At 42.9% G+C, this 144,179-nt stretch overlaps 1 protein-coding gene across 2 annotated transcripts; it reads right to left on the minus strand.

Moving 5' to 3' along the window:
* Positions 1–23,442: 23,442 nt before the first annotated feature.
* On the minus strand, positions 23,443–85,291 carry HAPLN3 (hyaluronan and proteoglycan link protein 3). Of its 2 annotated transcripts, none has more exons than XM_073618440.1 (5): positions 85,156–85,291; positions 50,183–50,340; positions 45,016–45,387; positions 34,008–34,310; positions 23,443–24,716 (listed from the first exon to the last, which is right to left on the minus strand). In XM_073618440.1, the coding sequence occupies exons 2-5, from the start codon at positions 50,301–50,303 to the stop codon at positions 24,433–24,435; spliced, it is 1,080 nt and encodes a 359-aa protein (XP_073474541.1). In that variant the 5' UTR covers positions 50,304–50,340; positions 85,156–85,291; the 3' UTR covers positions 23,443–24,432. The 2 variants fall into 2 exon arrangements, with proteins under 2 accessions (XP_073474541.1, XP_073474543.1); XM_073618442.1 differs by having other exon boundaries at positions 50,183–50,358; positions 85,156–85,260.
* Positions 85,292–144,179: the final 58,888 nt, after the last annotated feature.

Consider the following 144,179-nt stretch of genomic DNA (forward strand, 5'->3'; position numbering starts at 1 on the left):
AGTCAGGAGAAGGACCACCAGACAGATCACTGTGTTCCAGGGAGCCTGGTGCCTCCCATAGTGTTTATGAGAAATTAGCTGTGGGTGGTTCTGAAACACGTTAGCCACCCTCCTTCCTGCCTCAGGCCCTGACATTACCCCCCGGCCACTGGTGTTTGGCATCCAATAACTGCAGGAGGCACCGGGCTCCCGAAACACAGTGGTCTGTTTGGCAATCCTTCTCCTGACTGAGCAGCTGTATTTTCTGGACCCTACAGATCTCTTCTGTGCTGTGATCCTCCCGATCTCAGGTGGGAATGACAAGCGCAATCCTTTTTTTTTACATGTAAGTTGCCATTTCTTTAATAAACTGGTTGTTTAGTTTTAATGCAGCACTTAGAGTGGTGCTCTGTGTTTAGTTTTTGATCCATGCAGAGATTCCTTCACATCTACTGACCCTGTCCTATGCTCCACTGACCCCATCCTGTGCCCTGCCAACCCCATCCCTGCTTCACTGATCCCATGCTCAGCCCTACTGACCCCTGTCCCATACCCTGCTGAACCCATCCTCTTCCCTGCTGACCCTGTTCTATGTCCCGCTATCCCCATCCTCTGCCCTATTGACCACATATGTGGCACTTGGCTGAGCCTGTTGCTGCACCTCAAACTGAGCCTGTTGCTGCACCTGTTACTGAGCCTGTTGCTGCACACGATACTGAGTCTGTTGTTGTACCTGATACTGAGCCTGTTGCTGCACTTTTTACTGAGCCTGTTGCTGCACTTTTTACTGAGCCTGTTGCTGCACCTGATACTGAGCCTGTTGCTGAAGTGGTACTGAGTTCAAATGCCTGTCTGTTTCCCATTTGTTACAACAGAATCTATACTAGTACTGTGTTCTATAAGCGTTCCTCTTATCTCTAAAGAAAATCTGCAACCTTTCAAATATAACAACTGTGTAACTTTGCCTGGACTGTGTGTGCTGCTTACTCAGATAACATACTCCTGACCCCGCCCACATAATTAGCAGAGAAAGGAAAGCACCACAAATGTAAAAATAACATAAATGGGAACAGAGGTGTTAAAGTGGTATTATTCTTTTCCTAAATCAGACAAAAATAATATAACACGAATAAGAATTTTTTTTATATACTCCTTGGCACTTCCATTTCTGATGGTCTGCCTGCGCCGCTATATTCCTGTTCTCTCTATTTGATGTACAAAACAAGACAACCACTTCAGAACATAATGAGTGACTGTTGAGTCACATTAACTACTCCAGTGTAATTAGTATACTGTGCATAACACACCATTGAAAACAGAGCAACACTACGGACCAAGCAAGCCATTAGCTTACATAAAACCGACACTATATTTATCATTCCAAAACTCACACACTGAGTTCTGTTCCTATAAAAGCAATGCACATCCTAAATGTGGATCATAACAGTGCTAACAAAACACAAATCTCCATAATGAACAAAATTACAGGATACTCCAGGAAAAGAACATGGACACAGGCAGACATTTTTCTTGCAATCTGAAATGTGAAAAAGAAATTGAATGTAAAAGCACAAAAATGGCCCTTGCATACAAAGGGAATGTTTGTCTATGTGCATATCCTATGGCAACTTGCCACACAAGCCATTCTAAGTTAATTTAAGTGACTGTGGAGCCCAAAATGATGAGGGTGGCCTTTGGCTCATTTCCCGTCCAAGCACCCCTGGTAGTGGAGACGGGGCCTTCTAGGGCAGTGGAAGGGCACAGGTGTCTGGAAGCTGTAGGAGTAAGCTGTAGCTTGGAGACACAGAAGTCCTTCCAGTGGTGGTGTGGAGTCTGGTCACACAAGCCTTGTTTAGCGGGAGCCATGCAGACAGGTGCAGAACCAGGATCAAGCTCAAGGTCGAGGACAGGCAGAAGACGGTAACGTGCTGACGGTAGGGTACCAAATCAGAAAGCAGAGACGTATTCATATATCCAAGTTGGGTCAGTAACATAAGCGAGAAGCAGATACAGCAGGCAGAGGTGATCCAAGAAAAGTGTCAGACATAGCGGGGTCAGGAACAAGGTTAGCAGACATGGACTAGAATCAGGAACCAAAGCTGAATACAATCCAGCACTGAAGCCAGGCAGACTCTCAGTTCAAATAGGCTGCTGGGCGCCAGAATCTGCGGATGCGTTCATTTGCATGCGCATTTCAGTTCTTGCTAGTCTTGGTCTATGCTGGAGACTGCACACACGCAGAAGAATTAGCATTTAGTGAACGAGAATGAGCATTTGCTAAACGAGAATGAGCATTTGCTTTGGATTTTCCCTGGATTATTACTTATAAATGTTAATATCCAGTTATATTTTGTGTATTTAAGAATACATCCAACCTTTTTTTGAACAATCTACTGAGATGGTCAAAACTAGTTCTTCAGGGAATCTATTCTGCATGCCCTGTACACACGATAGGATCTACCGACAACAAAATCCATGGGATTTTTTCCGATGGATGTTGGCTCAAACTTGTCTTGCATACACACGGTCACACAAAGTTGGTCGGAAATTCCGAACATCAAGAACCCGGTGACGTACAACACGTACAACGAGCCAAGAAAAATTAAATTCAGTAGCTAGTGCTGTTCTTCTGCTTGATTCTGAGCATTCGTGGCACTTTGTACATCGGATTTGTGTATACACGATCAGAATTTCTGACAACGGATTTTGTTGTCGGAAAATTTTATAGCAAGCTCTCAAACTTTGTGTGTCGGAAATTCCTATGGAAAATGTGTGATGGAGCCCACACACGGTCGGAATTTCGGACAACAAGGTCCTATCACACATTTTCCATTGGAAAATCCTATCGTGTGTACAGGGCAATACTGTGAAGAAGTCTTTCCATACATGGAGGTTAAATCGAGTTTCCTCTAGACGTAAAGTGTGAAAGACTCCACACCAAGTTCACTATATAGAACACCTATGTTCTGTATTTATACATGGTGAACACATCCCACCTTATGCATTTATACACTGTGATAATATCCCCCTTATTCACCTCTTCTCAAGAGAGAAATTATAACAAATTTAAAAAGTAGTCCGGTGTCACCAGTGGTGCACCTCCATCCCTAACAATCATACATACAAAGACAGAACTGTGCCCTGGGACTTTAAACAAGGTGTACCACAGAAGGCCATAGAATGCAAATTACAGTAGACATGTTAAATGGGTTTATTTAAAGGTAAGTTATCATTATTTATCATTAACTTATCATCATGTTACATTGGATGCAAATACAACAGACCAAGCCGATTCATGGTAAGTTACAAATGACAGTACATGTTTGAGACAGGGCATCTAAAAAACCTGACGTGTTTCTTGAGCTACCACTCACTTCTTCAGCAGTGGATGCACATAGACCATGTCTATAAAATAAAACATGAGTTTTTGAGAATATATAACACATGATTATAATAGATAATATCCTTCAAGTCTTAGGGGACACCATAAAGAACCCCATACTTACAAATTGGCTGAGACAGAGTATTGTAGCAACATTCCCAGATAGTGACAGTCAGAAAAACGTCTGGCCTGGGAGCTGTAGGTGATGGACCGGAGGAGACCCAAGGGGGTGCACGGATGAGAGGTAAACACAGAATGTGTAAAACCAAAATGTGTCCATCCTATAGTGTCATCCAAGGTAATAGCTATATCAAATATAAATATATGTGTCTAAATGTTTGATACAGTGGCATGACAGAATGATTGAAAATAAAAACTATGGACCAAATAGAGAAGAAGTGAGAATAGAGAAGATAGCGGTGCCCAAGAACCTGTGCATTGTCTCTTGATCTTCTCAAGAGAGAATACATTTAGTTCAGCTAATCTTTCAGTGCAGGGATTCATTTTCTACTTTCACAACCTTGTTGATGCTTTGCTGCTAGATGGAAATGGGTTGTTGTCTATAGATAGTCTGTTGCTTGCAAGCAGTGCCGGGACAAGGTCATCTAGAGCCCTGGGCGAACATGCCAAACCGCACCCCCACCCCCAAAAAAAAAACAATAAAATTGAGCACTAATCTGCATGCTTACCCCTAAGCATAAATTCTTCCTCCTCCCAGTACAAATCCACCCCCCTACTGAAATCCCAGCTAAAAGAACAAATATTTTCCCCGTCATCCCTCAAATCCCCCCAACACAAATCCCCCCTCATAAAGCAAATCCTCTACTCCTCAAATTTCCCCTCCAAGTACACATCCTGTTTACCCCCTCCAAATCCCCCCTCCCAACACATATTCCCACCCAACTCCCCTTCTAGCACAAATAACCCCTTATCATACCTACTAGCACAAATCACCCCCCCCAAAAAAAAATTAAGCACTAATCTGTATGCTTGCCCTCTAAGTATAAATTCCCCCTCCTCCCAGTACAAATCCACCTCCCTACAGAAACTCCCCCCAAAAGAACAAATCTTTTCCCCTCGATCCCCCAAATCCCCCAACACAAATGCCCCCCCTTTACCCCTCCTAAAGCAAATCCTCTACCCCTCAAGTTACCCCTCCAAGTACACATGCTCTTCCTCCCCCTCTAAACCCCCCTCCCAGCACAAATTCTCCCCCAACCACCTCTTCTAGCAAAAATACCCCCCCCCCATCATCCTAACTAGCACAACTTATCTCCCCCCCGCCAATATATTCCCCTCCTAGCACAATTCCCCTCCCCCTCTACCATATCACCTCTTCTAGCAGAAACCTCACAATTCCCCCCTCCTAACACAAATCCTCTTCCCCATCCTCCTTCTCAACACAAATCCCTCTAAACCACCACTCCTACCACACCCCACCCCCTCCAAATTTTCACACCTGGAACCATTCTTACCCCCTGCTGCCCCTCAAATTCCCTTTCCTAACACAAATCCAACCCCCCAAAATCCTAGCACCCCCACCCAACATGATACCACAGTGCCCACAGCAGTCACCCCTCCCGCCCGCCCCTTATCCTGGCCCTGCTTCCAAGGGAGAGGGAGCCAAGGATAGTCTTCAATGTATGGAAAATCATTCTGTATTAAAAACAAAAGGCAAATACAAGCAAATAGATTCTTTCCATAATCCTTACTGAATTTTGTGTTCTGCCTGGAGCACTCCACTTTGGATTCTTTATTTTCTTCCACACTTCTGTCCATTTACTCCAGTCTACAGTACATTAGCAGTATAAAATGGGATACCTGCAACTGTAACTGAATAGTCATCTAACAAGTATAAATTCATAAAGAGAGCATTAATCGCTGTGCCATGTATGGATCGCGCTCCATGATGTACAAGCCAGGCTGAGCATACACAGTAGAGCTCCTTTCTTACTAAGTGGCCCTGTGCAGATCTGTTCTGTTTATCTATTTGCCGTTGGCCACCTGGAGACCTCGCGGTTTTTACACAAACTGGGAAGCTCATTGAGAAATTTGGAAGCCTGCCATCCTGGCAATACAGAGGAGAGTTGTTCATAAAGGAGCCCTTTTTTCTGGCTGCCACGTAGAGGCCCACTTTGAATAGATGCTGCAGTGTGGACAGTGTGCACTAGGAAGCGCCCTGAGGATCTCCACTTCTTACTGTTAACTGGGTGTAGCAACATCAACATATATATGGGTTAACCCTTCACCCGCTAGAAGGCAGGGACCCACATATATGTAGAACATGCCATAAAAAATGTGAACAAAAAAGAATAAGGGATTTGATAAAATATGGAAAACATTTCTACAAATCATGAGCAAAATGTTTGAAAAAATTAAAGGATGTTGGTGCAAATATTTTATTAATTAAGTCATTATTTTGATCATTTATTATGTCAATTCTTTAAATTTGGAATTCCATTCCATCTGTATTTTGGTTAAACTGATACATACAGTGCCTTAAAAAAATATTCATACCCCTTGAAATTTTCCACATTTTGTCATGTTACAACCAAAACCGTAAATGTGTTTTATTGGGATTTTATGTGATAGACCAACACAAAGTGGCACATAATTGTGAAGTGGAAGGAAAATGATAAATGGTTTTCAACATTTTTTACAAATAAATATGTGAAAAAAAGTGGACAACCTATATATGTTATAATAGCATCAGAACAGATTTTCCTGTTAACAGTTTCATAAACATGTTTCTGTTCATTTTATTGCAGTTTATTTTATTTTATTTTATTCCAACAACCTGCGATGATTTGTATACAATGTACAATGTCTACATTGTCTTCTTATGTTATATTATAAACAATAAAAACTTATTGATGAAAAAAAAAAATATGTGAAAAGTGTGGCATGCATTTGTATTCAGCCCCCCTGAGTCAATACTTTTGTAGAACCACCTTTCACTGCAATTACAGCTGCAAGTCTTTTGGGGATGTCTCTACCACCTTTGCACATCTAGAGAGGGACATTTTTGCCCATTCTTCTTCGCAAAATATCTCAAGCTCCCTCAGATTGGATGGAGAGTGTCTATGAACAGCAATTTTCAAGTCTTGCCACAGATTCTCAATTGGATTTAGGTCTGGACTTTGACTGGGCCATTCTAATGCCCCGTACACACGGTCGGATTTTCTGATGGAAAATGTCCGATCGGAGCGTGTTGTCGGAAATTCCAACCGTGTGTGGGCTCCATCGGACATTTTCCATCGGATTTTCCGACACACAAAGTTTGTGAGCAGGCTATAAAATTTTCCGACAACAAAATCCGTTGTCGGAAATTCCGATCGTGTGTACACAAATCCGACGCACAAAGTGCCACGCATGCTCAGAATAAATAAAGAGATGAAAGCTATTGGCTACTGCCCCGTTTATAGTCCCGACGTACGTGTTTTACGTCACTGCGTTCAGAACGATCGGATTTTCCGAAAACTTTGTGTGACCGTGTGTATGCAAGACAAGTTTGAGCCAACATCCGTCGGAAAAAATCCTAGGATTTTGTTGTCGGAATGTCCGAACAAAGTCCGACCGTGTGTACGGGGCATTACACATGAATATGCTTTGATCTAAACCATTCCATTGTAGCTCTGGCTTTATGTTTAGGGCCGTAGTCCTGCTGGAAGGTAAACCTGTGCCCCAGTCTCAAGTCTTTTGCAAACCCTTATGCCTTGTACACACAGTCGGATTTTCCGACGGAAAAAGTGCGATCGGATTATGTTGCCGGAAATTCCGACCATGTGTGGGCTCCATCTGACTTTTTCCGTCGGAATTTCCGACACACAAAGTTTGAGAGCAGGATATAAAATTTTCCGACAACAAAATCCGATCGTTTAAATTCCGATCGTGTGTACACAAATCCGACGCACAAAGTGCCACGCATGCTCAGAATAAATTAAGAGACAAAAGCTATTGGCTACTGCCCCGTTTATAGTCCCGACGTACGTGTTTTACGACACCGCATTTAGAACGACAACTTTGTGCGACCGTGTGTATGCAAGACAAGTTTGAGCCAACATTCGTTGGAAAAAATCTGATGGATTTTGTTGTCGGAATGTCCGATCAATGTCCGATCGTGTGTACAGGGCATAACAGGTTTTCTTCTAAGATTGCCCTGTATTTGGCTCCATCCATCTTCTCATCAACTCTGACCAGCTTGTCTCTGCTGAAGAAAAGCATCCCCACAACATGATGCTGCCACCACCATGCTTCACGGTGGGATGTTGTGTTTAGGGTGATGTGCAGTGTTAGTTTTCCGCCACACATAGCGTTTTACTTTTAGGACAAAATGTTAAATTTTTGTCTCATCTGACCAGAGCACCTTCTTCCACATGTTTGCTGTGTCCTCCACATGGCTTCTCGCAAACGGCAAATGGGACTTCTTATGGCTTTCTTGCAACAGCGGCTTTCTTCTTGCCACTCTTCCATAAAGGCCAGATTTGTGGAGAGCAGGACTAATAGGTGTCCTGTGGACAGATTCTCCCACCTAAGCTGTGGATCTCTGCAGCTCCTCCAGAGTTACCATGGGCCTCTTGGCTGCTTCTCTGATGAATGCTCTCCTTGCCCGGCCTGTCAGTTTAGGTGACCATGTCTTGGTAAGTTTGCAGTTGTCATACTCTTTTTTTTCCATTTTCGGATGATGGATTAAACAGTGCTCCTTGGGATGTTCAAAGCTTGGGATATTTTTTTAACTTAACCCTGCTTTAAACTTCTCGCCAACTTTATCCCTGACCTGTTCGGTGTGTTCCTTGGCCTTCATGATGCTGTTTGTTCAGTACAGTTCTCTAACAAACCTCTGAGAGCTTCACAGAACAGCTGTATTTATACTGAGATTAAATTACACACAGGTGGACTATATTTACTAATTAGGTGACTTCTGAAGGCAATTGATTCCACTAGATTTTAGTTTAGTTGGTCTGTCATATAAAATCCCAATAAAATAAATTTACAACTTTGGTTGTAACATGACAAAATTTGGAAAATTCAAGGCACTGTACTTTGTGGATTGTCTGAGTATATCCCTTGTACTAGACTATGTGATATATACTACACTATAATCTTATCTTATTACCGATATTTCATTGCCTTGGAATATACTGTATATACACTTTCTCTTCTGTATCTGTAAAATTCTAACAATGAACATATATTTAACTATTATATTTAACCCCTTCCTATGGGGGCACTAATGCGTTATTCCTCCTGAGCCCCACTCTGTGTGTCCATGTGACACACAGAACGGGGCTTAGCCCCTCCTCACTGGCTGTGATTGACAACAGACGAGAGCCAATGGCTCCCACTGCTGTCTCTGAGCCAATGAGGAGGCAGAGAGCCAGGAGAGCACATCGGCGGATCAAGATCGGGCTCAGGTAAGTATTAGGGGGAGCTGCATACTGAAGTTTTTTTACCTTCATGCATAGAATGTATGAAGGTAGAAAACCTTCAGCCTTTACAACATCAAAGTGTATCTAAACCTAAAACCAAAAATTCTTTTGCTTTATTTTCACCTGGTAATTCTGCAAATGACACACATCTTGTCTCTGGGTGGCATTGTCACTCCTCCACTGTATACATGGAGGCAGCCATTTGCATATCTATAAAGGGCAATTGGTAGTTTACAGCTAAATAGCTAGGAAGGAAGGAAGGAAGATATTCTTCAGTGTAGCTTACAGGAAGTGCCAAAGACACTGCATATAAATAACACAATATATATAGGTATTCCCTGTTTTGGCTGAAAATGTTCTTAACTTAAAAAAAAAAAAAAGAAAACAAATGCAGCCACCACACATTGTAAGCTGTAATATGTTTCATTTTTTGTTCTTAGGGTTAAGCAGTGGCGGCTGGTGTTTTTTTTTGGGGGGGGCGGCAAATAATCACCACCACCCCCCCCCCTGAGCGGCCGTCAGCACCTCCCTCTCTCCCCCCCCCCCCCCCCGCTGTCTGCTGGTCAGTCCGGCACTTACGCCATCTAGGCGCGTAGCGGGTGGCGGGCATCACGGCAGCTTCCAGCGGCTCCTCCCCTCCTCCTAGGCATCCAATAGTATCGCCTGTCCTTTCAGCCAATTGGGTGAAGGGTCTCAAAACCCGCTTCTTGGTTGGCCAGGAGGAGGATCAGTGTTATAATAGCGAATATTCATTCGCTGTTGTAACACACCTGGGTGGACTCCATTCGCATTCTCTGCTCCCCGAGCCCACCCTATTTTGGAGCCAATTAGAGCCTCTGGCTCTAATCAGGTGCTTCAAAAAAACACCCCCGCCATTGTAATTCATGCATCCGACGTCCTGCAAGGGGTCGGACGCATGGATAGGGGGGGCGGTGCCCGTGCGCCCTTAATGGACAGGCCGCCCCTGGGTTTAAGGATTGCAAAATTTGTCATATATGTACGACAACCCAAATAATTGGAAAATCGATAGAAAAATAAAAGATTGGTCTGGCGGCACAACTTTTTTTTGCTAATTTTTTTCATTATTTTAAAATGTGAAAGAGGTACAAAACAGATCCTCTTGGCATTCCCCCAGCTAGCAAAACATACAAAAAACACACAAGTAAAGAAAAAAAAATCCATTGAACATAAAACCCCAAGCTTGCTGCAGAAAAAGAAGAATTGTAAGTGCTCCTGCACGCGGAATATGCAATCGGTAAGAATAACCGACAGCACAACTGCACTATCAGTTTTAAGGCACAACTTCAACCAATGATAACATTTATCAACAAACATTTATTATCCACAATTCTTTAAGAATTCTAATTTCCCCTAGCAGGACTCTCAGGTAACCACAGGGGCGCAGAAATGTGTTTGCATATCAGCAGACTGTAATGTAATGAAATATACATGGACAACTTTTTGTAAATAAACTTTATGTTTTTGTATTTAGATATGTTAGCCTTGTCCCACTTGTAGCTCCTGATGAACTGAATGCTATCCAGGAATGCATTCACAAGCTCAATGACAACAGTATCTTACCTTAATATATGAGAAAAGCTGCTTTACCAAAAAGCTTGAGATATGTATTTTTTAAACAAATCAGTGGGGACAAGGCTTTGTTTTTTAATGTTTCTATCATGTTTTTATGAATTGTTGATTCCTGACTAGGGATGGGCAAACAGTTCGGCCCAAGTATAAGTTCGGGCCGAACTTCCGTTGTTCACGCCATATTAGACTGCGGGTGATATGCAGAGGAGAAAGCAAGCTGAATTCCCAACTGTGCACAAAAGGCTCGCCAGAACCGGGACACAAACTGACTATCCCTGTCTGAGACAATCACCTTGGGTAGCCCATGTAAGCGAAAGATATCCCGAGCAAAAATGGAAGCCAGTTCCTTAGAAGTGGGCAACTTCTTAAGTGCAATACAATCAGACATTTTCAAGAACCGGTCAACCACCATAAGAATAACTGTGTTGCCTTGAGAGTTGGGTAACTCCACAATGAAATCCATAGACAGGTGGGTCCAGGGCCTCTCTCCATTGGGTATGGCTTGTAGGAGGCCAACTGGAAGGTGTCATGGAGTCTTACTCTGAACACACACGGAACAGGCAGCTACGAAGTTACATCAACGCGTAGACTAGGCCACCTAAATTGTTGGGAAATGACCAGCAGCCTTGGGAGGATGGTAAGTCTGGAGCACGACAGTACGGAGACTCTCTGGGACAAAGCAGCAGTCACAAGATTTCTCAGGAGGAGAATGAACCTGAGCAGCAAGAATTTTGTCACCCAAGGAGAAGTGAGACTGGTGCGAACCATAGCCAGAATACGATCAGAAGGAATCACAGGAACCGGAACCGACTCCATCTTGGAAGTGGAGGAAAATTGTCGCGACAAAGTGTCAGCCCTTACATTCTTAGTAAGGGTAAGAATGAGACAATGTAATTGAAACTAGACAAGAAAAGAGCCCATCGCGCCCTTCTGGGAGAGAGGCGTTTAGCCTCAGACACAAATGTGAGATTCTTATGGTCAGTAAGAATGAGAACCGGCACAGTAGTACCTTCGAGGAGATGTCTCCATTCTTTCAGGGCTAAAATGATCGCTAACAACTCTCTGTCACCACTCTTGTAATTACACTCCGCAGGTGACAATTTCTTGGAAAAGTAGCCACAAGGATGCATAGCACTCTCAGAGGTAGGACGTTGAGACAGAAGGGCGCCAACTCCAGTCTCAGAAGCATCAACCTCAATGATAAAAGGTAACGTAGGATCAGGATGTGCCAACACAGGAACAGAAACAAAGGCAGCCTTGAGACTCTCAAAGGCCTTAATGGACTCTGGAGACCAACACTGTGGGTTACCGTCCTTTCTGGTCATATCAGTCAGGGGCTTGACCAGAGAGGAGAAGTTACACATAAACTTCCGATAATAGTTGGCAAAGCCAAGAAAACGCTGCAGAGGACATAAACCCATGGGTCGGGTGCCACTGTAGGACTGCTGAAAGTTTTTCTGGGTCCAACGAAAAACCAGCAGTGTGTAGCCATGGTGTTAGCACTACTGACAAACAATCCTCCAAATCACCCCACTGCCAGACTTCATGCATCCTTTCCAGAGACAATGAACAGTCATTTGCAAGCTTTTTTTTTGTTGTTTTATTGGGGGGCACAACTTGGATAGGAAATGGGATATGGGATGCCCATAGAATTAATCATTGCCATCATATTTACAGTTTTAGTATACTTTGATCATAGTTAGAGCCTGAAGACTGAATGTGCACACTTGACTAAGTAGAAATCTTCTCCTGCAGCTCCCTGCAGACTGTTACTCCCTCTGCATCTCCATGCAGACTACTGTTACAAACAGTTCTCCATCCATCACCATGTGAGGGACAGAAACATCACTGTTGCCTGTGTAAAAGTAATGGTCTTAGTTCTCTTCCCCACCTGCCCAAACTTGCTTCTCCTTGCAACACTTGGTTTCCTCCTGCACAACGTGTAATTACATTAGGGTATAATCCTCTTCTAATGGGTATGAAGAACTCACTCTGAATAAGCCCCTCTACTGGCTCTGGTGACTCACTGCTACTAGGCCTGAGGCCTGCAGAACCTCTCCCCAGAGGTTAAAGTCTAGGAAATGGACTACTGCTCCCAGCCAGTCCAGCTTGCAAACCATGTGTTCCCTGGCCACACTGGTTTAACACACACATCCCCACAGTCTCTTCTCTGATCCAGGACTCTTAACTATCCACTGTGTGCATGATGAAGACTCTGCTAGTGACCGTGTAGAAGCAGAGTTCCCTTACAGAATCCCTGGCACATCCTCCAGCCATCCACTGTGGTAACACTCACCGACCTTCCAACATTCCAGCCCTGAGTCCTTGATGAGGAACTTTCCCGGACCATGCGTTCCGACAGCTTCTCCTGCCCCTCTGCTCCAGGAGTTCCCTGCCACCGACCGTGTGGTGACAGAGACATTGCCAGTGACCGTGTAAAGGCAATGTTCCCTCACAGTTCTCCCTGGGCCTCCTCCTGCAATCCCACCCCACCCCCCCCAGATGGGGGTGTGCTCCTGCGGCTGCCTAGCACTCCATTCCTCACATCACCCAGTCGACTACTCCTCCCCAGCAGCATGTGACCTTAACATATATAGGAGGCCCGCCCCCTGCCAATGCCAGTTATGCTGCGTACACACGAGCGGACTTTACAGCAGACTTTGGCCTGCGGACTTTTTGACGGACTTTACGACGGACTTTCATGAATGAACGGACTTGCCTACACACGATCAACCAAAGTGCGACGGATTCGTACGTGATGACGTACGACCGGACTAAAACAAGGAAGTTCATAGCCAGTAGCCAATAGCTGCCCTAGCTTCGGTTTTTGTCCGTCGGACTAGCATACAGACGAGCGGACTTTTCGACTGGACTCGAGTCCATCGAAAAGATTTGAAACATGTTTCAGTCTGTCCAACTTTTGGGGAAAAAAGTCTGCTGGAGCCCACACACGATCGAATTGTCCGACGGACTCCGGTCCGCCGAACCAAGTATGCCGTAAAGTCCGGTCATGTGCACGCAGCATTAGGGATTGGTCAGAGCTCCCACATGTGCTGCCTGCCACTCCAGCTCTAGGCCCAGCCTCTTCTTCCAGAACATTCTCCCTGGAAGCAGGGGAGGCGTCTCAGACTGGAGCACAGGTGGTCACACCCACTGCTACTCTAACCACTCCCAGCCCCCAGATCAAAACAGACAGGCCTAGCTTGCAGAATAAGTCTGCCTAAATTTGCCTATGCTGAACAAACCTAGTAAAACAACCCTTACTAGCACCTACCTTCTGGTAGAGGGTGCTACAAGTGGAAATTACATAACCCAGGCATTTAACCTTTTCACGATGGAATTCGCACTTCTCCAATTTACAATAGATATTGTTCTCTCTTAGTTTCTGCAGCACACGACAGGCATCTGTGTGGTGGCTTTCCAGGGACTTGGAAAATATAAGGATATCTTCGAGATAAACCACCACACATAACTGCAACAAATCTCGGAGGACATTGTTAATAAATTCCTGGAAAACTGCCAGGGCGTTACAAAGGCCAAAAGGCATTATGAGGTACTCATAATGGCCTGTTCTGGTATTAAATGCAGTTTTCCACTCGTCACCCTCCTTAATCCTCACGAGATTGTATGCCCCTCTCAAATAAAGCTTCGTGAAAACTGTTGCTCCCTTGAGGTGGTCAAATAACTCCGTAATCAACAGAATAAGATAGGCATTCTTAATCGTGAAACGATTCAGACCCCTATAATCAATACAAGGTCTCAGTTCACCACTCTTCTTCTTCACAAAGAAGAAACCAGCACCAGCAGGAGACGAGGTTTTGTGGATGAAACCTTGAGAAAGTGCATCTGCAACATACTCCTCCATGGCCTTATTCTTCAAAACCGACAAAGGTTAAATCCGGCCACGAGAGGTTATGGCACCAGGTTGAAGGTCAAATGAGAAATCGTACGACCGGTGTGGAGGCAAACTACCGGCTTGACCTTTGTCAAAGACATCGCTAAAATCGCGGTACTCCTTCGACAGGGAGGAGAGAGAAGAAGTGCACATGACCTTGGCTACCTTCTGGAAGCATGTTATACTGCATTGTGGCGACCAGGAGAGAACCTCAGCATGGAGCCAATCAAAAGAGGGGTTGTGCCTCTGTAACCAAGGATAACCAATAACCAGCAGAAACTCAGGTGAGGAAATAACTTGGAATTTGATTATCTCATGGCGAAGAGCCCCTACGGCCATGAGTCACATGGGCAGGCTGTAGAGGTCTCCCGTCAAGAGCCTCAATGGCAAGTGGAATGTCATGCAGCTGCAGCGGAATCGACTGATTAGATACAAAGGCAGCATCAATGAACAGGCCTGCAGCCCCAGAGTCAATTAGAGCCTGTATCTCGACGGATGACTCAGCCCAAGAAAGGGTAACCAAAACCAGGGACTTATCCTTCTGTATAACTGGGGACGAAACAATGCCACCTAAGGACCTCAAGGTTCGGGCGTTCCCTGGACGGGTAGGACAAGACTTGCCTAGCACAATAAAGGCAAAATCTCTCCCTCCTCCTAAGGGTTCTTTCATCCGCAGAGAGACGCGTGAAGCCCAAGTGCATGGGTTCATCTTCACTGACCGACTCGGTACCAGGAGGCATGGGAGGTGAGGCAGGCAAGGGTGGGACTGCAAAGCTCGGAGTCAAAGATACAGGAGGCTTCCTCAAGCGCTCTTTAAAAGAGAGTCTTTCTCTGAGTCTGGAGTCAATGAGGATGGCAAACTTGATCAACTTCTCCAGCTCAGTGGGTATATCTCGGGTTGCTATATCATCCTTGATGGTATCTGAGAGACCATGAGAAAAAGCAGCCATGAGGGCCTCATTGTTCCAAGCAACCTCTGCTGCCAGAGTACGGAATTCAATGGTGTAATTGGCAACAGTTCTCGTACTCTGTTTGATGGGCATGAGGCACTTGCCAGCAGAAGCGGAGCGTGTGGGAACGTCAAATACCCCTTTAAAGGAAGCCACAAACTCAGGGTAACTCAAGACAACAGGTTTTTGCATCTCCTATAGAGGGTTTGCCCAGGCCAAGGCTCTCTCAGAGAGCAAGGATATCACGAAACTTACTTTTCTTCTGTCTGTGGGAAAAGCGTGGGGCAGCATCTCACAGTATATCTCAGCCTGTTTGAGAAACCCTCTGCATTGGACTGGATCGCCCCCCAAATCGCTGGGGAAGCAGAGTGGAACCAGACATACCTCTTATAGAGGTATTACTCGAGCCTGCACAGAGACTGGAGCAGCAGCAGGGACGGCCTGCAACACAGGCTGTACTGGAGCAGCCAGAGTGGGAGATTCCAGGTGAGCCATGTGACTCTGGAGCATTTGTAACGCCATGGCAAACTGATCCATGCGGTGATCCTGCTCAACCATTCTGGAAAAAATATTACCAACAAGTGGATTGGCTTCATCTTCTGAATTCATGGCCTTCGCCTAGTGTCAGAAACCATGAATCAGACTGAGACAGAAGTACAGTTAAATCTCACTTGTTTAATAATAATAAAAAAAGGTAAACAGACTAAAGGTAGTCAAAACATAGCCAGAGTTCAGGTACTGGAACGGATAGTCAGACAAGCCAAAACGTCAGGGAGCCAGAGATGAGTGTAGTAGAACAGCAAGCAGGATCTGGAGCCAGAAGGAATCACAGCCAAGCAAGTCTTTAGTAGGAACACAGGAGAGTGTCTCTAGAGATGTGACCAAGGCGAAGGCAGAGATCATCTGGGCTGGACGGTTTAAGTAGGCAGGACTGACGAGCAGGATATCATCAACAGGTGAGTCATTGTGGAGAGATAGGAGCTGGCAATTAGCCCACAGCTGAGCGGCCAGCTCAGAGAAGGAAGGGCTGAGCCCAGCCCTGACACTGGCATCGTTGGGCAAGGCAGTCAGTTGTAAAATCCACCTTACTGCTGACACTTGGTCAAGCAAGCATGGGCAGGGATGATATATTTAGTTCACAGCACACTGGGTAACGCTGCTTGCAACTCAAAAGGATGCAGGACAGGGCTCAAGGACAAGTGCTGTAGCTTGTTGTTCCCCCACGTCGCCATACAGCTAATGGTGATGATGCCAGACCTGTGAGCTCTACCCCCCTCCTCCTCCTCCACCACCTCCATGCCCTCCTCTGCAGAATTGTCCTATGAACATCAGGTACCCACTAAGCGTTCAGAGGGCTATTCCCAGAGTCAGGCTAAAAGGTGCCATGCAGTGCTTCAGCCAATGGCGACCCTAGGGGGGGGGCCAGAGGGGGCCCTGACCCCCCCAACATTATGCTGGGCCCCACCATGTGCCCCCCCCCCCCCCAAAAAAAAATGTTTTATTTTTTTTTTTTATTTATTTTTTTTTTTTACAAAAAGGCAATTTCTTTTTGTTTGTATTCATATCGGATGTGCAGCATCTTACTCGGGCCACCGCTGGGGTAACACAGTCTCTATTGAGAGGGAGAACGTCCCCAGTCAGCTCCTGTGGGTGATTCCTCCCCCCTCCCTCTGCTCGCTGACACTGCATAATGAAAGCGCTCACACAACCACGGCCGCCCGATCTGCTCCTTCCCCTGCATCCTCATTGGCAGGGAGAAGAGCGAGTTGCAGGAAGGACTCCACCAGGACTCTCAGTTACTGAAAAAACAGACTGATTTCTCCCGTCCTTAGGACAGGAGAACGAGCCTGTAAATTCCAAGAAATGCCAGACCAGCGCTCTCAATAGCAGGGGCAGGACAGCAAGAGGAGGCTGGGGAACCCCACAGTGACAGAACACCAGGGCCCGGTGGCAAGACAACCTTTGCAACCCTGATAGTTCTCCCACTGCTTTGGACCCTTATATTTTCTTGGTATGCTGGTGACATATATCTCTTGTTCTCTGTCACCCTGGGGGGGCCCCAGTAGGAAGGGAGCTCACTGCAGAACATGTGAAAGGGCCATTGTGGGATCGTAGTAAAGGGGTAAAGGGCCCCAGGATAGATAATATATATATATATATATATATATATATATATATATATATATATGCATTTTATATTGCCCCCCTATTTTTGTCCCTGTCCCCCCATGTGCCCCCCCTAAATATGAAAGCTGGAGACACCACTGGCTTCAGCTGGTGTGTTTAGGGGACAGGAACCACACCAAAGCAGAGATTCTTGCAACTCTGCAGGGATAGGCCCAGAGGTGGTTCACACCACGTCAGCTGGAGCCAGGAATGGTGGTGTCCAATAATGGCTCAAACCTCATGTCTGCCCTTAGACAGGGAAAGTTGACACATGTGCCATGCCTGACACAATGTGTTTGTCCGCTGCAATATCGCAGTCCCAATAAAAATCGCTGATCGCTGCCATCACTAGTAAAAAAAAAAAAATAATAATAAAAATGCCATAAATCTATCCCCTATTTTTGTAGACGCTATAACTTTTGGACAAACCAATCAATATACGCCTATTTTTTTTTCACCAAAAATATGTAGAAGAATACATATTGGCCTAAACTGAGGAAAAAAATGTTTTTGTTTTTTTTTTTAATTTGGGATATTTATTATAGCAAAAAGTAAAAGATGTTGTGTTTTTTTCAAAATTGTCGCTCTTCTTTTGTTTATAGCGCAAAAAATAAAAACCGCAGAGGTGATCAAATACCACCAAAAGAAAGCTGTGGACAAGAATCCTGAATGTCAAAAACACCATTACACATGAAAAGAGAAGGATTGGCCAATGGTAATAGTACAAAACGAAACCAATTTGCCTAAGTGAAAACATATGATGTAAAGTGTCCAAAAAAATTAGAACAACAGTATCACCCGTGCGCTTTGAAAATGAAAAATGAATGTGATGTCCATCGATAAAATGTGGGATCTTCGGTGTTAAATGAAGAATTTGTGCACAATCCACCACCGTTAAGTAAAGAATTACTGCTTACCGGAAGCCCGTGATCCCCCACTACAGAGGATCAAGGGAAGCCTGTATTAAGGGATGCCCTCCAGGGCATATCAGATGCAGCCAATGACCTTGATTCGTTAGTGGTGGTAGTGTGGTCTCCAGAGACACCCAACGGAACACATTACACCTCAGATCTCCTCATTTCATTCCCAGCCTGCGTGTTTCCTATATTTCCTAAGTACTTGCACTTTGTTAGTATCCATGGGCTGCTGCTATGTCTCCAGAGGGTCTGCTGAACCTGTTGCCACATGGCATCATGGCCACCCTTCCACTTCCTGCCTATATAAAAATAGGCCATACTGAGCGAGCCTGCGCCCTCTAGTGGCTGGAGGAGAAAATGCAGCCCACATGACTAAGAAGCATGATTAAACAGCACACTGCTCCCAGTGGCCAGCGGGAGAACAGACAGTCAGATCTCTCTCTCTTTTTTTCAAAAAAAGAGAAGCTGCAAAAATGCAGACTTACCATTCCTGCTGCAGGACTCTGAACATAACAGGAGTCCAATCTTCACCCATCACGGCGAGATTTGTCATAAAAGACCTTCAGAGACTGGGTCCCCCTTAACCTGTATACTCCCCTGGACCTGTATAGCACCCTGTAGGAAAGCACCTTGGTCAGAAAAACACTGCACAGGGTTCCAATATGCAGGGTCCAGCGCTATAAGGCTGCATTACAGGCAAAACCTTGAGGAATCTTCTCTCCTTCCAATGAGGCTTGGGTACCATCCATTTTGGCTGATAGCTTTTTTCGAATGGATCCGATTGAAGTCCATGATTCTTAATAAAACCGTCCAGACCTCCAAGTTTGCTCCAGGAGCACATGCATCAGTGAACACCACCTGACAGACACTGGCGAAAAAACGGATGTGCTTCCTGTGAAGGAGGGGTTATATAGGGGAGAACTTCCTGTTTGATTGATCTACAAGTGTCTATTCACCTATGGGTGGCGTATAACCCAAGTAGTTAATATTATAATAAACGGCTTGGTGTCCTATGATGTACGATAAAGAAAAGCAATTTGTAATCTTTGTCTAATATGATAATGTATGTAGTTCCTTTTTGTTTATATTAATAGATTATATGTTTGTTTGTTTTTTGGTATGTTGTGATTATCCCTAAGACCTATAACTGAAAGCCCCATTTAGAATCATTATATCCAATTGTCCTTAAAGTATAACTAAAGGGAAAACTTTTTTTTTGTTTTGGATAGAGTGGAGAGGGATTAGAACCTCTGTCAGTTTTTATTGCTGTCTGTCCCCCCATTAGGGAGATTCACCCTCTCCATTTGTCCTGTTTATGATCATTAAATGTGAAAGTAAAAGAAAATCCAGATTTTGGGTTGCCCCGAGAAAAGTAAAAGAGGGGAAATCTTTCAATGGAGACACTATTTCTGGTGACCTGGGAGTCCCCAAAGAATTCCCAAAATTTGCAGGGAATCCTCTCAATTCCTGTTTGGCTATGGGACAGGAAGTGAGGGGAAATCTCCACAATGGGACACAGATGGCAAAAAAAAATCTGACAGGGGTTATCATCCTCCGTTGCTCTATACATAATAAAAAAAAAGGTTTGGCTATAGTTACTTTAAGGAGGTTTTAAACCCGATAAAAAAAGACCTATGCATCGATACTAGCTCATTATGAAATACTTACCTTAGAACGAAGCCCTGCAGCTGACATCTTCCCCGGTGTTTCTTTCTGGTTCACGTGCTCCGGAGCTGTGATTGGCCAGAGCCGTGATGATGTCACTCCCACGCATGCACTTGGGAGCTTCCGGTCACAGCACAGGGCCCTGAAGAAACGGCACGGGTGGCCGTTCCTTCAGAGCGCATGCGCTGATGATGTCGACGGTGGTGTACATAGTAAATATCTCCTAAACGGTGCAAGTTTAGGAGATATTTACAGTACCTTATTATAAGCTTACCTCTAGGTACAATTAAACAAGAAGACTTTACTTCCTCTTTAAGTCCTGTAGCAATTTCTTAACATTTAACATAGTATCTTTTTTATGCTTTTTTTTTTTTAATAGGAAGTTTAAAGGGTTTACACTGCCTAAAATGACATTAGGGTTATTACATGTTACCAATTTTATACAGAAAAGTTGAATTTGGAGGCTGTCTGGACTTTATTATTACCCACATGGACAACAGACACATGTATAGTTTAAAAACATTATTTTATTACATCATTCAAATAAAATATACACAGTATTGTACTATGACAAAGGCCCTAAAATCGCTCTCTCTTTAGTGGGTAATTACATAGTGATACCAATAGCTGAATCTTATGGTCTATAACATAGAGTTTATCTGTATCATCTCAACATGTTTTGTGGTATTATCTGCTTCTTCAGGAGTATTTGTAGAGAGCAAAATTATCACTAGACAATAATAATCAAAAAGAGGAAAATACAACACAATGTAATTTACATGGTTGGACATGAAGATCCAAATAATGGATCCTCTTCAGATAATGGATCAACCTCCTTGGGTGATGGGTAAGCCCCTATACTTCTCAATTATCTGGATCCTCATGTCCAACCATATAAATTATATTGTGTTGTATTTTCCTCTTTATGATTATTATTGCCTTTCTATAGATCATTTTTCTCCCTAAAAATACTCCTGAAGAAGCAGATAATACCAGGAAACATGTTGAGAAGGTACGGATAAGCTCTATGTGATAGACAATAAGATTAAGCTATTGGTATCATTATGTAATTATCCACTAAAGAGAGAGTGGTTTTAGTGCCTTTGTCATGGCACAATACTGTGTATGTTTTATTTGAATGATGTAATAAAATAATGTTTTTTTACTATTCATGTGTTTGTTGTCCATGTGGGTGCCATAAAAGTTCATACAGCCTCCAAAATCAACTGTTCTATGTAATGATTCTAGGACAAAGGTACTTTTAAGTGTTAAATACCTATTGACGCACAATTAACATGTTACCCATTTTATTGTAGACCATGCTTGGCATAATCGTTCTATATTGTGTTCACCTTCCTGGGATTTTTTTCTGATGAAAAGTTTTGCTCTCTGAGTTAGTAAGTGCATTAATCATGTAAGTACATTAAAGTACATTAAAGTCTCTTCCTTAATGGGTGGAATGCAGAAAACTGCACAATCATCTGATCAATACAGCTACTGTCAGTGCTCCAAATCTTTGATTTCTCGGGATTCATTAAAAGAAGAAAAAAGACTAGCGAAGATGAAATGCATGGTCATTGATTTTGTATCAAGTAGGTTTTTGATCCTTTGACAAAATAAGTCTGTGTGGATGATGGCAAAATCAATTTCCTACTTTGGGAGCAACACTGTAACCCATGACCTATAATCACAGTGGAAAGTCTATTAAGGAAGCGTTGACAGAGGAGACCTCCTGTGCATTTGTTCTCAGATAGTAGGTGTGACAGCGCTGTGACTGGCAGCTCCAACGTTATGGGGAAATGAGCTCACCTGGCCTTGGAGACACTGGAACTCTAGGTGTCAGCTGCTATAAATCAAAAAATGTCAGTGGGGATCCCGTGACAATGGAAATGTCAGTGTCGATCTACTTCTTCGGTAAAAAGAAAATTAAAATTACTAAAGATTTATAATTAGGGTATTGCTGACCAAAGTGTTGAAAACTTAATTTAAACCAGTCTCATCTTAAAAATGATTTACTAGTTGATTTGATTTACTAGTCTATAAGTCTGTGTAAAATTCATTTTTAATCCTTAATAAGCTAAGAACTGACAGCAGGTTAGAGGATGGATTAGACAAGATAGAAAGAGAAATGCGGCTTTACTCTGAACAGATCCTGCTTTGGGGGATCCTAAAAACAGTTTTCCAATGACCATATACATGAGCAGATTTGGTCATTCCATGATCTTCCTTTCCATCTTCAATATGAGTGAATGTCGGTAGGTAGGATAGTTTACTGTGCCTATAGACAAACCCCTTATCAACTAGTTAAAGTGTATCTCTAGACAAAATTTTTTTTTTTTAGGTTTGGATAAAGTGGAGAAGGGTTAGACCAGTCATTCTTAACCAGGGATCAATCAGCTTCTAGGCTTTATTGTCAAAGCTTAAGTGAACAAGTTAAGTTATCAGCTTCTAACTTCAGCTTGTTTAATTAAGCATTGACAATAAAATCTGGAAGCGGATTGGTTATTATGTACAGATGCAGCAGATCCTGTGTGCTCCAGTTTTAGTAAAACCCCTCCCATGTTTTTATTCGTTTTTGGGTTTAATGCTGCTTTAAGTGATCTATGACAGTGGTTCTCAAACTCAGTCCTCAAGTACCCCCAACGGGCCATGTATTGGAAACTTCCCTTAGATAAAACAGCTCTTATCAATACTATGTCATTGATATTGATTTAAAGCAGCTGTGCAAAGTAAAGGAAAACCTGAAAACATGGCCCGTTGGGAGTACTTGAGGACTGAGGTTGAAAATCACTGATCTATGACACAGGTGCATTTTCCAGGTTTTGCTTTTAATGCAAAAGCAACCTTGGCCAACCACTGGTTGTTTTTAATGAACTTGTTTCTAAGTGAAAAGTCCATACCCCTTATATAAATCAACCCCTATGCTCCTAAGAAAGACAAAAGGTCACCAGACACATCCTAACCATTCTTCTATCAGTTGTAGATTTTTGGTATATTGCTTTGACAGGTGAATGAGCGTTATGATTTGGCATCAAAAGGACAAAAGAAGGGAGAGCTCCTGTATCAAGCAAATCTACAATAGATCTACGGTATATGTAAAACATGGACAAAATACTGTCCATAAATAATGTAATTTGACTGTGTTTTGCATTCTTTATTGTCGTCTGATAATTATTGTATTTTGTGTTAGCTCTAATTAAGGGGAATTGTCGGCCCTCAAAATGCACTGGATACGTTTTTATCTCCTTGCTGCCTCCCTGCTCCAATAAACAATTATGGACTCCTAAGATGACCATCTGACATTCTTTCTGCTGAATTCAGATTTCCCAATTTGGGAGGTCATCAGGGACACAAACAGCAATGAGGATCTGATAGAAGTTCTTGTCCTACATCTCAAAAACTAGAAAAAAAATGTGACTGTTTATCCATCGTGTTATTTTGCACACAGAAAAACTGTAAAAGACAGAAGTGGATTTTTCAAAGATTTATTCAGTATCATACATCATAAAAAAAGAATCATTGCAAAGGTATTTCTCAATAAATAGAAAATAATCATAAAGACAAACCTTTCCTCTTGTTGGCCTGCCTAACATTTGCACATTGGTTGTGCTTTTCTCTGAGGTCACAATGAATGGTGCCTCTGCTGGTGATCTGTAGAACTGTGAGATACTTTATAGTTCAGCATTGTACAGCAGCCATTTTCAACCAGCGTCCTGTCGAACCCTAGAGGTTGCTTTTTCTGTGGCTGATTGACCTCCCATCTGATGATGCCTGCAGGGCCAATGCTGCTTGGCAAAACCAGCATCATGACCAAACTATTCTTTTTAGCTCTCTGTAAGGGTGGCATTCTGACCACCACTGTAAGGGTTGCATTATTCCTACTCACCACCAACGTAAGGGGCATTTTCCCCATTGGCTCCTGATAAATTGGTTTTAGTAAGGGTTTCCCTAGACATAATTATTTTAGGGGTTTCTTAGGGTTTCCTCTAGGGTGAAAAGGTAGAGAAAGGCTGTTGTACTCTGTAGCAGTCAATATCATTCTTTCATGCTGTAATATGTTTACCCTAAGTAAAAAAAAAAAAAAACACAAGGTCCCTCATGCACACAACCTCTTCTGTGTTGTGGTGTTAATAGTCTATATACTGGACTTTTTGGGAACGGTAAGTCTTATTGTTACACCATAGTTAGTATTATCCTTACATTCCTTAGAAAAAAAAAATATATATAACAACTTGAGAAATAGTCCTTACACAAATACAATATAAATGACTATATGACATCGCCAATATGCTTTCAAGGAGCTCTCTGACTTATTTTTACAATAGTCTTTATGATGCCATCACTGTAGATGACATATTTGCTTGGCAGAGATTGTCTCTCCTTTATCCATATGTCCACCTTGTTACCTGGGCCAAAAAAAGTTCTTCTCTAGGTACATGTTCAAACTGTCCTTGAGTGTTTAACTCATTTTATAGCAAAATACTCCAAATTTCTTGTGTTTTTCTGGGAATCCAAAGCTTCGAACACCAGGTTCCGGAGGTCCACAGTTAAGTCGGGGGAAGGCAATGGGATATCGGACACTGCCATCATCCAGCCATCCAGCATCACAGCGATCGAAGTCCAGAAATTTCCATGCAGCAAAGAGCTGGCCAAGTTTGGCGATCCTAGCGTCATCTTGCTCACACGCTTCTTTGGCTTCAGCAAACGTGAGCTTGTCAGGATGCTCTAGGAAGTAAACCCTACCTGTGGAACAGGAAATGAAACAGGTTCAACAATGGGTAGAAGAAGAAACTCCTAGCATTGATAGATGCAAGGTTTATCATTTTCAATGGAAGAAAGTTTTTGGCTTAAAGTATTTTTAAAACCAAACATTTTTTTTTAGCTTTGATTAGAGTTCCTTTTATGGGTTAAAACCCTTACCAAGTTTTTATTGCCAACTGTGTCCCTGCTGAGGATATTTACCTCTCTATTTTCCCCAGTCATTAGATTTGATTATTATAGAAAACCAAGCATTTAGAGTTGCCACCAAAATTGGAATAAAGAGGAAAACTTCCAGTAAGTATACTTCTTCTAGTGAGAACTGATGGCATTCCATAATTGTGGAGAGATTTCCTCTTACTTCCTGTTATGTTGATAGCACAGGCAGTATATGAAAAAATGCCCAATGGGACACAGATAGCAAAAAATATCCTCAGAGGGGTTTTAAGTGTTTTTTTTTTTAACTTTTGGTTTTAGATATAACTTATGTTTAATTTATTTTCACTGCAACCTAAGTGAAAGCTGCTTTTCATTAAGAATTATTAAAGCCTTGAATTACTGATTTCAGTCAGAGTGACATAAAACAAACTCTGTAAGAGATGCTTGCAGGTACGATAGAGGCTCTTGTAATAAACTATTTGTGGTTTTCCCATAATGCACCACTGAGCTAAAAATAAAAGCTGACTTATATAGAAAGAAAATATAGGAATATATACATCGGCCTATGTTTCTCCAGTAGGCAAATAACCAAAACTGAATAGGATTAAAGGAAATGTATAGTGATTTATGTATAATTTTGTTCTTTGTTTATTGGGCTCAGGCTTAAAAAATAACAGGTTGTTTTTTTTTTTTGGTAGGGTCAGGTAAATATGAAGTATTGAGGATAATTGAAAGTGATTCTAAAGAAAAAAATTCTAAAAAAAAAAATGTTTCTTAAAATAAAAAGATGTTATACTTACCTGCTCTCGATATTGCATAGAGTGGTTGTCTTTCTTTGACGGTCCCCCGCTGGCGCTGCCCACTCCTTCTTCCTATGAGTGCCCCTTTAGCAAGCCGGGTGCTAAGGGATAAAATTATAGTGCCGGTAAGCCACGCCCCTGATTTCTCTTTGCAGGAGTGTGACTGACAGGAGAGGAGCCCATGGCTCCCACTGCCCTCATTGTCTCATGAAAGCAGGAAGAGAAGAAAGCGGGGCTATAGCCAGAACAGCGCTGGATCTGTGACTAGATTAGGTAGTGCATAGAATTTTTTACCATAATGCAGATAACGCATGAAAGCCCAACTCCGGGCAAAATAAAAGGTTTCCTATCCACACTGCATGGATCAACTGTTTGTTTTTGTCCAGAGGAGAGAAGAAAGCTGTATACTCACCTGATCCTATGCTTCACTGGCAAACAGCGCTCCCCCCATGATATAGTGGTGGACTGTTCCTGATGTCCTAATGTCCAAAGCAGCTCTTTGGGCGTGATGATGTCAGGAACAGTCCACCGCACAAGACCCATTGACCATTGGGGCACAGGAACCACATGGACCGGTCTTCTTGTGCAGGGAGGATCGAAGGATTAGGTAAGTACATCTACATGTTTTCCAATCCCCTAGACAAAAACGAGCAGTTAACCCATGCAGTACAAGCACAGCCCCACTGCATGGGAAAACTTTCTTTTGCCCGGAATATGGATTTAGGGTAGAAACAAACCTGAATTTAGAACTATCTTAAAGTGGACCTTCACTCTCTCAACCCACTTTCTGTCATTTCAGCCCTACCCTATTCCTCACTCAGAATAAGACTTTTTCTTGGAGCCCTTCTCACACTTCCTTGATTCTCACCAAGGTGAGAATGATGTATGAAGTAGCCTACAGCCTACTGGGATACTCACGTCACGGATGCCAGGAAAGTCTCTACTAAGCAGGCTGTCTTTTCCTTGTTCTTGCAGCTGACCCAATCTCGGAACACCCAATAAGAGGATAGTATGTGACTGGTCTAAACTACATGGCATGTTCACCAATGCCAGGAGCCTTTTGGACAAGATGGGTGAACTAGAGATACTGTTGTACGAGGAGGATTTGGATTTTGTGGGAATTTCAGAGACTTGGTTCAACAGCTCTCATGATTGTCTGGCAATCATTTAAGGGTATACCCTTTATCGCAGGGATAGAGAGGGTAAAAAAGGGGGAGGGGTATGCCTGTATAAGTGAATGTGAGAGATGAAATCACTAAGGGAGCTAGGGAGGAGGTGGAATCCTTATGGGTAGAGTTCCAAAGGGATGAAGCTAAGGGGAAAATAATACTGGGAGTATGCTATAGGCCCCCTAACCTGAGGGAGGAGGGGGAGGGGGACCTCCTATCACAATTTGGATTAGCAGCAAGGATGGGAAATGTTATCATAATGAGGGATTTTAATTATCCAGACATAGACTGGGTGGAGGGAACCACACATTCGTCTAAGGCTTGCCAGTTCCTAAATGTCTTGCAGGACAATTTCATAGGTCAGATGGTAGACGCACCAACTAGAAATAAAGCATTACTAGATCTACTGATTACCAACAATACAGACCTGATCACGAATGTGGAAATATGGGGCAATTTAGGAAACAGCGATCACAGGTCAATTGGCTTCAGTATAAATCACACAAATAGGAAACATAAGGGAAATACAAAGACACTGAATTTCAAAAGAGCCAACTTCCCTAAACTAGAACAAAGAGGAGAGATGGGTTTGCTTTAAGAGCATATTAAACAGGGGCATTAGCCAGTGAATTCCATTGGGTAATACGTTTAAAAGAGCGAACAAAAGTCCTGGATGGCTTAACGCCAATGTCAAAATGCATATAAAAGCAAAAGAGAAGGCCTTCAAAAAATACAAGGTTGAGACATCATCATCAGCATTCAAACTTTATAAAGAATGGAACAAGAAATGTAAGGATGCAATTAGGGCGGCTAAGATAGAACACAAAAGACACATAGCGGAGGAGAGCAAAGAATGAGGAAGGACATCTGGTTACAAAGGATGAGGAGATGGCAAAGGTATTGAATTTATTCTTCTCCTCAGTCGAGGCAATAGGCAGGCTTCAGTAACCAAAACTGCAGTGTTTATCCTCATATAACACATCACAGGAAGCACCCTCATGGCTAACAGGGGACAGAATTAGAATTAGACTTGGGAAACTTAACATTAATAAATACATTAATAAATCATCGGGACCGGATGGCTTGCACCCGAGGGTACTTAGGGAACTCAGTCAAGTAATTGTCAGACCAATGTTCCTAATTTTTACAGACAGTCTACTGACTGGAATGGTACCAGCGGATTGGAGAAAAGCCGATGTAGTACCAATATTTTAAAAGGGCCCAAAATACATCTCTGGGAATTATAGACCAGTTAGCCTAACATCAATAGTATGCAAGCTCTTGGAGGGGATGATAAGGGACTATATACAATATTTTAGTAATGAAAACGATATCATTAGCAGTAATCAGCATGGATTTGTGAAGAATCGTTCTTGCCAAACCAATCTATTAACCTTCTATGAGGAGGTGAGTTGCCATCTAGATAAAGGAAGGCCCGTAGACGTGGTGTATCTGGATTTTGCAAAAGCATTTGATACAGTTCCCCATAATTGTTTACTGTAAAAAATAAGGTCCGTTGGCATGAACCATAGGGTGAGTACATGGATTGAAAACTGGCTACAAGGGCGAGTTCGGAGGGTGGTGATAAATGGGGAATACTCGGAATAGTCAGGGGTGGGTAATGGGGTCCCACAGGGTTCTGTGCTGGGACCAATCCTATTTAATTTGTACATAAACGACCTGGAGGATGGGGTAAACAGTTCAATCTCTGTATTTGCGGACGATACTAAGCTAAGCAGGGCAATAACTTCTCCGCAGAATGTGGAAACCTTGCTAGAAGATCTGAACAAATTAATGGGGTGGGCAACTACATGGCAAATGAGGTTTAATGTAGAAAATGTTAAATAATGCATTTGGGTGGCAAAAATATGAATGCAATCTATACACTGGGGGGAAAACCTCTGGGGGAATCTTGGATGGAAAAGGACCTGGGGTCCTAGTAGATGCAATGCTAAGCTGCTGCTAACAAATCAAACAGAATATTGGCATGCATTAAAAAAAGGATTAACTCCAGGGATAAGGTGATAATTCTCCCACTCCACAATACTCTGGTCCGGCCGCACCTAGAGTATATTGTCCAGTTCTGGACACCAGTCTTCAGGAAGGATGTACTGGAAATGGAGCGAGTACAAAGAAGGGCAACAAAGCTAATAAAGGGTCTGGAGGATATTAGTTATGAGGAAAGGTTGTGAGCACTGAACTTATTCTCTCTGGAGAAGAGACTTTTAAGAGGGGATATGATTTCAAATTACAAATACCATATTGATGACCCCACAATAGGGATAAAACTTTTTTGCGGAAGGGAGTTTAACAAGACGCGTGGCCACTAATTAAAATTAGAAGAAAAAAGGTTTAACAGTAAACTACGTAGAGGGTTCTTTACTTTAAGAACGGCAAGGATGTGGAATTCTCTTCCACAGGCGGTGGTCTCAGCGAGGGGGCATCGATAGTTTCTAAAAACTATTAGATAAGCATCTGAACAACCACAACATACAGGGATATACAAGGTAATATTGACATATAATCACACACATAGGTTGGACTTGATGGACTTGTGTCTTTTTTCAACCTCACCTACTATGTAACTATGTAACCCCCTAAAGACACACAGCAGCACATGAACATTATCAGTGGGTTCGTTACAAGAACCCAAAAGATAAAATTGGTTTCAATAACATCAAAGAAAATGATGGCGGTGTGAGACCAGTCGTCAAACAGCGTACTGTCAGATCCCAACAGAGCTTTACTGGATTACTCGGCATGTATTTTTTACGTTTAACCCAGTGAAATAGGTAAGGATGGGAATAGGGAAGGGAGTGACGTTTCTCTTTAAGGTGTTAAAGCGGAGCTCCACCCAAAAGGATAAGTTCCACTTGTTAGCACCCTGCCCCCTTCACTGCCACATTTGGTATGTTTTGGGAGGAAGGAGGGAGCGTGTACCTAGTTTTGACAGGTACCCGTTCCCACGTCCAGGTAAGATCATTGATGGGCGATCTACAACATTTCCTTCCCCCTGCTGCCTTCTGGGACACACAGATGTCCCAGAAGATGTCAGAACCATACAGAAAGCGCAGTGCGACTCATGCATATGCACTAGGAAACAGGCTGTGAAGCTGCAAGGCTTCACTTTCTGTTCCCCTTACTACAGTTGCTGGTGCCTGCACCATAAGCCGAATCAGCTAGGGGTGCCAACATCGTGGGATCCCTGGACAGGTAAGTGTCCTTATATTTCTATATTAATGACTGTCACCAAGAGAGGAACTCCCATTAAATCTCACCAATGCAGATGGAAACTGTGAAAGATTTCTAATTGGCAACTGTCAAATTTTAGATTTCCCTTCACCGCCAATACCAATGACCACAAGACTGAAGGTAAGAGTAAGGGCTCGTTCACACCATACATGCATGAAAACTGATGGGAAAACCACGCAGAGTTCACTAGCAGAGACATCATTTTCACATCAGTTTACCTCAGTTTTCATGTTTGTCAGTTATGTGCCCAATTCACACCAATGTTAATGTCATGTCAGTTTTTTTCCCCTGCAGAAAACTGCATACACATTGCAGATTCCTGCATAGAAAAAATCCACACGGTGTGGTGTGAAAAGGGCACATAGAGAACCATTTTTTTTTGTGCCATAATGCCCCGTACACACGATCGGACATTCCAACAACAAAATCTATGTATTTTTTCCGAGAAGAAGGCAGCCTGGAGGCTGGAGGTGAGCAGCCCTTGGAGGAGATAATGGGCGGTGTGTGTGCATACAGTGCGATGAGATCTATAGTAAGAGCGATCCAGTCTCATGTACTGTATAGAATATGAACGCTCTTCTGACAGAAGGGGAGAGCAAAACACAGAGCACCTCCTCCTGATTATCTGGATATGTGCAAGGAGAAAGAATGTGGGGGGGATATGTGCAAGGAGAAAGAATGTGGGGGGGGGGATATGTGCAAGGAGAAAGAATGTGGGGGGGGGGGATATGTGCAAGGAGGAAGAATGTGGGGGGGGGGATATGTGCAAGGAGGAAGAATGTGGGGGGGATATGTGCAAGGAGGAAGAATGGGGGGGTGGATATGTGCTAGGAGGAAGAATGGGGGGGGTGGATATGTGCTAGGAGGAAGAATGTGGGGGGATACGTGCTAAGAGGAAGAATGTGGGGGGATATGTGCAAGGAGGAAGAATGGGGGGGGGGGAATGTGCAAGGAGGAAGAATGGGGGTATATGTGCTAGGAGGAAGAATGGAGGGGGGTATGTGCAAGAAGGAAGAATGGGGGGGATACGTGCTAGGAGGAAGAATGGGGGGCAATGTCTGCGCGAGTAGGAAGAATGGGGGGGTATATAAGCGAGGAGGAAGAATGGGGGGGATACGTGCTAGGAGGAAGAATGGGGGGCAATGTCTGCGCGAGTAGGAAGAATGGGGGGGTATATGTGCAAGAAGGAAGAATGGGGGGGATATGTGCAAGGAGGAAGAATGGGGGGTATATGTGCGAGGAGGAAGAATGGGGGGGATATGTGCGAGGAGGAAGAATGGGGGGGATATGTGCTAGGAAGGGGGCTTCGGGGGTTAAAACAGGAGAGGGGATGTCTGTGATAAGGGGTGAGGATTAGTACTGGGGGGGACGTGGGGATTTGGGTAGGGAGGAAGAATTTGGGAAGGGTAATGTAGAGGGGGTTGTGCTAGGAGGAGGGGTTTGTGGGAATTTTGTCCTAGGAGGGGGATTGAAGAAAGAAGATTTGTGCTGGGAGGGGAAATGGGGGGGAATTTTGTGACAGGACGAAGTGGGGGAATTTGGGATAACAGAAGGGTTTGGGGGAAGGGATGTGTGCTGGCAGGGGGGATTTTCGTTTTGAAATTTTTGCAAGGGGGGGGGGGTGGTAGGCTGTTCTGTGTGATTTCTAACAGCGGCCCTGTCTTTGCACCATGGTGGGAATGAGGCCTTAGTCTCCCAACATTAACAGAGGCAGCAATAAAAAAATCTAATGAATGCTCAGACACTTCTCTAATCTACTTAAATTTAGAAATAATGTGTACTTTATTTGATGAGATCCATAAAACACTGTGCCATTTGGAAAGGACAACTCTGCTGCATTTAAGTGGATTATACATCGGTTTTATAAGTAGTGCCTAGGCACACTCACATACCAGGAGCACACTGCTAATTTTCAGAACTAATTCCAGAGAAAAGATACATTTTTCAGGTTACTATTTGGACATTATTGCAATTTCTACATATTCCCTATAACATAACAATTTATTTTCTTTTTAGTTCGGTTCCATTATAAGTTCAGCCACAAACCTAGGCACATTCACATACCAGGAGCACACTGCTATTTTTCAGAACTAATTCCAGAGAAAAAAAACATTTTTAGGTTACTATTTGGACATTATTGACCTTTCTACATATTCCCTATAACATAACAATTCTTATTTTTTTTTAAGTTCAGTCCCATTATAAGTTCAGCCAATAACCTAGGCACACTCACATACCAGGAAGCACACTGCTATGTTTCAGGGGAGATTGAAAACACAAGGTAACATTTTCAGGGGAACTGCCTATCTACAATTAACACTTCTAAATGTTCACTGTAACATGGCAAATCTTTACTTTTTGAATTCAGATCTACTTTAAGCACCTCCCACCCGCCGTAATAAAATGACGGCGGGCGGGATCCCCTCTCGTTCTAATGACGTTAGCCCATTGTCACCGATCACGGGTGTGCCGTGTCCAGTGGACCCCGATCTCGGTAAAGAGCCGATGACGCAGCTCTTTACATATGTGATCGGCTGTGTCCAATCACAACCGATCACATGTAAACACGGAAGTGCCGTTTATCGGCTCTCCTCGCCTCACACTAATAGAGTGTGAGGCGAGGAGAGCCGATCAGCGGCATCTCCTCACAGGGGAGACATGTATAGGTAATCAGAGCACTGATCATCAGTGCAGCAGTGCCCAATAGTGATGCCAATCTGTGCCCATCAGTGATGCCAATCAGTGCTGCCTTTCAGTACCGCCTATCAATGCCGCCCATCAGTGCCACCTATCTGTGCTGCCTCTCCTTGCCCATCAGTGCTGCCTATCAGTGTTCATCAGTGCCGCATATCAGTGCCACCTATCATTGCCCATCAGTGCGGCATATTAGTGCCTCTCATCAGTGCCACCTCATCAGTGCCCATCAGCGAAGGAGAAAAATTACTTATTTACAAAATGTTCTGACAGAAACAAAGAAAAACTTTTTTTTTTTTTTTAATTCAGTCTTTTTTAATTTTTGTAGCAAAAAATAAAAAAACCAGCAGCGATTAAATACCACCAAAAAAAAGCTCTATTTGTGTAAAAAAAAAGATAAAAATTTAATTTGGGTACAGTGTAGCATGACCGCGCAATTGTCATTCAAAATGTGACAGCACTGAAAGCTGAAAATTGGCCTGGGCAGGAAGGGGGTAAAAGTGCCCAGTATTGAAGCAGTTAAGGTGGAGGAAGGAACCCAAACTATTCAGTCAGGTGCAACATGACTTCTTTATTTAACCAGTCTAATGCTGGCCATGCACTATACGAAAAATCGTCCGAACACATTTTCGAAAAACGAACGTTCGACCGTGACCGCAAACGATCGTGCCATCATGTAATGACCGATAAATTATTCAGTGGACATGAATAAATAATTTTTTGTTCGTTTTTTTACATATACCTAGTGCAGACAGTTCGGACGGGAAACACATTAACCTTGCAATTTATCGTACGTCCGGCAGAAATTTTCCAAACTTCCCGTTCTTTCTTTTTCCACAAAAACGTCACAAACGATTATCGATTTGTGCCCATTAACTTGCCTAAAAACGAACGAAGTGTCTATATGAATGATTTTTCGGCCGATTTTTCGTATAGTGTATGGCCAGCATAAGAATACAATATGCAAAACTCGACCCTGAACCTCCAACTAGAAGCCTGAGTATATCACATGAAAGCTTCCTCCAACATAAGCGTTCATGTGTGCCTAAGCAAATGTAGGAAAATTCCAGGCACATTATGTTCATTTATGGTATATTTAGTAATAAAAACATATATTATTTTAGAATAAAAAAATTATATTATTATTATTACTATTATTATTACTATTAATATATATATAGTTTTTTCTTTTTCCATCTTACCTTTCAAAGCAGAAGAAAAGCAGAAAACATCAAATCTGTGCAAGTGTTTGTGACGTTCTCCATAGTTCCTCACCCCCGGAGCAGTGTCCTTTCCACCACAGGGTTCTCTGGGTAAAGTGATGGGGTACTGAACAGTACCGTCCATTACCCATCCAGCATTGCACCAGTCCAGGCCCTCCTCCCAGGCTCTAAAAAGTTGTTCAAATGAAGCCATCATAGCGTCTTGTCCTTCACAGGCTTTTTTAGCTTCGTGGAAATTGAGCTGGTAGCGCCCATGGTGAGGCTGATAGGGAAATACAACACCTGGACACAGAAACATTTGATCAGCAAAGCAATCATTACAAACTTCACGACTGCATGAACCATGTCTTTGTTTATCCAGTAAATATGACCAGACCATTCTGTACATATTCTTACCAACAATGCCAGGCTTTAGGGTTTTCATGCCTGGACAATCTTTTCTTAGTTGAATCTAATGCAGGTGAGATAACTGCAAATAGTTTAGTAAGCTCTAGCGCAATCTTTCTCAAGCTTTTTACCTTGGAGGAGAAGGAAAAAAGTTTGAGATCTCGGGGGGAACCCCTGAAACAATGTTCATATCTACAGCTCACAGAATATTGGTGGGATCAGCGAGCTGTTCATATAACAACTATTTTTAGAAATAGCATTAAATAATAGAATCATTATTAAAACGTACCTATTTAATGTGAAACATGTGTTTGCTTTTTTCTGCACAGATGCTCAATTCTGGATCCAACTTGAGATAAGCAGTGTATAGGTGGACAGGAGGGCACTGTACATGGGGGTAGAAGGGCAGTGCCTTCCACCTCCCATAGTGCCTCCAACCTCCCATAGTGGCCCATAATTCCCCCAAGCCCCCTGAGAGCCCTTAGCCTTAACAGTGCCACCCAGCTTCCCACAGTCCCCCCCAGCTCTCCAGCTCTCCATGGTGCCCCCAACTTCCTTTCAGCATTTCAATACATGTTCTCCATTCCCATATTCTAATTGTGAGTATACACTTTATTCTTTACTGTTGGGACATGAAAGCTTTTAGAAGAATTTACCAGGTCCTGGTCTCAAAAAGTTTGAGAAGCATTGATCTAGATCAGTGGTCTCCAAACTGTGGTCTGCAGCCTAGATGTGGCCTTTTTGCTTGCTTTTATCTGGCCCTTGGGGCACTATTCCTCCCATTGATATGAGGCATTATTCCTTCCACTGACACCAAAAAATGAGGCACTGTTCTCCCCACTGACACCAACAATGGGGCATTATTCCTTCCACTGGCCCCACTGAAGGGGCAATATTCCTCCCAATGTTACCAACCATGGGGCATTATTCCTTTCACTGACCTCAATGATCGGGTACTGTTCCTCTCACAGACACGAATGATGGGGCACGATTCCTTTCACTGATACCTAGCATGGGGTACTATTTCTCCCACTAATACCAAGAATGGGGCACTATTCTTCCCACTAGTACCAAGGATGGGGCAATAATCTTTCCACTAATACCAATGAGGAGGTACTAGTATTTCTCCTACTGACCACAGGTGCTATGTCATTTTTTTACTCCCAATGACCACCCAGCCTGAGACATTTTCTACTCCCACTGGCCACATTCTGTCCACCCTAAAGTCTGAAGGACAGTAATCTGGCCCTTTGTTTAGAAAGTTTGGAGACCCCTAATTTAGATTAACACTTTATCAGCTTTACCCTTTTGGGGATGCACCGCTATGGTACCTGTACCTCGATATTAGACATTAGTGAAGTTCATGAGCTGAAGGGGGGGATACAGTATATGTCTTAACATCTCCAGCACACACACTAAATCACTGAACAATGATGGAGTAATGGGATCACACCTCTAACAAAGAACCTTAAAAACCTTCCCCTTGTTCCCCCATAATAGGTTATCCCCACATACGCTCCACTACAGAGTATTAATATAACATCCTTGTATATTCATTCATTTTTTTTTAATTTTCATATAACATCATTTCTATAATAAACAGTGTTGGGTCAGAAAGAAACAATTCATTATGGTCACCCAATGTTCAGTATTTGTCATACACCCCCTTCCCTAATGAAACACTCATTGTTCTTTTGTAAAAACAAAATATTTTAATGAGGAATATACATTTAAATAGGTAACGTTGGCTGATGATTATGTTTAATGACTTCTATTTCTTTTAATGTTCTAGACCTAGGGAAGGAGGATAGAGTCTTACTATTAGGTCTATTGGAATATATTTGTAGACAGTGACATCCAGTGGCTACTTCTAGAAAAGCTCCATGGAATTTGCGGCTTTTTGCACATCCAATTGAGGACATTTAATATTATAATTAGGCTTAAGTCACATTGTTGTTATAAAGTGTGTCATGCTGTGCGTTGGGGTATGACATCCTGTTCATTTGATGGGATGCCTATTGCAACAAAAAGGGTGCTTGAAGTATTTTTTGTAATGTAGTGTCCCACAACTCGCACTATTGCATTATACCATATGTTGTAGTGCAATGCATAGCAGGTGCATTGGTAAGGTATGTAGAAGTGCCATGAACAAATAATGGCATGTCACTGTACCAAAATGCATACCGTGTGTTTTTTGCATGTAAAGCCGGCCATAGATGGAGTTATCTTCTTTCCTGCAACCACAGGTTACAGGAAAGAAAATTGTATTTATGTGAATGGGGTTGTTCCACAATTGCTGAGGAACCGCATTCATGCATTTATAGGGTTAAAATGGGCAGGAGTCTGTGGGGAGAAGAACCCCCTGATTCAGTAAAAGGGGAGGTGGTTTTGAGGTGGGGGGGGGGCTGCACATAGGGTTGCCACCTTTTCTTCAAGCCAAACCCGAACACTTTAGCGGCCTGGGACACCCCAAGGAGAGTAGTAATGCGGTGTGCATAGCGTGTCGCAGTGAACAGTGGGTGTGGCCTAATTGTCCTTGCTGACATCATCGCCCTGCCCCCGAGTGATGCTGAACCTGCCCCCAGAGAGCTGTCTGCAGCTCCCAGATGGCAATAGATTTGTGTGTGACTATCTTGGTTACTTGGGGAACCACAGCCCAGTCTGAATAAGGTGTCCGGGTTTCAGTCCGCCTGAAACCCGGACACATGGATCAAAACCTGGACTGTCTGGGTGAATCAGGCGGCACAGGTGGCAACCCTAGCTGCACACTGTGGCCATGCTTCATGTCACACCTAAGTGGAAGTAAAGTTGTTTTGTAGACAACTGGCTGACAGGCAGAGTATTTGTTACAGAAGGGACCCTATTGGCCTCTTCTGCCATAAATGCATCCTTCTGCCTGTCAGCTGTCATGTTCATTGAACCGTGCATGTGCAGCTCAGTGAACAATTACAGCCCCGATCTCTGCCGCGGTGATGTAACCCCCGTGCACATGCGCGGGAGTGGCGTCATTGCAGCCTGGCCTATCAAGTAGCCAAAGGCACGGGAGCCGGAAGAAGACCAGGCGAAGATGGGAGCACCGGGGGGGCCCGCCGGATCAGTCCTGCGCTGCGCTGGACGACACCATATGACAGGTAAGTCTGCCAAATAGAAAAATATGCTGTGCATGCTAGTACATTATGGCATAACCCACCTGGGGGGCTTTAAAACATTTTTTTATAGCGGACTTTACTTTCACTTTAACCACTTGCCGACCGCAATGCGTATATATATACGTTGTGCTTTGCAAGTGGTTTACCGGGATTATGGCTGAAGATATCAGCCATAATCCCGGTATTGTTTTTTTTTCAGCCAGCGGCTGGCTTTCTCGTGAAACCGGTCCGAGCCGCTGGAACGGTTTCCGAAGCTTCCGCTGGTTCGCCCTAAAAATGATCCGACTGCTCCCATAGACGATCAAAGAGTTAATACTCTTGATCACCTCTATGGCCTTAGAGGACCGGAGCTACATCATGACATCACTTCCTGTCCAGGCTGGAAGTAAATTTTTAGTTTATTTTTTTAAAGCGAAAGATCGAAAGAAACATTTTTTTTTAATCTTTTGCTTTTAAAGATAAAGGAGAGATTTAGGGTCTTTTTGACCACAGATATCTCCATAAAGAGGACCTGCCATGCTTATTTTATATTACAAGGGATGTTTACATTCCTTGTAAAAGGAATACAAGTGATAAAAAAAAATTATTAAAGGGACAGTGTAAGAATAAAAAATAAAAATAAGTAAAAAGTAAAATAAAGAAAACATTTTTTTTAAATGCCCCTATCTCTCCGTGCTCAGGCGCAGAAGTGAACGCATACGTAAGTCACGCACGCATATGTAAACGGTATTCGCAACACACATGTGAGGTATCACTACGAACGTTAGAGCGGGAGCAATAATTCAAGCACTAGACCTCCTCTGTAACTCTAAATTGGTAACCTGTAAGCCTAGGTTCACATTGATGTGATTTGGCATGCGATTTGACATGTCAAATCGCATGCCAAATCGGCAACTATTGCCGTCAACGACACCGTCCGAATCGGTGTAACGTCGACTTTGTGGCACCGCACCGATTCCCAAAAGTAGTTTTTGTACTATTTTTGGCGACTTCAGGGTGCGATGTGTATAGACATCTGTGCAGAAACCCGCACAGATGTCTCTGAAATCGCTCCCGAAGTCGCACTTACATGCGGGTATTCAGCTGAACTCGCACGATTTCCATCTAGCTGTCAGTGTAAACCTGGGCTTGAGGCGTTTAAAGCGTCACCTATCTGAGATTTTTAAGTACTGAAGTTTGTCGCCATTCCACGAGCATGTACAATTTAAAATCGTGACATGTTAGGTATCTATTTACTCGGTGTAACATCATCTTTCACATTATACAAAAAAATCAGTCCAAGTATTGTGTTTTTTTTTTTTTTTAATTCATTAAAGTGTATTTTTTCCCAAAAAATAGCTTTTGCAAAACTGCTGCGCAAATATCGTGTGACATAAAAAATTGCAACGATCGCCATTTTATTTCCTAGGCTCTCTGCTAAAAAAAAAATGTATAATGTTTGGGGGTTAGAAGTAATTTTCCAGCAAAAAACCTGTATCTTGTAAAACAAAAAGTGCCAGAAAAAGGCGTGGCTGGCAAGTGGTTACATATGGATGTAAACATGTAACATGGACAGAGAGGTGGAGTTAGCCATTAAGTGCATATCTGAACACAAAAGTGGCTATGGGGCCTATTTCTAAAAAAAAAAAAACACAATTCCAGATGAATGTCACAAACATCCTTTTGGATTCTGACCATATTTTGCCTATTACAAAGGTTTCCTATGATTGTCAGCTCCATCTAGTGGCCATAGCGTGGTATTTTCCCGACTGATGTATTTCAGGAAAAATACCACATTATGGCCAATAGATGGCGCCAACAATCATAAGAAATCACTGCATTAGGCAAAACATGGTCAGAATTTCTGATAGCTGGGTGAATGCTTTATATTTATATATTTATATATTTTTTTTTTATAAACAGACCCCCAACTATGCAGCACTTTATCCTTGTAGAACTGGGGCTCAGGCTTTGATTCCCTCTAAGCATACGATCTGCACTGAGCCTGTAAAATCTCTGGATAACCGGCAACTTACTACCTGTCACCAGTCTAAAAACTCATTAACAAAACTCAGGTCATTGTAACAAAGAACAAAGGAGAGGGGAAAGGTCTGGCAATCTATTTCTGCATCCTGACAAGGAAACCCGGTGGAGAAAACTATACAAAAGGTTGACATCAGCTCCATGGCAACAGACCGCGGTTATTATTTAGTAATCAGAAGCAGTTATGACGGACCTTCATGGGAAAGCAGAATATTCAGTCTAGCCATGATAATTGTGCAAGTTTACTTACTAAAGGGTAAGTTCTCCTGTATACACATTACTCAAAAATGTCCCCATGCATCACAGTGTCCCCAATATATTAAAATGCTGTGCTCCATTCCCTATACTAATGCCCGCTAGTGACACCATTGTCCTCCTCAATCCATCCTGCAGGTGGGCGGAGCCAGATGCCTGATCCCAGAAACCCACAACTGAGCCCCCCCCCCGATCCCCCTCCTCAACCGGAGTGCAGTCCACTCGCTTTCGCAGCTCAATGTTTATGTGAGTTAGGCTAGGTTCTACACATGTGCGGCCGATGCGTTTTTGAGGCCCTTTATTCTGCCACATTTTTCTTTATCTTTTTTCTTTTTTGATGTATTTTGTGTTTTTGGGATGTGTTAAAGGGACACTAAAGGTTCGTATTTTTTCACCTTAATGCATCCTATGCATTAAGGTAAAAAAACACCTGTCAGTGACCGGCCCCCCAGCCCCCCCCCCCCCATTTTACTTACCTGAACCCTCGAACTTGTCCCACAGGGACACGCTCTTCCTCTGCCCGGGGGTTCTCGGCTGTTGATTGGATAGACTGATATCAGCGCAGCCATTGGCTCCCGCTGCTGTCAATCAAATCCAATGACGCGGCCGACAGGGGACGGGGCCGAGTCCTGCATTCGGCCTCTATGGACACCCCCCCCCCCCCAGGAGAGCGTTCCCAGGGGGTGATCTGATGTGGGGAGTAGCCGAGAGAAGATAGTGATCGGGGCCACTCTGTGCAAAACGAGCTTCACAGTGGAGGTAAGTATGATGTTTGTTATTAAAAAAAAAAACAACCTTTAGTGCACCTTTAATGTTGCTAGGAAGTCTGTTGTCATGCAGGAAAATGCGCCAAAAATGCATGTGCATGCATTATTTTTTATGCATTTATGATGCCATTTTATAGAGTCCTGGTTCACACCGATGCGGTGTGGGATTCGCAGCGATTCCTGTGCGTTTTCCACACTGCAATTGATTGTAAAGGTTGGGTTCTTTTTTGGTTAAAATAACAAACATGTCATACTTACCTCCTCTGTGTAAGGGTTTTGCACAGAGTGGCCCCCGATCCTCCTCTTTTGGGGTCCCCTGGTGGCGCTCCTGGCTCCTTGGAGTGCCCCCACAGAGATCCACTTTCCATGGGGGGAACTCGTGCGTGCGCGCTCCCGAGTCCTGCTCCTGCGTCCATTGACACAGACAGCAGGACTCTGCCCCGCCCGTGTCATTGGATTTGATTGACAGCAGCGGGAGCCAATGGCTGCGCTGCTATCAATCTATGATGAGAGGCAACGGCTGCAGCTGGAACGATCGGGCTCAGGTAGAGTAAAAGGGGGGTCTCGGGGGGGTGCTGTACCACAGAAGGTTTTTCCTGAGACTTTACAAGTCCTTTAACTTAACGACACCCCAAAAATGGTTTGCAAAACACAGTGCGATTGACAGAATCCTAACGCATAGATGTGAACACTCATGCGATCCGATTCCAGTGCGGCAAACGCAGGTGCCCGCACCTTTTTCATGTGGGTATGATTTGAGCCATACAAAATGAATGGGCTCAAATCGCACTGCAAACAATCGCATTTGATTTGAAAAAGAATATGGTGCGATTCCTGTCCGAATCACATGCGGTTTCTCACACCGCACCAATGTGAACCCAGGCTCAAGTCTATGGAGCCACAAACACACCATGCTGCCTGTAAAAAAAAAGTCCCTGCACCTTTCCCGAAAAACCAATCGGTGGAAACCGCATTGATGTCAAGGTGACCCATAGGAACTCATATTAAATGGACTGTAGTATGTTTCTGCGCACTGCAAAATGCATAGGTGTGAACCTAGCCTAAGGGAGAGAGGTTTGCACATGCGTGGGTGGGGACGGAGGTTGTTCGTGGATTTCCAGGTCTTTGCACATCTGGCGCTGGGTGTGTCCTGCCCATCTTCAAGACGGATTAGGGAGGGCAAAGATGTCACCACCTGAAGAGATGGGGACACTTTTGCACAGAGAGCTTTTTTGGAAATGTGTATAAAGGCGAGCTTATCCTTCCTCTTTTTTTTTAGCTGTACTTTGTCTGGATAAGCTGCAATGTAAGATTCCTCTTGTTCAGCCCAACATTATGTTCTCTAAAATGTAAAGTTCCTATAGCAGTGATGGCGAACCTTGGCACCCCAAATGTTTTGGAACTACATTTCCCATGATGCTCATGCACTCTGCAGTGTAGTTGAACATCATGGGAAATGTAGTTCCAAAACATCTGGGGTGCCAAGTTTCGCCATCACTGCCCTATATTATCAGCGCTACCTAGTGGCCATAATGCATTTTTTTCCAGATTTATCTTAATCAGGAAACAAAAATGTATTGTGGCCACTAGAAGGAACTGCACATAATTTGTAATAAAAACATCTTTGCCTTTCTGAAGCTTCCCTCCAACCACTTTGCATATTATTTTATATATACTGTGATTCTGTACTTGCCAAATATTCTGCAGAAATCTCCCTCCACTGAGTCTGGCTGCAACCATTTTAACTGTGGGCAGCTGAAGCTGCTGCCTGTTCACTTCCTGGATTTACACAGACACACAGAGGCACACCTCCAGCTCTGCAGCTCCCACTCTTATGGCTCATCCCCCCTCCCTTCCTGGAAAACTCTCAGGAGAGTGAGAGAACTGTGCATGATGTCATAAGCCTAGGCTAATGACCAGACAAGAAACAGGAAGTGGGCTGTATAAGGTATTTACTGGCAGAAAAAATGTTTTACTATCCAAAGTTAAAACAACAAGGGCAGAAGATTTAATAGCTGGAAAGATGAAAACATAAGTGAAGGTCCGCTTTAATAGAGGAAGTACAGCAATTTTCATTCTGATTGTGTGGCACAATGAACGTTTTATACATAGACCCCTTAATGTTCTGAACTCCAGGAGTGGGAATGATTGGCTGATCACATGACCACTGTGATTGGCAGTCACAGTGGTCACAGGATCAGGAGCCAGTCTCGTCAGCTACTGAGGATTAGCAGGGACCAAGAGCTGTTTTTCACAGGTCAGTCCCTATGCTGGGAGCCGCATTCAGCAAGTCCCCAACACAGAAACAAGAGCCGTCCAGCAGTGCATTTTGTGGCATGTGGGTGGTTTATTAATAAAAAATTAATAATATCAATAACAAATATCAAATTACTATTTTACATCTCCCTATAAATCTTTATTGAACATCTAATATGTATTATTTGTGCCTAATGTGCCTAAGTCTAATGCCCTGTACACACGAGTGGATTTTCCGTCTGATGTTTTTTCCGACGGAATTCCGCTCAAGCTTGCCTTGCATACACGCGGTCACACAAAAGTTCTCTGAACTTTCGACCGTCAAGAACGCGGTGACGTACAACACTATGACGAGCCGAGAAAATGAAGTTTAATGCTTCCGAGCATGCGTTGAATTGTTTCCGAGCATGCGTAGGAATTTTGTGCGTCTGAATTTGTACAGACGATCGGAACTTTTTCCGACCGAAAAATAGAGAACCTGCTCTCAATCTTTTGCTGGCGGGAATTCCGTCAGCAAAAGTCCGATGGAGCATACACAAGGTCGGAATTTCTGACGAAAAGCTCACATCAGACTTTTGCTGGGGGAATTTCCGATCGTGTGTACGGGGCATAAGATAATTGACACACGCTTTCATTCTGTTCAGACAGCATCTGCATCCAAGGCTCTTTTTTTTACAGGTATTGGCAATTACATTTGATATATTTAATACTGATTTATATTAAAACTACCCTTTTTTGTGAGTTTCTTAGTCAATGTAATCAATCAACATACTACATCCCGCCTCCGTAGTTTTTAGCAACAAAAGGACAGCCACATGTGTGACTCTATAGTCATGTTGGCTGCACAAATCAGAATTTGTTTTCACTTCACTTAGCACTGCATTTATTTACTGTTCATATTTCTGCACGGTTACTACACTGGTGATGCCGGCTGCTAGCTTGTTTTCATGATCTTTCTTTAGTATATGACCTTTTTCTAGTAGCGCAACGATATTTATAATCTTTTTTTGTCTGCACAAATAAGAAAAAAGGAGGAAATGAAGAGCTTAGAACAGAACTGAAACTGGAGCATGCTCAGTAGATGACAGTAGCTGATCTACACAATCTCATGCTGCAGTGGGGACACAGAGAAGATGGGAGGGACAGCTGAAGGCAGGATCAACCAGGTATATATCACTCTATACAAAACGAATGCTTTAGTGGCTTTGTGAGTATGAACATTTAGTTATATAGCGTGTAATGAGAGTTTTTCATAGGCTGGGTTTAATGACACTTTAGGGCTCGTGTACACAGGGCATTTTTACAGCTGCTGTCAGGGGCGTCTGACTTTTTTTTAATTGCCTCTAAACGCCCCTCCATGTTAGTTTATGTGTCAATGCACACATAAACTGTCAGAGGCGTTTGGAGGCATAAGCGTTTAGGGGCAGTAGAAAAAAAAGGACACCCTGTACAGAGGCTGTAAAAACGAAAAACGCTCCCAAACGCTGTAACAAGCTGTTAGCTGCGTTTAGCCACGTTCGGCATTTTTACATTATAGGGAGCGTTTTTACTGGGAAAAAAAGCCAAATAACGCTAAAGCCAAAAAACACCCATAAATGCTATTCAAAAACGCGTTTTTAACGCTGCTTTTTCCTGGCAGCAGCACCGGCGTTTTTTAAACATCCTGTGTTCATGAGGCCTTCACTGCAGATAAAGTTGAGGTAAGCAATGATAGGGAGGTATTGGGGAGAAGGAGAGGGCGGGACACGAAAATGGAGAAGGTGATTAAAAAAAAAGGAGGGGGTGTAAGGGGGAGAGGGATTGAAAATAGAGCAAGGGAGAGAGAAATGAAAGGGGATTAGCGGAGAAAAAGAAAAAGGGGAGAAAAGAAAAGAAGGAGAGTCAATGGGGAGGGGGAGGGGTGGTTAAGAAGAAAGGACCAGGTGTGGGAGAAATTCAAGAGTTCAGATTGATAAGAGGGTTTGATCAAATGAGGAGGGCAATGTGTGAACTGGGGGTCAGATCCAACATTTCAAACCCGTCTGGTTTCTTTTAAAAGTGCAATTAAATTGCAAAAGAAAATCAAACAGTAGAGGGCACCGATGGTGGAAAGGGACCTCGGCCAAGGTGGGGAGTAGGGGAGGAATTACAATTTTAGCCCTGGTTCCTCACCTCTTAATTCCAGTTCTACGATGCTGCTTTCATCTTCCAGCCCATCAATGATCTCACACTTGTACTTCCCATGATCCTCCAGGCGCAGATCAGTAATGACGAGAGAAACGTCATGTGGGGCGCTCTGGAGCAGGTGGACCCGACCTTTGTACTCTCCGAAGCTCCGATGTCTCAGTCCAATGGCCACCAGCACGTCCTTCTCCTTTGTGTTGTCTTTGTGGAGCTTGGACCACTTCACACGAAATTTTCTTGGAGGCGATAATTTTGGTTCATAGTGGAAGGAGCAAGGAAGAGTAATGTTACCTCCGCGATAACCAAAGAGGGCATCTTCTGGGGTAGTAACCACAAGCTTCACACCATTGAAGTGAGCCACTGAAACGGAAATAAATATGTTCATAAATAGCGAATGGCAAAATCACAGCAATAATAACATATTCTTATTTATGAAGGCATCTCAGTAGAGTGATATACGCACCAATAGGGGCAGCACAGGGGCTTAAGTTAGCCATACACTAGCATCGTTTTATTAAAATCCTTCCTAACTCCGCGCTAAGACTAATTTTCTTATTACTAAAAAAAAACCCCAAATAATGAAAAATAGTGAAAACATTTGCTGCTGCAATATACTTTCTGAGTTAGGAATACTTCTTAGGTTAAAGTGACACTAAAATCTGGTTTTAAAAAAATCTATTCAAGTTTGTATTCCTAACTCAGAAAGGTCCCTTCTATTAATCTCAACATGAAATACTGACAGGAGGACCTGATCGGATTGCCCGTGTGAAGGGGGCCTAAGGATAGTAGAACAAATGTACATGAAGAGTTGAAACTATTATAGGTGGGCCAACGTAATATTGAACCCTACGGACTAAGACTGGGATGACATTAAAGTTCATGTGCGTGTAAAGGCAGGTGTCCCAATATTTTTGGTAATATAGCATATATATATATACAGTAGCAGACAAAACCAAGTACACCCCTCACATTTTTGTAAATGTTTTATTATATCTTTTCATGTGAGAACACTGAAGAAATGACACTTTGCTATAATGAAAAGTAGTGAGTGTACAGCTGGTGAGGAGTACAAAGACAAGTGTGTCTTGCCTACAGTCAAGCATGGTGGTGGGAGTGTCAGGGTCTGGGGCTGCATGAGTGCTGCCGGCACTGGGGAGCTACAGTTCATTGAGGGAACCATGAATGCCAACATGTACTGTGACATACTAAAGCAGAGCATGATTCCCCCCCCCCCCCCCCCCCGGAGACTGGGCCTCACGCCAGTATTCCAACATGATAACGACCCCAAACACACCTCCAAGATGGCCACTTGCTAAGGAAGCTGAGGGTAAAAGTGATAGACTGGCCAAGCATGTCTCCAGACCTAAACCCTATTGAGCATCTGTGGGGATCCTCAAACGGAAGGTGGAGGAGCACAAGGTCTCTAACATCCACCAGCTCTGTGATGCCGTCATGGAGGAGTGGAAGAGGACTGCAGTGGCAACCTGTGAAGCTCTGGTGAACTTCATGCCCAAGAGGGTTAAGACAGTGCTGGAAAATGATGGTGGTCATACAAAATATTGACACTTTGGCCCAATTTGGACATTTTCACTTAGGGGTGTACTCACTTTTGTTGTCAGCAGTTTAGACATTAATAGCTGTGTGTTGAGTTATTTTGAGGGGACAGCAAATTTACACTGTTATACAAGCTGTACACTCACTACTTTACATTGTAGCAAAGTGTAATTTCTTCAGTGTTGTCACATGAAAAGATATAATAAAATATTTGCAAAAATGGGAGGGGTGTACTCATTTTTGTGAGATACTGTGTATGTATGTATGCATATATATATATATATATATATATATATATATATATATATATATATATACACACACACACACACACACATCTATAAAATCACTAAGATTTTGTAAGAGCAGAATAGATTCTTTCTTCCGAACTTTGTAATCTTATGCTACTGCCTGTCTTTTCCAATTTGAACACTAGGTGGTGCTAATATATAACTGTTATTGTTTTATGAGGACATAAATACAGTATATGGAGTGTGTAAATATGGCATACCAATGACAGCTACATTCCCTAGATCCCTAAATTCATAGCTGAGTAGAAATTTATAAAAAATAAATAAATACAAGTGTCAGTTTTGAAGTTTAAATTCTTGATAAGGTTTTGCAGAAACTAACTAGAAGTTCTGTATATGTATTTATACTCAATTTAGATTTTTTCTAATTTTGGATAGAAGAATTAGAACCCCTGTCAGGTTTTACTGTTGTCCAGGACTCCATTAGAGAGATTTCCCCTTATTCACTGCCCAAGGAATAACTTTCCCCTAGACAAGAAGAGAAGGAAACTCTCCAATAGCAGCACAACAGAAGTAAAAAGGTATATTTTAAGTTAAAGTTGAACTCCAGGAATGATCTTAATTGCATAATTATATTGGTTCAGCTTGGCATAATATAAGTATGTATATCTGATACTTGATGGACCACTAACTGCCAATCACTGTAGTAGTCAGTGCTGCTACAGTGGTAGCTGCAATCTTCCTGGTCCTTCACAGAACGACAATTTTAAGGCAGTCTCTGATTGGACAAGTTAGAGATTGTGACATCACTACCCCTCATCTCTACCTCATCTTGTATTCATTGAAAACAATATTCTGTTGATGGCAGTGATGCAGACCAAGCAGCTTTACTACTGCTCATTGACCACAAGGGGGCACTCACAGCTGCTGGAGGATCACAGCGATCAATGTAGTAGCACCAACTGCTACACTGATTGTCACCTTCATCGGCGGTCCCAGTGGTATAAGGCATACTTACATTGTGCCAAGCTGGACCAATGTGACTACAGTATGTAATAAAGATCACACTTGGAGTTCAGCTTTAAGTGTGGGAATGGTAGAACCTCTGTCAACTTTTTATTCTCCTCCCTGTTTCCCAGTTGCTTTATGTCTGGTAAATGGTTGTCTCTGGAACAGAAAGTGAAGGGAAATCTCTCTAACATCCCGACAGCAGGGAAATCTGACAGACGTTCAAACCCTTCCCTACTGTATCCAAAATCAAATAAAAGGGTAATTTAATTAATTAATTAATTTTTTTTTAAAATGAATTAATTTCTTGAATTTAATAAAAAAAATGCTACTGTGCCTTTACCCTGTACACTACAGAAATACAAAATGTGTCCAAATAATACAAATATGGCCTCAGAGCTTCTGATTCTACTAATAGCTGTGTAAAAGTAGATTTCATATTATCATTTTCCTATGTGATAAAGCAATAAATTCAGTGCCACTGATAAGGAGGTACCATCAGTCCCATTGTATGGGGCCCAGGCCCCATCTGTTGAACAGGGGGGCCCAGCCAGCTGACAAGCAGAAGAAAGGGGAACCACTACATTGTCTGTAGTTCCCTACTTTACAAACAGAACATTTCCCAGCACACTTACCAGCTAGTCTGCAACCAAATTGAATTGGCCCAGTCTTATGCCCCGTACACACGGTCGGATTTTCTGACGGAAAATGTGTGATAGGACCTTGTTGTCGGAAATTCCGACCGTGTGTGGGCTCCATCACACATTTTCCATAGGAATTTCCAACACACAAAGTTTGAGCTTGCTATAAAATTTTCCGACAACAAAATCCGTTGTCGGAATTTCCGATCGTGTGTACACAAATCCGACAGAGAAAGTGCCACGCATGCTCAGAATAAATAAAGAGATGAAAGCTATTGGCTACTGCCCCGTTTAGAGTCCCGACATATGTGTTTTACATCACCGCGTTCAGAACGATCGGATTTTCCGACAACTTTGTGTGACCGTGTGTATGCAAGACAAGTTTGAGCCAACATCCGTCAGAAAAAATCCTAGGATTTTGTTGTCGGAATGTCCGATCAATGTCCGACCGTGTATATGGGGCATTACAGTTTGCTTTAAAACAGAGGCTTTAGTTGCACACTTGCAAATATATGCGCTGCGCCCCTGTGCCACCAAATGGACGGGCTGCCACTGCGTTCAACTAACAATTTCCTGATTGGCTCCTTGGAACTGTCAATCAAAGGATGTTGAGTAGGAGGGGGCCACAGAAAGCCACCCAATAAGTGAATTTCAGTCAGTTCATGACAGGGCTAGTGCAAGGATTTTTGACACCCTAAGCGAAACCTAATTTTTGCCCCCTTTGGCTCCACCCCTGACTCGACCCCTTTGCCCTGCCCATGCATACCCCCACCTTTTTAATGAAGCGCCCATCAATGCAGCCTCACCCGCCCCATCAATGCAGCCTCACCAGTGCCCATCAATGCAGCCTCAACAGCACCCATCAATGCAGCCTCACCAGTGCCCATCAATGCAGCCTCACCAGTGCCCATCAATGCAGCCTCACCAGCGCCCATCAAAGCAGCCTCACCAGCGCCCCTCAATGCAGCCTCACCAGCACCCATCAATGCAGCCTCACCAGCGCCCCTCAATGCAGCCTCACCAGCGCCCATCAATGCAGCCTCACCAGCGCCCATCAAATGCAGCCTCACCAGTGCCCATCAAATGCAGCCTCACCAGTGCCCATCGAATGCAGCCTCACCAGCGCCCATCAAATGCAGCCTCACCAGTGCCCATCGAATGCAGCCTCACCAGCGCCTATCAGATGCAGCCTCACCAGCGCCCATCAATGCAGCCTACCAGTGCCCATAAATTAATGTTTGCTTGCTTCCATTCATTTGAGAGTTGGGACACAGGCCGTTGCGCCTCTGACACTATGTGCGAATGGAGCGGCGGCTGCCTGCTAATGCTGAGACTTAGGTGCTTGCTGCAGAGAGAAGAGAATAGGAACACCAGTGGCCGGGCGCCCTAGGTAGCAGTGCGCCCTAGGCGGCTGCCTAGTTAGCCTAGTGGTAACACCGGCCCTGGTTCATGAACAACGAGCAAAAATTTGAACAGTGTATGGCCAGCTTAAAGTTCCACTAAACTGGTAAACTAGTAAACTATATTGGTTCCTCCAAATCTCCAAATTCCTTTTTCTTTTTTAGCTGCTGTGGCCTGATTTCCTCTTGGAGGATGGCTATGTTCATTCTACATGGCCCCACTGTATGTAGGAATGTATCCACTCTCTCTCGCTTACTCCTGAGGTGGACTATGGACTATGGGAAAAGAGATCTTGCCTACCTTCTCCATTTCCATTGCCAGAGCCATTATTCAGGATGTGATCATAGTAGAATCCATTGTAGAAAGGAAGACATTGACACATGGCGAAGAGCAAGAGCAAAACACTGATTTCGGTATGCATTGTATGCCAGTAGGGTCACACTCCAATACTAATGGATCTGAAAAACAGGAAAACACTATGAGGGTTTCATTTCATTAATAATACTTGTATCTGTACTTCCAAAATTATTGCACTGATTCTTGGGCTGTTATTACCCTAAACGTTCCTTTTCCCTTTCCAAACTATTGATCATGCAATGAGCCATGTTTTACATCATTTTCATTATAGATTTTTTTAAGTAGTTTTTCCAAGTATTGTTTGTACCCTATGAAGTCAGGGTGCGACTTCACTGAAAAACACATAAAAGTAGTTCCAGCTATGATTTCAGTTCATATTCCGGTCATTACTTGGTGGAGACGTTTGCTCATTAGTGCCGAACAGATGTTTATCTTATATCATTTAATGCTAAGAGTTTGCTGGGGCCATAGCTTGGCAGATCTTCCAAGTTCTTCTTGGTGCTAATAGTGAGCTGGACAGAAACATAAAGGGGCTTTTAGCTCTAGAACAGGGGCCTCCAAACTTTGTAGTTTACTGTCCTTTAGACTTTAGAGGGGCCGGACTGTGCTCAGTGGGAGATGAAAATATCCTGATGTCAGTTGGAGTGAACAATGCCCTATTTTTGGTATTCAAAAAATAGTGACCATTGATGGTGTCAGTGCAAGGAATAGTGTCCCGTTGTTGGTGTCAGATGGAAAAATAATGCCCCATTGTTTGTGTGGTTTGTGTCAGTGGCAGGAATAGTGTCCCATCTTTGGTGTCAGTAAGAGGAATAGTGCTCCATCATTGGTATTAGTGGGAAGAATAGTGCCCCATCATTGGTATCAGTGGGAAGAATAGTGCCCCATCATTGGTGTCAGTGGGGGGAATAGTGCCCCATCATTGGTATCAGTGGGAAGAATAGTGCCCCATCATTGGTGTCAGTGGGAAGAATAGTGCCCCATCATTATTATTATTATTACAGGAACTTATAGCGCCTCCAATTTACGCAGCACTTTACATATACATTGTACATTCACATCAGTCCCTACCCTCAAGGAGCTTACAACCTAAGGTCCCTAACATACATTCATACATACACTAGGGCCAATTTTAGACAGGATCCGATTAACCTACCAGTGTGTCTTTAGAGTCGTCATTGGTGTCAGTGGGAAGACTAGTGCCCTATCATTGGTGTCAGTGGGAAGAGTAGTGCCCTATTGTTGGTGTCAGTGGGAGGAATATTGCCCTATCGTTGGTATCAGTGGGTGGAATAGTGTCCCACCATTGGTGTCAGTGAGAGGTATAGTGTCCAATCATTGGTGTCAGTGAGAGGTATAGTGTCCCATCATTGGTGTCAGTGAGAGGTATAGTGCCCCATCATTGGTGTCAGTGAGAGGTATAGTGTCCAATCATTGGTGTCAGTGAGAGGTATAGTGTCCAATCATTGGTGTCAGTGAGAGGTATAGTGTCCCATCATTGGTGTCAGTGAGAGGTATAGTGCCTCATCGTTGTTGTCAGTGAGGGATAGAGCCTCATCGTTGTTGTCAGTGAGAGGAATAATGCCCCATCGTTGGTGTCAACAATGGGGGTGGTATATTTCATCTTGATTGATGGAGGTTTCTCCTCCCTGTTATTCTAAGACACAGGCTGGGGGAGCGTGACACAGCTTGTGACTGGCAGAAATCCGCCCACACCATGTTATTGCCAAAAAATAATAAAGATTTGATTTCAAATATAGTTATGTATGGTTCAAAACAGTTTATTGATATTAATTATTTATTTTTACTCTGTATCCCAAAGGTTGTTTTTTATTTTTTTTATTATTTTTTTTTCGAACATGTGACCAGCAGTAGAGGACTAGAAGCTCCTCCTAAATAGGTTTCCATGCAGACAGGCTGGGAGAGAGCTGGGTCATCATGTGACAGCTGGATATCGATTAGGAAAAAGGTACTTGGATGTTTTTTTTTTTTTTTATTAAAATAATTACAGCGCCATCATCCATATACAGAAATAGAAGGGACAATGTAAATTAAACATTGCGTGTTTAGCATCACTTTTACTCCTTGGAAATCCCTATATGTTTGCGGTTGCATGGTTTTCACGCTGATCTTATGTTAGCCAAAAAGTCTTCACGTGTTTTTCAGAACTAGAGGTCAGGAAACACTGCCTGGAATAAAGCTCAAAGTTCTTGTGAAGTAACTTTAGTGTCTTAACATGTTTTACGATGAAGATGTGGATTGCGGGGATCCCCGGATTGTTCTACACGTCTCCAGTGGGTGGGAAATGTCTTTCAGTGGGCAGTTTCCTGAAATACAACTTCCTTGAAGCGGTGACACAAGAAATTGTAGGAAGAAGACTAATTTTACCCCCCATAAATGGTTTATTGCTCAACAAATTTAGTTCAAAACGTTACGCGTTTTGGCGTTTTAACTACTTCAGCTCCGGAAGGTTTACCCCCCTCCATGACCAGGCCCCATTTTTTGTGATACGTCACTGTGTTACTTTTTCTGACAATTGCGCGGTCGTGCGACGCTGTACCCAAATAAAATTTATTTCCTTTTTTTCCCACAAATAGAGATTTCTTTTGGTGGTATTTGATCACCATGTTTTTATTTTTTGCGCTGTAAACAAAAAAAAGGCACACGATTTTGAAATAAATCCAATATTTTTTACTTTCTGCTATAAAACACACCCAATTAAAAAATTGAAAAAAAATCAAATTTCATTATCAATTTAGGCCAATATGTATTCTGCTACATGTTTTTGGTAAAAAAAAAATCCCAATAATCGTATATTGATTTGTTTGCGCAAAAGTTATAGTGTCTACAAACTTTTTTTTTTTTTTACTAGTAATGGTGGCGATTAGCGATTTTTAGTGGGACTGTGACATTGTGGCGGACAAATCTAAAACAAAGTGACTCTTTTCGGGGACCAGTGACACCAATACAGTGATCTGTGCAAAACAAAATGCACTATCACTTTACTAATGACACTGGCAGGGAAAGGGTTAACATCAGGGGCGATCAAAGGGTTACATGTGTTCCTAGCGAGTGCTTCCTGACTGTGTGGGGGAGGTGCTTTAACTGTGGGAAGGCAGAGATCTGTGTTTCTCCTTAGCAGAAACACAGAATCTCTGTCTTCCCTTGTTACAGAATGGTGATCTGCCTTGTTTACATAGGTAGACCGCAGTTCTGCCTCTGTTGGGTCCCAGCGGACAATCGGGTTGGCTCCTGCTTTGTGAAGTGCAGAATCACATACCTGTACGTGATTCCGCCTGTAGGAGCCGCCGTCCCGCAGTACATGTACGTGGTGGGGTGGTCGGCATGCGATTAAAGAACTTCTTGATCAAGGCCTTAAAGTGATATTAAAAGCAAAATTTAAAAACAAACAAACATGTTATACTTATGTGCTCTGTGCAGTGGTTTTGCACAGAGCAGCCCCGATCCTCCTCTTCTCAGGGCCTCCACCGGTGCTCCTGGCCCCTCCCTCCTGTCAAGTGCCCCCACAGAAAACAGCTTGCAATGGCGGCACCCAAGCAAGCACACTCCGGAGCTGCTGCTCTGCGTGTCCATTCAGACACGGAGCTGTGGCTCGCCCCCCGCCCCCGCCCCTTCTCTCTTCTCATTGGCTCACTGGCTGCGACTGGAATCTGAGTTATTTTTTAAATTATTTTCAAGGTGTACAGATGGTCTAACATCAAGTACATTCAAACTGAATTCCAGCTGTGGCTATTTTACATGGTTATGGTGGTCCAGCTTGGACCATTGTAAGTACTGTATGCATGGTCCATACATGTCAAATCCATGTGGCAGCTGGAAATCACTGTAGTAGACACTACTACATTTATTGATGCTAGTTTCCAGGTCCCGTGCTGAGCGGCTGCATACTGATTACAGGAGGCTGCTCACTTGCATGCTAATCAAAGAACACCTTTAATTTTCTCAGTGAACGCAAAGTGACATCATCCCCCCCCCCACCTCTCCACCTCGCCCAATCAGAGAACACTTTGCATTCATTGAAAAAATGCAAAGTGTTCCCTAAATGGCACCTGTGCCAAGCAAGCGACCTTCTGTGTTTACAATGCAGCAGGGCAGCCCCTCAACACAGAACCGGGAACTAGAAATCACTGGAGGAGCAGTGCTTACTACAAGGATTTCCATCTTCCATAGGGATCCAACAGGTATGGCACATACATACTTGTTACTACAGATCAGTCCAAGCTGGCCCATCTTTGTCTGATCGGCTGCATTGGAGGACAGATCTGGGGTCTAATGGGCCCAAGATCTATCCATAAAGAGGACCTGTCATGGGCCAATGTAACTAAAAATTGCCAAACCTGAAATTCAGCTTTAACCAATTGCCACTGGGAGGACGTCCATGTATGTCCTCAGATTTCAGTGGTTATATCGGGATGATACTTGTACCTGCAGGTATCATCCCGGCATGAAAATTTTCAGCCGGTGATTCTCTTCCCAGAAAAAGTGATCCAAGTAGATGAAAAGCCCCTCGGTCACTTCTGCAGGTGCCCCCCCCCCCCCGTTGCCTTTCCTGGGCCGCTCTGCAAAGCAGCCAATATGACCCATCTGTGTCTGATCGGCTGCATTGGAGGACAAAGGAGAGGTCTGGGGTCTAATAGGCCCCAGATCTATCCATAAAGAGGACCTGTCATGGCCCATACTGTCACAAGGGAAGTTGTTCATCCCTTGTGATGGCAATAACGTTAATCCCCCCAAAAAAGTGTAAAAAAAAGGTTTTGTATATAATAAATAATAATTTGAAAAAAATGGAAGCACCCCTGTCCCCCCGTTTTTACACGTGAATGCATACATTAATCCCACACGCATATGTAAACGGTGATCACACATGTGAGGTATTGTCGCAAACATCAGAGTGAGAGCGATAATTCTAAACCCAAACCTCCTGTGTATCTCTAAACTGGTAACTCCTTAGGCTTTTAAAGCGTCGCCTAAGGAGAATTTTAAATACTGTAGTTTGCTGCCATTCCATGGGGGGGGGGGGCACAATTTTAAAGCATGGCATGTTGGGTTTGGGGGGGAGAGGGGTTTGATGTGACACAGGCTGCATTAAATCGGACACAGGCAGCTTTTAATGTGACACAGGCTGCATTTAATGGGACAAAGGCTGCATTTAATGGGACACAGGCTGCATTTAATGGGACACAGGCTGCATTTAATGGGGCACAGGCTGCATTTAATGGGACACAGGCTCAAGCTGTATTTTATGTGGCTCAGGCTGCATTTTATGTGACACAGGCTGCATTTAATGGGACACAGGCTGTATTTTATGTGACGCAGACTGCATTGTATGTGACACAGACTGCATTGTATGTGACACAGGCTGCACTTAATGGGACACAGGCTGTATTGTATGTGACACAGGCTGTATTGTATGTGACACAGTCTGCATTTAATGGGACACAGACTGTATTTTATGTGACACAGGCTGAATTTGATGGGACACAAGCTGCATGTAAGGAGGGACTCCGCTGGGGGCACCTGATGTAAGGACGGACTCCACTGGGGACACCTGATGGCATCTGGTGGCAGGCGACGTGGCTAGTAACCCGCTCAGGGCTCCCACTGATTCTGCATTATGGTGAGTTGAATGATTTAATTTTTTATACATACACATATTTCTATTGTTGTGTAGGATCTGGGCCTGCTGTCCCTCCATCCCTCTCTCCCTCTCCCTCCATCCCTCGTTCATCTCAGACGCTAACCACAGCACCTTAGAGCCACACCCACTATTTTGCTGAAACCACGCCTATTTTCACCAAGTGGGAAGGGTCAAAAAGGAAGGGCGGGGTCTGGCGCCCCCCCATCTTAAAACTTCAACAGCCGCCACTGTGTAAGAGCGAAGTGTCAGAATTGGCCCGGATGGTTAAATGTGGTTAAAATGCCTAATGAGGGAGATTTACAAAACTGGCAATTGGCTGCACAGAAAGGCACAGGTAAGCAGTGGACAACATAATTGCTTGGAAATATTCTTTTTTTTCCTTTGACCGGCAATGCTATATAAGTTCTTCCTTTATATCAAATATCAATTGCAGAACAGAACAGACATTTTCTGTTAGATTTGTTTAGGAAATGAATGTTCAGAGACTCCTCTTTGTGAACCGATCTTTATCTTCAGAACGGATTCCTATTTCATGTTGGTCTAGCTATTATAGAAAAGAACAAGCCCAGTGGCTATGTATTTATCTACCTTCCGCACAGATTGGATAATTAAAGGGCTCCCCCAAAAATGAAATCAAAGGATCTTGCTGGCTACTAATCTTGGCAGTCTATTAATTTCTCCAGACTCTTGTAAAACGTATTACTTTGTAACAGTTAAAATAATTCAGCCAGCCCCATCTACTTTACTGAGAACACCTGGTCTATTTATTCATGTCTAAGAATGACTGTCTGATGAATGTACAACAAAGACTTCTACAATCTCAGCCAAAGAAAAATTATATCCAACATTGTAGTTTTGGTGCCAATTCAGTGAAGGAATGGAACCTTTCTGGCCAATGTAGACATCATCAACCAACATATGGCTGCGTTCACACTAGTGCGATTTCTGATGCATCTTGAGTCGCGCATAATCACATGACAATGGAAAGAATCACAGAATCACATGACAATGGAAAACACATTGTTTCTAATGGTGTCTGTTCAGATCATTGCAACTCAGCACAGTGCAATTTTGGAAAAGGTTCCTGTATTATTATTATTATTCAGGATTTATATAGCACCAACAGTTTGTGCATCGCTTTACAACATAGGGGCAGACAGTACAATTACAATACAAGTCAATACAGGAGGCATCAGAGGGCCCTGCTCGTTAGAGCTTACAATCTAGAAGGGAAGGTCAAGTAGAACAAAAGGTAATAACTGTGGGGAATGATCAGATGGAGAAAATGAAAGTACAGTTGTTAGGTGTGGATAGGATAGGCTTCTCTGAAGATGAGGGTTTCTAGAGATCGTCTAAAAGCTAATAGAGTAGGAGATAATCGGACAGATTGGGGTAAGGCGTTCAATAGGATTGGAGAGGCTCCGAAAAAGTCCTGGAGGCGAGCATGGGAGGAGGTGACGAGGGAGCTAGAGAGCGTGAGGTCTTCAGAGAAATGAAGAGAACGATTAGGTTGGTATTTTGAGACTAGCTTAGTGATGTAACTGGGGGCAGAGTTGTGGATGGCTTTGTAAGTAGTTGTTAGTATTTTGAATTTAATTGGTTTGGTGAGTGGAAGCCATTGGAGGGATTGAGAGAGAAGAGTAGCAGACACAGAGCGATTGGTAAGGTGGATGAGTCTGGCAGCAGCATTCATGATGGATTGAAGAGGTGATAGACTATGTAGAGGTAAGTCAATGAGGAGGGATTTGCAGTAGGCGAGACGAGAGATGACCAGGGAGTGAATCAGGAGCTTTGTTGTGTCATTGGTTAGAAAAGGACGTATTTAGGAGATGTTGCGGAGGTTGAGGCGGCAAGATTTGGACAGTGATTGGACATGGGGCTTAAAGGAGAGTTCAGAGTCCAGGACTACACCTAGGACCTTGGCATGTGGGTATGTACTACCTTTGTGCAATTCCAGTACAATTTTTTGGCCCCTTAGAATATGCAAACCCCATCCAAGTTGCACTATATAATCACACTGAAAATGAGATCAAAATCGGATTGCATCAATGTGAAGCTAGCCTAAAGGTGATCCTCTTAACATCACACAAAAGTATTCAGGTTTGTTGCTCTAAAACAGGGGTCTCCAAACTTGCAAAACAAAGGGCCAGTTTACTGTTCTTCAACAATCACCTTGTAAAACAATCTGTTTGGTTTAAAATAGAAATGAAAGGCAAAACATTTGTGTATAGATATTAAAAATAAATTATAAATACCTTTTTTCCCTTTTTTATAAATGATCACATTCCCTCTGTTCTCAGCTGCATGACAGTTTGGGGGAGGAGAAGCAGCAGCACACTGAGCTTTCCAGTGACAAGCTGTGTGGGGGGGGTGTCAGTGGAAGGAATTGTGTCCCATCATTGGTGTCATTGGGCCTTATTGTTGGTGTTATTGGAATTGTGCCCTAACTTTGGTGTCATTGGGAGGAATTCTGCTCCTTCACTGGTGTCAGTGGGGGGAATTATGTCCCGTTGTTTGTATCGGTGGATGAATTTAGTGCCCCAAGAGCTGTCTAAAAGCAAGCAAATGGCTGCATCTGGCCCCCGGGCCAAAGTTTGGAGACCACTGCTCTAAAACATAAACTGGCCAAAGATGGATCGAAATTCATTTAGTTAAGCAGGGATTGGATGAATTTCAATCCATCTATTTTTGAGCTGCCGCTCAAAAATCTCCTTGTCCTCCCTTTATAAATTCCAGTAACTGGAGTTGTTTAGAGTTCCCCTTTACAAATACTTTACAACAGCGATATTTTAAACCCCCAATCTCTGTAAAGCTAATCTGATTAAGTTGCTAACAAACTCCCCTGATGACAAAACAAAGAAGAAAAACCTCGAATGACGTCAAACAAATCAGGGTGATTTAGATTACTAATCAAGACAATTTAATTACATGCTAAAGAAAAACAATTAACAATCCCATAATGCAACAAATTGTTACAAAAACCCAGATTATAAAGTGAAATATATTGAATGCAGTTACTGGTCACAACACCCTAGGGAGGTCCCAGCCTTCCAGATGCATCATGGGGCATTTTATGCCTTTCCCTTTTCTGATCAATTGTCAATAGTAACAAGAAAAGAAGAAGAAATGTAATTTCTCAGGAATTATGACTGTATCATGATGGTGTATCTCTGATCTCTGCCTTATTGTCATACCCATGGACCCTTTTCACTTTCAGTATGTTTTTATTGAGGTTTTTACAGGAAACAGAATTTTCACCATACAAATATATGAATAAGACCAATGTGTCGCTTAGTTCTGTAATAATACCCATCAAATTTCAAAAAGAAATAAGAGTAACTAAGTAACAGAAAATAGAAAATAATAGGTGTTCCAGGTGACATTCCAGCATAACAATGATGGTTTGCATTGTACATACAAATGTCCTGTGGACCCTTTTCAAGTTGGAAATTAAATAAATTAATTTTATAAAGCTAGAAAACAACTACTTTATGCAGACTAGGAGAAGCCACTATCCAGGAATCATAATATACTCTTTAATAGTCTTTATAGTCTTTCATAATATAGATAACCTTCTGATGTTTCACTCAATAATATTAATAACCAACAATATTCAAATTAATTTCTATTCTATTCTAACTCCTTTCTGCTGGATTATTAATGCATTTCAGTAGTGAAAACAACGGAGCCAGGAGGAGCCAGGGTACACTGAGTTTTATGAAAGATTGTTTCCTATGAAGCTAAGGAGAAGTGTTAGATTGATTAGGAAGAAAAAGCCTGATGATGTCAACCTTCCAAGATGCATCTGGAAGGCAAAAAAACCACCTACGCTGTGAGGAGATAACCTACTGACATCAAACTCCCAAGATGCATCTGGAAAGCAAAATGATGCTTAAGCTGCAAGGAAGTAGCCTCACAGAAGAATGCCTAGGCCGCAAGGAGAAAGCCTGGTGACATCACTCTACCAAGATACATTTAGAAGGAAGGAGGGTGCTAGGTTACGAGGAAGAAGCCTGATGACAACTATCTCCTAAGACGCATCTGGAAAGTAAAAAGAAGCCTAGGCTGCGATGAAGAAGTCTGAGACCTCAACCTCCAAAATGATGTCCTCAAAAGGATGCCTAGGCTGCGAGGAAGAAGCTTGATGATTTCAATCTCCCAAGATGCATCTGAAAGGCAAAAGGCTACCTAGACTGTAAGGAGGTAGCTTGATGACATCAATCTCCCAAGATACATCTGAAAGGTATAACGAGTCCTAGACTATGAGGAAGAAGTATCTTGATGACATCAATCTCCCAAGATACATTTGAAAGGTTTAACAAGTCTTAGACTATGAGGAACAAGATGCATCTGATAGGAAAAAGGCCACCTAGGCTGCGGGGAAGTAGCCTGATGATATCAATCTGCTAAGACTTATCTGGAAGCTTTAAGGACACTTAGGCTGCGAGGAAGAAGCCTGATGATACCAGGCTCAGGAAAAGTCCTGGAGCATGGGAGGAGGTGACGAGGGAGCTAGAGAGCAAGAGGCCTTGGAAGGAACAAAGAGAACAATTTGGTTGGTATTAGTTAGTGATTAGGTTTGGTATTAGGTTAGTGATGTAGCCGGGGGTCGAGTTGTGGATTGCTTTGTTGTTGTTAGTATTCAGAATTTAATTTGTTGGGTGAGCGGAAGCCAGTGGAGGGATTGACAGAAAAGAGTAGCAGACACTGAACGGTTGGTAAGGTGGATGAGTTTGGCAGCAGCATTCATGATGGACTGAAGGGGGGGATAACCTATGTAGAGGTAATCCTGTGAGGATCACAGACAAAGGCTGAAATGTCTGTGCGGTGACACCAACCATAGGCTTACTATGGGGCAACCGTTGTGAACTGTCCCTCCTTTCCCCTAAAGCTGCCGCTGGGAGCAGATCATGTGACCGGACCAAAGCACCCTGAGAAAAGGGGTGCATCCTTCTTCTATAGGGTAATTAGAATAGCAGTTAGAAGGGGGTGGGAGCAGTTTTAGGCTTAGTTAGATATAGACTGGAATTGAACTTTAAGGATACTTAGGTTGCTTAGGTTGATAGGAGAAAGCCTGATGATGTCACTCTCCCAAGATGCATCTGGAAGGCAAAAGGCTTCCTAGACTGAGGACCTAGCCTGATGACATCAATCTCCCAAGAAGCCTAGGCTGTGAGGAAGAAGCCCGAAGATATCAGTCTCCCATAATGCACATGGAAGTCAATAAGCTACCTAGGCTGCTTGTGACCAGAAAGCCCTGGAATCAATTTTTTTCAAATTTGTGCGTGATTTTTCTGCACAGTCTATTATATTTTAGGCTATGCTGTGAAGCCACCCATGGGGCGGTGGTTTATTTAACTTAGACAGTATGTCTTCTTTAAATAAATTACTTCATCCACCCTGTTTAAAGACAAAAAAATCTATTTTTAATTAAATGGTATAGAAACAGCCAGGTCTGAGCTAAATTATTTATTTGGAACTGATTAGTTCTGACAAAGCTATTGAGGAATAAAAGCCTTGATGTCTACCAGAGAGGTTTTCTAGGTTTTTCAAGCCCTCTGGGGTGGTAGCTGCCCCATCGTTATCCTTTCATCGTGCACAGAGTGTTGGTCATAATTCCTTAGCCGCTAATTGATACACCTGTGTTTAGGTATTTATATCCTGTTAGGACCCCATTCTTTACACATGTTCAGATGAGATCGACCCAGTTAACTGCTATGATCTCATTTCTACTATGTTTAACTAATAAATCATATTTAATTTTCTCTTTTTTTCATAAGAGGCGGTTGTAACCTGGTAGGGTGTAGTCCTCTTTATTCTGTATGTTCTCATCATGTGGACCGCATTCCTGACAAGAAGCAGACGGCAATCAAATCCTCCAAGGAGCCTTTCATAGACTGGAGGGGAGTACATCTGTTCCAGAACTCTGACCTCTGCACACACAACACTGTACCCCATTACATTTACCAATCCCAATTTAGCTACGTTTCCATTAAAAGACAATGAGCATTTAAAGTTAATCTGACTGCATGGAAAAATGTTGTCACAAAGTTTTCTGTATGGGTAGAAACCAAGCACTAATGCATGCAACGACACCAGGAAATTCGGGATATAATAGACAAAGAAGACAGTTGGCTGCACTTCCCACTTACCCTTGGGGCTACTGAACACTAAGAGAAAGTGTCTCCGTTATTTCCAGAAGAATGAGGAATTTACATGTCCCTTCCAAACATGGTCTCCAATGAATGATTTTCTGGCATGGTTTATTCCAGCTGATCCATTCTAGAATATTATATGGTTGTTTAAGAACAAGACATCCTTATATTTAAATATAAAGTAAGTAAGCATTTTCCTGCAATAGTCATAAAGTTCAGGCTCCATTCACACTTTGTGATTTGGGATCATGGGCAGAATCACTGTGATTCTGCCTGCAAACCCAAATCACGTGACAATTCCAGCACAATGAGTTGCGCTTGTTTGGGTGCTATTATCCCTTAAACGGCACTCCAAACGCAGACCTCCCAACATTTTGAGATGGGACAGAGGGACACCTATTAGCAAAAGTATATAGGCATAGGACACACCCCCTGCCACGCCCCCTTAAAGGAGAATTATACAAAAAAAAAATTAGTTAAACCCACAAGTGCTTTTTTTTTTTTTTTACCACTACTATTCCTTTATATTGGCTTTTAAAATTTACAAATGCAGCCATTTAGAAACTGGATGAAAGGTTTAGCACTGGGAAACACTTTTTGAAAGATAAAAATTGCATTTTATATACAACTATATAGATCAGACCAAAATGAGGGACAAATGAGGAGGAAAGTGGGACAGAGGGACTTTGTACCAAATCAGGGACAGTCCCTCGAAATCAGAGACAGTTGGGAGCTATGCAAATGCAATGCAATTCTGCTGCAATTGTTGCATGACAGGATCATGTGGCAATCTCAGAAAAATGCTCCTTTAAAAATTGTGTGAAGCTTGTCACCTAAAAAGTAGCATTAGCTCCTTTTTGGGCAACAAACACGCATAGGGCAGCCCATTCACGCAAAGCACTCTTAGAAAATCATGTTACCTGGGGCCCAAAGCAGCGCATTAGTCCTATAAAAAAAGGAGAAAAAAAAACGGCAGCAGGATCGCCTGCTGAACCCCCAAAAGTGACTGTTTAGTCACACTCTGAAAAGTGATCCACTGTAGATCACATTTCAGGGAATGGGTAAGCATGGGCATAACCTAATAGTTTTTAACTAATTAGTGTAAAATTATGGAACTTAATCAATTATCATCATTAGTAAGACCTCATCGGGAATATGCAGTTCAGTTTCGGGCACCAGTTCACAAAAAGGATATCGGGGAACTGGAGAAAGTGCAGAGAAGGGCAACCAGACTGATAAGAGGCATGGAGGAGCTCAGCTATGAGGAAAGATTAGAGGAACTGAATTTATTCTCTCTTGAGAAGAGGAGATTAAGGGGGGATATGATCAACATGTACAAATACATAAGGGGCCCATATTGTAAATTTGGATCATCACTGAGGACAAGGGGGCACTCTTTACATCTGGAGGAAAAGAGATTTATTCTCCAAATACGGAAAGGCTTCTTCACAGTAAGAGCTGTGAAAATGTGGAATAGACTCCCTCCAGAGGTGGTTCTGGCCAGTTCAGTAGATTGTTTTAAAAAAAGGTCTGGATTATTTCCTAAATCTAAATAATATAACTGGTTACTAACATTTATAGGTAAAGTTGATCCAGGGAAAATCCGATTGCCTCTTGGGTGATCAGGAAGGAATTTTTTCCCTGCTGGAGCAAATTGGTTCATGCCTTGCTGGGTTTTTTTGCCTTTCTCTGGATAAACTGTGGATATAGGATTGTAATTTTCTTAATTTTTTTTGCTTTTATTGGTTGAACTAGATGGACTTGTGTTTTTTTTTCAACCAGACTAACTATGTAACTATGAATGTGTATGAATTAATGTAACTCATGTTCAGATGATCCTTCAAAGGGTGCTGGTATGTGCGTAATGAGATTTTCAGCTTAGCACATGCTCCCATGTTATCAGGGTATAGCACTGCATGTTACGCTTGACCTGTGCCTGCCAACCGATATACTTTACATCCCTTGGGAGCCCTGGGAGCCGAGGTCTTCCAGAGTCTGGACAAAATGCTGACTAGCGTGTGCTTGGGATGTGTTTCTATACCCATCCTCCTATCTAAATACAGCCTAATGAAGAATCCAATAAACCTAATATAGAATGCAATAAATATATACAGTCCAGGTGTTCTTGACAAGCATTTACCATGATGTACATTTGTTCTACTTTCCTTAGGCCCCCTTCACACAGGCAATCCAATCAGGTCCTCCTGTCAGTATTTCAGGCTGAGATTATTAGAATGGACCTTTCTGAGTTAGGAATATTATAATTATTATTATAATACAGGTTTTATATAGCGCCAACAGTTTGTACAGCGCTTAACAAAATGAAGGCAGACATTCCAGTTACATTACAATTTGGTACAGAAGGAATCAGAGGGCCCTGCTCGCTAGAGCTTACAATCTAGGAGGAAGGATCAATTGATATAAAAGGTAATAGCTGTGGGGGATGAGCTTATGGAGAAAGTAAAATAGTGTATTAGTTAGAAGCAGGATAAGCTTCTTTAAAGAGAAGGGTTTTCAAGGATCGTCTAAAGTTGCATAGATTAGGGGACAGACAGTCAGACAGATTGAGGTAGGGAGTTCCAAAGGATGGGAGAAGCTCTGGGGAAATCCTGTAGGCGAGCATGGGAGGTGGTGACAAGGGAGCTAGAGAGTAGGAGGTGTTGGGATGACCGAAGAGAGCGGCTTGGTTGATATTTTGGGACTAGGTTAGTGATGTAGCTGGGGGCAGAGTTGTGGATGGCTTTGTAAATTATTGTTAGTATTTTGAATTTTATTCGTTGGGTGAGTGGAAGCCAGTGCAGGGATTGGCAGAGAGGGATGGAGGACACTGAATGGTTGGTAAGGTGGATGAGTCTTGCAGCGGCATTCATTATGGACTGAAGGGGGGATAGTGTTTGTAAAGGTAATCCAATGAGGAGGGAGTTGCAGTAGTCGAGAGGAGAGATGACCAGGGAGTAAAATAGAAGCTTGGTGGTGTCATTGGTTAAAAAGGGGCATATTCTGGAAATGTTGCAGAGGCTAAGGCGGCATGATTTGGACAGGGATTGTATGTGGGCCTGAAAGGACAGTTCAGAGTCTAAGTTTAACCCTAGCACCCTGGCATGTGGGGACAGACTGATAGTAGTGCCATTGATCTTGACAGAGAAGAAGGGGCACGTGGGGGAGGAAATATGAGCTTGGTTTTAGATAGATTCAGTTTGAGGAAGTGTTGTGACATCCAGGCTGATATGTCTGTTAGTAAATCAGTATTGTGTGAGGAGACTGATGGGGTGAGCTGAGGGGTAGAGAGACAGATTTGGATGTCATCGGCATATAAATGGAAGTGGAAGCCATGGGAGCCATCAGCTGACCCAGTGAGGATGTGTAGATTGAGAATAGTAGAGGTCCAAGGACTTAACCTTGGGGGACCCCAACGTTGAGAGGTGTTGGAGAAGAGGAAGTAGAGTTGTAAGTGACACTGAAGGTGCGGTGAGATAGGTAATATTCGAACCAACGGAGAGCACAGCCATGGATACCAAGCAAATAGAGTTTTTTGAGGAGGAGGAGGGGGTCATCAACTGTATCAAAGGCAGCGAGAGTTATGCCCCGTACACACGGTCGGATTTTCCGATGGAAAATGTCCGATCGGAGCGTGTTGTCGGAAATTCCGACCGTGTGTGAGCTCCATCGGACATTTTCCATCGGATTTTCCGACACACAAAGTTGGAGAGCAGGAGATAAAATTTTCCGACAACAAAATCCGTTGTCGGAAATTCCGATCGTGTGTACACAAATCCGACGGACAAAGTGTCACGCATGCTCAGAATAAATAAAGAGATGAAAGCTATTGGCCACTGCCCCGTTTATAGTCCCGACGTACATGTTTTACGTCACCGCGTTTAAAACGATCGGATTTTCCGACAACTTTGTGTGACCGTGTGTATGCAAGACAAGTTTGAGCCAACATCCGTCGGAAAAAATCCTAGGATTTTGTTGTCGGAATGTCCGAACAAAGTCCGACCGTGTGTACGGGGCATAAGAGTACGGAATAATGACCGTTGGTTTTAGTTGTTAGTAAGTCGTTTGTGAGTTTTAGGAGAGCAGTTTCTGTGGAGTGCTGTGGATGAAATCCAGACTGAAGGGGATCAAGAAGGTTATTCTCAATGAGGTGGTCACTCAGTCAGTTGTAGACTAAACGTTCAAGGAGTTTGGAGCCAAAAGGGAATAAAGAGATGGTGGGGTCCAGTGAGGTCTTTTTTGGTATGGGAGTGACTAATGCATGTTTAGAGGGTTGGGGAAGATGCCAGTAGAGAGGGAGAAGTTGAAGATATGAGTTAAAGAGTGTTGGATAGAGTCAGAGGGTGACCATAGTATTTGAGAAGGAATGAGATCCAGCAGGCAGGAGGTTAGAATAAAAGCTTGAATATATTTTTTTAAAACCAGATTTTAGTGTCACTTTAACCTAAGGAGTGCAGGAGCAACCTCACTGCAGGGGATTATTTACTTTCCATAGAGATGGGATTTAAATGCTTTAAAGCTGAACTTCACTCTCTCAATCAACAATTTTCAATCCTTATGTTGCTAGCTTTAGTAAATAGATAGGAACGCACACTATATTACCAAAAGTATTGGGACACCTGCCTTTACACGCACATGAAATTCAATAGCATCCCAATCTTAGTCCGTAGGGTTCAATATTGAGTTGGCCCACCCTTTACAGTTATAACAGCTTCAACTCTTCTGGGAAAGCTGTCCACAAGGTTTAGGAGTGTGTCTATGGGAATGTTTGACCATTCTTCCAGAAGCACATTTGTGAAGTCAGCCACTAATGTGGATCAGAAGGCCTGGCTCACAGTCTCCACTCTAATTCATCCCAAAGGTGTTCTATCGGGTTGAGGTCAGGACTCTGTGTAGGCCAGTCAAGTTCCTCCACCTCAAACTCGCTCATCCATGTCTTTATGAACCTTGTTTGTGCACTGGTGCGCAGTCATGTTGGAACATGAAGGGGCCATCCCCAAACTGTTCCCACAAAGTTGGGAGCTTGAAATTGTCCAAAATGTATTGGTATGCTGACTCCTTAAGAGTTCCCTTCACTGGATCTAAGGGGCCAAGCCCAACCCCTAAAAAACTATCCTGCGCCATAATCCCCCCTCCACCAAATGATTTGGACCAGTGTAAAAAGCAAGGTCCATAAAGACATGGATGAGTGAGTTTGGGGTGGAGGAACTTGACTGACCCTGGTTTACAACCACTTTAAGAACGTAAGCAAATTAAAAAGTCTTTCTAAAATTAAATATATATATAGCTACATGAGTCAAACTAAAGTTTCTTATAGAGAATTAGATGAGCCAAAAATGAGTGTAGCTGGCTTCATATACCCTCCACCTACATAGCTACTAATGATCTATGCAGAGACCACACCATCTGTACAATGGAAGCACACTACCTGCTCTACCTCTATCTATGGGATCATGAATTTCTATGTCTTCCCTTCCTTTACACCAGGGGTAGGCAACCTCTGCACTCCAGCTGTGGTGAAACTACAAATCCCATCATGCCTCTGCCTTTTGGAGTCATGCCTGTGATTGTCAGGGTCTTGCAATGTCTCATGGGACTTGTAGTTTTACCACAGCAGGAGGGTCGAGGTTGCCTACCCCTGCTTTACACATACAATGTTTGTATACCTGGGTATCTACAAAGGTTTTGTTACTTAGAAACATCTCACAATCAATAGATTAGAATACTATGACTGCTGCAGTTACACAAAATATCAGATCACGAGGAATTGAACATTGACACCAAGGGCTAGTTTACACTTGTAGTCAGTGGGTAATAAAAATAGGTGATTGAGCTTTGGTTTTACTGCCCCCTGACCTTCCCCTTAGGGTCCTTTTACAAGGGCTGTCCGATCAGGTCCCTCTGTCAGTTTTTCGTGCGGACCTTATCAGACCTTGCAGTCTCCTCTATGGAGCCATTTAATACAATCCAGACTGATGGTGGTCCTATTTTCCATCTGCTGGACCAGATGATAATGGACAGGCGGTCCGTTTTGACCTGATTCCCCCATAGAGGAGAGTGGGACTGTGTCCATGTCTAATCTGCATAGCGGAGCGGACAGGACTTGTCATCCGCCTGCTCAGTGAGGATCAGTGGAGCGATACCCCACTGAGCAAGCAGAATCCACAAGACGGAGGCAGCCGTGTGAGAGGGGCCTTTATAATACAGTCAGATGGTATTGTACATATTACTGCAACCGCAATACTTTGCTTCACAGCACAAATTATACCCTGTGTCACATTCGGCGGGCAGTACTGTTGCCAAATACAACCCATTCAAGTATATGGGCTGTGACACAATCCCCTGCAACTGTGTGTGTATTGCAGTCCAGTGGTGCAGGATTTACAGGGTTAAACATCATGTTGCCTCTTATCCACTTCAATACCAGGCACTTTCACCCCTTTCCTGCCCAGGCCAATTTTCGCGCTGTCCCACTTTGAATGACAATTGCGCCGTCATGCAATGCTGTACCCAAACAAAATAATTGTTATCATTTTTTGGGACAGATAGAGCTTTCTTTTAGTGGTATTTAATCAACACTGGGTTTTTTATTTTTTGCTAAACAAACAAACAAAAAAAACATTTTAAAAAAAAAGCTTTTCTTAGTTTCTCTTATAAAATTTTGTAAACAAGTAATTTTTCTCCTTCACTGATGTGCGCTGATGAGGCTACACTGACGGGCACTGATAGGCTGCACTGATGAGGCGGCGCTGATATGCACTGATGAGCAGGCACTAATATAAAGCACTGATGGGCACTCATAAGCAGCACTTATGGGCACTAACAGGCAGGAATGATAGGCACTGATAGGCAGCACTGATTTGCACTGATCAGTGTCACTGATGGGCACTGATAGACAACAATGATAGGTGGAACTGTTGAGGAGGCAATGATGGGCACTGACAGGCATCACTGATGAACACTGATTGGCAGTATTGGTGGGCACTGACAGGCATCACTGATAGGCACTGAAGAGCAGCACTGATGAGGCTGTCAGCGTGAGGAAAGGAATGCCAATAACCAGCATTTCCTATTCACACTGTGATCCGCTGTGATTGGACACAGCTAAACACATGGTAAGGAGCCTACATCATAGGCTCTTTACCGTGATTGGTGATGTGCTCTGTCCGAGGGACACACCGCATCACCGATCGCCGTATTTTTTTTCATATCCGTCAATCAAATATAGGCCAGGCAGGAAGGTGTTAATCATGATTTTGTAGGTAAAAAATGTGCATTTTTCTTATTTATTTTTTTTCTCAGGAGCCTGCAGAGCATTGCACCAGCAGATCACAGGTGCAATGTCAGGCTACTGAGGATGCTTCCTCCAGCTCTCTGCCCATACTTTTGTACAGGCTTTCAGTTACAAACCTGAATAAATTAATATTCTGGCCAATGAAAAAAACTAATGCACAAGTGCTTGACGCACCTAAACGCATTTGCCAAAACGTGACTTAGGCGTGTTTTTGAAACTGCTTTTATCTTGCCTGGGGAAAAGCATTTACAAAAGACCCAGTGTGCATGAAACCTAAGGCTCCATTCACACTAGCGCGTTTTTTGATGCATTTTGCATTTTGCAGAAATGCACGGGAATTTTTTAACATGGGTTCCTATGGAACATGTTCACATCAATGCCTTTTTGTTTCTCTGCATTTTTGGAAAGGGTCAGGGACTTTTTTTCATGCAAAATGCAGCGTTTTGCATGTAATAGAATTCAATGGACAAGCATCAAAAACGCAAGTGCAGCGTTTTTGCAACGTTTTTGCCGTTTTTTTTTTTTTTTTTTTTTTTTAATTTATTTTAAATTTTTTTTTTAGACTGTAAAAAAAAAAAAAAAAAAAAAAAAAAAGCAAAACGCAAATCGCGGCAAAAACGCCGCAAAAACGCCGCAAAAACGCTGCTCAAAAACGTGGCAAGCATGAAAAAAAAACCTCCAAAAACGCTCAAAAGCAACATGCATAGGTGTGAATCGAGCCTTAAAGAGGCTTTCTGCTTCCAGAGATAAGATAGGAAAAGTCTAAGCACTTCCTTTGCTGCAGAGTTGTCCAGCCTGGAACCCTCCCCTCCTCCTCTGGCAATCATTAGTATTTTCAGCACTAGCCAGCAGCTCTGAATGCACACAGCAATGCTGCTCAGTTTTCTTCAAGTGTCGCCATCTGCCTTCAGGAACTCTCATAAAAACCAATGGGTGCCGGTCTGGCCCAATGAAATCCAAGCCGATCTGAGTAATGGTCACCTATAACAGCTGCTGTGGGCATTCTAAGCTGGACATCTTTGGTCATAAACAATTAAAGGGACAAGCCTCAAAACACTATCTACGTTGAGTTTGTATGTTCAGGAAGTCATGATCTCCCTGGATTTCTAGCAGGATCAACGGGCATGTATCAAACAGATACAACAAAACACTTGTGTGTGGTGGGCACATAGGGTGGGCTTAAAAGTGGAGTTCCACCCACTTTTACAACTCTTCAGCATCCATCACTAAACTGTGCACTGTAAACGAATTGGATATTGTTTTATTTTTTTTCTCAGCACCCACTGTATATCTGCTGTATTCATTTTTCACTTCCTCCTCCCTGGCCGCGGCCCATCGCATCATTTCCTGTTTGCAATGCCTTCTGGGAAGGGGTGGCAACTTCCTCTGACACAGCCGTTGCTATGGAAACCTGACCTGAAACCTATTACACTGCTTGTGCTGCACTGAGCATGTGCGAGATCTGCAAGGATGAGATCCAGGAAGAAATACAGTCTGGCTTCAGATGCCCACACTTAAGATGGCCACGGCCTGCTGTAAGTTCATAAAATAACAAACTACTGCTATAAACTAACAAAACAGACCTTAGTTTACAGACTAACTTTACTAGAATATATTAAGCTTGTGTATTATAGGGGTATTTTTATTTAAAAAGTATAATATCGGCCGGAACACCACTTATGCATCAATCGGCGGCAGAGGTTTCTGTGCTGAAAGTGTGCTCATTGCATGCTCTAAGAACAGAGATCCAACTGTCAAAGACAGTCCTTGGTCCGTACTAATGATCAGGAACCAGCGGGGCCGGCTCCTGGTCATGTGACCACTGTGACAACCACTTAAAGGGATGCCAGGGTGGGTCATCCACAGACCGGAAAGGAGCAAATAAGACAAGTTCATTATTAGGGTTTAAAGTCAGTGCTGTGAATGTATTGTATGTAAAGCACTGTGTAAATTGTCGGCACTATATAAATACTTGTATTAACCACTTCAGCTCCGGAAGATTTACCCCCCTCCTGATCAGGCAATTTTTTGCAATACGGCACTGCGCCGCTTTAACTGACAATTGCGCGGTCGTACGACGTTGCACCCAAATAAAAATTGATGTCTTTTTTTTCCCCACAAATAGATCTTTCTTTTGGTGGTATTTGATCACCTCTGCATTTTTTATTTTTTTGTGATATAAACAAAAAACAGGCCGACAATTTTGAGAAAAAAAAAAACACAATATTTTTTCTTCCTGCTATAAAACCTATCCTATGAAAAAAAAAAAATTAAAAAATACAATTTCTTCATAAATTTAGGCCAATATGTATTTTGCTACATATTTTGGATAAAAAAAATCCCAATAGGCGTATATTGATTGGTTTGCGCAAATGTTATAGCGTCTACAAACTATAGGATATTTATTTTTTCATTTTTTTTACTAGTAATGGCGGTGATCAGAGACTTACAGCGGGACTGTGGTATTGCTGCAGGACAGTTGGACACTAACTTTTTGGGGACCGGTGACAAGGCCCCTTTCACACTTATACGACTTCAAAGTTGCGCGATTTTACTGCAATTTCGTGGCATCTATTTTGCCGCGATTTGGGAGCAGTACTACTTTGTACGACTTTGCCACAACTTTGGCATTAACCATTCTCAGCTTTTGCTTACAAATTAGTGCTGAAATCGTGTCTCTATTATTCAGGCACGATTTGCATGCTACTTGAGGGTTTAACATTGAGGTCTATGGAGTACAAATCGTATGGAAGTTGGACCAAAGTAGTGCAGGGACTACTTTGAAGTCGGCACGACTGAAAGTCGTGCCAATATGAATGGTAGTCATTGAAAATCATGGAGAATGAATTGTCATACGATTTTGCAGTACAAAATCGTGGGACAAGTCGTATAAGTGTGAAAGGGGCCTAATACAGTGATCAGTGCTAAAAAATATGCACTGTCACTGTACTAATGACACTGGCTGGGAAGGGGTTAACCATCAGGGGCGATTAAAGAATTAAATGTATGCCTAGCTGGTGATTTTGTGTACTGTGGGGGGAGGTGCTTTTACTAGGGGGAGGCAGGGATGCTTTGCAGGAACACAGGATCCATGTCTTCCTTACTGACAGATCGCCGTTCTGCCTGTGTACTGAAAGATTAGTGGGTGCCGGTGTCTTGCCAAGAAAGTTCCCTTGGCGGATAAGGACCCCCCCTGTACTGCGCAGGCACAGCGCCTGCGCAGTACGAACTACTATCAGCCGCCGGAGATAGCCGAAGCTCAAAATCTTCAATCAGCTGTACACGGCGCCTGCGCCCTGGGTCCAGGTTCCTTCCCCACCATCCAAGTGGACCTAGAGGGGGGAATAAAAAAGAGCCGAGAGAAGCGAGGCCGTGCCCGAAGCGTGGCGAGCGAAGCGAGCCCGCGTGGGGCCCTCTTACAGGCGCCATGTACAGCTGATTTTCACCTATTCAGCTTCGGCTACTTCCACCGGATCCTACTGCGCAGGCACAGCGCCTGCGCAGTAGAGGGGGGTCCTTATCCGCCGAGCGGAACTTTCTTGGCAGAACACCAGCTGACAGCGAGTTTGTGGTACCCGGAGATCAGCTCAACCGGGAGCGGGTCGCCACATGCGCACCCCAGATCTAGAAGTGCAGGATCACATATATATATATATATATATATATATATATATATATATATATATATATATATATATATATATATATATATGTGATCCTGCACACAGCAGTAAAACTGCTATAGGGCGGCCATTAAGCGGTTAAATAAAATAAGTATAGACCAACCTACTGAAGTGTAGCCGATCCTAAAAACCTAAAGGTTCATTCAGGGTGAAAATATCTCCGCTATCAGTAATGTTGCACTCCACACCCCCATTGACTTTCAACACCCCTATAGATTGAATTCCTAGACTCCTGGCACACCTTAGTAGATTGGTAAATAATGGTATGGATGTTGACTAAGGAGGCTTTCCTCTCCATACTTCCACCTTTCCCCCCCATACAAGGCTGGATAATCCAGAATGGCATGTTGACCTATGGCATATGAAGAGGAAAGAGTCGAAGATAACGCATGGCAATGTATAACCAGCTCTCTGCACAGCTATTTCCCCAGGAATGTTAAGTGGTGATGACTGACACATCAAGGTCACAGATTCCTCCCTATAATTACACATCATGTCTGACGAGGATATGGAGTGCCGTCATGTGTATCCTATTATCTCCCATTGATGTCTCTTTTATCTTGTCAGGCCACAATGCACAATTTTTATTAGGATCTATTACTGTACATTAGCCCCATAGACGCCAATCTCATATTCACTCTATAGTGAGGAATACTACTAATAAAGAATCACCACTTCTCTTGTGATGGTTAATATTTAAAACAGAAGAAGAAACTACAATGTGAGGTTAATGTGTAAACCAGAAATAGTAAATGAAGGATTCACAAAGGAAAAAAAAACAGATCAAAGTGGTTGTAAACTCTTCCTCCCAGTGAAGTTACATAGTTACATAGTAGGTGAGGTTGAAAAAAGACATCAAGTCCAACCCATAAAGTGACTGGCCTCAGGTGATATACAGTGATGAAACAAATCCTCCTACATAAGTTGTACCTGTTTATCTTCAGCCCTCTCTTCTCTACCATCCATTCAAAGTACAGAATTTATACAGCTTGTCTGAGCGTTCAGAAAGCAGGGGGTGGGAGCTGAAGTTACACTGGGGTTTGGTTTACTGTAAGGCTCTGTTCGTGTGAGCGTTTTTGGGTGTTTTTCTGCTCTTATGCCGCGTACACTTGATCGGAATTTCCATCAGAAAGACCTTGGATGTTTTTTCCGATGGAATTCCGCTTGCCTTGCATACACACGGTCACACAAAAGTTCTCTGAACTTTCGACCATTAAGAACGCGGTGACGTACAACACTACGACGAGCCGAGAAAAGGAAGTTCAATGCTACCGAGCATGTGTCGAATTGTTTCCGAGCATGCGTAGGAATTTTGCACGTCGGAATTTGTACAGACGATCGGAATTTCCAATCGGAACTTTTTCGGTTGGAAAAATAGAGAACCTGCTCTCAATCTTTTGCTGGCGGAAATTCCGTCAGCAAAAGTCAGATGGAGCATACACACAGTTGGAATTTCCGACCGGAAGCTCACATCGGACTGTTGCTGGGGGAATTTACGATCGTGTGTACGGGGCATAAGCCTCGGCTCTAAAAATGCCCAACAAGACAAATCCCATTCATTTTAATGGCCCTTGTTCACATCTGAGCATTCTGTCACCTAAAGCAAAACGCCAGTTGCTCAAAAAAGCACACAAGCTTCTTTTTTGGCAGATTACAGGTGTTTTACTGCTTTTAGATTGGTGACCATTTAACCTTGAAAACACCTGTACAAAAACGCTGCAAAACTCTGCAAAAACGCCCAAAAAAAGCCAGAAAAAAACGCCTGTAAAATAGCAATGCCTAGATGTGAACGGAGTCTTAAGCCTCGTACACACGATCGGATTTTCAGCAGGGAATTATGAAATGACAGACTGTTTGCCTAAAATCTGACCGTTAGTACGCTCCATCAGACAATTGTTCTCCAACTTTCGGCCAACAAATGTTGGATGGCAGGCTTATAAATTTTCGGCGGACAACGGTCTGTTGTCAGATTTTCGTATTGTGTGTACACAAGTCCGTCACACAGAAATCCAAAGTACAAACACGCATGCTCGGAATCAATGCTCGCCAAACACGACATTAGCAGAAGGTGCCCAAAGGGTGGCGCTCAAGAGCTGAAAATCCACGTAGTACGTCACTACGTTCGTGTTTGTCAACAATTGTGTGCCGTTAGTATGTAAGACAAAATCCAGGCACACGCCTGCCAACAATCCGATCGTGTGTACGAGGCTTAAAGGAAATTTGTAAATTCTGTATATAATTGTATGTATTGCACATTTCACTTACTGTGCACACAGCACTAATAATGTTTTCATTACATGTTTGCATTCTTTCGAGTCCTGATTAGAATTAGCCTGCCTATGTTACGCCCCTTGTTACCATAAAAGTACAACTGTAATATTAATGTGATACCTACGTAATCATGTGTATAAAAACCCTCAATTGTGTCAAATAAAACAGCAGTTATTTTGGAAAGATGCTGAGTGTATCTTTTTTGTGTCTGTTCCCTAATGCTGTAGTTAGGACACTATGCTACCAATAGATGATTTGAAATTCTATCTTTGGGTGGCAATAAAATGCATGTAAAAAATCAGACAGACTGGTTGTTCCCAAGTTGATCGATGGACCAACTTGGGTACAATTAGCTTGACCATAGATAGATCGAATCTCGAAGGTCCCTGCTAAACCAGCTGAATTTCAATCCATGTATGGCTGGCTTTAGTGCTTTGGACTGAGACAAGTACACACTATAGAGGGATATGCTTTGTTCATATTTCATGTCTGAGGTTTACAACCACTTTAAACTGCGTATAAAAATCTAACAATACATGTCTCTTAAATATACCATTGAAAGTGTTTTATCATATGGCCTCGATCACACGGGGTGTATGCATCCATGCCACATGTGATGGCCATGTTTACCCACATAGGGATGAACAGGTGTTCCATGCATCCCATGCGGCAGTCCCATTTAAGTCAATTGGGATGCAGCGGCTGCATGGACACAGCTGCTGCTCCCAATGTGACATCTGTGTGGGTGCATGGCCCCAAACGCACCCAGGGTACACGGAACACCTGTGCATCCCTGTGCCAGGTAAACATGGCCATCACATGGGGCACAGGTGGATGCTCCCTATGTGAACAAGGCATATATGTTCAACAAGTGCAAAAAAACTGCTGTTCACATACCTCCCAACTTTTTGAGATGGGAATGAGGGACACCTATCGGCAAAAGCATGCAGGCCCCCTTAAAGGAGAATTGTACAAAAAAAAACAAGATTGGTTAAACCCACAAGTGCTTTTTTACCACTACTATTCCTTTATATTGGCTTTTGGAATTTACAGATGCAGCAATTTAGAAATCAAATGAAAGGTTTAGTGCTGGAAAACACTTTTTGATAGATAAAAAGTGCATTTTAAAAACATCTATAGAGATCAGACCAAAATGAGGGACAGATGAGGGAGAAGGAGGGACAGAGGGACATTGCTCCAAATCAGGGACAGTCCCTCTAAATCTGGGACAGTTGGGAGCTATGTGTTCATCCAGCCAGAAATCTTGTGAGCTGATAACTTCCCGTACTCTCTGCTTCTGGACTGGTATCAGTTAGCATTGCTCCCTGCTATCTCTGTGGACCACAAAAAACACCTCCCCCTGTTATGGAGATGAAAGGGAGGTGTTATGTAGTCTTAACACGCTCCTTTCCTGGGTTGACAATGCTGGCTAGTGCATTCTCCATGGACTACACATTGTCCATATAGTATTATAGTCCTAAAGCAGTATTAAACCAAAAAGAAAATATTTATTATATTGCAGCTTACTAATTCTTAGATGTGGTGGTTGTATTAGTTTTCTTCCATATATATATATATATATATATATATATATATGTATGGTGATCTGGCCAGTAAGTCTGTTGTTTTTCAAAAGAACAAGCTCTCTTGCAGATGTATCAGTTACAGGGATGTGTCAAACTATTTCCCAATAACAGGGGTGCGTACAATGATCAGCTTTTATTTATATATGTAAAACTTGTATCTCAAAAAGAAAAAGAAGTACATCCAAAGCCTAGTACACATGTTGAGATTATTGAACCAATGATTGTCTATTTTTTTTTTTTTTTGCATGCTAGTCTCCATTGACTGTGAATAGGCTACTAAAGTACGAAAATTTGCATTCGACGAAGTGCTGTAATGTATTCGTATTGTATTTTTGGATGCAAACTAAACTGATTGAACGGAAATCATACAACCTGGTATCAAATGAGAAAAATTTTCACGTTTGTCCCTTGGGAAAATTTCAGATGACCGCTGTGTACTAACTGAGGAAAAACAGAAAAACACTGCGCTAAATTGTTGAAATGAAGCAACTACATACGATGTGACAAACAACAATAAATAATGTAAATAAAAAATGTAGCGCATAAACGTGATATCACGTTTACACGCTGTGTACTAACGATCAGATTATTGTACGATTAATTTTTTGTCCGGTTTTCTCATCGTGTGTACGAGGCTTAGGACTCCCATCCCCCCCCCCCCCCCCCCAGGCTGACAATGCTGCTGTCTGCTGTGCTTGAGTTTAATATCACTTTACAAGTTCCCTTTCCTAGTGTGACAACACTGCTCAGTACCGTTGTTCTCCTGGGTAAGGATGTCAGCTAATGGCAGGATTACCAGGTTACAATAAGGCTCCTTACACACAGTGGGGGGGGGGGGGGGGCTTAGTGGAGTTAGTATGCTCAGAGGGAAATCTGTTTGCTGATCCAGATCCCCGCTGAGCAGGCAGACGGCTGGTCGGTGTCTGCTCCGCTTATGTAGAGCAGACACAGACAAAGCCCGCTCTCCCCTCTGGGCAGGGCCGGTGCTACCACTAGGCAAACTAGGCAGCCGCCTAGGGCCCACTGCTGCCTAGGGTGCCCAGCCACTGGTGTTCCTACTCTCTTCTCAACTAGGTCTCAGCATCAGCAGGCAGCTGCTGCTCCATTCGCACATAGTGTCAGAGGCGCAGCGGCGGCAGAGGACTGTGTCTGTGTCCTGACCCCTGAATGAATGGAAGCAAGCAAACATTTATTGATGGCAGCTGATAGGAAAAAAGGATACTGCGCTATAGGGTAAAAATAAGAGTGAGCTGCAACTAAAAAGTGTTATACAACATCAAATAGATAAACAAAGCAAAAAGTTGCGCTTTTAGCGCGACTTTTTGCTTTGTTTAATTGATGGGCGCTGGTGAGGCTGCATTTGATGGGTGCTGGTAAGGCTGCATTTGATGGACGCTGGTGAGACTGAATTTGATGGGCGCTTCATTAAAAAGGTGGGGAATACAGAGGCAGGGAAAAGGGGGTGGGGTCAGGGGTGGAGCTGGAGGGGGGACAAAATTAGGTTTCCCCTAGGGTGTCAAAAATCCTTGAACCAGCCCTTCCTCTGGGCATTCAGATGTAAACGAATTTATACCCGACTGACATACCATTCGATCTGCCAGCTGGGATAGGATCTGTCTGTTTTTAACGGACAGGATCGGATTGGATGTCTGCAGGTGTCAACATATGTCCATTGACTCCCATCGCTCCATGGAGGAGACTGGAGGGTCCGATCGGGTCCGCCTGAAAAACTGACCGATCGGTCCATCAATGTAAAAGTGTATGAAAAAATGCGGTACTATTGCTTTTTTTTCTTGGGTTTAGAAACCCTTTAAAGTGGTTGTAAAGGCTGAAGGTTTTTTACCTTCTTCCATTCTATGTGTTGCTTCCCTCACAGCACCCCACCCCCCAATACTGACCTGAGCCCCCTCTCGATCCAGCAATGTGTACGAGAGCCTCAACTGTTCCGGGACTACCTCTCCTCATTGGTTGAGACAGCAACCATTGGCACCTGCTACTGTCCATCACAGCCAGTGAGCCAATGAGGAGAGAGCAGAGGCCAAGCTGCATCTCTGTGTGTCTTATGGATGCATAGAGCAGGGCTCGGGAGCAAGCACACACCAGTGCTCCCATAGCAAGCAGTTTGTTATGGGGGCACTGGTCAAGGGAGAGGAGCCAGGAGCGCCAGCAGGGGACCAGCCAAGAGGATGATCCGGGCTGCTCTGTGCAAAATCATTACATACTGTAAAGCAGGTAAGTATAACATGTTTTTCCTTTTTTCTTATAATATTTTACTATATGACACAGTACTAATAAAAAAAAAAAAAAAAAAAAAAGCACTTATAAGGTTCTGTATACACTGTACCAATTGACAGTTCACTTTAGAAAGTTGAACGTTATACATTTCTGTTTTGCTACTGTATACTGAATGTCATGTACCATGTACTGTGAAAGTTAAAGTGAAAACTCTTTTCTGATTTAAAAAAAAAAAAAAAAAAGTATAACATGTTTGTTTGTTTGTTTTGTTTGTTTTTTTGTAGTTTTTTAAACCCGAACCTTTAATACCACTTTAACTCATGTAAGTATTGTGTGTTGGTAATTCATGTAACAAATATTACGTTGTTTCCTCTTCTTCTTTTCTTTCATTTCCTATTGATACATTTTTACTGACTCAAGTTTTTCTACACAGCTGAGAAAATGTTTTCTATTAGAAAGTTATTTAGTACAATTAAGCTGTGATCCCCAAATGACCGAGTCTAAAGGATTTGTCATACCTAGATTAAATGTAAGTGTTTCCAGAGGGGAAGGCTTTTGTGAAATGTCTCATTCAGGCGTATTCTACAATTAGGGTGGATCACACTGCAGGGAATACAACCTGAGACCCTACAGCAGATCTAGAACTCACACCGTTCTCTGCAAACTGTGCTGACAGTGCATGCTGAGCTTTGTAGTTCCCCAACAGCAGAGCCCCAGAGGCTGTGTGCCTAGGCATAATCTGGCCACCTCCTAAACCCTGGTTCACTTCAACGCTGAGGATTCTTCGGTGCCCATTCACATGTCGCTCATGGCTCGAAAGAGTACATGGCCTTCATGGGGCAGAGTAATGCGTTTTTGGTTTCTATAGACTTGAATGAGAGCGCCTAAAGAAAAAAAAGCCTTCAAAGCACATGGGTAAAATGCATTTTTCAAGCTGTTTCTTGCCTCTCCTCCTAGTAACTATCTTCCCATTGGCTAATACAAAAAAGCTGAAGTTCAAAAAATGCTTGTAAGAAAGCGCAAAAAAGAAAATGCTGGAGTATGAACCTAGCCTAAAGCCTAGCCATACATGTGTAAAGCCTAGTACACACTATGACAAAATCGGATGAGGACCGCCCGATTTTCCATGAATGTGTGTATCATGATGTGACCGAAAATTATTTTAAAGAGGAGCTCCAGTCTCTGCCCCAAAAAACTGAAAGTCAGTAGCTACAAATACTGTAGCTTCTAACTTTTCATATAAGAACACTTGCCTGCCCCTGGATCAAGCTCTGTCCTCACCCAACCCGATTCTTCAATCGGCCTCGGGTCCAGGCGCCAGCATCTTGACTAATGAAAACCGTCAGTACTTCCAACTGCACATGTGCAAACAGCTCTGCGCTTTGTGAATGGCCCTGCAGTCTTCTGGGACCTGTGATGTGGGTGGGCCGAACGTCTGCTCAGATTCAGCCAGAAGTGGGGGAGCGGGTACCTTTCATAATTAGGTACCCACTCACCACCCCCCCCCCCAAAAAAAAAAAATGTAAAGGAGGAGGGGGCAGGAGGAGAAAGAGTGGAGCTTACCGTTTTGGGTAAAGTTCCGCTTTACCTTGCACAAAATTTCTCATACAACAAAGGCAAATGTAGACAAATACACTGATCAGCCATAATATTATGACCACTGACAGGTAAAGGGAATATCTCGTTACAATGGCATCTGAAAATTGGTGGGATATATTAGGCAGCAAGTGAACATGTTGTCCATGAAGTTGATGTGGTGAAAGCAGAAAAAAAAAACATGTCCATAGCCAAAAGCTTCTACAAGTACAATGGTCATATGATCATCAGAACTGGACTACGGAGCAATGGAAGAAAGTCGCCTGGTCTGATGAATCACGTTTTCTTATACATCATGTGGATGGCCGGGTGCGTGTGCAATACTTACCTAGGGAAGAGATGGCACCAGGATGTGGTATAAGAAGGCAAGCTGGCAGAGACAGGCTTTGGGCAATGCTGGGAAACCTTGGGTCCTGCCATTCATGTGGATCAGGGCTGTTTTAGCAAAAGGGGGTCATACTCAATATTAGGTGGGTGGTCATGATGTTATGACTGATCTATGTACAACTACATCTTACAGGTCGTCCTTTGCTTCTGATCATGCACGGTATTTTCTAATCAATTATTTTTGTATGATTACTGTAGACAATAAACAAAGATCTGGTTTTTTGTCACTTACGATGAAAAATGTCTAGCTTGCGCCTCCTTTTTTTTTCATCTGACCAGTCGGAATTGGCTGTTAAAAGATCTATACTAACGGACAGATAATCGACCGATCGTTCCTAGTATGGAAGTTTTTATCCAATTTTCTTATCATGTGTATGGCCCTTAGGGTTTCTTGGCTGAACGAAAAAACTGATCCCATTCCCCCATCTATACATCAAATGTGCACTGGTCCAAATCATTTGGTGGAGGGGGAATTATGGTGTGGGGTTGTTTTTCAGGGGTTGGGCTTGGCCCCTTAATTCCAGTGAAGGAAACTCTTAAGGCGTCAGCATACCAAGACATTTTGGACAATTTCATGCGCCCAACTTTGTGGGAACAGTTTGGGGATGGCCCCTTCCTGTTCCAACATGACTGCTCACCAGTGCACAAAGCAAGGTCCATAAAGACATGGATGAGCGAGTTTGGGGTGGAGGAACTTGACCTCAACCTGATAAAACACCTTTAGGATGAATTACTCTGGAGACTGCGAGCCAGGCCTTCTCATCCAACATCAGTGCCTGACCTCACAAAGGCATTTCTGGAAGAATGATCAAACATTCCCATAGACACACTCCTAAACATTGTGGACAGCCTTCCCAGAAGAGTTGAAGCTTTTATAGCTGCAAAGGGACGGTCAACTCAATATTTTACCCTATGGACTAATGCCCCGTACACACGGTCGGACATTGATCGGACACTCCGACAACAAAATCCTAGGATGTTGGCTCAAACTTGTCTTGCATACACACGGTCACACAAAGTTATGGGAAAATCCGCTCGTTCTGAACGCGGTGACGTAAAACACGTACGTCGGGACTATAAACGGGGCAGTAGCCAATAGCTTTCGTCTCTTAATTTATTCTGAGCATGCGTGGCACTTTGTGCGTTGGATTTGTGTACACACGATTGGAATAACGGATTTTGTTGTCGGAAAATTTTATAGCAAGCTCTCAAACTTTGTGTGTCGGAAATTCCGATGGAAAATGTGTGATGGAGCCCACACACGGTCGGAATTTCCGACAACAAGGTCCTATCACACATTTTCCGTCGGAAAATGCGACCGTGTGTACGGGGCATAAGACTAGGATATCATTAAAGTTCATGTGTGTGTAAAGGCAGGCGTCCCAATACTTTTGACAATATAGTGTATGTGTGATGAAGCAGCACACATGCACTGCTGTGATTTCTTTTCACCAGTTACAGTGTGCTGTGGTCAGGGGGCTATTCACTAGAATGAGCTGCCTACTGCATTTTCTTCAGTGCCTCGTTACCATGCGTTTTGTCACATGATTTTGCACGCGCTTTGGCAAGGTGTGTTGGGTTGCTATTAACAGTTAATGGCAGTGCAGCGCATCTGCAAAAAAAAGATGCACGTTTCTTGTGAACCGTGGGAACGCCTATGATTTGGTGTGTGTTTAGGCGTCACACAAGTTGAATGGAGCCTAATAAAGGGGAATGCCTATGGAGTCACACCAGTAGAGGGTGACATATACCATCTCCCATCTCCCAAAATCTGACATCTGGAACAGCAACATGAAATGTACTCAGGAAACAATTGTGAACGTGAAAGTGCCGAGAGGGGAAATCAGATCTAATAAAAGAAGAGGCATCAGACTCCAAATAAGAAAAGGCACAGCAAGGAAATCCCTACTGATTAATTCCATCAATACTGTTTATTATTACTATTATTATTATTATTAGATTATTATTATTCACAACAGTTATCTCTTGTATCTCTTGACCTCCCCTCTTAGATTGTAAGCTCTAATGCCGCGTACACACGAGCGGACTTTATGGCAGACTTGGTCCGGCGGACTTTTCGACGGACTTTCCGACTGACTTTCTGAATGAACGGACTTGCCTACACACGATCAACCAAAGTCCGATGGATTCGTACGTGATGATGTACACCAGACTAAAACAAGGAAGTTCATAGCCAGTAGCCAATAGCTGCCCTAATGTCGGTTTTTGTCCATCGGACTAGCATACAGATGAGTGGATTTTTCGACCGGACTCGAGTCCGTCGGAAAGATTTGAAACATGTTTCATTTCTGGGTCCGTCGAACGTTTGGGGAAAAAAAAGTCCGCTGGAGCCCACACACGATCGAATTATCCACCAAGTCTGCCATAAAGTCCACTCGTGTGTACGCAGCATAAGGAGCAGGGCCCTCTGATTCCTACTGTATTAAAGTGTATTGTATTTGTACTGTCTACCCTCAAGTTGTAAAGCGCTACGTAAACTGTTGGCGCTATATAAATCCTGTATAATAATAATATAGTACAAACAATTTGCAGAGTGCATTACAAAACAAAGGGAGACAGTACAGTTACAATACAATTCAAGACAAGAAGGTTAGGGGTCCTGATCACAAGAGCTTACAATCTAAAGCCAAATGGAAGTGATACAAAAGGTAGTAATGGTGTAGTGGAAGAGTTGTAAACTAATGTCGCTTTTGGATTCAGCATTCAAATGAAGCAATGCATAAAACATATATAAATTCCAAATACAGTACATAGAAACTGGAAGATAAAACCTTCTGTTATAAAAATCTCAGGTATGGAAAGATAATAGCATTAAACTGTCACCCAGCAACTACTATTAGTATTTCTATTGCCGTGATGAAGATATACCAGAACTGTACAAGTGTACCTTGCTGGAGAAATAAATTAGAAGTACATAATACTGGAAATGTCACTTATAGTATTGTTGGTAAATGTAAGGAGCAACTTAGAAAACATTGTGCTTGTCCAGTTTTGATGTTTGTAAAAAAAACTGTCAAAAGAATTGATCTAGACTGTATAGATAAAGGTGGTGGAGGAGGAGGACGGTGATGAGGATGATGTTGAGGATAGAAGCTTGAGTATACAGTGATTTATATACTATAGGATAGTGAGAAAGATGAGGATGAAGATGATAGGAGTGTGAGCATGCGGTGCTTTATATACTAGATGATCATGAAGATGGTGATAATGATGAAGAGGATGATGATGACAATGAAGACAGGAGTGTGAGCATGCAGTGATTCCTATACTAGATGATAAGGAGGATGATGAGGATTGAGGTCATGCAGTCATTCAAATACTATATGATGATGAAGATTATAGGAGAGTGCAATTATTTAAACTCTATATGATGATGATGATGAATATAACAGGAGTGTGATCATGCACTGATTAATATACTATATGGTGATGAAGATAAGGAGTATGCAATTATTCATAAACTATATAATGACGATGATGATGACGATGATGATGATGATGATGATGATGATGATGATAGGAGAGTGAAGTGATTCATATATATGATGAGGAGGATAAGAGTGATGATAGGAGAGTGCAGTAATTTATATATATATATATGATGAGGAGGATAAGAGTGATGATAGGAGAGTGCAGTAATTTATATATATATATATATATGATGAGGAGGATAAGAGTGATGATAGGAGAGTGCAGTGATTCATATATTATATGATGATAAAGATGAGGATGAAGATGGTAGCAGTGTGCAATGATTCCTATTCTATATGATGATGAAGATGAGAATGATGATGATAATGATGAAGATAGTAGTGTGCAGTGCTTGTCATACAGTATGAGGAGGATGATGATGATGAAGTTAGCAGTGTACAGTCATTGATATACAATATGATGATGAGGAGGATGAAGATAGCAGTGTGCAGTGATTATGATAAAGATAGTAGTGTGCAGCAATTGTTATACAATATGAAGATGATGATGAGGAGGAGGAGGATGAAGATGGTAGCAGTATACAGTGATTTCTATACTCACAGTTGCTGAGTGGTGGACGATCCTTTGTATATCCCGAGCACACAGCCTCCTCTCTCTCTCTCACTCCGGAGATCTGTAGTAGAATGTTTGGGCTCTCAGGCTTAATGACTATTCATTGGCAGAGAGGAAGCTTGTGACGTCATAGAAGCCAAGCCCCGGGTCAGCCCTCTAAGTCAGGCAGTGTATGGATAGGTGGGGATAGGTGGGTGCCAATGGCCACAGAACACACACATTGTACTGTCCTCTGTAACCCGACACCCCACACCCCCCCCATACACCCCACACCCCCCATACACCCCACACACCCGCCGATGCACGGCTCCGCTCTCTGCATTTTATAGGGAACTCCTTCCATCCCCAGCGCAGAGATCATTCCTCAGTATTGGGGACACACAGAACACACGGATAGAACTCGCCACCTGTTGTCTGTGTTACTGGAGGAGAGGAATGAGGACAGATCCCGGCCGGTGTATGGGAGGATCGTCCGATCGCCGGACACAACTCCTTCCAGTGCCGGGATACAGAGCACAGCGAGTGACTGCCAGACACCTCTATACAGAGACATCACCTGGGAGGATAGACAGCACTGCTCACCAATCATAGGGCACTGCTCACCAATCATACCACCAATATTCACCAACTCCTACCACCAGTATTCACCAACCCATACCACCAATATTCACCCACTCATACCACCAATATTCACCCACTCATACCACCAATATTCACCCACTCATACCACCAATATTCACTCACTCATACCACCAATGATGGGGATGTATTCACCCACTATCCCTCCCACTGACACCAACAATGGGGCATTACTCCTTTCACTGCCACCATTGATGGAGCACTATTTCTACCACCAATGATGGGGAACTATTCACCCACTGATACCACCAATGATGGGGCACTATTCTTTCCACTGATATCGATGATGGGGCACTATTCACCCACTATTCTTTCCACTGATATCGATGATGGGGTACTTATCCCTCCCACTGACACCAACAATGTGACATTATTCCTTTCACTGCCACCATTGATGGAGCAGTATTTCTTCCAATGATACCAAGGATGGGGCACTATACCTTTCACTGACATTAATGATGAGACATTATTCCTCCTCCCACTGACAGGACTGGATCTAGCCTGTCTGATGTTGGGGTGCAGTAAAAGATGTCAGGGGGCAGAGGATGGATGACCAGCAGTGCAGTATATAGGAGCCAGTAGGATAGTGTACAGGGGTCAGCAGTGCCGAGAATAGGGTCAGCAGTTTGGGAGGAGTGTATAGAGACTATTAATTTGCGGGGCAGTGTATAGAGACTATTCATTTGTAGGACAGTATACAGCGGGATATCAGTGCAATGCGCAGCGGTTAGCAGGGCAGGGGATGGGAGGTCAGCAGGAGAGTGTACATGATTCAGTAGGACAGAGGATAGAGGTCAGTAGTGGAGTTTACAGGTGTCAGTAGGGTAGAGGATAGGGATCAGAAGGGCTAAGGAACAGTGGTCACTAGAGAAGAGGGTCGCTGGTTTGAATCCCGACCAGGACACCATCTGCCTGGAGTTTGCATGTTCTCCCTATGCCTGCATGAGTTTCCTCAAGGACCTCCGGTTTCCTCCCATATTCTAAAGACATGCTGATAGGTTAATCGGATTCTGTCTAAATTGGCCCTAGTATGTATGAATGTGTGTTAGGGGACCTTAGATTGTAAGCTCCTTGAGGGCAGGGACTGATGTGAATGTACAATGTATATGTAAAGCGCTGCATAAACTGACGGCGCTATATAAGTAACTGAAATAAATAAATAAATAAAATGGAAGGGTCACTGCTGGCAGGGCACTCAGCAGAGCTTCTCCTCCCAGCCCCGCTCTGCACACATCCTGGACACTCAGCAGATCTTCCCCTTCCCACACAGCACAATAACTTAGATCTGACACAGACACGGCCTTTATTTGCACAGTGTGTAGCTGGCTAATGCAGCTGCCATTCCGATCTGGGAATTTCACAGGCCAGAACTGCAACAGTCAGCTACACACAGAGCAGCGTCTCTCTCTGCTCTCCCTCTCCTGACTGTACAGAGAGGCAGCAGCTAGAGCCATTGGTTCCTGCTGCAGTCATTCACAGACAGTGAGAAGCGGGTGGAGGGGCCGAGCCAAGCTGTGTGTGTCGGTGAACAGGGGGGAAGGAGCCAGGAGCGCTATTGGGGGACTGGAGAAGAGGAGGATCCGGGATGCTCTGTGCAAAACCACTGCACAGAGCATGTAAGTATAACATGTTTGTTTGTTTTTTGTTCCATGTTTCAGAAAAGTAAACTATTCAGTAAAATAATTTATTAAAACAAGTAAAGCAAATAATAAAAAATGTACAATATAAACTGAAATAAAACAAAAATAAAGTGGCATTCTAGATATAACAATTTTTATATAGCTACACTGCTCCAGTTTGAACCAATGTAAGTTTGTATGCGCCTTACCTGTGGGATCCACATGGAAGATGGAAATGACTGTAGTAGGCAACATTCAGGGAACACCATGCATTTTCTCAATTATTGCAAAGCATTCTCTAATTGGATGAGGTGGAGAGTTGGGGCAGTGGGGTCATAATCTCTACCTCGTCCAATAAGAAAACACTTTACTTGAGAAAATGCCAAGTTGTCTCTGAATGGTGCCCATGCCGAGTCACCTCCTCTGTTCACAATGCAGCACGGCATTGCAGGCCACTCACACTTGGAACCTAGTAGAGATCTTAGTATTAGGGGTGTCTACTTCAATGATTTCCAACTTTCATGGAGATCTAACAGGTATGGCACATACAGACTGACACTGATCCACGCTGGACTGATGTAACTGATGTCAAATTTGTCATACCTGGAACACAACTTTAAAAATGTTTTTGGGGTGATGTGTGCAAACAAGATCATTATTAACCGCTTAAGGACCAGCCGCCATCATTATACTGTGGAAGGTTGGCTCTCCTAGGCAAATCGCTGTAGGTGAATGTCAGTCGCTTAAAGAGGCGCAGTGCCGGAGCCGATGCATGTGGCTGCGATGTAAACAGACAGATCCCTGGTCTAACAGGGGAGGAGAGACAGATCTGCTGTTCCTAGTGATTAGGAACAGCAATCTCTCTTCTCTTCCAGTCAGTCCCATCCCCCCACAATTAGAAACACCTCCTAAGGAACACATTTAACCCCTTGATCGCCCCCTAATGTTAACCCCTTCCCTGCCAGTGGCATTTACACAGTAATCAGTGCATTTTTATAGCACTGTATAAATGTCAATGGTCCCAAAAATGTGTCAAAAGTGTCCGATCTGTCCGCCGAAATGTCACAGTCCCGTTAAAAATCGCAGATCGCCGCCATTACTAGTAAAAAAAAAAGATGCCACAAATCTATCCCCTATTTTGTAGACTCTATAACTTTTGCGCAAACCAATCAATATACGCTTATTACGCTTTTTTTTTTTTTACCAAAAATATGTAGAATACATATTGGCCTAAACTGATGAAGAATTTTTTTTTGCTGGAAGTGGCAGCAGAGGAGATAAAATTAGAGCCAGAACTTCTACAAAAATAACAGAATTTTTACATCAACTTTTCCCTCAATTGACAGTCTCTCTTTTTTCTGAGCCTATCCCGAGTACATCTCCGTACAGCTATGAATCAAGAAGAAGCTTAGGGGGTTGCCAGTACCAGGTCCATTTCCCGTGTGTGTCCAGCAGCCATCCTTGGAAGACAAAGGCCGTGGCTGGGTTATAGCCAAACGCCTCTTTCTGCTTTCTATCTGGTAAGCAGGCAATTTATACGGTGGTCGGGCTTTCATATGTGTGGAGTCACTGTGGTGTTATTCAACAATTGAGTTTATGGACTATTCTCATCATTATTGATTCACCTGTTGTTATAGGCACAACCATTCTCCATTTTATCTGTCTATTTTGTGTGTATCCCACATTTGAGTTGCTGCCTTTGTTTTAATAAGTCCTAGCGCAGCTTTTTCCTTTTTTCTATCGTGATTGAGGTGCATCAACATCACTGGATGATGTGATTGATAGTTGATATACATTGTAGCACTTTAAAATAAAAATTAAAAAATATCACCAAAATTTGTGTTTGTATTTACCCTTTACATTTTTTGTGAATAGGGACTCATTTGCATACATTGCTGGGCATTCCTAGCCATGTAAGTGAATGGGGCCGGTGTCACCACTAGTTGATAAGGATGAGGAGGTGCCTGCACTTGCTAGCATCCTTAGCAACCATTGACAGTGGTAAGCTGCCTTGCATAACAGTGTTTGTAAAACTGCTATAATACAGTGCCTTGAAAAAGTATTCATACCCCTTACAATTTTCCACATTTTGTCATGTTACAACCAAAAACTTAAATATATTTTATTGGGATTTAATGTAATAGACCAACACAAAGTGGCACATAATTGTGAAGTGGAAGGGAAATGATTATCAATTTTGGAACCAATTGCCTTCAGAAGTCACCTAATTAGTAAATAGAGTCCACCTATGTGTAATTTAACCTTGGTATAAATACAGCTGTTCTTAGAAGCCCTTAGAGGTTTTTTTAGAGAACCTTAGTGAACAAAAAGCATCATGAAGGCCAAGGAACACACCAGAAAGGTCTCTTTTGGTGAGTGTCTTGTGGTTTCCTGGAAGTGAAGGTTTCCTTTGAGGACTCTCAGGCATTGGCACAGTCATTTTGTTTGTAATGTACACTGGTAATCATTCTTGATACTCAATATGCTGATCTATGTAATTCCAATTTATTGGTATTTCTTTTTACATTTCAGGGTGGCATTAAACATCCCTGAGGAAGATACATTGAAACACTTTAGTATGTCCCTTTCCATGCTAAACTGTTAATTAATCATAGAATTTACAGTAGTATATGGTATCGGGTATCACCACCTTGAATAACGTTGTGCTACAATGTTGTATGATCTATTGTTGTTTTTAATACATTGGAGCCTCATGAAGGTTTTCCTTTTCTTCTTTTTAAATTGTAAACTAAAATAAAATTGATACTTTTATATAATTAATTTAGTATTTCGGTTGCAGTAAAAAAGTCCTAACAAAAGAGGAATTGTTGTTTTCTGGATTATAAAACAGGATGATGGCAACCCTTGCCCAAAACTGAGCGAGTATATTCTTCTTTTCACACCAGACAGGTCAGGGATAAAGTTGTGGAGAAGTTTAAAGCAGGGTTAGGTTATAAAAAAATTATGCAAGCTTTGAACATCTCACGGAGCTCTGTTAAATCCATCATCCAAAAATGGAAAGAGTATGGCACAACTGCAAACCTACCAAGACATGGCCGTCCACCTAAACTGACAGGCCGGGCAAGGAGGGCATTAATCAGAGAAGGAGCCAAGAGGCCCATGGTAACTCTTGCACTCCACAAATCTGGCCTTTATGGAAGAGTGACATATATAATATTCAAATTACATTAACATGTTAGAGATTATATCAGATATAATTGATTGTGTTCACATACACCTTAAGGTAGAAATCCTGGATAAACCTAATTCTACCCTCCCTCTAACATCAATTCTTACTAACCTGTGTTAGAAAGGTGTGTATACTTACCTATTTGTGATCACCCCTGTGTCAGCCAGAGAGGAGAGTCCGCTCTGACAACAGCTAGTAGATCCTGGAGTGATGATGTCACCCATAGGCTTCAATGGCCCATCTGATGTCGTGGCTCCATGCTAGCTGACACGGGCAAGCTGGTTCACGTGACTGGACCGAAGCAGGTTGCAATTAGGTAAGTACCATAGGCATGCGCAGGGGGTGTGCCAGCTGTGACTGGGCACACCCTAATCACTGTGTGTGGTGCCGATTCCCCCCATTGTTTGGGCTTCCCCCCATGTTGTGCCCCCCACAGTGCTGCTGGCTTCCCTCTTCTCCTCTCCCCCTGGTTGCTGGGGGGGGGGGATGTTTCAGAATGGAGAGTGGGGGAAGGGGCTAGTAAATATGTAATTTACCGGCCCCTTCCTTTTATGAATATTATTATTATTATTATACAGGATTTATATAGCGCCAACAGTTTACACAGCGCTTTACAATATAAAAGGTAGACAATACAGTTATAATACAATAAAATACAAGACGATTAAGAGGGCCCTGCTCAGAAGAGCTTACAATCTAATAGGGTGGGGCAGGTGGTACAAAAGGTTGTAACTGTGGGGAATGAGCTGATGGAAGTGGTAAAAGATTAGTTAGAGACGTGATAGGCTTTCCTGAAGAAATGAGTTTTCAGGGATCGCCTGACGGTAGCAAGAGTAGGGGATAGCCGGACAGGTGGGGGTAGCAAGTTCCAGAGGATGGGAGAGGCTCTGGAGAAATCCTGGAGACGAGCATGAGAGGAGGAGACGAGAGAGTTTGAGAGCAGGAGGCAGTGGTGTATTTAGGTTTTGTGCTGCCCTAGGCCTGACTAAACGCATGCACCCCCCTAATTTAAATACGACCCCCCCATCCTGCCGAGGCCACACCCCTTCCTGTTTAAGACCCACCCTATCATCTGTAAACAACTCCCCTTCCTCTTTAGGCTCATTTGGCACCTTTCAGGGGGGAACGGGTACCTGTTTCTGACAGGTACCCTTCCCCACTTCCGGAAGACTGCGCTGTCCCCTCTGATGTTTGCCCCCCCTCCTCCTTCCTCCGCTAGGCCATTCTGAAAGTGCAACGCGCTTCGCACATGTGCAGTAGGGAACCGGTCAGTTTCCCTTACCATGAATGATAGTGGCAAAACCCGAGAGCCAACCTGAAAATCGGCTGAGGTGTCGACATCGCTGGATCCCTGGACAGGTAAGTGTCCTAATATTAAACGTAAGCAGCTACAGTATTTTTAGCTGCTGAGTTTTAATGCTATCACAGGGGGGGGGTGTGTCTCACTGTGCCCCATCAAACGCAGCCACTGTGCCCATCAAACGCAGTCACTGTGCCCATCAAACGCAGCCACTGTGCCCATCAAATGCAGCCACTGTGCCCATCAAATGCAGCCACTGTGCCCATCAATTGCAGCCACTGTGCCCATCAATTGCAGCCACTGTGCCCCATCAAACGCAGCCACTGTGCCCCATCAAACATAGCCATTGTGCCCTCAAACGCAGCCACTGTGCCCCATCAAACGCAGCCACTGTGCCCCATCAAACGCAGCCACTGTGCCCCATCAAACATAGCCATTGTGCCCTCAAACGCAGCCACTGTGCCCATCAAACGCAGCCACTGTGCCCTCAAACGCAGCCACTGTGCCCTCAAACGCAGCCACTGTGCCCCATCAAACGTAGCCATTGTGCCATCAAACATAGCCATTGTGCTCTCAAACGCAGCCACTGTGCCCATCAAATCCTGCCACTGTGCCCTCAAACGCAGCCACTGTGCCCATCAAATGCTGCCACTGTGCCCTCAAACGCAGCCACTGTGCCCATCAAATGCTGCCACTGTGCCCTCAAACGCAGCCACTGTGCCCCATCAAACGCAGCCACTGTGCCCCATCAAACGCAGCCACTGTGCCCCATCAAACGCAGCCACTGTGCCATCAAACGCAGCCACTGTGCCCATCAAACGCAGCCACTGTGCCATCAAACGCAGCCACTGTGCCCTCAAATGCAGCCACTGTGCCCATCAAACGCAGCCACTGTGCCATCAAACGCAGCCACTGTGCCCCATCAAACGCAGCCACTGTGCCATCAAACGCAGCCACTGTGCCCTCAAATGCAGCCACTGTGCCATCAAACGCAGCCACTGTGCCATCAAACGCAGCCACTGTGCCCATCAAATTCTGCCAGTGCCCATCAAATGCTGCCAGTGCCCATAATACTGATATACTTTATTAAATCATTGTACCTGCTGTCCTGGGGGTTTCCCTCGTGCTCCTCTCTCTCCTCCTGACGTCACAGCCCCAGGGCCGAGGAGACGATTCACTGCAGGAAAACAGTGCAGGGGAGGGTAGGCGGAGCTTAAGGCTCCACCTGTCACCTGTTGCTTATGGGGGGCGCGAGTGACACACGCCGCCCCCCCTCATGAGAGAAAGCCCCCCCATCCATCTGACTGATTCCCGGCTTCCGCTGCCGCCTCCCGCACACTTGCAGCCCACGGCGGCCGGCTTTCTGTAGCGGCGCCGCGGTGTATGGGCGTGCTTGTCAGAGAGTAGGGGGCGTGAGATACACGCCCCCACCCTCTACCAAGCACGCCCATACACAGCGGCGCCGCTACAGAAAGCCGGCCGCCGTGGGCTGCAAGTGTGCGGGAGGCGGCAGCGGGAGCCGGGAATCAGTCAGACGGATGGGGGGGCTTTCTCTCATGCGGGGGGGCGGCCTATTTTGCCGCCCCCCGCAAAGTGCCGCCCTAGGCCTAGGCCTTGTTGGCCTAGGCCAAAACACAGCCCTGGTAGGAGGTCTTGAGAAGAGAGGAGAGGACAATTTGGGTGATATTTGGAGACAAGTTTGGTGATGTACCTCGGGGCAGAGTTGTGAATGGCTTTGTATGTTGTGGTTAGTATTTTGAATTCAATTTGCTGGGTGATTGGGAGTCAGTTTAGGGATTGGAGCAGAGGGTTGGCAGACACTGAGCGGTTGGTAAGGTTGATAAGTCTGGCAGCAGCATTCATGATAGACTGAAGGGGGGATAGCCTATGGGCCAATGAGAAGGGAGTTGCAATAGTGAAGGCGAGAGATAACAAGAGAGTGAATGAAGAGCTTTGTGGTTTCATTTGTTAAAAAGGGCGCATTTTTGAGATGTTACGGAGGTGAATTCTACACTTTTGACAACGATTGGACTTGTGGCTGAAATGACAAGTCAGAGTCTAGGATTACACCTAGTACCCTGGCGTGAGGGGAGGGACTGATGGTTGCATTGTTGATTTTGATGGAAAAGTCATGGAGGGGGGCACGGGAGGGGGGGAATATTAATAGCTCAGTTTTAGAGAGATTTAGTTTAAGGAAGTAGTGTGACATCCATGCTGATATGTCAGTTAGTAAGTTAGTAATGTGAGAGGAGACTGAAGGAGTGAGGTGAGGAGTAGACAGATAGATTTGGGTGTCATCGGCGTATAAGTGGTATTGGAAGCCGTGGGCGGTTAGCAAGTGACCAAGGGAGGAGGTGTAGCTACAGAAGAGGCGGGGTCCAAGAACAGAGCCTTGGGGGACCCCCACAGAAAGGGGCAATGGAGAGGAGGAGACAGAGTTGTAGGTGACACTGAAGGAGTTCTGTGATAGATAGGCAGAGAACCAGGATAGAGCAGAATCTCGGAGGCCAACCAAGGGAATGTAGTTTATTGAGAAGGAGCAGGTGGTCAACAGTATCAAAGGCCGCAGAGTGGTCAAGTAGTAGGAGTATGGAGTACTGGCTGTTGGTTTTAGCAGTTAGTAAATCGTTAGTGAGTTTTAGTAAGGCGGTTTCCGTGGAGTGCTGCGAGCGGAAGCCAGACTGTAAGGGGTCAAGAAGGTTATTTTCACTGAGGTAGGAGCTAAGATGGTTGTAGACTAAGCGTTCTAGAAGTTTAGAGGTGAATGGGAGCAATGAGATGGGTCTTAATTTGTTGAGGGTGGTGCGGTCCAGTGAGGGCTTTTTAAGTATAGGAGTGATCTGCACATGTTTTAGAGGGGAGGGGAAGGTGCCACTAAAGAGGGAGAGATTGAAGATGTGAGTGAGGGAGTATAGGATAGAAGAAGAGGGTGACCGTAGCAGTTGTGAGGGAACAGGATCCAGGGGATAATTGGTTAGGTGGGCATCAGTCTTGTCTTTGAAGTGATTGGCAATCTCTTGGGCAGTGAGTGAGTTAGTGGGTGGGGGGGTGGGGGACTAAGCAGAGAGTTAAAGGTTGAGAAGAGCCGACGGGGACTGGATGACAAGGAATTAATAAGAGAGACAAAGTATGCTTGTTTGGCTGCATGGAGGCAGGAATTGTATTTTAGAAGGGCAGATTTATATAGGGTGAAGTCTTGCGGGCATTTGGTTTTATGCCACAGTCATTCAAGAGCATGGCAATGTCTCTTGAGATTTCTAGTGTTGTCAGTTTGCCAGGGTTGTAATGGTCGGGGCCTGATTCTGTGTGTGGCTAGAGGAGCAACTGCATCTAGTGATGATGAGAGTGAACTGTTGTAGACAGAGGTGGCCAGGTCGGGACTGGACAGGGGAGAGATTATGTCATATAGGTGGTGACCAGGACATTTTATAGATAGGCAACTCCTATCCTCATATTGATTAGTGGTTCCAAATTATTAATAACTACTGCAGTAGGGAACAGACACAAAAGATACACTCAGCATCTTTCCAAATAACTGTTCTGCTTTATCATGATGGAATTGAAGGCTTTTATACACATGATTACGTAGGTATCACATTAATATTACAATTGTACGTTTATGGTAACAAGGGGCGTTACATAGGCAGGCTAATTCTAACCAGGACTCGAAAGAATGTAAACATTTACTGAAAACATTATTAGTGCCGTGAGCACAGTGAGGACAGTGTGCAATACATACAAAATAGAATACAATTATATACAGAACTTACAAATTTCCATTACAGGTGGTCAGTAGCAGAGTAGAGAAGAGAAGGGTTAAAGTGGCGAAGGTTTCTACAAGTAATTGTTTGCTGCTTGGAGGGATGGGTGGTTGGAGGCAAGGATACAGTGAAACTGATGAGGTTGTGATCAGAGGGAGGAAAGGAAATGTTGGTGAGGTTGCCAGGGTTGCAGAGATGGGAGAGTACAAGGTCAAGGGTATTACCATTGGAGTGAGTGGAAGTATGTGTCCATTGGGTTAGGTCAAAAGATGAGGTTGAGTTGAGAAGTTTACCTGTAGTTGGGCTGTTAACATTGACAGGAATGTTGAAGCCACCAAGAATAATGGTGGGTATTTCAGAGGAGAGAAAGTAGGGTAGCCAGGCAGCAAAATCATCAAGAAAGCGTGATACCGGTCCAGGAAGCCGATAAATTGCTGCAATCCTCAGAGAAATGGGGAAAACAGACGAATACAGTGCATCTCAAAAGAAGAGAGAGATAGAGAGAGAGGGACAGGAAGGACTTGGAAGGTGCTTTGTGGGGATAGAAGGAATCCAACTCCACCTCCTTTCTGTCTGTTGGGTCTGGGGGAGTGAGTCCAATGGAGGCCACCATGGGAGAGGGCAGCAGGAGAAGCTGAGCCAAAATTTTGAAGCCAGGTTTTTGTTATGGCAAGTATGTTAAAGCCATGAGAGATGAAGAGTTCATGTACAGATGTTAGCTTGTTACAGATGGAGCGGGCGTTCCTTTTCTAAGTGAACACAGTAGGCACACACTCACTCACTGTGTTCATTCATAACTGCAGCATAGTAAACTTTACTATGCTTTAGTTTGCGAATGAACAGGAAGCCACTCAGCACAGAGCATTTCCCATTAATTTACTGTCCAGTGCAGCTGAGGCTGCAGAGAAAGGCATGTGTGTTTGAGCTTTGGGGTACAGTGGGTATAGAAAAGAATCACCCCCCTTTAAATAATCATATTTTGTTGCTTTACAGCCTGAAAATGAAGACAGACACAGTTTTTGTTTTATCCAGTTGTATTTACAAGTGCAACTTATAACATCCAAGTGAAAAATATAACACCAACATGTCAGAAAAAAATACAAATATTAAAAAACAGAATCACTCAGTTGGAAAAAGGATCACTTCTCCCCTTATGTCAGTATTTTGTTGAACCACCTTTTGCTTTAACTACAGCCTTTATTCTGTTGGTATATGTCTCTACTAACTGCACATCTAAACTTTGCAATATTTGCCCACTCTTCTTTGCAGAACTGCTTAAGTTCAGTTAACTTTGATGGTGACTGTTTGTGCACTGCAGTTTTCAAGTCATTCCACAGATTTCCAATGGGGTTTAGGTCTGGGCTCTGACTAGGCCATACAAGAACATTCACCTTTTTCTCCTTCAACCACCGTGTGATAATTTTTGCTGTGTGCTTTGGGTCATTGTCATGTTGGAAGGTAAACCAGCAGATTCTCCTCAAGCATTTGATGGTATTTTGCCCCATTCATTTATCTTCTATCCTAACAAATCCTACAGTTCTTGCTGCAGAGAAACACCCCCATAACAGGATATTACCACCTCCATGCTTTACTGTAGGAATGGCGTTATTTGGATGGTGAGCTGTGTTGGATTTCCACCAGACATATCGTTTGGTGTTGAGGTCAAATAATAAAATTTTATTCTCATCTGACCATAACACTTTTTTCCATGCGGCCCCAGAATCTGCAAGGTGCGTTGAAGGAAATCAGATGGGACCAAAACTGAATTATTTGGCCTCAACACCAAACGATATGTCTGGCGGAAATCCAATACAGCTCACCATCCAAATAACACCATTCCTACAGTAAATCATGGAGGTGGTAATATCCTGTTATGGGGGTGTTCCTTTGCAGAAGGGACTGAAACACTTGTCAGGATAAAAGAAAAATGGAAGGGGAATAATACCATCAAATTCTTGAAGAAAACCTGCTGCCCTCTGCCAGAAAGTTGTCAATGGGAAGAAGGTTATTACCTTCCAACATGACAATGACCCAAAGCACACAGCAAAAATGAGCACACGGCGGTTGAAGGAGAAAAAGGTGAATGTCCTTGCATGGCCTAGTCAGAGTCAGGGGACTTAAACCCCATTGAAAATCAGTGGAATGATTTGAAGACTGCAGTCCACAAACAGTCACCATCAAATTTAACCGAACTTGAGCAGTTCTGCAAAGAAGAGTGGGCAAATATTGCAAAGTCTAGATGTGCATATTAGTAGAGACATATCCCAACAGACTAAAGGCTGTAATTAAAGCAAAATGTGGTCCAACACAATACTGACATAAGGGGGGTGATCCTTTTTCCAACTCAGTGGTCCTATTTTTGAAGTTTTTGAATTTTTCTGACATGCTCGTGCTATATCTTTCACTTGGATGTTATAAGTTGCACTGAGTAAATACAGCTGGATAAAACAAAAACTATGTCTGTCTTCATTTCAGGCTACAAAGCAACAAAATGTGATTATTTTCTATACCCACTGTATACACATCTTTCTTACACAGGTTAGTAAGCATAGGCGTTAGGAGGGGGAAGGGGACAGATTTAAGAGCATTTTGAGTTGTTCTAGAATTCCACTTTAAGTATTTGAATTATTCCTTTAGTAAATCACGTCCAAAACTGTATTTATAAGTATAGATTGTTTCAGATACACAGCAAAATGTCTATCCAGTATTTCAAATGAAAGACACGTGAGAAATGTTGGAACTGCCATTGCTGACCCCAAGCCCCCCCAACTGTTAATTAAAAATGCTAGCTGTCTGGCTGTGATTTGATCCAATGACTTTCATTCTTGATGAGCAAGTATGCAGGTCGGGAGTTTTGACTTCCCTCTGACTTGACTGATCTGAATGTTTGTTCTGGTTCAATCTCTCAAAAGATATTGAAACCAGAGGCAGCCAAACAGCTAGCATTTTTCAAAGAGCCGTAAGAGCAGCCCCTGAATGTCTCCCAAGATAGATTTCTTTCAAACACTCTTTCAAGAAAAGGATCTCACTTCAAAATAAGTGGCATGTTCTATTATGCATCAGGAGAGATTGAAATATGTCATTGATCCTTTGTTTTACAAATTCCAATGCTGTGCATTCTCCACTTTTGTATAACTTTATTCATGTCTTTTGTAGCCGTTGTGTCTGACTCCTTCTATCTCTACAACCCTTTTTGATTTCGTTCAGCGATTCTGGTTTGTTTTGCAGACAATGACACCTTCTGTTGCCCCGGAAATGTGGAACATGAAGATCCAAGAAGGATAATGCAGACCTAGATCAATGCAGATCAAGAGTGAAATGATATATTATCCCGTCTGTAGTGTTCTTTGTTATTCTGCTGTTTGTCAAAAGGAAGTAGTGAAGGCTTGAGTCAGTCACTACCAGTACACAAGCTGAAACAAAACCAATTAAATAAATGAGGGCTTTAAAAAAAAAAAACAGGACCTCATACAATAATATTATCCAATTGCAACTGTGACCCGGAGCCAATGAGGGCCAATGAGCCTACCTACCTGCGTGAAAACACGTTTTTATCACCTTGAAGGATTGTGCAAGTAAATGACTCAAATGTTTTCTTTAGAGCAAGTCTCATGAACAGCTTAACCATGGTCAATGATTATCATTCATCCCTTTTTCCCAGGGACAGTCCCCGTTTTGAGTGGTCTGTCCCCGTTTCGAGTGGTTCGGAAAACAAGTGTCCCCTGCCATAACTTTCAATATGTTAGAGGAGGGTTTCTCAACTAGGATTCCTCCAGGGTCTCCAAACTGTGGCCCTCCAGTTGTTCAGGAACTACAATTCCCATCATGCCTAGTCATGTCTGTGAATGTCGGAGTTTTACAATGCCTCATGTGACGTGTAGTTCCGCAACAGCTGGAGGGCCGTAGCTTGGAGATCCCTGCGTCCAGAAGAAAGAAGCAATTTCTGCCTCTCAGATAAGTTTCCACTCACACCATTGATCTTTTTAGATATCTGTAAGGGGGTAATTCTTCCCAAGGACCACAAGTGCAAATGTGAAAAAGATGGCTGTGATACTCCAATCATCTCTCCAGCTACCACTTGATAGGAGGCCTTGTCAAGAAAGTGCAGGACAGCCAGCATCGTGATTTATGGGTAGAATGTTTTGACTGCTCAGTATGGTGGGCTCCAGAAAAGGGTGCAATTCCCCAAACAGCAGCATAATCAGTACCTTAGGCACCATTCACACGTTTGCGACTTGTCATGCAACTTTGGACATCAAAGTTGCATGACAAGTCTTTCCCCATATTTTACAATGATGCCCATTCAAATATGTGCTAGCTAAAGTTGCAGAAGCTTCAAAGTACTGTAGTTCATGCACTACTTTGGTCTGACTTTCAAGCAACTTGAGGGCTATAGATTTCAATATTAACACTCAGAAATTGCATGAAAGTTGTACCTGAATGTTATACAATGCAACTTGTGTGCAACAGTTGTCCATTATCACTGGTCAAAGCAAAAGTCGTGTCCAAGTTGCACTTATCCAAAGTTGCGTCAAAGTTGCGCTCCAAAGTCGGCTCAACTTTGGAGTAGTACAAGTGTAAATGGAGCCTAAGGGCTCTTTCACACTTGTATGTCCATTTTGATGGACTCCGCTTGCTCAGCAGGGATCGATTCGTTGATCCCCACTGCGCCGGCGGATGACAGGTCTATCTCTGCACTGTGAAGAGACAGACCTGTCAGAGCCCCGCTCTCCTCTATGGGGGATCGGATGAAAACGGACAGGCGGTCCGTTCCGCCAGACAGATGGAAAATAGGGTTTCCATCTGTCTGGATTTAGCGGAGCGAATCAGTTGTTAGCGGACATGTCACCGCTGACATCCGTCACTCCATAGAGCTACATGGAGCGTCTGTTCAGGTCCGCCTGAAAAATGGACAGGCAGACCTGCACAGTCCGCATGTGTGAAAGGGGTCTTAGACAAAATTTAGCAAGCCCTTCTGCTTCAGGGAAATGATCCAGCAAGGTGCGCTGCTTTACCCTAGGTTCACACCTATGCATTTTTTAGTGCGTTTTGCAGTTTGCAGAAATGCACTATAGTCCATTTAACATGGTTTCCTATGGTACAAGTTTGCATCTATGCATTTTGTAGCCGGTGCGTTTTTGGAAAGGTTTGGGGACTTTTTTCCAGCGATTAATAGAATTCAATGGAATCGCACTAGAAACACAAGTGTTGTGATGTGATTTTTGATGTGTTTTGTGGTTTTTATTTAACAATGTATATAGCTGGTTGCTAATCAGGGGGCCAGGAAGCCAGCCGCTGCGTCCTTAACAACTGATGAGTCATCAGCTGTCAGCGGGGTTCCCCATTGACAGCTGAATGTAAAAAAAAAATTGCCGGCAAAATAAAAATTGTGAAAAAAAACAGCGTGGGGTCCCCCCCAGGTCCATACCAATTTACTCGGCATAACATTATGGGGTTGATTTACTAAAGGCAAATAGAATGTGCACTTTGCAGAGTGCAGTTGCCCTCTGCAAGTGCAATTGCTCCAGAGCTTAGTCAATGAGGTAAGGATTGACTTTGCAAAGAGTAACCAATCCTGTGTAAGGAAAATAAAAAAAAAAGCATGTTTGCTTGCACATGATTGGATGATAAAAGTCAGCAGAGCTTCTCTTTTACTAAGCTCTGGAGCAACTGCTCTTGCAGAGGGCAACTGCACTTTGCAAAGTGCACAGTCTTTTTTCCTTTAGTAAATCAACCCCTATCTTTCACAATATAAAAAAATTGGGCTAACTTCTTTACTGCTGTCTTATTTTTAATTCAAAAAAGTGTATTTTTTCCCAAAAAAGTGTGCTGCGCAAATATGGTGTCACAGAAAGTATTGCAGCAACTCTCTAGGGTGTTAGAAAAAAATATATATAATATTTGGGGGTTCTAAGTAATTTTCTAGCAAAAAAAAAATGATTTTAAACAAGTTTGAAAAAACGGTCTTAAAGTAGTTGTATACCCTTTACAATCACTTTTTACTACAGGTAAGCCTATAATGAGGCTTACCTGTAGCTACCCTCTCCTAAACCTGCACGGTTTGTGGGAGTGATGTCATTGCTGCTCCGGCCAATCACAGAGCCGGAGCCCGCAATACCCGTAAGTAACTCTGGAGCGATGTCGCCAGCGTCATCGCTGCTCCGGCCAGTCACAGAGCCGGAGCCCGCAATACTCGGAAGTAACTCCGGGAGCGATGTCGCCGGCCGGAGCAGTATACGAGGATCGCTGCGGGGGCTTCGATCTAAGGTAGGTCATTCATAATGAGCTAGTATGCTATGCAGATTTTCTTTTTTCTTTTTTCCTTTTTTTGTGGGTTTACAACCACTTTAAAGTGGTTAAAAGTCATTGTGAAATTGTTGGTAGGTGAGCTACTAACATATACAAGCTATACAGCTATCATTGAAAAAGTATGAAAATTATTTTTATAAATGCCACTTACATTGAGGGTTTAGAATGCCATCCAGACAGATAAAAAGACTATTGGTGTCAAGCTGCTCATTCAGCCAAGTTATGTTGGGTCAGGAGCCACAGCTCAAAGAACCCCTTTTCCAGCCTCTGGAAGAACCCTGGGGCTCTATGAAACTCTTGTTGAGAATGGTTATTCTAATTCATGTGGATAATTGAAAGGAAACCCACCATGAAGAAAAGAAAATAAGCACAAAAATCAAGCCAAGTGTGTGTATATACAAGTAATACTACATGTTCAGCAAAGCAGAAAGATAAGGTTGCTTCCTGTAAAGTCATTTGGACATGGTGGTAACCTGCACTAGACTAATGATCGCCTTACATATGGCCTGGAGTATTTGAAGTTGTTACAAATTTATTGGGTCATTTGTAGTTTTTCATCACTTTATTCCCATTGCTTCCTGTAGTAAAGTCTACATGTACACATTCAAAACTGTCCACAGTTTTTTTCTCAGTATTAGGCTTGTTATTCCTCTTGCTTTGAAGACAGAGATGTTTCTTTTGACGGCATCACCCGAGGCTTTCTCTTCCTTCCCTCTGTTTTGTCTTAGTGAAAAGTGTTGTGTACCTTGTCATTTTTCACTCCCTGGACTTGATTTTGACAGACACCAAATCCAGCTGCTCTACATTCTGTTTAATCACTTGCTGGGAATTGCATTCTTTGTGAACCTTCATCACCTGCCATCAAGACTTGGGAAGATCCTGCTGAGGAACACACAGGAGGTTTATAAGAGACCCCCTGCCTGGCAGCAGGCCATTCACTGTAGCAGTCACTCGCTAGTAATAGCACTTAGCAAGATAAAGCAAAATAACCTTTTGCTCACTTTAGCACAAACATGGTATATAACATATTTGATGCGTTATGATAATTGGACAAGGGTAATAAAAAAATATTATTGAGTCTTACACAAGAAAATCCTGCTCATTAAAAAAAAAAAAAAAAGATATATATATGCTCTAACAGCTGGGAACAGGAATAGATACTCTGAAATGTTTATGAAAACGGGGGTTTTGGGACTGTAAATGAAGCAAGGCCTAATATGCTCCTATGCCTCCATCCCTAATCAATATAGAGGAAAGGAGAGAGGTTGGGACTTTATATGAAGAACGCAGTGGTAGACAATGATTGGATATAAAAATATTTATTAGTTTATATATATATATATATATATATATATATATATATATATATATATATATATAATGTTAATATCAAATATCAAAAAGTTTTCCATAATAACAGTAATCCTTGTAACAATTTCATGATCCAATAAAATTTCATTTATATACACATATTGCATAATATTTATATAGCCTATAACCTTGCTACTCTGTATCAATGTTGATAAAAAGATATCCTTTGAACACGATGGCAAAAATTACATATATAATCATATGGACATGTATTGTGAAAACGAATGACATAAAAATCTACTGTCAGTAAAGGATTGATGTAGAATATGACAGCCCAACGCGTTTCGTGACTTTGGGTCACTCTTCAGGAGAAAGCCCATAATATTCTGAAATGCTTTTGGTAACTACAATAAATAACTGCCATCAGAACCTATTAGTTGCAGCCAGATAAGTCAATGTGATACATCTACAGTATGAGCATTTACTTTTATTTTATTTTTCTATTTTTTTGTAATTACTTTTTAATTTTAATAATAATAATTACTATTTATTAATAATAATTACTATTATTATTATGTATTTTAATATGTAAAATTGATTTAATTTTTATTTAAGTGTAATTCAATTTAATTTAGAATTATTGCTAATACAATGTATTTGTCATTTTTTTTTTTTTACTGCTGCTTACTCTAGATTAAAGTATAACTAAAGGCAAAACTTTTTTTTTCCATTTTGGACAGAGTGGGGATGGATTACAACCCCTGTCAGTTTTTTATTGCTGTCTGTGCCCCCATTAGGGAGATTCACCCTCTCTGTTTGTTCTGTTTACCATTATTTTTGAAAGTATAAGTAAAAGAAAAACCCACATTTTGGGTTGTCCCCGGGAAAAGTAATAGAAGGGAAATCTTCCAATAGGGACACTAGCTCTGGTGACCTGAGGGTCCCCATGAAACTCCTTTAATTTACCAGGATTTCCTGTTTGGCTGTGGGACAGGAAGTGAAGGGAAATCTCTACAATGGAACACAGATGGTGAAAAAAATCTAGGTTATAACCCTCCCTTAAGCCGGGTACACACGATCAGATTATCAGACTAATTTTCATCCTTTTTATGTTTGCTGCTAGTCTCATATTGAAAGTAAAGAGGTTACTCAACATACCAAAATTCTCTTTCAACAGTGTTCCTTTGTTTCTGAGCATGCGTAGTCTTGCTCTCATGGGGTTTTTTTTGGACAAAAACTGTACTAATTGAACAAAAATCGGACGTCGTGTTCACATACAACAAAAATTTTAGAGCATGCACAGCCAGTTTTTGTTGTCCGAAAATTCTGAATCAGCTGTAGAAAAAGCACCATACTAACGATCAGAAAATCGGCAGATCGTTCATCGAACAAAATGTTACTTCCGATTTTCGGATCATGTGTATGGATCTTTACTCTATCCAAAAAAAAAAAAGTTGTGCCTATAGTTATACTTTAAGGGTAGCAGCAGAGGTGTCAGAAGCCTCTGTCCTGTTGTTACGGTAGTCACATAGTTATTCAGGTTATTAAAAGAAACGAGTCCATCTAGTTCAACCTATACAAAAAATGTAATAAATAGAAAACCTAATCTTTAATCACAGTTGATCCAGAGGAAGGCATTAAAACACCCTAAATAAGGCATGGTCCAAAAATTCCTTCCTGATCCCCCGAGATTCAATCGGTTGATCCCTGGATCAATTTTACCTATAAATATTAATATCTAGTTATATTATGTACATTTAGGAAAGAATCCAGGCCTTTCTTAAAACAATCTACTGAGCTGGCCAGAACCACCTCTGGAGGGAGTCTATTCACAGCTCTTACTTAAAGGCTTTCTTAAGAAGCCTTTCTGTATTTGGAGATTAAATCTCTTTTCCTCCAGACATAACGAGTGCCCCTTTGTCCTCTGTGATAACTCTACACCAAGTTTGCTATATGTTTTTTTTTTATATATTTGTACATGATGACCATATCCCCCCTTAATCTCCTCTTCTCAAGAGAGAATAAATTCAGTTCCTCTCATCTTTCCTCATAGCTGAGCTCCTCTATGCCCCTTATCAGTTTGGTTGCCCTTCTCTGCACTTTCTCCAGTTCCCCGATATCCTTTTTGAGAACTGGTGCCCAAAACTGAACTGTATATTCCAGATGAGGTCTTACTAATGATTTGTAGAGGGGCAAAATAACATCTCTCTCTCTAGAGTCCATGCCTCTCTTATTACAAGAAAGAATTTTGCTCGCTTTGGAAACCACAGCTTGGCATTGCATGCTATTATTAAGCTTATGATCTACCAGAACACCCAGATCCTTCTCCACCTTTGATTCCCCCAGTTGTGCCCCCCCTAGTATGTATGATGCATGCATATTCTTAGCCCCCAAGTGCATAACTTTACATTTATCAACATTAAAGTGGTTGTAAACCTGTTACAACCACTTTTACCTACAGGTAAGCCTAGATTAAGGCTTACCTGTAGGTGCTTGAAATATCTCCCAAACCTCCATGGTTTAGGAGATATTTACAAAAACGGTGATCGCCGATGTCTACGACGCATGCGCCATAGACAATGGCGCAGGTGCACTTTAGACTCCTTTAGAAAAGGCGAGCGTGTCATTTCTAAAGGAGATCATGCCGTGACTGGCGGCTCCCACGCGCATGCTCCCGGAAGGAAGATGGACGATTCGTGGAAGAGGGGACAGCGGTGACATCGCAGGCTTCCGTTTCAGGTAAGTGACACATAATGGGCTACTATGCGATGCATAGTAGCCCATTATGCTTTACCTTTGCAGGGAGACAAAGAGGAAGTAAAACCCATCAGGGTTTACTTCCTCTTTAATTATTGAGCACATGGTATAGTTTACACTTATCATTTCACATACAGTAAGAATAGCGCCTGACTTTACTATTGTTTGATTAATTTAGCGTGTTTTTCACAGTTAAAGTGGCAGCTGTTATATATACAGTCAGGTCCATAAATATTGGGACATCAACACAATTCTAATTCTAATCTTTTTGGCTCTATACACCACCACAATGGATTTGAAATGAAACAAACAAGATGTCCTTTAACTGGAGACTTTCAGCTTTAATGTGAGGGTATTTACATCAAAATCAGGTGAACGGTGTAGGAATTACAACAGTTTGTATATGTGCCTCCCATTTTTTAAGGGACCAAAAGTAATGGGACAGATTAACAATCATCCATCAAACTTTCACTTTTTAATACTTGGTTGCAAATCCTTTGCAGTCAATTACAGCCTGAAGTCTGGAATGCATAGACATCACCAGACGCTGGGTTCCATCCCTGGTGATGCTCTGCCAGGCCTCTACTGCAACTGTCTTCAGTTCCTGCTTGTACTTGGGGCATTTTCCCTTCAGTTTTGTCTTCAGCAAGTGAAATGCATGCTCAATCGGATTCAGGCCAGGTGATTGATTGCATAACATTCCACTTCTTTCCCTTAAAAAACTCTTTGGTTGCTTTCGCAGTATGCTTCGGGTCATTGTCCATCTGCACTGTGAAGCGCTGTCCAATGAGTTCTGGAGCATTTTGCTGAATATGAGCAGATAATATTGCCTGAAACACTTCAGAATTCATCCTGCTGCTTTTGTCAGCGGTCACATCATCAATAAATACAAGAGAACCAGTTCCATTGGCAGCCATACATGCCCATGCCATGACACTACCACCACCATGCTTCACTGATGAGGTGGTATGCCTTGGATCATGAGCAGTTCCTTTCCTTCTCCATACTCTTCTCTTCCCATCACTCTGGTACAAGTTGATCTTGGTCTCATCTGTCCATAGGATGTTGTTCCAGAACTGTAAAGGCTTTTTTAGATGTTGTTTGGCAAACTCTAATCTGGCCTTCCTGTTTTTGAGGCTCACAATTGGTTTACATCTTGTGGTGAACGCTCTGTATTCACTCTGGTGAAGTCTTCTCTTGATTGTTGACTTTGACACACATACACCTACCTCCTGGAGAGTGTTCTTGATCTGGCCAACTGTTGTGAAAGGTGTTTTCTTCACCAGGGAAAGAATTCTTCGGTCATCCACCACAGTTGTTTTCCGCCGTCTTCGGGGTCTTTTGGTGTTGCTGAGCTCACAAGTGCATTCTTTCTTTTTAAGGATGTTCCAAACAGTTTATTTGGCCACACCCAATGTTTTTGCTATCTCTCTGATGGGTTTGTTTTTGTTTTTTCAGCATAATGATGGCTTGCTTCACTGATAGTGACAGCTCTTTGGATCTCATATTGAGCGTTGACAGCAACAGATTCCAAATGCAATTAGCACACTTGAAATGAACTCTGGACCTTTTATCTGCTCCTTGTAAATGAGATAATGAGGGAATAACACACCTGGCCATGGAACAGCTAAGCAGCCAATTGTCCCATTAATTTTGGTCCCTTAAAAAGTGGGACGCACATATACAAACTGTTGTAATTCCTACACTGTTCACCTGATTTTAATGTAAATACCCTCAAATTAAAGTCTGCAGATCTTGTTTGTTTCATTTCAAATCCATTGTGGTGGTGTATAGAGACAAAAAGATTAGAATTGTGTCGATGTCCCATAATTTATGGACCTGACTGTATATGCAAGGAGTTATATAAGGTTGGCGCCTTTTACTTTAAGATTTTAGACTACAGCAGTTCAGTTGTGAAGTTATGAAAGCATGGATTAAAGTTTGCAGGTCTTCCATGTAGCTCAGGTGAAATACAGTTTGCCGGGTCTCCCCTTACATCAGGGTCCTCATCAGAGTTTCCCCTTACATGAGGTGGTTAAAGCAGGGCCGTCTTTAGCGCAGGGCAAACGGGGCACTTGCCCTGGGCCCAATCTTTGTTGGGGGGCCCGCGCTAGTGGTGAATTGGGGCCCCGATCACAGCTTTGCAGAGCGCACAGAGGACACGGGAGGATATATTCCTCGCTAGCCAGCTGAGAGGGGGCGGGGCCGGGAGCTCCACTGACGCTCTGACCCCGCCCACGTGCAGCCTGTGTACTCGGAAAAGAACTTCTGTAGTGAGACCCAGTGATCGGAGTGGGAGTGTCAGTGGAGCTTCCGGCCCCGCCCCCTCTATACTGGCTGGTGAATACAGAGGTCCGGGGGCGGGGCCGGGAGCTCCAATGACACTCCCACTCCGATCACTGGCTCTCACTACAGGCGCTCTATTCCCAGTACACTGGCTGCACGTGGGCGGGGTCAGAGCGTCAGTGGAGCTCCCAGCCCCGCCCCTCTCAGCTGGCTAGCACGGAATACATCCTCCCATGTCCTCTGTGCGCTCTGCAAAGCTGTCATCGGGGCGACCATTCGCGGGTGATGTGGGCCCCCCAACAAAGCGTCAGTGGAGCTCCCAGCTGCTTTAGTGAGAGCAGAGAGTGGAAGCCCCGCCCACAGTCCTGAATGTATGTAGTAAGTTTGGCTGGCCAGGTATGTCCTTACAACCATAAAATGCCTGACTGTTTAAACCCTGAGCTGTGTTATTTAACTGTAAAGCTGTGCATTGCTGAAAGTTCTCTGACCATCCCCTGTATGTCTGCAGTCTCTGATTGTCTCCTGCAGTATGTCCACAATTTCTGATTGTCTCCTGCAGTATGTCCCCAGTCTCTGATTGTCTCCTGCAGTATGTCTGCAGTCTCTGATTGTCTCCTGCAGTATGTCCGCAGTCTCTGATTGTCTCCTGCAGTATGTCCGCAGTCTCTAGCAATCTCCTGCAGTATGTCCGCAGTCTCTGGTTGTCTCCTGCAGTATGTCCGCAGTCTCTGATTGTCTCCTGCAGTATGTCCGCAGTCTCTAGCAATCTCCTGCAGTATGTCCGCAGTCTCTGGTTGTCTCCTGCAGTATGTCCACAGTCTCTGATTGTCTCCTGCAGTATGTACACACTCTCTGATTGTCTCCTGCAGTATGTCCACAGTCTCTGATTGTCTCCTGCAGTATGTCCCCAGTCTCTGGTAATTTCCTGCAGTATGTCCGCAGTCTCTGATTGTCTCCTGCAGTATGTCCGCAGCCTCTGAGTGTCTCCTGCAGTATGTCCGCAGTCTCTGATTGTCTCCTGCAGTATGTCCGCAGCCTCTGAGTGTCTCCTGCAGTATGTCCGCAGTCTCTGATTGTCTCCTGCCGTATGTCCGCAGTCTCTGATTGTCTCCTGCAGTATGTCTGCAGTCTCTGATTGTCTCCTGCAGTATGTCTGCAGTCTCTGATTGTCTCCTGCAGTATGTCCACAGTCTCTGATTGTCTCCTGCAGTATGTCCGCAGCCTCTGATTGTCTCCTGCAGTATATCCGCAGTCTCTGATTGTCTCCTGCAGTATGTCCGCAGTCTCTGTTAATCTCCTGCAGTATGTCCGCAGTCTCTGAGTGTCTCCTGCAGTATGTCCGCAGTCTCTGAGTGTCTCCTGCAGTATTTCCGCAGTCTCTGATTGTCTCCTGCAGTATGTCTGCAGTCTCTGATTGTCTCCTGCAGTATGTCCGCAGTCTCTGATTGTCTCCTGCAGTATGTCCGCAGTCTCTAGCAATCTCCTGCAGTATGTCCGCAGTCTCTGGTTGTCTCCTGCAGTATGTCCGCAGTCTCTGATTGTCTCCTGCAGTATGTCCGCAGTCTCTAGCAATCTCCTGCAGTATGTCCGCAGTCTCTGGTTGTCTCCTGCAGTATGTCCACAGTCTCTGATTGTCTCCTGCAGTATGTACACACTCTCTGATTGTCTCCTGCAGTATGTCCACAGTCTCTGATTGTCTCCTGCAGTATGTCCCCAGTCTCTGGTAATTTCCTGCAGTATGTCCGCAGTCTCTGATTGTCTCCTGCAGTATGTCCGCAGCCTCTGAGTGTCTCCTGCAGTATGTCCGCAGTCTCTGATTGTCTCCTGCAGTATGTCCGCAGCCTCTGAGTGTCTCCTGCAGTATGTCCGCAGTCTCTGATTGTCTCCTGCCGTATGTCCGCAGTCTCTGATTGTCTCCTGCAGTATGTCTGCAGTCTCTGATTGTCTCCTGCAGTATGTCTGCAGTCTCTGATTGTCTCCTGCAGTATGTCCACAGTCTCTGATTGTCTCCTGCAGTATGTCCGCAGCCTCTGATTGTCTCCTGCAGTATATCCGCAGTCTCTGATTGTCTCCTGCAGTATGTCCGCAGTCTCTGTTAATCTCCTGCAGTATGTCCGCAGTCTCTGAGTGTCTCCTGCAGTATGTCCGCAGTCTCTGAGTGTCTCCTGCAGTATTTCCGCAGTCTCTGATTGTCTCCTGCAGTATGTCCGCAGTCTCTGGTTGTCTCCTGCAGTATGTACACAGTCTCTGATTGTCTCCTGCAGTATGTCCACAGTCTCTGATTGTCTCCTGCAGTATGTACACAGTCTCTGGTAATCTCCTGCAGTATGTCCACAGTCTCTGATTGTCTCCTGCAGTATGTCCACAGTCTCTGGTAATCTCCTGCAGTATGTCCACAGTCTCTGATTGTCTCCTGCAGTATGTCCGCAGTCTCTGATTGTCTCCTGCAGTATGTCCTCCGTTTCTGATTGTCTCCTGCAGTATGTCCGCAGTCTCTGAGTGTCTCCTGCAGTATGTCTGCAGCCTCTGAGTGTCTCCTGCAGTATGTCTGCAGTCTCTGATTGTCTCCTGCCGTATGTCCGCAGTCTCTGTTAATCTCCTGCAGTATGTCCACAGTCTCTGATTGTCTCCTGCAGTATGTCCACAGTCTCTAAATGCCTCCTGCAGTATGTCCGCAGCCTCTGATTGTCTCCTGTAGTATGTCCGCAGTCTCTGATTGTCTCCTGCAGTATGTCCGCAGTCTCTGTTAATCTCCTGCAGTATGTCCGCAGTCTCTGAGTGTCTCCTGCAGTATTTCCGCAGTCTCTGATTGTCTCCTGCAGTATGTTCGCAGTCTCTGATTGTCTCCTGCAGTATGTCCGCAGTCTCTGATTGTCTCCTGCAGTATGTCCGCAGTCTCTGATTGTCTCCTGCAGTATGTCCGCAGTCTCTGATTATCTCCTGCAGTATGTACACAGTCTCTGATTGTCTCCTGCAGTATGTCCACAGTCTCTGATTGTCTCCTGCAGTATGTCCACAGTCTCTGGTAATCTCCTGCAGTATGTCCGCAGTCTCTGGTAATCTCCTGCAGTATGTCCGCAGTCTCTGGTAATCTCCTGCAGTATGTCCGCAGTCTCTGATTGTCTCCTGCAGTATGTCCGCAGTCTCTGATTGTCTCCTGTAGTATGTCCGCAGTCTCTGAACCTCTCCTGTAGTATGTGTATTAATGTGCCCCTTTACTTGCTCAATTATTTGGGACTGCTCCACTGCTCAGTGAAAGGTAATGATGTGCATGAACCTCTAGCACCCAATCAGCAAACAGTAGTGATCTGCTTTAATCTCTAGCAACCAATCAGTAAGTGCTAAAGATGTGCTGTAACCCCTAGCAACCAATTAGTGAGCGCTAATAATGTACATTAACCTCTAGCAACCAATCGGCAAGCAGAAATTATGTGTTGTAACCTCTAGAAACCAGCCATTGAGCAGTAATGATAGGCTGTAACCTCTGGCAAACAATTGCAATCGCTGCGTGATCTGCTGCAGTAAACTGATTTTGAGTCTACCTGCTATTTTTTGTATGTCTCAGAATGGAGGGGGGGCTCCAAGAAAATGTTTGCCCAGGGCCCAATCAAAATTAAAGACGGCCCTGGGTTAAAGCAGAGACCATAAGCAGCCTCTGCTGACCTTATTCCTCAATCCACGCACATTGATGATACATCATTGACCCTAGCTGCAGGCCAGATAAAATCTTGTAGTGGGTTGAATCTGGCCCATGGGCTGTAGTTTGAACACCATTAATAAATGCGTCAAATGTATTTATGATCAGATTAACCCTTTCGCTGCCAGGTCCAGGGGTCTTATGTTGCTGGGGGGTTTATCATTGCTGGAGGGGATCTACTGTGGTGGTAGGGACCTGCACCTATTCAGTGATAATAAAAAGCCCTGAGTGTATGTAAACCCTAACTATGTACTTCTTATATTTTCTTTTGATCTGTGGAATAATGTCCTTACAAAATGTCTTCAACTTACAAGCCAACCTCAATGCATGGTTTAATTGGGCAGCTGTGTAGCAAATGAGGTTTAGGCCTCATGCCCACTGGACGTTAAAATAACATTATAAAAATGTCAGTAGCTTTGCAGTGAATTTTTCAACTTTTTTCGATGTTTTTGCAGTAGCGTTTTTCATGTTTATTAGCGTTTTTAGGGTTTTTCCACGTTAGCGTTTTAGCAGGTTTTTTTTTTTTTTTTAATTTATTTATTTTTTACATTTTTTTTCAATGGATCAAAAACGTTAAAAAACGGTGGTTAGCGACGTTTTTGAGTGTTTATCTACGTTTATCAGCGTTTATCAGTATTAGAGCATTTTTACAGCTGAAAAAATGTCTCTCAGAACCCACTAGTATTGAGGTTTTTTACTGCTCAAAAACGCCACTGCCCAAAACTGCTGATAACAGCCTATGTGTGCATGGACACATAGGATAACATGATGGAGAGTTTAATGACTGTAGAAAAAAACGTCTACAGCCAAAAACAGCTGCTGTAAAAATGTCAAAAAACATCCAGTGAGCATGAGGCCTTAAAGAGGAAGTAAACCCTGATGGGTTTTATCTTTATTCCCCTGCAAAGTAAAAGGATAATGGGCTAGTATGCATCACATTATGTGGCAATTACCTGCAAACGAAGCCAGCGATGTCCCCGCTGGTGGAAGCATCCATCTTCGCCCCTCTTCCTTCCGTGGCCGCGGACTCTGGCTCTGTGACTGACCAGAGCCACGTAACGTCACTCACGCACACGCGCGCTGGACCCGCCAGTCACGTACACGCTGCGGAAGAAACGCCTAGGAGGGCCGTTTCTTTACTGCGCATGCGCCAATGACATCATCGGCGCACTACAAGGCAAATATCTCCTAAATGGTACACGTTTAGGAGATACAGTACATATAGGTAAGCCTTATTATAGGCTTACCTATGTGTAAAAATAAGTCAGAGGGGTTTACAACCACTTTAACCTCTCATCCAAACCCTGCTCGGAAAACTCAATATTGGTAATACCATGTGACATTTAGAATCAAAAAAGTGAATAAATTACATTCATGTACAAAATATCAAATGAAAAAATAAAAAATAAAAGATTATAAATCACATAGTACTGCACCAATAAATGCACGTAACACAACCAAAACAGAAAAAAAATGTTTTTTTTTTCCCCAAAATGTACGTGGGGACAGAAAGTATTCAGACCCCCTAAAATTTTTCACTCTTTGTTATATTGCAGCCATTTGCTAAAATCATTTAAGTTCATTTTTTCCTCATTAATGTACACACAGCACCCCATATTGACATAAAAACACAGAATTGTTGACATTTTTGCAGATTTATTAAAAAAGAAAAACTGAAATATCACATGGTCCTAAGTATTCAGACCCTTTGCTGTGACACTCATATATTTAACTCAGGTGCTGTCAATTTCTTCTGATCGTCCTTGAGATGTTCTACACCTTCATTTGAGTCCAGCTGTGTTTGATTATACTGTTAGGACTTGATTAGGAAAGCCACACACCTATCTATATAAGACCTTACAGCTCACAGTGCATGTCAGAGCAAATGAGAATCATGAGGTCAAAGAAACTGCCTGAAGAGCTCAGAGACAGAATTGTGTCAAGGCACAGAATTGGCCAAGGTTCCGAAAAAATTTCTGCTGCACTTAAGTTTTCTAAGAGCACAGTGGCCTCCAAAATCCTTAAATGGAGGACGTTTGGGACGACCAGAACCCTTCCTAGAGCTGGCCGTCCGGCCAAACTGAGCTATCGGGGGAGAAGAGCCTTGGTGAGAGAGGCAAGGAAGAACCCAAAGATCACTGTGGCTGAGCTCCAGAGATGCAGTTGGGAGATGGGAGAAAGTTGTAGAAAGTCAACCATCACTGCAGCCCTCCATCAGTCGGGGCATTATGGCAGAGTGGCCCGACAGAAGCCTCTCCTCAGTGCAAGACACATGAAAGCCTGCATGGAGTTTGCTAAAAAACACCTGAAGGACTCCAAGATGGTGAGAAATAAGATTCACTGGTCTGATGAGACCAAGATAGAACTTTTTGGCCTTAATTCTAAGCGGTATATGTGGAGAAAACCAGGCACTGCTCATCACCTGTCCAATACAGTCCCCAACAGTGAAGCATGGTGGTGGCAGCATCATGCTGTGGGGATGTTTTTCAGCTGCAGGGACAGGGCGACTGGTTGCAATCGAGGGAAAGATGAATGCGGCCAAGTACAGGGATATCCTGTACGAAAACCTTCTCCAGAGTGCTCAGGACCTCAGACTGGGCCGAAGGTTTACCTTCCAACAAGACAATGACCCTAAGCACACAGCTAAAATAACGAAGGAGTGGCTTCACAACAACTCCGTGACTGTTCTTGAATGGCCCAGCCAGAGCCCTGACTTAAACCTAATTGAGCATCTCTTGAGAGACTTAAAAATGGCTGTCCACCAACGTTTACCATCCAACCTGACAGAACTGGAGAGGATCTGCATGGAGGAATGGCAGAGGATCCCCAAATCCAGGTGTGAAAAACTTGTTGCATCTTTCCCAAAAAGACTCATGGCTGTATTAGATCAAAAGTCAAAAGTCTGGGGGGGCTGACATTGGGCCTGGGCTTGGGTGTGGATGGGACCCTCTGAGAACATGTGGAGGTGTCCTGGACTGGAGGTACCAGAGCAAGGAGAGGACAGCGGGAGAGAGCACTGTGTGTACATCTTCCACACCTAACTTACCTTGCCTAACAGCACATTCAACACTCTCCTCTTTTGAATGGGCTACTACTGAAGAGATTACAAAACTTTTCTCAGATGTCCACCTAACCAATTATCCCTTGGATCCTGTTCCCTCACAACTACTACGGTCACCCTCTTCTTCTATCCTATGCTCCCTCACTCACAGCTACAATCTCTCCCTCTCTAGTGGCACCTTCCCCTTCCCTCTAAAACATGTGCAGATCATTCCTATACTTAAAAAGCCCTCACTGGACCCCACCAACCTGAACAACTTAAGACCCATCTCATTGCTCCCATTCACCTCTAAACTTCTAGAACGCTTAGTCTACAACCGTCTTAGCTCCTACCTCAGTGAAAATAACCTTCTTGACCCCTTACAGTCTGGCTTTCACTCGCAGTACTCCACTGAAACTGCCTTACTAAAACTCACTAACGATTTACTAACTGCTAAAACCAACAGCCAGTACTCCATACTCCTACTACTTGACCTCTCTGCGGCCTTTGATACTGTTGACCATCCGCTCCTTCTTAATAAACTACATTCCCTTGGCCTCCGAGATTCTGCTCTATCCTGGTTCTCTTCCTATTTATCACAGCGCTCCTTCAGTATCACCTACAACTCTGTCTCCTCCTCTCCGTTGCCCCTTTCTCCCCAAGGCTCTGTTCTTTAACCCCTTCTATTCTCTATCTACACCTCCTCCCTTGGTCACTTGATAACCGCCCACGGCTTCCAATACCACTTATACGCAGATGATACCCAAATCTATCCGTCTACTCCTCACCTCACTCCTTCAGTCTCCTCTCGCATTACTAACTTACTAACTGACATATCAGCATGGATGTCGCACCACTTCCTTAAACTAAATCTCTCTAAAACTGAGCTATTAATATTCCCCCCCGCCCGTGCCCCCCTCCATGAATTCCATCAAAATCAACAATGCAACTATCAGTCCCTCCCCTCACGCCAGGGTAGTAGGTGTAATCCTAGACTCTGACTTGTCATTTCAGCTCCAAGTCCAATCATTGTCAAAAGTTTGTAGAATTCACCTCCGTAACATCTCTAAAATTGGCCATTTGTAACAAATGCAACCACAAAGCTGCTCATTCACTCCCTTGTTATCTCTTGCCTTGACTATTGCAACTTCCTTCTCATTGGCCTGCCTCTCCATAGGCTATCCCCTCTTCAGTCTATCATGAATGCTGCTGCCAGACTTATCCACCTTACCAACCGCTCAGTGTCTGCCAACCCTCTCCTCCAATCCCTAAACTGACTCCCAATCACCCAGCAAATTGAATTCAAAATACTAACCACAACATACAAAGCCATTCACAACTCTGCCCCGAGCTACATCACCAAACTTGTCTCCAAATATCACCCTAATCGTCCTCTCCGCTCTTCTCAAGACCTCCTACTCTCAAGCTCTCTCGTCTCCTCCTCTCATGCTCGTCTCCAGGATTTCTCCAGAGCCTCTCCCATCCTCTGGAACTCGCTACCTCCACCTGTTCGGCTATCCCCTACTCTTGCTACCTTCAGGCGATCCCTGATATAAATCCTGTATAATAATAATAATCTCCAAATACGGAAAGGTTTCTTCACAGTGAGAGCTGTGAAAATGTGGAATGGACTCCCTCCACAGGTGGTTCTGTCCAGCTCAGTAGATTGTTTTAAGAAAGGGCTGGATTCTTTCCTAAATGCACACAATATAACTGAGTACTGACATTTATAGGTAAAGTTGATGAAGGGAAAATACGATTGCCTCTTTGTGGTCAGAAAGGAATTTTTTCCCCTGCTGTTGCAAATTGGATCATGCTTTGCTGGGGTTTTTCACCTTCTTCTGGATCAACTGTGGGTATAGAATTGGGTATATGGGATTGTTTGATTTTATTTTTTATTTATTTATTTTTATGGCTGAACTAGATGGACTGTCTTTTTTCAACCTGACTAACTATGTACAACACTCAGCAGCCCTCACAAGGGTACCGCTACACATATAAGCAGGGGTTAGATTAGCAGTGTGGTTTTTTCCTGTGGTGCCCTCCTCCCTGTAGGTGTGGGCCTCTCCATAATTTTTTTACTGTGGCCATAAATACAAGGGGAGTTAGTGGGGAAGGGTGCTAGGAAGTATTTGGAACAACTGTGGAGTGAATGGAGGACTTTGCTTTTCACCTTTGTGTGCACCCAATAAACAGGACACTACTTTTTGATTTGGACTGACTTGGAGTAAGGGTGCTTTTTTTTTCTTCAGAGAATAGGTACAGGAACTCCCCCTTTCTAAGTCACTTTGTGTCTCCACCAACTACCCCCCTCCGAGCACTGACCCTTGGTTCCGCCCCTACCCACCTCCGAGACCAAGTAAAGTTAAAACATGCTTTTTTCCCTGGCTCTTTGTCTCCCAGTGTACTGCGAGTGAACTGTTTTAGGCTGCAGCCCAGTCTACAAACTAATATGGAGGTGAAAAGATAGGAATGCAGCCAGCTCAGGGTAGAAGTGGTGGTGGACACATGACAGAGGGCACTGATGGAAAGATAAATATGTGGTATACACCGCGCTCTGGATGATGACGGGTTGCAGCCCCCCCTTTTGGGTTCCAACCGGAACTTACAGTAAGTGGAGATAAGAAATGGGGTGGTTGGCGCTACCCTATTCAGCAATATAAGTGCACAAGAAAAAATGGAAAGATAGTTCCACAGGGTCAAGACGCATCTTTTCTGAGCAGCTGGGCTACTGTAATCATCCTCTCAGGGCTTGGTCTAGGGACCTGTCAGGAACCACAATATAGGCCTTGCAAGTATCTTTAGTGATTATGGTTCCTGACCTGCTGTACGGTGCTGTGGACCCTGTATGTGTCAAGGGAGGAGGGCTTGGGTTATACTATTTCGCTCCTGAAATGTACAAGTGAGTGGAGCCGGATCCCTGCTCAGCAACCCAACGTGAATAATATAATGCAGCATATGGTGGTAGCTCCATCCTCTATGTAAGGTCCCATACATAAGCTCTGGCCATGATGACCTCCGAACACTAGGGAGGGCTTTAATTTGGTTATAGAAACAGCACAGCCTCTGACTAGTTATCCAGAGATCTTGTATATTCAGTAAAGATTCCGAGGTGGTGGGATGCTAGTTTGCTTTTCATTAATAGGTCTTGCCACAGCTGGGACCACAGCGACCTCTGTTCCTATGCTATTTCCGCTAATACCAAACAGATTATCGTGTGCTATCTGGATGTTGGACAGCGGCCTTGGTTTCTCACTTAGGTCATTTGCACTTATGTTTCCCCTTTACTATTGTTTACCTGTTCATGAAGTTGCATTATATCTTTCTGTGCCCACTGCCCAAATGCTAAGAGAAAGTTGGCTTTTATATTAGCCAATAACTACATATTCTAGCAATAAAAAAAAAGCTATTTCGTGAAATTAGAAAACAAAAGTGGTGGCTGCCATATGGCAGGGGTTCTCAGGGCAGGCTGGAAAGTTCTCACTGCCATAGGTTATTCAATCTGCTACAGAGCCGTGTTTTCTTTGGACTGATTAAAATACACACAGGCATGTGTTTAGTTCAGCTTTAATCGGAAGAATGCGGGGAACAGACATAAGGGTATTCAAGTTTATTCTCCTGCTGAGGTGACATATTCAAACGAGTTTAATTAGCAACATATATAAACATCAGTGCAATTAAAGAATTACATTTTAGCTGTCTATTACTGGAGTCTATACAAGTCTTTTATTTCATCCTTACATATGAAGAGGATTTGCTCAGTAAAAAAAGTTCTTAAAGCTGAATTAAAAGAATTATTTGGATTATAAACTTACCTGGGACTAGCTTGGCACAATGTAAGTATTACTCATATGCTGGGAAATGTGGAAATGTGGAAATCACTGTATAGTTGGCACAACTTCAGTAATAATCATATTCTTCCAGGTCCTGCTCCGGTTCTTTGCCAGCAGTTTCTCTTTTGCACGCTGAACATAGGGGATTGTTCGCTTGGCAATGCCACCATTTATAGAATGGCTTGTATTTTTTCAATAAATATGTTTTCTGATTGGATGAGGTGAAAATCATGACCCCCAACATCCCTCCTCTGTACCTTGTCCAATCATGGAACACTATGTATTCACTGATAAAAATACAAGGCATTCTATAAATGGCGACGTTGCCAAGCAAGCAGCCCTTGTGATTGGTGTGTGAGCCAGTTGCCATTCTAAGGCCCACAATAAACGTTTTCAGTAAATTAGATAGAAAACATCAATTGCCGCGCTAAGTAAATAGTGATATAAACATGTGAAATAAATTAAAGTGGCAATGATCAATCCATAGGATTTCCATATAAGTCCATATAGAAATAAATGTGGTGAAATCGTTGCAACAAGTATCCAAAGATAATGAACGACCATACACAAAGGAGAGCCTTCCACCGTATTAATACAAGATGTGCCCTTACCAGAAAGCTAGACTCCACGTTATAGGAGTCTAGTCAGACATGGAATCACACATTGTGAAGGATCATTCCGCTGGATATGGAGAAGGATAGTGTCACAGCCACTGGTTCTGGCCAGTCACTCTTTCCCATGCAGGTTTATGAAAGAAAGGCAAAAAGTCACCACATAGCGTAAAACCAAGATGGTTTTATTCAAAAAAACCATTAAAAATGACCACAGGTCTGATACAGTGTAACAGGTAGATAAAACGTTCCCACATAAAAAAATCTGCAGATCAGGATAGCGTGATACAGCTGGACAAAACTAGTTTCGTCATACATGCCCCGATGACGTCAAGTATGACGAAACTAGTAGGACGGAGTAGGTCCAGCTATACCACGCTATCCTGATCTGCAGATTTTTTTATGTGGGAACTTTTTATCTACCTGTTACATTGTATCGGACCTGTGGTCACTTTTAATGGTATGATCGAGGGTCTGTCGGCTGCTGGTTTTCCAGCATGCTCGTCAGACAGAAGCCAGCCAAATGGACAGACAGACATACACACGGGCCGAATGTTGGCTGTTTTTTTTTTTTTTGAACCGGCAAATGTCTCCTGACATTCGTCTTAAAGCTTCTGTCAGCCTTCCTCTCTAATTGAGCCAAGTCATACAATTAAGGCTTGAAATGTACACATTTTAACTGAGGACATTTACATATAGATTTTGAGACCAGGGAGAGGGGGAGGGGGTTAGTTTCCAATAAGGAAGTGACTGCTTTAAGCTTCAACAAAATGATGGCCTCCAGCAAAAAAAAAAAAAAAAAAAAAAAGGAGCAATGCTGGAGGCAATTTACAGCACACAATAATTTTGGTAGCATAATTATTATGGTTGACTTTTAGAGAATTAAAACTAGAATTCCCTTTGGCAAGCATCAGCGGACTGTGTGATCTACCACTCCAGAGCTAAAAAAAGTAAATGGCAATATGTTTCCTGCAGGATCAGAGTCTTGGGACATTGTAGACTTTATTTATAAAACCAGTCCATTTTTTATAAGTACGGTATGTATTTGCATGTTTCTTTTTAACACAATACCCAAGGCTTTACATTTACATGGCTGTACACTATGATTATATACAATGCACATGACCAGTTTAATATAGTTTTAAAAAATTGCAGCATTATACTATCACTAGGATTGTCTATATGAGTTCAGTGTAGGTATGAATGTAAGTTTCCTTCTAAACACAAATTCAGACTGAAACTTGGCTGTTAAAGCATGCGGATTAACACCCAAACATTTACTTATTCAGCAGAAGTATTATATAGGATAGTGGTGTTACTTCCACTACAATCCACTTGACCTACAAAAGTTTTACCCCCTTCCTGACCAGGCCATTTTTTGCGATACGGCACTGCGTTATTTTAACGCAATTGACACTGTACCCAAATAAAATGTATGTCCTTTTTTCCCACAAATAGAGCTTTCTTTTGGTGGTATTTGATCACCTCTGCATTTTTAATTTTTTGTGCTATAAACAAAAACTTTTTGACAATTTTGGTAAAAATAAAAAATACATTTTTTACTTTCTGCTATAAAACATATCCAGTAAAAAAATGTAAAATCTAATTTCTTCAGTTTAGGCCAATATGTATTCTGCTACATATTTTTGGTAAAAAAAATCCCAATAAGCGTATATTGATTGGTTTGTGCAAAAGTTATAGCGTCTACAAACTATGGCATATTTGTATTTATTATTAATTTTTTTACTAGTAATGGCGGCGATCAGCGACTTATAGCGGGACTGTGATATTACGGCAAACATTCTGACACTAACTGACACGTTTTGGGAACCAGTGACACTAATACAGTGATCAGTGCTAAAATTATGCACTGTCATTGTACTAATGACGATCAAAGGGTTAACTGTGTGCCTAGCCTGTGTTTTACTACAGTGCGGGAGGTGCTTTTACTAGGGGAAGACATGGATCCTAGTCAATGCTTTGCAAGAACACAGGAACCATGCCTTTCCTCCTGTCAGAACAGCAATCTGCTTTGTTTACATAGGCAGATTGCAGTTCCGTTTCTGTGGCTGATGATCGGCAGATGCCGGCGGACATTGAGTCTGAACATTTTCACTTAGTAATGTACTCACTTTTGTTGTCAGCATTTTAGACATTAATGGCTGTGTGTTGAGTTATTTTGAGGGCTCAGAAAATTTACACTGTTATACAAGCTGTACACTCACTACTTTACATTGTAGCAAAGTGTCATTTCTTCAGTGTTGTCACATGAAAAGATAGAATAAAATATTTACAAAAATGTGAGCTGCCTTGTAGCAAAAACTACTATAAGGCAGTCAGCAAGTGGATATACATGACAGTTTACCGCTGTCAATGGTTGCTAAGGATTCCAGCAGGTGCAGGCACCGCCAAGTCCTTCACAACTATTGACTAGACCCTTTCACTTACATGGCCAAGAATTCCCAGCCATGTAAACAATGGAGCAGAGTGGTGGTGCCATTACATTTCTACCCCCTTATGTATAAACCTAATGACAGCTCTGGAGAGCTGTTGTTAATACAGGAGTGCAGCTCAAGTGGACAACATTTTTTCTTTTGACAATCAGCTGGCAACATTCATCTTGATTGAGGCTGGATTTACAATGCTGGATTTTGTTTAATTATTTTTTAGTAAAGGACATGTCAAAAAAGTGTATATATTTACAACAGACTTTTTCACTACGTACCCCTTACTCATTCAAAACAACAACAAGTTCCTTGAGTGCTAAAAGCTGTCGGTCATGTATGTGCTAGATTGTAAGCTTTAATGAGCAGGGCCCTCTGATTCCTCCTGTATTGATTTGTATTGTAAGTGTACTGTCTGCCCTCATGTTGTAAAGCGCTGCACAAACTGTTGGTGTTATATAAATCCTGTATAGTAATAATAATAATGTGGATGTCATAACCCACAGAGATTATCTCAACTGGAACCCAGTGCAGCTGCCAAACGCTGGAAAAATGGTTAACAAAAAAAAAAATACAAAGTAGAACTCAATGGGTAAAAGCCAGGAAGTACTTAAGAGACTTTAGCTGAATAAAAACTTGTTCATTGCACTGTAGAAGAAGTGAACAAAAGCTGCAGAATGCTGTGGAAACTTGAGAAACCTTCAAGAATCAGTCATAAAAGCATATGGCCAAAGGTAATAATGATGGTATTAAAAAGCAAACGGTACCACAATAACATCAGGGTGAAGAAGGGTTAACATCATTCAAGAGGCTTGCTGGTCAGACATGGAAAAGGGGTGCCATGAACCATGTGGAAGAAGATGGGAGCCCGGTGGAAGGAAGGTGGTATTCAGTCCGTTGCCTGCAGGCTCCTTGTCATGCTCCGCTAGTGTCCAAGATGGAACCCATCTTTGAAAAAGCGCATGTGCGTGAAACATGTAGTCACGGCAACCCAGCAGCTTGTGGTCCACCACACACTATGGGCTTTCTGTTCTTCCTGTCTCCGGTGCAGCACTGACGTCATCCCGGTTCCATTGGCTCTGCTTAGCTCCCCGGGTTCCATCTCCCTGTGGTGGGTGTCACACCTCGCCACCCGCAGCCCAGTCTAGCTCCTTCCCACTACTGGCTCAAGACATCATAGCAGTCAGCACAGTGTTCTTCCGCAATTGGCGGTTTCCATCTTGAACACTAGCATAGCGTGACAACGAGCCTGCAGGCAGCGGACTGAATACCACCTTCCTTCCACCGGGCTCCCATCTTTATCCACATGGTTCATGGCGCCCCTTCTCCATGTCTGACCAGCAAGCCTCTTGAATGGTGTTAACCATCTTCACCCTGATGTTATTGTGGTACCGTTTGCTTTTTAATACCATCATTATTACTCTTGGCTATATGCTTTTATGACTGATTCCTGCAGCTTTCTCAAGTTTCCACAGCATTCTGCAGTTTTTGTTCACTTCTTCTACAGTGCAATAAACAAGTTTTTATTCAGCTAAAGTCTCTTAAGTACTTCCTGGCTTTTACCCATTGAGAGCTGCTTTGTAGTTTTTTTACCCCTCACTCATTCACATGGGAGGAATGGATATCCGGAGGGCACTCTTATCTTAAACAGGCTTCCAGATTCCAATAAGTCCCCACACATCCCCAAAACCACAAGGCCAGATTTGTAGGGAAGAGGCCCTTGTCCTCATCAACATGGCCTCCCCAGTGTTGAGGGCACGTGGCCTTGTGTGGTTCAGTAGGGTGAGACAATAAGCTGCCTTCCCTTTCCTGGCCTGCAAGACTGTGTGCTCGGATTAAGGATCTGGTATTGATTTTGGTTTACGTGTTAGAGATGCGCCACTATGTAACACAAGTTTAGGGGATCCCCCACGCAGGATTTTTAAAGAAATCATGCATTTTATTGTTGCACTTTAAGCATTATTAAATTCACTTCTCCCTGCAAAATGGTGTTGTTATATATTTTTTGCATTGAACATTGTCCCCTGGGGCAATCCCCAGCCCACCATGCACTCTTTTGCCAATTCCTTGGCTATTAGCCTTTATTATTGAGAAAATTGTTTTGTCAGACTCGATTCCCATTGACTTCAGTGGGGTTTGGATTTGGAACCTCCACAAACCAAATCTAGGTGTGTTCAGTTCATCCCTAGTCCACACGCAGCTTGGGAAGGTGTAGGAGAGATGACATGTAGTAAATCCGAGACATATGGCCACCCTTCAGTAATGTGAACTCTGCATCCAGGCTCGGCTGGCTGAACATAGAATTCTTGGGCATGTATTTGCATGATTTGTCATTCCTCATATAGAATAGAGATATTAGAGCAATAATACGTATTGGAAATAAGGCTTCATTTTCCATAAGGGTTTTTGGTCAACACCAAGACAGAACAGTAAAGCCGGCTATACATTGATAGAAATTCGGCCAGTTCAGCAGGGACCGGACAAATTTTGATCCATGTATGGGCACCCTGGTTGTACACAAGTCAATCTAACAATCAATTTGTGTACAACCAGCCTGTCATGTTTTTTTCCGAACAATTTTATTACCTTGGTAGTCTACTAAATGAACAACTTTTTCCAATTTCCTTACATCTGACATCATAAAAGTGACAGTACTAAAAATGTGCCTGTGGTTAGAGATCAAAAGTCCTGCAGAGTTCAAGTGCCAGTCAAACCAATCTGGGAGCTAACAAAAAACTTTAGACAGCCAAGGAACGTGTGCTTCCATTGACGACATCTGTAACTGGTTACCTGGCTCCAAGGGTTTGTCCAGCCCTGTATTAGAAAAATCATAGCGAGAATCTGGCTAATGTATTAAATGCCTTTCCTATTTTTTTACATCACTCCAAGTGAAAAGGGGAGAGAATGTTCTAATCTAAATTAACAAGTTTGCCCTAGATAATATAAATAAACACTGTCCAGGGAGAGTAGTTTAACAGCCCAGGTAACCAGCCAAATGATGAGACACGGAGTAACTGTTACTAAACAGGTACAAATTTAGAATCAATAATGCACAGCAGGTTCAGGATGGCAAAAACATGACTGCAGAATAATACAAAGCAGAATATGAAAGCTGCACAAACATGGCAGCTTAATCAGGGTAACATGTGGCTACATAGCATAATCATTATAAGACTTCATAACAACAGATTTGGAATCCATAAACAATATCACAGACACTCTTTAGAATTCTGTTGCACCACCTCTCCAAAAAAGTTGGTGCTTGCCACAGTGTCGGAATGCAGTCCACGGCAGAGGCTCATGAAAACTCCTGCCAATACTTTACATGGCCACAGGAATGCTTGCTGACGGATGCGCGAGGATGCATATGAATGGGCGCTGACTCACAGATGCGCAGTGCACAGTCGAGGATGCTCTCAGCCCGGATTGGCGACAAAAACTGCCTTTATAAGGGAGATATCTGCCGTATGTGATTGTTGGTTGATCTTTGGCTATTCAGTGTGTTTGTTCCTGAAATACTTTGCATCTGTGATTCCTGTTAACAACTCGGATTGCCCCTGGACCTGTCTTCTGCCTGCCTCCTGGATTGACCCCGGTTTGTTTAATGGACTTGCTCTCTCTACTCTCCTGTGTATGATTCTGGCTGTCCTCCTGACTACGATTACCTCTGTTCACATCCGGTACCTGACCTTGGCTTTGAACTGACTACTCTTCTGACTTCCGCTCCACTTGATACCTGTTAATTATCTCGGACACCACCTGTCTGCAGTCACTACATCAGTACCTGGACCTCTCGCCTGACAGCACTCTAGTCGGAACATCCTTGCAATCAGACCCAGCTGGTAACCATGCTTCTTTGAGCCTGGCACCTCCTGTTATCACCTTTGGGGTGCCTGGAGCTTAGCCGCAAGGGAAGTCCTCTTACCATTGGCCTCCAATAGCAGGTACGTAAAACTTAGATTCATGTACATGTTGGAAACTCTTTCCACTGAGGAGTTGAACTGTTAGGTCGATGGAGCTTGATGGGGATGTTGAGAGGCCCCATCAGGTCTGTCTCCCTTGTGATTGACGGCTGATGACAGTGTATGAATTTCATAGCCTCTAGACAGCCCAATGGTAGCTATGGAATCCATCACCTGCCATCCGCTGTCAATCACAGGGGAGGTCTACCTGATAGGGATCCAGTCTCATTGCATCAGGCACTGCCCACCCAACAACTCAACCCCTCAGCCACTGTGTCAGTCTGTGTGACAGGTGCAGTGGCCGAAAGATTAGGCTGACAGATTAGGCCCCATTCATCTGCCAGCTGAGATCTCATTACTGACCAAATATGGCTATTGCCATATTTGGGTAATGACATCAACCAGTATCCCTTGCTTTCAGCTGTTGACCATGGAAACTCCTATCTGGAGGCTGTATGGGGCCATGGATGCATCATGGAGCCAGGATGTTGACATACTAGCAACCCATGAGCCCTGTGTGAAAAGCTGTCACATTCATACAGCTTTCCAGCACAAACATTCCCCACTATGAGCACTGGCCTCTCTCTGAATGCCAGCTTAGAGTTGGCATTAATTAGTGCCAGTGTACTTATCTAGTGGTAATTCCTTTCCAATTTTTGTCACAACCATAGCTCAAAGTCCTGCAGAAAAGAATGACCTGAATTTGTTGTACTTGTCTTAGTTCAAACTGTCGCAAAGCTTTCATGAATTAGGTGAAGGACGGCCTAAAAGGACCATACAGCCAGAAAAATACATTTTTGAATTGTCTCCAGAGAGTCAACTTGCAATTAATCTCATAGACAGCATCCCTCAAAGTAAAATCCAGGACAACTCTGGTAACATGGGCAAACAGCTGGAGAAGTGTAAAGGGCCACCTTTCTGGAACCAGAGTACTGTTTAGAAAAGGGTTCCCTACTATAGCCTGGTCTTCCAGAGAAGCAGCATGCTATTAGGTTCCTGCCTGGCTGCCTGCGCGCTGGTTCTGACAGTGGAGGGCCTCCCACTTGGCTACAGATCACAGGCCCAGCTACCTTTGTCTCATCGCATGTGGACTCCCTGAGCTTCTGAAGTAGGAAAGCATAGGAACGTATCCTACTTGGTCATGTCCAGGAACTCAGAGAGTTGTAGGAAATGGAGTTAAAAGAGCCTGCATCTATGCATGGTGAGTGAAAGGGCACTGGTAGTTTAATACATATTTTAATCTCTATTACAGTAGTGTCTACTATATAGAAGAACGGGTGTTTTAAAGTACCCTGCCTAGAGCATTTTTGCTTTATTTCTGCTCTTTCTGTACCGTATTGCAACCTAGTTGGGGATTCCATCTTCCCACATACAAGTTATGTTCTGAAGATGATATGATGATTGATGAGTGAAAGAATTCATTACGCTATAAGACCCATGTCTCCTGAGCAATTTCTAAAAAAGAGAATGAGCAAGTGCAATAACTCTGGTGTAAAAACAAGGCATTAACCAGATCCCTATCAGCCTTTAGAGTTCTCAAAGAGGAGGATTTGGGAGCTTAGCGAAGGGGAAAGAAAGCAAGATTAAATGACATAATAAACAGGTCATATCAAGCTGGTGGCGTCTGTCAGTTATCACTGACACATCTTTATTTTACCTAGGATGTTAGTCGGGGATATTAAACAAACAGTGAGTTCATCACAGCCTGTCTCATCCATCATGTTCTGTTTTACATTGCAGTTGTAGAATATGTTCCCGTGTCATTGGGTCTTTAATAATTAAACTGTCTTCCATATCACAGCTGGATGGCTCGTGAATGCATGTCTGGGTATTTCAATGAACTTTTAGTACATATTAACCACTTAAGGACCAGACCTACTTTTCTAACTTGTTGTTTACAAGTTAAAATCTTTTTTTTTTTTGCTAGAAAATTACTTAGAACCCCAAACAGTATATATATTTTTTCCCAACACTCTAGAGAATAAAATGGTGGTTGTTGCAATACTTTATGTCACACCGTATTTGCATTGTGGTCTTACAAGCGCAATTTCTTTGGGAAAAAATACACTTTTTTAAATTAAAAAATAAGACAACAGTAAAGTTAGCCTAATTTTTTTCTATATTGTGAAAGATAATGTTACGCCGAGTAAATTGATACCCAACATGTCACACTTCAAAATTGTGCCCGCTCATGGAATGGCGATAATCTTTGACCCTTAAAAATCTCCATAGGCGATATTTAAAAATTTCTACAGGTGACCAGTTTTGAGGTCTTGGGCTAGAATTATTGCTCTCGATCGCGGCGATACCTCACATGTGTGGTCTGAACACAGTTCTCGTATGCGTTCGCTTCTGCACGCGAGTTTGGCGGGACAGGGAGCTTTACATTTTTTTTTCTTATTTATTTTACTTTTTGTTTTTTATTTGTGTTAAATAACAGTGTTTGTCTTTTTAAAAAAAAAATGTTTGGGTCACTTTTATTCCTATTACAAGGAATGTAAACATCCCTTGTAATATAAAAAAAGCATGACAGGACCTCTTTAACGTGAGATCTGGGGTCAAAAAGACGTCAGGTCTCACATTTACACTTAAAAGAAATTAAAGAAAAATTAAATAATTTAAAAAAAATAATTTTTTTTTAATAATTTTTTTTTCCCTTTGAGACCATTGGGCAGAAGTGATGTTTGACATCGCTTACGTAATCCAATGGTATGGAGCCGAGTGGGGGCCATCTTTCCCTCACTCGACTGCATGCCTCAGAGGGGAAAGGACCCGATCGTCTCCGCTGCAACCAACGGCTCCGGTAAGCTATCTGCTGCCATAACCCAGGTATTCAAATTCAAACAGCCGCTGTATAATGATGGTGGGCAGTCCATAAGTGGGTAAAAAATATGTAAACCCAACATTTCATATTCCTCATATGTACTGTGCAGAGTAATGCAATGAGAGCTGGAAGCTTCTTGGATGCAGTAATTCAGCTTTACTTTCATGGAGAAATATACTACGTGTCTTACAGCATGGAGAAACATGAACAAGGAGCATACAAGTACATACACTGAACATAGACAGAACATCCTGTGATCACATTATCATAGAATAACACACCATAACACTGCAGTGCCACTTGCTGGATAGATAGGTATAATGCATACAGTATTGTCAGTTTATTAGCAACCATGCTGTTGTTCTTTCCAACACCCCTTCTCAACAGCATGTGCTTTATCAAATTATATTCAGCTTCTTCTGGATATAACAATGACGTTCATTCAACAAAGGCTTGGTGAGTGCAAAATCAGTCATCTCCTCTGATGGGCAGTATTGATGTAATGTCAATAACATGTCAGAGAGTCCTGGACAGCTGAAGGAGAATAGTGGACATCGCTGGACAGAGATGGGGCTCAGGTAAGTATTAGGGGTGCTGGGGAGGCTGCTACACACAGAAGGCTTTTTTTTTCTTAATGCATAGAATGCCTTTAAGCCATGGTTCCCAAGTCCACAGAAATTTGGGTTGGGAATCATTAAGAATGCTAGGCATTTTTTCATTGATCATCATCAAAGTCAAACGGTCCCTTGACTTCCTGTAGGGATCCTGAGAGCTTCTTCTAGGCCTTAGGTATCGTTTGTTTGGCCACCAAAACGGGGTACATGGCTAGACGTTGTTGATAAGCATAGAGGCATGGAATTGGGCACATCCAGCTCTTTTTAAAACAATCTAATGAGCTGGCCAGAACTAATTCTTGAGGGAGTCTATTCCACATTTTCACAGCTCTTCATGTGAAGAAGCCTTTCTGTATGTGGAGGTTCAATCTCTTTTCCCTAAGCTGTAAAGAGTGTTCCCTTGTCCTCTCTAATGTCCTGAAAGTGAATAACTCTACACCAAGTTCACTGTATGGACCACTTACAGCATGTATGTATACATGGTGATCCTACCCCCCTTAATCTCCTCTTCTCAAGAGAGACTAAATCAGTTCCTCTAATCTTTCCTCATAGCTGAGCTCCTCCATGCCTCTTATCAGTTTGGTTGCTCTTCTCTGCACTTTCTCCAGTTCCCCGATATCCTTTTTGTAAACTGATGCCCCAAACTGAACTGCATATTCTAGATGAGGTCTTACTAATGATGTCTCTCTCTCACTCTAGAGTTTAAAGTTCTAGTATTACAATAAAGTATTTTGCCAGCTTTAGAAACTGTTTGCCATTGCATGCTATTATTAGGTCTATGATCTTCAGAAAACACCCAGATCCTTCTCCACCATTGACTCCCTAGCTGTTCTCCTCCTATAATGAATGTTTTTATTCCCCAAGTGTAAAACTTTTCCATTAATCAACATCAACATTAAACCTCATTTGCCACATAGTTGCCCATATAAACAATGCGTTGAGGTTGCCTTGTAAGCTGGAAACATCTTGTAAGGAAGTTATTCCACTGCATACTGTACATATACATAGTTACATAGTAGGTGAGGTTGAAAAAAGACACAAGTCCATCAAGTCCAACCTATGTGTGTGATTATGTGTCAGTATTACATACTGTAGTTTGGGGTTATCTGTAAATACTGAAATGGTACTTTTAATCTCAAACTCTATATCATTTATAAATATAATAAAAAGTAAGGGCCCCAGCACTGAACCATGGCGTACACCACTGATAACCTTAGATCATTCAGATTATGAACCATTAATCACTACTATCTGAATAAGGTAATTTTGCCAGTTTTCTATCACTTACAGACTGAATGTTCTAAGCCTGTAGACTTTACCCGCTTGCCGACCAGCCGTCGCAGTTGTATTGCAGCAACATGGTTCGGCTGCACGAATCGCCGTCATGTTACGGCGCTTCTTTTTGTGGCCACTAGGGGCGCGCATGCCCGCTGCTTGCCCCTGGAGCCGATGCGAGTTCCCAGCGGTCGCGATGACCGCCGGGCTCCCGCGATTGCTCGTGACGCGGCAAGAACCGGGATCTCTGTGTGTACACACAGAGATCCCGGTTCTCTGAGGGGAGAAGAGACAGATTGTGTGTTCATACAAAGTACGAACACCGATCTATCTCTTCCCCTAGCAATTCCCATCCCCCCTTCAGTTAGAACACGTAGCAGGGAACACAATTAACCCCTTGATCGCCCCCTAGTGTTAACACCTTCACTGCCAGTGACATTTTTACAGTAATCAATGCATTTTTATAGCACTGATCGCTGTATAAATGCAAATGGTCCCAAAAATGTGTTAAAATTGTCCGATGTGTTCGCCATAATGTCGCAGTCATGATAAAAATCGCAGATCAGCGCCATTACTAGTAGAAAAAATTAAAAAAAAATAAAAATGCTATAAATCTATCCCCTATTTTGTAGACGCTATAACTTTTGCGCAAACCAATCAATATACACTTATTGCAATTTTTTTACCAAAAATATGTAGAAGAATACATATCGGCCTAAACTGAGGAAAAATTTGCTTTCTAAAAAAAAAAATGGGGGTATTTATTATAGCAAAAAATACAAAATATTCAGTTTTTTTCAAAATTGTCGCTTTTTTTTTGTTTATAGCGGAAAAAATAAAAACCGCAGAGATGATCAAATACTACCAAAAGAAAGCTCTATTCTTGGGATAAAAAGGACTTCAATTTTGTTTGGGTGCAGAGTCACACGACCGCGCAATTGTCAGTTAAAGCGACGCAGTGCCGAATCGCAAAAAATGGCCCGGTCATTCAGCAGCCAAATCTTCCGGGGCTGAAGTAGTTAACTTACATATTAGCCATGTGTGAGGAATCCGGACAGCCTGGATCAATGTAAGTGTGCATATGCGATAACTGCGGCAAGTGGAGAATTACTGTTGTAGGCAAAGGTACTACAGTGATCGCTACTGTTTTCTAATTCTTGTTCTCGCTTGGCCATAATTAAGCTTCTAAATAGAAAAGCTTGTCCTGAAAACTGAACTGTAATGCCGCGTACACACGAGCGGACTTTCCGGCAGAAAAGGTCAGACGGAACGATTCCGTCGGACATTCCGATCGTGTGTGGGCTTCATCGGACCTTTTCTGTCAAAAAATTCAGACAGACCTAGAAATAGAACATGTTTCAAATCTTTCCGACGGACTTGATTCCTATCGAAAAATCCGTTCCTCTGTATGCTAGTTCGACGGACCGAAAACGACGCAAGGGCAGCTATTGGCTACTGGCTATGAACTTCCGTATTCTAGTCCGGTCGTACGTCATCACGTTCGAAACAATCAGACTTTGGTGTGATCGTGTGTAGGCAAGTCCGTTTCATTGGAACTACGTCGAAACTCCGTCGAAAAGTCCTTCGGAGTTCAGTCCGACGAGAAGTCCACTTGTGTGTGCGCGGCATCAATGCAAATAAAAAAAGTACATGAATAGTACTCAACTTGTCATTCAGTGAAATGGCACATCTCCGTAGAGGAATAGTTAACGAACAGAAAAAGAAGTCACATAGGCTGTCAAAAGGATGTCATGTGAGATGTATTGGAAAGGTTTTAAATGGTCCATAAAACTGAAGGGCACCAGGGGTCATAGAAACCAAAATATATAACAACAAATTAATTTTGTATGGTAGGTTTTTGCAAATTGAAGAAACAGTTGCACTAATATGGTTACAATCACCTATAAGCATGCATTCAGCCCTCAAACCCTTTCACTCTTTATGTACTAAGTCAATGACCAATCACAATGGGATGCGTGGTTAATGGCTTCTGTAAATTCAAAGTACTGCAACTGTGTCATCAATTTAGAAAATTTACCATACAAAGTTAATTTGTTGGAATTTATTTTGGTTCCTATGACCCCTGATGCCCCTCATTTTTTGAGCCATTAAAAACCTTTTCCAGCACATCTCACATGACATCCTTTTGACTGTCTATGCAGCTTCTATTTTTGGTCTTTAATTATTCTTCTAAACAGATGTGTCATTCCATTGTTTTATAATATAGGAAAAAGCTGCATGCTGCCCCCAACTTTAAGTGCAAGTTTCCTGCTTGGCCCTAATGATTCCTATCTGATTGTTGCTGATTCGTTATGTGATGTTTATAAATGCTTATCATCCAGTTATATCCTCTTTGTAGAATTATTATAAAGTACAAGTCTAACAATGGTATTTGTTTCAGTACGGTCTTCCAGTGTAATGTCTAGACAATCTTACCAGCATAGAAAAACAAGTGAATGTCCCGGACAGACAGTGTTTGTGTTCATTACATAGAATCTCCAAGTACAGAGGAAAAGAGGCTTTTGTTGAGATTGTTCCCGTATAAATGAAAAGATATGTTTCCTGCAGCTTTCACTAAATAATACATTGGAAGAGAGGAAGAATCCGGAAATATAAAAACAAAACTTCCATCCAGCTGTAAGGCACCAGGGGGATGACTGGTGGCAGATAATTGATTTGTACAGTTCAAAAGATTTCCTGTGATCTATTTAAATGTGTAAGTGTAATGCCCCGTACACACGATCGGACTTCCCGCCAACAAAACCGTGGATTTTTGTTTGAAGGTTGTTAGCTCAAACTTGTCTTGCATACACTCGGTCACACAAATGTAGGTCAACAATTCCGAACGTGGGAACGCGGTGACGTACAAGACGTACGACGAGCCGAGAAAAAGGAAGTTCAATAGCCAGTGTGGCTCTTCTGCTTGATTCCGAGCATGCGTGAACTTTTGTGCGACGGATCTGTGTACACACAATCGGACTTTCCGTCAACAAAGTTTTGTTGGCGGAAAATTATAGAACCTGCTAGCAAACATTTGTTGGCGGAAAGTCCGACAGCAAATGTTTGATGGAGCATACACACGGTCGGACTTTCCAACAACAAGCTCACATCCAACATTTCCCGTCGGAAAATCCGACCGTGTGTACGCGGCATTACACAGAAGTTGGCCATACGAAAATTCTCAATACATTCGATCACTTGACTAATGTTCGAAAGTACTTCAAAATGGCTTTTGTTTTTAAAGCGGAACTAAACCCTCCTCTCCTTTTCTGCCAAGGAAGATGCCATGTTAGCCACTGTTTCATCTGCAACTGCCATGGTAATGCACATGTGATCATTTATGACGCCAGCCATTTAATGGGTTGACAGTTTGGTTGAGAGCAGAAGCAAATGTAACAGTTGTAATAAAGGCCCATCCCTCTGAAGACATCACTGCTGATGAAACGCGTAGAGCAGGGTTTACCACAGCGTCCATATGCACCATTTGCGAAACACTGTTGCCGTTTGCTCTTTGCGAACTATCAGCCTGCCACTTTTATCCTGTTGTATAATTTAGCTCACCAGAAGGAGCTCTAATCTTTAATAAAGGATGTTGTTTATAATGGACTTCACGATGGAGATGTGTCTTTTTTGTTCAACCAACATTGAATTTGGATTGGTGATCATCTCCCCTCCAGTGGCAGCCAAGCCTGTGAGCTATATTTCATGCGTTTCCGCCCATTATAACCTATGGCCCAACTGGTAAAAGGCGCATGATAACTACTACTAGAAGGTGGTAGATTTCTTCTTCTTTCCTTGCACCAAAGTTTGGAGAATTACATGCTGTGAATTGTTCTGTGATGGGACTTTTTGTTCACTGATGGACTATCAATTTATTTATTTGATTGATGTGTGATACATAGACACCTAAATATATATATGCACTTTAGTTTGCATTTTTGCACTTTTAGTAAATTGATATTTATATAGTCTTTTTGCACTCTATATATCTGATGAATTAAGTGTTTATAATTAATTGAAGTTTAATGTTGCCCTTTTTTTTCGCAGATATTATTTGAAATTATTTGATATTTCATGTGACACTTTTTGCACTTTACAGCTGTCACTGTTGGAATCTTGTGCACATAGATCTGTAGTGCTGCTCTTTTTGATTGCATTTATAATAGGAATTGGTATCACAATTTTCAGAATTCTGCTCAAGTTTTATGACTCATTTTATATTTTCAATATTGAAAATGTGACAGTTAGCATGCCGGCATGCCAGAAATGTAACTGTTTTTTGAAAATATTAAAGCGTAACTCCACTTTTGTTGAGAAAAAAAACATTCCCCCCTGGGTGATCTATGTACATTGCAAGGATTATAACAACCTTTGCTGCAGATTCCTACCTTTTGTTATTCTGAAGAAATCCATGTGTGTTTGTCTGTGCCTCTGGGCTGAGTGGGTCTAATGGGGGTGGTTTCATAATTAACTGTCTGGTGTGCAGCTGCAGAGCACTAATGAGGAAATATGCTGGGCCTGCATCCCTTTAGATGTGTTCCTATTAAAAGTATCTCTCCAAAAATGACATTTTTGTTGCAGGGGATGCCTGAAATCTGACTTGTATCTTAGGCAGACTTCTGGGGAAATTGGTGAGCTAATCACACAAGCAGGAAATGATGTTTCTGGGGAGTGGTCAGTACACACTCTGTGTACAGAACAGCTCCAGGTAGCCATATTGCAATGTATTCTCAGAAAATTACAGTGGCTGCAGATTGAAAAGGAAAGGTAATTTTTAATGGCATTCCATTACAATATGATTAGTGTCGCAATTATATATGTTATATTATTTTTTCTTTATTTGCTATTTTTTTTCCCCATGGAAGTGGAGTTACCCTTTAAATCAATGGGTTTAGTTCCACTTTAAAATTTGATATGGAATCAATGGACTTTCTCCAAATGAAAACCATTTTCCATCCTGCTCCTTCATATTTTCTAATCACTGCAGTCAAAAACGAATATCAATCTGACCCCACTAATTAGAACATCAAAAAAAAATCTTAAAATGAAATTCTAGCTTTAAACAAGCCAACTTCAAGGCAAACACCACTTATTTTGTGCATATTCTGATGGATACATGATCATTAACATGGCTGTAGCTGAGAAATTGGCAAACCTTACTTACAGTACAATAACTTCAAGAACTTCTGTCAGGTTGTTATTGCTGTCTGTTTATTAGAGAGAATGTAAATGTTATTATTTACAAACATGTTATACCTACTTGCTCTGTGCAAAGGTATTGCACAGAGCAGCCCTGAACCTACTTTTCTGAGGCCCCCCACTGGTACTGCCCTCTCCTCCTCTTCTCCATCCGCCCCATAGCAAACAGCTTGCTATGGGGCTAGACCCTGCGGCCTTGATCCCGAGCTGGGCTGTGTATGTATAAAGACACCAATACTCCCTCCTCACAGGATTGGATTGACAGTAGCAGGAGCCAATGGCTCCCATTGCTGCAGAGTCTCCTGTGAGAAGTAAGAGAGGAGAAGAGCTGCTGCAGACGGGCACAGCGCTCGATCGAGATGGGGCTCAGGTAAGTCTTTAGGGGGGAGGGCTGGGGGGAGAAACTTGCAGAGAATGCAATAAAATAAAAAATACGTTTTGCCTTTATAATCACTTTAAATGTCAACAATATAGCATTAGCAACCAGAATATGCTCACGATGAAAACACAATGCCTAAAATTGAAGTGTTACTAAACCCAGGAGCCTGCATTCACTATATCTGGTCTCCCACAGTACACAGAACATGGAAATGCAATTATTTTAGTAAATATAAACTGCTAAATACCTTTTCTCATCAGCAGTATATAACAGTCTTGTGACTTCTATCTGTGTCTGGTTAAAGCTTGTAGAAAGAGTTTTCATTCTACTCTCACTGTCCTATGAGACTGCAGGACCCCTGACCCTCTGACTGGACAGTGCTGATTGGCCCTGTGCTGATCACATGCACCCCCCCCCCCCCCCCCCCCGCCAAAAAAAAAAAAAAAAAACTCTCTAGCTCCAACACACCAAACTGACCATGTGCAGAGTGCCCCCAAGGCTCTATACTACTAAGAGATGGATTGGGGACAGTAAAAGAAGGGGAGGATCAGAGAAGACAGGATCAAACAGCCTTTTTACTCAATGCGCAGGATTAACCCATTAGGTTCGACAGTGAGTATAACAAGCATGCTTTACTGCATATACAGACTGATTTTACTGTTGTGGGTTTAGTAACACTTTAAGTTCAGCTTTTGCGGCCAGATTGGGAGAACGCCTGCTTTTTATATTTGTTACATGTTCCTCTTAATATAGCATAACTTAAAAAATAAAAAAAATTTCTGGTTACATTTGTAAGTGATTTTTTTCTTTCTTAAAATTTCCTACATGCTCAACCCAGCAGTGATATAACAAACGAATCCCCTTTATTAGGCCTTGATAGTAAAAAAATCTCATATCTCCTATTTCCATAAAGCAAACCTGTATCCTCCTTCAACAATTAAAACCAACGCTGGGCAAATCTGAATAACACACAATCTATCCGTTCATACATTGAATCATTTCCAAAGATTTTCAAACAAAAACATTCAACTCCACATGGAAAACATCATTGAGTTTAAGGTTGATCGGGCTTTTCCAGTAGGGCCAATAATTACATTTTTTGGTGAAAAGCCATAACAATTTACCCGAATATATATATATATGGCCAATCACCAGAAATCCGTTTACAAATGGAGCATGCATACAAACTGGTCCCTGCTGGAAACTGAATCCATGGTCTCACCACTGAAGATAAGATTACCAGTCACCATTCTGTTATTTCTCATACCGTAAAATGTAAACCCAAAAACAATAACTGAATGTTTTTCAGGTTACCCTTCCTTGGAGGTGATGGTTGAATTTGTTTTCTTTTTTTTCCCATACTTTTCTTTCTTCTTTTTTTTTTCATCTGGTGATCCTGCCAGCAACACATTTCCTGTCCTAGGGTGACAACCCCACTGTATCTAGGAGGAGCAGCGTTGTCACACTAATGCCCCGTACACACGGTCGGACTTTGTTCGGACATTCCGACAACAAAATCCTAGGATATTTTCCGACGGATGTTGGCTCAAACTTGTCTTGCATACACACGGTCACACAAAGTTGTCGGAAAATCCGATCATTCTGAACACAGTGACGTAAAACACGTACGTCGGGACTATAAACGGGGCAGTGGCCAATAGCTTTTATCTCTTTATTTATTCTGAGCATGCGTGGCACTTTGTGCGTCGGATTTGTGTACACACGATCGGAATTTCCGACAACAGATTTTGTTGTCGGAAAATTTTATCTCCTGCTCTCCAACTTTGTGTGTCGGAAAATCCGATGGAAAATGTCCGATGGAGCCAACACACGGTCGGAATTTCCGACAACACGCTCCGATCGGACATTTTCCATCGGAAAATCCGACCGTGTGTACGGAGCATAAGAAGTAAGTGTCTTAGGACAATATAATACTTACCCCTCTCCATAACAGGGAGGAGGTATTTTGTAGTCAAGAGAGATAGCTGGGAAAAATGCTAACTGATAACCAGGGCTTTTTTCAGTGGTAACGTGGGGGAGCACAGTTCTGGCACCTCTCGTACTGAATGTATATATGCCAAGGGGGGGTGGGGTGTGCTGGGGATTCTACTGCTTCAGCGGGGGGGGGGGGGATATATTGATGCAGGGGAGGTCTATTGTTGCTGGGAGAGATCTATTTTTGAGGGAGGGGTCTATTGATGCTGGCTGGTATGAGATCTATTGTTGCTGGTGAGGATCTATCATGGCTGGGGTTGATCTATTGTTACTTGGGGAGGGGGGATTTGTTGTGGCAGGGTCTATTGTTGCTGTGGGAATTAATTTTTTCTGGGGAGGTCTATTGTTGCTAGGGGGTCAGTTGTAGTTGAGAGGGGTCTACAGTTGATGGAGGGGTCTATTATGGCTGGCTGCTGGAGGGTCAATTGATGCTGGCTGCTGGGTTGGATCTATTGTTGCTGGAGGAGTATTTTGCTGTAGTGGTCTTTTGTTGTCGGGAGAGATCTGTTGTTGCTGGGGGGTCTATTGTTGCTGGTTGCAGGGGATCCATTTGACTTCTTTTATTGTTTATCAAATTGTTTTTTAATGAGCAAATTTGATACAAATGACTTAGCACCACAAAATGAATGGGCAGCACTGGGAGGTGGGTAGGGGTGAAACCAAGGGATGGTGCCCAGAAGTGGGTAGGGGGTGGAGACAAGGAGTGACTTAGAAGGGGGTGAGGACCTGCACCTATTATCTGAGAAAAAAGCTCTACTGATAACTGTTCGCAGAGAGGACAGGAAATAATCAGCTCACAAGATTTTTGGCTGGGTGAAGGACTATTTCTTTGCACTTATTGAACAGATATAACAAAATGCCTTCAATTGTGTATTGCTACCACAAGGGAATAAATAAGAGAATTTTTTGTTAGAGTTTACATACACATTAACAGTGAATATTTGTCTCTGGTCACATAGGGAAGCAAAAGAAAGTCATCATACTAATAAATTTTTCCTTCTAGCCATTAGATATACTGTATGACGTTGAAATTATAATAAATGACTGAGCTTTTTTCTCCCTATACATGCACTGATTATTAGAAAATGATGTCCCTAGTAGCCTAAAATGCCTTTATAATTGTCCCATGGGCAGTAATCCTTTACTACAGTATGTTCATTCATTTGACCAATTTGTATAAAATTTTGACCACATTTTGAAAAGTGAAAAGCTAAATTGACAATTACAAGCAACTGGAGAACTTCACTGCGTCTGGTCCTTTCACTTCCTGTTGTGAAACTGGAGTCCCCTCTTGACCTGTCTCAATTAGGAGGGTCTCATTTGCGTCTGTCCCCTGCAATCTTGAAATTCCTAGTTTCAGTAAAAAAAACACTAGAACCCAACACATTACATCCACTCTGCATAGTCTGCATGCCTGGTGACGGCTGTGCCCTCAGGAGGTTTGTGTGGTCCATAGGACAGCTGTTCCTAGGACTTGGGCAGGGTCATGGGGTGGAGCTGGACATGGAATGCACAAGTTCAGGCAAGACTTACTTATAGGGGTTGTAAGGCTATGACACCAACATTTTTCCACTGCCTCCATTTTAATGAGTTGATGTACAAGACCATTATCTTTTTGACCTTGCCCTGTGGAGCAAAGACAGGAACCACATACCTTATACTTGCTATAAGATCTCTTACCCATGAATGCGATCTCAAACCTCAGTAGAGATTTTTAAAGATATTCATACATGACTCACAAAGGGACTGTGGATTTCTAAAATCAGCGTTTCTCAAACTGTGGTCTAAAAATATGTGCCAAGTAATCTCTAGCAGCCTTTCTGTGGTTGTACTGGTAATGGTGGTGGTGGGTGGATGGCAGATGGAATGTTTGCTGCTCCAGCTTCCCACTTGAGGGATGATTTCCCTTTGGCACTTCGTCTCATTACAGTAAGCAGGCCATAGTTGAAACCACTATCAAAGCTTATGGTTGAAATTAGAAGGAGCCCAGGAACACTAAATAGTGATTTCATAGTGCCATTTTCCAGGAGCTATTCTTATGCTGGGTGAAGGATACTCTCAGATCACTGGAAATAGATGGACTTTACTCTCTGCTAGAAGATAGTACTTCTGGGATCAATGAGCCAGAGAGTTGGAAGTTATCAATAACTGGATAGCAATCATTTCACAGAGAAAAGGAACATGAATTTGGAGCTTTTTGCCAATAGAAATAATCAGGTTTTAGCTTTTAATTTTTTGGAAAAGAGTAAACAAAAAATCAGATTGGTCAGTATGGCCTACAGAATGTGCTGCAAAGAAGAAAACAGAGAGAAAGACATGTGATACATTCCGGCAGAGAGAGAGTAAGGCTGGAACCGTCCTACAATTGGACCATGTGTACAGCTATCCTTCCAACAGAAGTACCAACTTTTGCTGAAGGGACACTCTGGAAAGCCATAGACATGTACACTGCTGAAAAAGTTGTTCCTTTTCGTTTCGTTTGTTTTTTTTCATTTTTCGGGTCATTCATTATGATCGAAATTCGTTATTTTGAATAAATTTGTAAATTTGAAATTCGGAAATTTGTTATTTAGGATAATTCGTAACTTTGGATAAATTCATATTCGTTACATTCACTAACAGCCAAATTTGAAAGGAAATTCCAATACCTATAATTTAATAGTTAGTAATAGTTATTATTAGTTAATTAGTTATTATTTTGGATTTTCGAATTTTCGGGTTTTCAAATTTTCTGACTTTCGTTCTTATTTTCTGATTTTCGAATTTCCGAATTTCTGATTTTCGTTCTTTTGAATTTCCGAATTTTCGTTTTTGGAAAAATTCATTAAATGGGTTTTCGTTACTTCAAATATTTCCAAATTAACAAATTAGGCGAATTTCCTTGAAAAACGAATTCAGAACAAGACAACAAGCTGAGGTCCGCAGAAGTGGACGTTTGGGTAAAGAACTGGTTACAGGGGCTTGTCCAAAGGGTGGTGATAAATAAGGTATCTCAGACTGGTCTAGAGTGGTAAGTGGGGTGCCCCAGGGTTCTGTCTTGGGACCAATTATATTAAATGTATTCATAAATGATATAGAGGATGGGATAAATAGCTCAAGCTCAGTTTTTGCAGACGATACAAAAATAAGCAGGGCAATAACTTCACATCGGGATATAGATCTGAACATAATAATGGAGTGGGCAAACATGGCAAATGAGGTTTAATGTGAAGAAATGTAAAGTAATGCAGTTGAGGGCAAAAAACAAACGCAAACTACTCACTAGGGGGAGAACCGCCGGGGGGATCAAGGATGGAGAAAAATCTGTGGGTCCTTTTAGATGACAGATTCAGCAATAGCATGCAATGTCAACCTGCAGCTACCAAAGCCGGCAGAATATTAGCATGCATAAAAAAAGGGATATACTCCAGAGACAGAACTATAATGCTGCCACTTTATAAAACTCTGGTTAGGCCACATCTGGAGTATTCTGTCCAGTTCTTGTCACCAGTCCTCAGAAGGGATGTGCTGGAACTGGAGAGAGTCCAAAGAAGGGCAACAAAACTAATAAGGGGACTGGAGGACCTCGATTACGAGGAATGACTGCAAACACTAAATCTATTCTCGCTGGAGAAACGACGCTTGAGAGGAGATATGATAGTGATTTACAAATACCTCAGTGGCGATCCCAACATAGGAAAACAATGATGGCAGCACACCGACGTAACCAAAGTCCTTTTATTGGAAAAATTGTAAAAGTACACAAGAGAGTGGAGAGAGTCCAAAGAAGGGCAACAAAACTAATAAGGGGACTGGAGGACCTCGATTACGAGGAATGACTGCAAACACTAAATCTATTCTCGCTGGAGAAACGACGCTTGAGAGGAGATATGATAGTGATTTACAAATACCTCAATGGCGATCCCAACATAGGAAAACAATGATGGCAGCACACCAACGTAACCAAAGTCCTTTTATTGGAAAAATTGTAAAAGTACACAAAAGTGCATGACATACACCACAATAGCAACAGCCAGGGCTAAGGTTTAACATGTTTCACACAACTACATTGGGCTTACTCATGAGTAAGGTCATTACGTCGGTGTGCTGCCATTCCTTCTATCTAGTTCTTACACGATAGCTGAGCCGAGACATGCACCCGCATGTAAAGTCCCACCCATCTAACCTCACCTGGATTAGCTCACCTGGAGCTGCGGCTTTTTTTGTTGTTCACATAGGAAAAAAACTATTCAGTCTCACGGAGTGTAAGAGGGCACACTATGAGATTGGAGGAGAAGTGGTTTAACCGTAAAATGCACAGAGGGTTTTTCACTGTCAGGGCAATAAGGATATGGTGGTGGCTGCAGGGAGTATGGCTATTTTTAGGAGACTCTTGGATGTGCATCTTAGTGAAAACAGCATACAGGGATATGGAAAATAATTATAGAGACTCAGACACATGTGCACCTACACAGGTTGAACTGGATGGACTATTGTCTTTATTCAACCTCACCTACTGTGTAACTATGTAACAAGAGGAGACCTCTGAGAAGTTCAGTACAACAAAGACCAGTGGCAGGAGCAGTGGGACAGGTAAGATCACAGAGCTGGCGTGTGGCACACGTAAAATTGGTAGGAGATATGAGAGCAAAAAACTTGCAACGCATACCCAGTACACATTAACTGTATGGTCAGTACACATTAACCGTATGGTCCTCCTGCATTGAATCTCATATAAAGGAAGTAGAGAGGCAAGTTGTATCAAGTGTTAACTCAACCACGACTGAAGATGTCATTGAAGATTAGAGGGTGTAGCTGTAGCGGGATTTGTAAGCCAGCCTGCCCACACCTTAGAGAATTTTTTCGGACAGCCTCTGTTACTGCAAGTGGCATGATAAAAAGGTAGAGTGGAGTTCACTAGCTGCTTCCAAAAATGAATACAGGGAGGAGTGTAGCATAAAACAATAGGAGGCTGAAGAGTGTCAATTCCACGTTTGTAGAGACTGGATTTTCCACCAACCCTAGTAGGCAAATTCTGTATGAGGGAGAAAAGGTGGTGTGAGGAACAATGTTTATAACATTCACAACGTTATGCCAATATTGAGTTATGGCTGGACAAGTCCAGAACATATGCGAAAAGTCCCCAATGAGTAATCGCACCGTCAGCAGGAGGAAGAGTTTGATGTGCTAAACTTGAAGAGCCTGTATGGTGTAAAATAAGCACAGTATGCTACTTTAAATTGAACTAGGCTGTCCCAAATGGAGACGCATCCCAGGTCTCTTCCCAGTCTTCCTGATCCCTTGCAGTTTTTTTAATGGTAAACTTTTGACAGGGTCGATTTAAAAAAATGACTTGAATTGGTAAAGCAAACAGCAATTTTTCAGAACCAGAAACATTTGCTAAAATCCTTGCAATTTATATGGTACACCTAATTGTATTGCTTTTTTTTTCTACAAAATTGTAGGTACATGTTAATTATTCCGATTACTGTATACATAGTTTTGCATCTATTTGTTTTGTTTGTTCTAATTTTTTTAGCTCTCATTCACACCTGTGTGATTTGTCACGATTTGGCCATCACAATGCAAGACAAGCATACAGACACGAATGCGGGGAATGCGTGGAACACCCCCCCCCGTGCGTGCCACGGGAGACAGGTGGCCTTCTTACATTAGGAGGCAGATGTCCTCCCTGGGATGACTCTGATCTCCCCTCCTCCTCCCTCCCCTGTCTGAGCCAGGGAGTGCTGGATGGCTGAGCCAGATGCTAGATGGTGAGCCATCCCTGGAGTCTGACTGTGGCGGCTGTTGGGTTGGTCTTCCCTACTTCTCCCCGGTCGTACGTCTCCTCCCTCCTCCCCTTTGGCCAATAAGATCGCTTCTCCTTTTGGCCAATCGGGAATCGGTTCTCACGACATGCTTCATGATTGGCTGGGAGGAGAGTCAGCTATTCTCACACAACTGGGTGGGCTTGGAGCGCAGTGCTTT

Source organism: Aquarana catesbeiana, linkage group LG03, assembly GCF_042186555.1.
Source record: "Aquarana catesbeiana isolate 2022-GZ linkage group LG03, ASM4218655v1, whole genome shotgun sequence".
NCBI classification, from domain to species: Eukaryota; Metazoa; Chordata; class Amphibia; order Anura; family Ranidae; genus Aquarana; species Aquarana catesbeiana.

Bases quoted from the DNA above. Each gene is read 5' to 3' on its own strand.
- HAPLN3 (XM_073618440.1), bottom strand. From the start codon at position 50,303: ATGCATACCGAAATCAGTGTTTTGCTCTTGCTCTTCGCCATGTGTCAA. The intron at 45,388-50,182 runs GTAGGCAAGATC...TTTCCGTTTCAG, and splicing joins TGGCAATGGAAATGGAGAAG to TGGCTCACTTCAATGGTGTG. The intron at 34,311-45,015 runs GTGAGGAACCAG...TTCTGTGTCCAG, and splicing joins CGTAGAACTGGAATTAAGAG to GTGTTGTATTTCCCTATCAG.